Consider the following 144,179-nt stretch of genomic DNA (forward strand, 5'->3'; position numbering starts at 1 on the left):
ATATATCATGACTATTTTCTTCAAGAAGACTCAGAAGGCACTAAACTTGGCAAGCACCAAACCACACTTTTACATTTTCACATGAGATTACATTTTAAAAGACAGTAAATTACTCACTTCTGGAACAGGATTCACTCCAGAATTAACTTGTATGCAGCCTGGGCTAGTTAGAGAAAAGTCAGAATAAGTACCAATGTAACTTTTGTCTGAGGAAACTTCACACTGCACCTGTTTTTCTCCTGCATTTTCCAGATGTATAGGTGACCTAGAGAAAAAGCAATAAAAAGACATTGCCTTTAAGGCTTCAGAGCCATGAAGATGTGGGTTCAAATCCTGTCTGTGGTACACACTGGCTTTGTAACCCTGGGCAAGCTGTTTAACATTAGTAACCTCCGTTGGAGACTATAAGTTGCAGAGATGGTGCTAACTTGTATTAGTAGAGACTTCTCATTCAGCATGAAATCACATGTTCACTCCCTCTTCCTTAGGTCCCAGGGACAAAAACACAAAACTAGAATAGTTTCTGGAGCTGCTTAGTCTATTCATCTACCAAAAAGGCTTTTGTGAGTGCATCTGTAGTTTACTGCCTCTCTCCTTCCACTTTAACCCTTGAACAAAAGGGCACAGTGCAGAAGGCAGGAGGGGAATTGAAACATCAGACATTGCTTGACTTGATGACAATTATTTGTTCAAGCTCATTTGGCTGCCAGAGAAGTGGTAGGTTCTTCCTCACTGGAGGTCTTCAAGCAGAGGCTCAATGGAAATGCTAAAGTAGAGAGTCTATTTCACGTATGGGGTGGACTAGTTGACCACTTAAGTGCCTTCCATCTATAAAATCCCATGATTGTGCGAAGATCTTAAGAGCCTTGAACAAGCCACTGCCACTGCTTTTGAAAGTTGGAAGTTCCAATTCTTCCCATGCCTTCTTCTACATGCTGACCCTTTGCTCTAGACTGAATCCAAAAGGGTTACTGGATAGTCGTTTTTCCCCTCCCATCCCCATTGAAGGTTGATGCTGGATGACAATTATTAGAGTTGTTATACTGGTAATTTGGAGGTTTCTCCAAAGCTAAGGACCTCACTTCATACTTTATTGAGAAAGTAGAGGCAATTTGCTCTAAGCTCTTTCTCTCCTCTTCATCTCACGATTTCTTAACAGCACCACTCATTCTCTTTACTCCCGGTTCTGAAGAAGAGATGGTCCTTCTCACCAAGGCTAAACCCTCTTCACAAAGCCTCGATCCTAAATTATCTTCATAAAATTATCCCCATAATTATCTCATCCACTCATTTTATGGATGAGGACATTGAAGCCCACAGCACACAAATAATTTGTTCAAGGTCAAAAAACTTTCAAGTTTAGACTATAACCTTAGCCTCCTGATTCTGTCCAACTTCTTTTTTCTACTTCTTCCCTCATGGGCAAAATATTTTACAAAAAATTTTAATTTTTCAAAATTAAAATTGGTCTTTATAAATTACATCTTTATAAATCAGCTTCAGAGTACAAACAGAATTAAATGATTAAATCATTAGCTGATACCATAAATGAAACTGAAACTGAAAGCTGTCACATCTCAGCTTTATGGTGATGCTCTACCCTTTTGGGCAAGGTGGTAGTTGAAGAATCCCTTGAATCACAGAAATGCATGTCACACCCCTCAGAGTGGTCTGTATACAATCACAAATTTTTCAGCAATCTTATCTAATTATTAGATTACCAAGGATGGACAACTTCCAAGGAGATTTTCATAGTAGTCTGCTAGATGGAAAACCTATCCTTTTCTGAAGGGTTGTTGAGGGAAGCAATGTCAGCCCACTTCTGAATGTCCTCAGTTTCATATGACTATAAGAATTACCCAAATGAATCCAATGCATGATTCAGCTTAGCTTTGCATTCTGTCTCTGACAGTTTCACAGAGGAGAATAATTATTTGTATTAATGTTGACTTCAAAAGTTGTAGGATATATTCCTCCCACACCCCAAAAAAATCAGTTTACATTTCTTTTACTTGTCAAGGGTGTGTATTCCATTAATGTATCTAAATATATTTTTAAAAGAATCTATTTACCATATACTATCTCTCTTTTTTTTTTTTGCAGGTATGAAATGGCCAATCTGTTGCTATCATTGTTGCTGCTACAGCTGATCTGATAGCAGACACCCACTGTTCTGTTCCCAGGAAGGGGGCAAGATACCAGCTGCCTTTTGAGAGGCCCCATAGCATAGAAATAAGGTGAGAAATAGGATAAGGCATTCTAGCATAGAAAAGAAGATCAACATGTGCTGGGCCCATCCTAGACTCAAGCTCACCAGGGAGCCATAAGCTCATGGCTTGTGGGTGGGTAAAATACTGTCTTTTCTAGAAAAGAGTTCCAAAAATGTACTAGCTGTGGTGGTAAGTGGTATTAAATAAAGGACCACACTACAATTTAATTCAACAAACATTTAGTAAAGAATCTACTATGATTTTCAGTACAGAGACATGTACTAATTTGTTTTGCTTGACTATGTATTTTTATTACAAGAGATTTTCCCCTTCTTTTTCCTTTCAATTTGAGAAGGGGGGGGCTAGGGATAGGGTAGCCCCTCTCCCCCCAAAAAAGGGAAAAAGAAAAGAAAAATGGTCTTTAAAGCATGTTTAATGCATAGAAAAGAAGGAAGTCCAGAAGGAATCACAAACAAGCAGGACAGTTCTGAAAGTTACATGTTGAATTTATTTTTTAAAAGTAAGATATACAAAGTAGTCATAATTTCATGTGCAGTCCCATTCATGTACTTCTATGTATGTATAAATGTTCATTTTATTTAATGTTTTATTAAGTTTGGCATAAAAATTATATATATTTAAAGGTACCCACTATATGCCAGGTACCCTGTCAGCCACTGGGAATACAAAGTCAAAATTAAACAGTCCATGTTCTCTGGAAGCTTATATGCTGTTGAATTTCATTTGTCTTACAATGAGGCCATGTGTTATGAGTGGAGTGGACTAAGAAATCTGGGGTTTGATTCCAGCTGTGTCATTAATTAGTGGCATGACTTTGACCATGTTTTTTAACTCCTCTGTGTGTGTGTGTGTGTGTGTTTTATCTGCAAAATTTAATGCTTCCCTTCTTCATCTCTCCCTCTTAGAATCTATAGTTCCCTTTTAGGGCTCAGATCAGATGCCACCTGCTTTAAGAGTCCTTTTATTATTCCCCTAGTTGTTTATACCCCACAAAAAATAGCATATATATATATACACATACATACACACACACACACACATACACACACACACACACACACATATGTATGTTTGCGTGGTGTTCCACTCAGACACTTTGGAGGTGGTAGTTCCTACAAGGGGCTCTTGCTTGGGATCAAGAACACTACATTCAGGATCAGGAAAGCCTGATCCCAAAGAGAGAGATTCAGGCTTTTCTCATGCTCTATAGCTCATTGCTTCCCCTCCAGAGTTCCAGGGAAATATTAAGCAAAGACAAAGTTCATGTCTAGAGTCTAGGGGAGAACTTCTAGGATGGTACTCACTATACAATGTAGTAGTCAGGTATAGACAGCTATTTATTTCTCCATCACAGGGGAAATGCTTAAAACAAAGTGCACAATAAATAAAACATGGAACACTAACCCATCATTCCTATTATACTCTTTTGAGAGGTAAAGACAACTTTGTAGGACCTGCTGAACGGACCTTTCACTTTCATTTCTGATGTTTTTCTTGAAGATTCACAAATCTGAAATCTCCTGACAAGCCAAGGCGTGGCTTTGGCTTTCTTAGTCTTCGAGGTGGTTATCTTCTCCAAGAAGTTGTTTTGGAAGTTACTTCCTGCTCAGTAACCAACATCCAACACCAGGACATCTCACAAAGTGGCTGTCAGGATTGGAAACTTCCGTCTCTCAAGATCTCTGTTCGGTCACTTCTGCTTAGTAGAAGAAACACAAAGTAGAAGAGGCAGCCTTGAGGTCCAATTTGAGGCATGTATAGGCAAGTACATGTTCTCACTGCCTCATGTATAGTAGCCATTGCTTCCAAATCAGAAGGTAAGGGAGAGGGAACCACTTCCATCCTACTGGAATTTCAAAGGAAAGCTCTGCCTGGATATATTCCAATAAAGAGGCTACCTCAAAGTAGGCCTAGAACCATCCCTCCTTGATCCTTGTAGCCCACAGAGTGGGGAGCTCTTCTCTGCTGACCTCAATCTTCTTCAACTCAGCCCCAAATTATGGGGGCATAGGGACCAATAAATTGCTGTTGGTTGCTTATGTCCTTTAGGAAGCTGCCAGACCTTGTGGCCCACAGAATTGAGTCAATGTACAAGCTTAGCCCCATTACCCTATACAACTGCATATACCTAACTTGCTTTTAGTCATGGCTTATCTCCACGTTTTCATTGTAATACAAGCATTAACATACAGCATTAGAACTAAAAGGGGTCTTAGTGATTATCTAGTCCAGTGGTGTCAAACTCAAATAGAAATGTATCCCTTCTGTTGCATGTTGACTGAGAACACCACAAATTAACATTATCTATGTTTTATTGTATTTTTATTTATTTTGTTAAATATTTTTTCAATTATATTTTAATCTGCTTTGGCAGCACTGGGAGTTTTGACACAAGAGACCTGATCAATTTGACCCCTCTGATCTAGTCTAATTATTTTACAGAAAAAGAAACTAAGGCCCAGATAGGGAAAATTGACTTGCCCAAGGTCAGACAGTGAACAAGTATCAAAGCCAATACTAGAATCCAGTTCTTTTAACTCCTAGGTCAGGGCTGATTCCCCAGCTCCACATTGTTTCTATAGCTGCCTTCAATTGTGAACTATCAAGTGGGATAATTATGAAAACTTACTTGGCAAACTATAAAGTAGTATTCAAATGCAAGGATTTATTAGATCAAGATTATGGGATTTGGATTCACCTTCTCATTAGTGCCTCCTTTCTCCTCCTCTTTCCATGGTCTTGCTCATCTCTTACTGCTTCCAAGGAACAAACCTCTACAAGGAGTTTCTTTCAAGGAGCAGGTCACACTCCCTTACCCACTCAGTCATTGGAATTAGTCTCTCTCTTCTTCAATCTTCTTGTCTTCAATTTGCTTCAAAACATAGAATACAAAGTGTCTAATTGTTATATTAAACAGCATACTGTTTCCAGCAAGGATGTGAACTCTATGGTTTGAAATGTCAATTGTCCTGCTGACTTTGCCTGTTCCTGTAGAAATTGCTTCTTTGCTAGTGGCTACTAGGAGTGGCTTATCTTGATGTTTGCAATAGAGTACAAGCTTTAACATGATGAGCTCCACTGTTTCTTACCAGACAAGCTCTCTTTTATTTTGTCTCTTAAAAATAGCGCTCTTAAAAAAAATTGTGCTCTTTTATTGCTGGCTAAAAATTTTAAAAGTTTGAGAACATCACATTTCAGATGTAATGGGAAACAGTGGTTTTCATTTGTTTCAGGATCTAATTGGACAGGACCATCTAGATCTCTGATAGCACACTTTCTGAGGCTCAGCATAGGGAACTTGGCATTTTCTCTCTCTGTCTCTCTCCATGTGTCTTTCTCTCTCTCTTAGTTTATGTGGTGGTGAAACAGTATGTATGTTAAAGTAAATTAAAGTAAATCTATTGAAACCCTTAGCCCATACTTTTCCAGTTGACTTTATCACTTCTTTGACATAGTTTTCCATAACTACATTGAAGATGATTCATGAAATCAATTCACTAGTGTCTCATTTTTCTCTGGAGTTTTTCCAGATTTCTGCAAAGTTAGAAAATTTTAGTTACTTAAAGATGCTTTGCAGTGCAAGGAACCTCTTGGAAAGTGTAGAGGAAAAAGTCTCTCAGATAAAAAAGTGGCTCATGGATACAACATTGTTTTGTGCTATTATTAAAATTCTCATTTGGGAGTGTATTATGAAAATGAGAACTAAATAATATCAATTACTTTTTTTGGGAAGTCTTCATTTGAATCATACGGATCATGGGAGAAATGTATTTAAAGAAAAAATATAAAGATATTAGATTAGATAGAAATAAAGCATTTAGTAAGTGTTTACCATATACCAGGCATTGTGCTATTCCTGGAAATACTAATATAAACAAAAAGATAGTCCCTGATCTCAAGGAGCTTACATTCTAATGTGGGAAGACAATAAATAAAAGGAAGCAGAAAAGGGAATAGGACAAGGCAGAAAAGTAGAGTCAGTGCTGAGCTGGATTAGAAGTAAGCATGGCCAAAGGAGATACTTCTTCAAATGCAAGTTCCAGGGGAAGAATTCATCATTAGAGGAGACTGCAGGAGTGGACAAGGAAAAGTTATCCAGGGGGCCACGGACAGAGTCAAGTAAAGCAATTTATTCTGAAAACTTCATTGTTCAGTCACAAAGAAATAAATTCCCCTGTATCACAGGATTCAGGGCTAGAAGGGAGCTTAAAGGCCATCAAGTAAAATGAGCTTTCCCCCAATTTTTACAACAGATGAGGAAACTGAGGCACAGAGATGTTGTATGACTTTCCCAGAGTATATAACTTTTTCTCATTCTACTAGTAAGTCTCTGAGGCTGGATCCCATATAATCTTTCCCCACTTTACTAGTAATTCCCTGAGGCAGGATTTGAACCAATCTTCCTGACTTTGAGGTCTGTACCATATTCACTATACCAGGAGGGGGGAACCTGTGGCCTTCTAGGTCCCTCAAGTGTGGCCCTTTGACTGAATCCAAACTTCTCAAACTAGAGTTTATCTCTCATCAGGGTTTATAGGTGAAGGGATCATGTGTCTGGAATTTCCTAGAACAGTTCTGATTTCAATAAATGAAAGCATGCTTTGAAGGAGGCTTTGTAAAAGCCTTGTCTTTCTATCTATAATATCTATATTCTTTTATCTATAAGATATGATTATCTTATATCAAGCTATGTGTCCTAATTTTGGATCTGACAAATCTAATTGCTATATTCCTATGGTACAATACAATTCAGCAGTAGAAGAGTGTCCCCATGATGCACTCTCCTCAGCTTCACCTGCTAGCATCCCTCAAGGCTCAGTTGCTGTGACACCCACTGTAGTCACTTCATTATCTTCCTCATTTGTTAGGAGAGAATTCTCCTTCATGTCATCACGTATGTTTTCATCTGTTTACCTGTACCTCTACCCACACCCACTAGACTATAAGTTCCTTGAAGGCAGAGAACTGTTTTTCATTTCACATTCATATTTCCAGTACCAGCACAGAGCTTGACAAACATTAAGTGATTAATAAATGCTTGCTGGATTGGATTGGAATGGACAGGGGAGTCACTTTTATTTGACAATAATGGTGAGATGTCTCAATGGTGAGACATTCACCATTACACTTTATTTTGGTGCATTTTATTGATGCTTTCCTTTAAAAAATGAAAAAAGCGCTGCTGCAAAAAGGCTTCTGTTGAAGAAGAAATTAATTGGGTAGCATCTTTGTAGCCAGAAACTTTGTGGGTTCAGTATCTCATAAGAACCCATCTGGTCATCTGATTGAAGGAGGTTAAAGTGAATGGAATCTTTCACAATTTCAGATCTAGTACCTTTTTTGGTCAGCATGAGAAGGGGCTGGGAAATGCCTTCCATTCATGTGTATTTGGATTGTTGGGGGAGAGAAAGTTGTTCTAAAAAGCTCCAAATCCTTTCTATTCCAGCGTCAACTATTTTTAAAAAGCTTTTTTAGATATGGGAAATTTACTTGGAAATTGACTTTAGTCATAAGGAGGGACTAACACGCTACTCTTTTATACATCCATTCATTCAGTCACAGTCATTCATTCTGGTTTCTCCATACAAGCAAACCAATTTTGCTCTGTGGTCTGAACCACACCCCATCCCACTCCCTCACTCACACACCTCGCTCTTGCTTCCAACCCTCGCTGCAACCTTTCTAATGCGTCTCTCTGGGCAGTCAGTGACTGTGCTCCTGAGGATACGTGAACTTAGGTGTCAGAATTACCACTAATTCCTGAACCTCCCCCGCCCCCCATTAGTCCTGGGCATTCAGACTTGGTTGTAATGGCTTTGTACAATGAGCCTTGCCAAAGACGCAGGGACTACAGGTGCCTGTGGACAGTCCCCCCCGCCCATTAGGACTCACTGGGCCACGAGGGTGCCTCTCCACCTGCTGCCCCTCAGAGCGGGGTCTCCTTCCGGTTAGTGCGCTCCCTGCCCTGGGGGCAGCCCAAATTGGGAGTAGAGAAAGGGTGGGAGGAGAGCACAGCGGGGAGCGGCTTTCTGGCTCCTTCCTTGCAATGGGGAGTAGAGTTAGGAAAAGAGGTAGATAAAGGGCCAGCTGCTCTGAGAGGGGCCAGAATCAGGGAAAGGGACGAATTTGGCACCCCTCTTTTCTAACCGGGCCAGTGTTCTGGCGGGGTCCCCCCGCTTGGTCCTCCCAATGCGGGAGGCGCGGGCGGTGAGGTCCCTTGAACGCCAAGGGCAGCGGCAGATGGGGAGGGGCTGCGTCCGAGAAGGGCGGGGGCTGGCAGGAGGGCGGGGGGGGAGCGCCTTGCCTCTGTGGCGGTTTGGGGGCCGCCTCCTCCACCCTCTTCTCAGACGAGTCGGCTCACTCTCCCTGGGGACCAAGTCAAGTCCTCGTCGCCGCCTCTTTTGCGCCTGTTCCCATCGCTGCTGCCTTCGGGCGGGGAGAAGCCTTCGCGATGCCGACCCTCCCGGGTGCCCTTTGGATGGCACTCTGGGGACTGGCGCGCCTTTGGGCCGGGGCTCAAGCGGGCTGCTCAGAAGTGGGGCGGTGCTGCCCTGGGCGGGACCCCACCTGTTTCGGCCGGGGCTGGAGGCTGGACAGGGTCTATGGGACGTGCTATTGTGACCAAGCGTGTCGGCTCACTGGGGACTGCTGCTTCGACTACTCCAGGGCGTGCCCAGGTAGGGAGGTGGCGAGCTTGGGCCAGGGAAATGCTGCGGCTGAAGAGAGCGGCCCGCGCCTCGCGAGCCTTGGTGCCCTCACCCTCCCCAGGGTGGGCACTGCGCGCCTCCACTTGACCCTTGCTTGGCTGGCCGTCCCACAGCTCTGCCCTGAGCGGTGCAGAGCTGCCAGCGCTGGGGCCCTTCTCCTCTTAAAGGCCCAAAGAATTCTCGGACGTGACTCAGGCTCAGATGAGAGCCCGGGCAGTGCTGCCCACCAAATTGGAGAAGTTCCACTCAGCCACTTGGGGAGAAGTTAGTGACCACCCGGTGGGTCAGTGGTCCTGTAGAACTTTCTGGAGTCGTGGTTTGGAGGGCTTGGGGGTGGGGGGAGGAGGGGAGGAGTAGAGGAGGGGCGAGGATTAAAAAAATATCCTGCCTACATAGGAATGTATCTGCCAGTATACATCATAATGCCAGGGCTTGCTTTTGTAGGCGTTGCATCATTCTCCTAAAGATTTTCTTTCTCTGAGTGTTTCCAGTGGGTACCTTCCTGAGAAATATGGAGGGTGGGAAGTTCTCTTTTCAATCGGAATAGATTTAGATCTGGAAGGGATGTTAGAGGTCAGCTAATGCTTAGACCATACTGGAGTCAGCATGGTGAGGGGAAAGGATGCTAGAGTGGAAGTCAGGGAACCTAGGTAGGCATCCAGATTGAAATGGCTCTTCTTCTAACATTTTACAGTGATATCTTGGGCAAGGTACTTTTTGAGCCTCAGTTTCCTCATCTAAAAAAAAAGGGTGGGCAGGATACTTTCATGATCTATCTCTCAGGAGCTATGTAAATGCAGTGTGTAATTTATAGCAATAGGCAGTTTGTTATATCTTAAGTGGTACATTTAAGATAGCTTTCCATACTGTCCCACTGAACTAAATCTTAATATGATTGATAATGCTCTCTGTGTGGCCCCTGATCTCCTGTTCCTCCTCTGAAAATAAGGAGTTGAATAGACCTCTGAGGTCCCTTCTAGTTCTAGCCCTATGGCTCTATGAATCATTAACCTGCTAAGAGCCACACCACTTTTCTGGGTTGCACAGGCCTAGTACCCACCTTACAATGCAGCACATGAATGTGGGCTGTTTGGAGGAGATGAGGCACAGTTTCTCCCCATTACAAAATGATGCCCCCTGTGCTACTCTCTCTCCCTCGATTGGCTCAACATCTACACCATTTCATTCAGTAATTCACTGAACATTCCTGCTATGTGCAAAGCAGTGTTTTAACTAGCTTATATGGCTACAATGCTAGGACTTAGGCTCTCCTCTCAAAGACTTTATGGCTCAATAGAGACATACACAAGTACTGTGACACAAGAGTGAGGTAAGTGCAAAGGAGAGATCTAGGCAAAGTGTTCTGAGAAATTCAAGGCCTGAAAGGCTTCCTGGAGGAGATACTTTGAGTTGTCTTAAAGGAAAAGAAGGCTTTCAACACACAAAGGAATAATACATTCCAGAAATATAGAATAGCCCAAAGAAGGGAGAGTAGGAAGAAAACAGATGGAAGCCCAGAGAGGGACTCAAACAAGCAGGGCAGTTTTGTTACTACTTTGTTAAACTTAACATATACACTTTTAAAAACTGTAAAGGAAACTCAAAGTTTCACATACAATCCTGTTTCTGTTTGTATATTGAAACATTTATACTTGTTGATATTTAAGATCAAATTGAAAAGAAAATAATTATAATAATCACAATCATAATCATAAGTGCCAGGCATTGTGATAAGCATTTGATAAATATATCATTTGATTGTCACAACCACCATGGGAGGTAGGTACCCCATTTTACAGTCGAAGAAACTGAGACAAACAGCTAAAGTGACTTGCCCAAGGTCAGACAGCTAGGAAGTACCTGAGGCCATATTTGAACTCAGGTATTTCTGATTCCAAGCCCAGAGCTCTACCCACTGGCTCACCTAGAATTAAAATAAAGATGTGAGAGACAGAGAGCTCAGAATAAAAATGGGGATGGAGAATAATTCACTTTAGTTAGAATGTAGAATACTGAAATATCTGATTTATGTAGCATAGGGTAACTCCTGGAATGGAAACTGACTGTATCCCATCTTAGTAGATAGGTCTTAAGAAGTTGTCTGAGTCACAAAGAGTTTAAGTGACTTACTCAGGGTTACATCATTGGCATTGAACTCAGGTTTTCTTTCTCCAATCCAAGTACTCTATTCACTACATCATGCAGCCTGCGTGGAAAGATAGGTTAGGGTGATATGGTTCAGTGATCCAGGAGAGATGAAATAAAGACTAGCTAAAGCCTGAGAAATGGTGGTTGTGTAATTATGTTCTTGAGCCACTCCTTATTTTACCCAGATTCTCCAGATTATTTCTTGCTCCTAAGTAATGCTGCTTTCCTCCTCATGGGCAAGGGCAACCCCTCTCTGTTTCATGTGGTATAATCTAAATTATTCTCACTGCCATAACTCTCACTTTGGGCAAATAGGAAGGAGCTGAGAAGAAGAAAGATGAGGATGGGAGGAAATAAGCATTTACTGAGCCTTACAAATGATGAGTGCTTTACAAATATTATTTCATTTGATCCTCACAACAGCACTGTATCATGATCACCATTTTACAGTTAAGAAAACTGAATCAGACAGGGGTTAAGAGACTTTCCCAGCATCACAGAGTCTGAGGCCAGATTTGAGCTCAGGTCCTCCTGAGTCCAGACCCAAGGCTGTCTCTACCACACAATCTAGCTGCCTCTGACAAGTGATCATCTCAACAGTAAGGCAGGCACAAGAGTAAAGTTATAGCTGTCAAAGGAAGAAATGAAATTCTTTCTAGTTTACTGTTTTGGAGATTAACTATTCTCTGAAGAGTGTCAACAGGAGTACAAGGAACCATTGTGGTAATATGATACTCCAACATACATTTCACCAATTCCTACACTTGACTCATCTTCTAAATTTCCCCATTTCTTTTGAGTACAATCACCATTCTTCCAATCATTCAGACTCAAAACCTTGGAATTATCTTTGACTCTTCCCTTCCCTTTCCATATCCAATCAATTCTCAAGTCTCATCAATTCTACTTCCATACTCTTGGGTCTTTTCCCTTTTCTCTACTCACGTGCCTGCTGTCCTAATTCATTTACTTTGCAGTGGGATTGATACAATGAACTACAAATTGATTCCTCCTGCTTTTAGGCTCTTCTCATTCTAATCCATCTACTGCACAGCTGCCAAATTGATATTCCTAAGGTACAGTTCAGACCATGCCATTCTCTTGCTCAAGAAGCTTCAATGGTTGTCTTTTGCCTCTAGGAAAAAATTAAATCTCCTCACCTCAACATTTAAAACTGCCTCTTCCCCCATCAGGTTCACATTTACCTTTCAAGACACATTTCATATTATTCTCTTTTCACATACTGTTTTCTGGAGTAGTCAATTGATCTGTTTGCTGAATTCAGTATTCCATCTCTGATTTCTGCACCTGAGCACAGACTAACCCCCATGCCCAGAACTCTTTTCTCACCATTACCTCTTAGAATTCTTAGCTCCTTTCATGGCTCATAAGATCATAAATTTAGAATTGGAAGCAAGTTTAGAGACCATTTTGTCTAACCCCTTTCATTTAACAGATGAAGAACTGAGGAAAGTAGAGATTGATTGACTTGCCCAGCATGTAAGTATTTGAGGTAGAGTTTCAACCCTTGGCTTCTGACTCCCAAATCCAGTACCTTGTATGCCACAGCTTGGTGCAAGTGCCACCTGGTATGTAAGGGTTTTCTTGAACCAACAAGTTGTTTTAGTGCTCTAATGACTTCAAATTATCTTGTATTTATTGATATAGGTGTTGTCTTTTGCCTCCTTCATGTCCCTCCCCAAGTAGACTGTAAGTCCATTGAGGACTAGAGATTTTTTTTTTAAATCTAGTGACTACCACAGTGCCTTGCATATAGTAATAATAATTTGTTTAATAATAATAAATTATTTATTGAGTTGAATGGTCCTGATGCAGGTTGACCCATATTAAGCTATTTCTACCTATTCAGCTATTTTACTTATTTCCTTCTTGAAGATACAGTTGGATAGTGGGCAATCTCCCTAAGTTGTGCAGCAGATTCAAGATCTAAGGAAACCACTCAGTTGAAGAACATTAAGCACCAAAGAAAACAAAGTGACCTCAAAAATCTCACGATTGTGGTTTGAGATTTTTGCTGTACAAATTCAAAAGATCATTCCCCCCCCCCCCAGGGTCAGGGTTCTATAGGCAATTAATTTATCTTAAGATTAATGCTCAAAATTATGTATGTTTGCTTAACTTATTCTTAAGAAATCTTTTTATTGAGGAATTCTTCCTAAGTTTCTTATGTGTTTTACATTAAATTTGTGATTTCATTGGTATAGATAACTCCTTGTGGGGAAACTCCCCTTATAGTAGTCTGAGAGCAGTTCAGAGTACTTTGAGTTATGTGATTACCTCCATATCCACTATATTAGAAGGACTTGGACTCAGGTTGTCTTGATTCTAAGTCCAGCTCTCTACCACTAGAGCATGCTCCTTTTTAAAAAAATACTGTTATCTGGCACCAGTTCTCTACTTTTTCTCTGTCTAGGGATTCAACCCCTATTGTGTAGCCAGAAGACCTGTGGGAATAAATAACTGTCTGTAGGAGATTGAGTACAGCTCTAACTGCAGAATTTCAGTCCCCCCCTTCCATGAATATTCCTGCTGCTACCCATCTAAACCTGACCCCTAAGGAAATCTGCCTTCTTTGGGACTGGGTGTTGGCCAATTTTCCTCTCCTTAATCCAACAAAGACAAAGTCAGGGTTAAAAGGTTTACTAAGGAATTAGGGAAACAAACTGAAGAAAAAATAAAGTGCAAAAGTATCAAACTATGTTACATTTAAGGCATAATCTTTGCTTTAACCCATCAGATTCTACCATGGTTGAATTAAAGGAAAGAGGATTTTATTGACAGTGGAAACTGAGGGGGGCAGGTGAGTGATTTCAGGATACCTTGTGGAGGGAGTCATGTTTAGGCTGAAGAGAGAGGATATATAAAACTCTTTGAGGAAAAGGCTTCAGGGTTCAATTCAGTTCACCTAATATTAATATTTGCCTGGGACTGTGTTTGGTGCTAGGGGTACAAAGACAAAACCAAAACATTCTACTTGGGGAAAATAACATCCACACAGATAATTTAATGCAAAATATACATGGTGTAAATGAAAAATATTTTTTGGGGGAGGAACATAGACACCTGATGGGATCAGAAAAGTCTTCTGTGGGAGGTGGGACTTGAGCTAGGTCTTGATAGGAGGTAGGCATTCCAAGAAGTAAAGGTGAAGAGGGAGAGCTTTCAGTTAAGGAAGCTGTTTTTGGCTTCCTAGAGAGCAATTCTTTACAAGACTCTAGTTACAGAACTCCCACGGTCTGCATATGGTCAACACACAATCCTCATTTTAAGTCTATGAAGGTGGAAAAGTTAGAACAAAGAGCAAACTCACAATTCCCAACTTCAGTGTAGAGCTTTGAGATAAGTAATAGAGGAGATGACCCTGCCATCTGGAAGTACTCAAATAAACTCAAGTTCTTACAGAAAAAATTCCAAACAACTGTATGCAAGGGAAAATTCTTGTTAGTGGTGGATAAAGAGGAAACGAAAGCCAGAAAACAGATATGCATTTTCTAGGATTTTTATCTTATTCATGTCCAGAATCCCTGAACATTCTCTCTTCATATTTTCAGGAGTTTATGAAAACTCTGTTGACTTGGAGAGAAAAAAAAGGAAAGTAGACTATAAGAAGACTTCAAAATAATTTTTCTTGAACTTGACAGTTATTGACAGATATGAACATTTCCAAAAGAACTTAAAGAGGATTGCAGATGAAACTGCAAATCTGCTATACACAGCTTGGGCTTTTAAAAGTATACTTCAACTTTAACATGATTGTACCATCACTTCCCTTATTGTCTGTGACATTTAGGAATTTCTTATCAGCATATTCTCTTGGCTCACAGATGAAAGTCCTGCTGTGACTTTTCTGACAGTGGTCATCAGAAAGATGGTAACTATAGAGAATTGATTTACCTGCACCGATTTATATTTTTCATTATGGCTTTAGATTATATACATATGTAATATTGTGTAGTATACTACAGAACACCTGGACAGAAAGGCAATAGATGAGGAGTTTGGGAAATAGATCACAAGCCTGGAAAAGAGGGATGATATAGTAATAATGATAGGGGACTTAAATTATCTGTACATCTGGAGGTCTTTCTCTGCCAAAAGCAGAGCTAATGATTTCTTGGCTCACCTTAATGATAATTTTATCCTTCAAAAGAGGCGAAAAAAGAAATAGCTATTCCGTCTTGATTCTCATCAGTGAGGAAGAATTAGTTGCTGAAGTAGAAATGACAGGACCTTGAGGGGGGAAGTAGCCATTCCATCCAAAAATTTGTAAAACAGAAGGAAAGGAAATCTGGGTATAGTTTGATATCCACCCTAAATGTTTGGAGATCAGTCATTAAAGCTTTTGGAGAAAAGATAGTTAGATCCCATGGATTAAAATTGTGTAGGAGTAGTAAGCCCAGGAGGGATGGGTTGGAGGTTTCAAGAATGAAATTCGGAAGACACAAAGGAGAACAATTCTGATGTGGAAGAAAAGGGAAACTGGTTTAAAAACATCAGTGTTGAACAATTTAGAATTATAAGAGGCATATAGAGAAGACAGAAAAGTGAGGGAATGGAAAATGAATACAAAAGTGTGGCATAGTGTCAGGGCCACTAAAGTTGAGGAGTTGTTATTGAGTTGTGTACAGCTCTTTGTGACCTATTAGGGGTTTTCTTGGCAAAGATACTGGAATGATTTGCCATTTCCTTCTCCAGCTCATTTTACAGATGAGGAAACCAGGCAAACAGGGTGGGTCACACAGCTATTAAGTGTCTGAGGTTGGATTTGAACTCAGGTCTTCCTAACTCTAGGCCTGGCCCTCCACCCCCAGCTATCCCAAGAAATCCCCTAGAAAAGTTAAGGACAAGAGAGGATAAAAAAAATAATATGGAATGCTAATTGGGGGGAGATTAGACAATGAACAACGGACAATGGAAAGAAGGTTAAGTTGTTTCTGCCCATTTTGCATCTGTTTTTCCTGCCAAGGAGAATGATCTTTGGACTGGAAAGGACAGAACACAAAAAATGGCTAATAAAGAGTTGAAATGCAAGATAAGTAGGGAGACAGTAAAAGCACCTAACTGCCCTTGATAGTTTGTCAGCAGGGAAGTACATCCCAGGGTACTGAAGTAACTAGTAAGAATGATTGCTGAGCAATAGATATTTGAACAATCATGAATAATGGGGAAAAGGATACGGGACTGGGGAAAGTAATGGTTGTCCCAGTTTTCAGAAAGGAGAAGAGAGTGAAGCCTTTGAGATTTAGACTAGTGGGCTTCACTTTTGATTTCTTGCAAAATTCTAGCATGTGGTGAATTACTATTTAGGAAAAGGAAGTTGGGATCATAAAGAAATAGCATCACTTCAGCAAGAACAGGTGATGGTGGCTAACTTTTTTTCTTCATGGATATGGTAGTTGTGATAAAGTCATTGATGTAGCTATGGTTTATAAAGATTTTATCAAGGAATTTGAAAATGTCTGTCATATTATCCTTGTGGTTAAAATGGAGAAATATGGGCTACTAGATTATAGTTAGATGAATTTGGATATGGTTGGATAGTTGAACCCAGTCATTAATTCCTAATGTCATCTTAGATATATCTCTGTAGTAGAGTAATTCAGGTATTTCTACCTGGTCTTGTGCTGTTAATATTTTTATTAATGACTTGGAAGAAGGTGGCATAGTTGGTATATTTACAGATTTGCATAAGACACAAAATTAGGAGCAATAATTGCTAACTCATGAGTTAGATGAGAGATCTCCACAGACTTCAATAGGAGTAAGATATATGACAATTTAAAGACAAGACATTTAATAGAGAGAAATAGAATATAGTCTTAATGTTAACCCAGTCACCTGGGTTTTTACAGATGAATTTTACAAGTTGAATATGGGAGAGGCAGGGTTAGAAAGCAGTTTGTCTGAAAAAGATCTGGTGGATGGAAATCACAGTATGGATCAACAGTGGGACAGCCCCAAACAAATTCCATCTTTAGCTGCATTAAAAAAGGTGTAGTATCTAGAATGAGGGAGGTAATAATGCCACTGTACTCTATCCTAGTCATAGCTCATCTGGAGTATTATATTCAGTTCTGGGAGGCATATTTTAGAGAGGATATTGAGAAGCTAGAGAGCATACAGAGAGATGAGTGGATTGATAAAGTCCGAAGATCATGATCACATGCTATCAGGATTGGATGAAAGTTAGAGGGAAATGAAGATCACTGGATTCATATGGAAAAGCTGTCATATGGAAGAGGGATTAGCTTTGTTCACCCTCCAGGGCAGAATTAGGAGTAAAAGGTGGCAGTAAAAGAGAGTCAGATTTAATTGTCAATTTAATTCATTCAGCATTTATTAAACACCTGCTATGTACCAGGTATTACACACTAGGCTTAAAGGATGCAAAGAAAAAAAAAATTAAAGCTATCTCTGCCCTCAGGCTAGCTGGATAGAATGCCAGGTCTGGAGTCTGCTGAGTTTAAATCTGGCCTCAGATACTTACTAGCTGTGTGACCCTGGACAAGTCACTAAACCCTGTTTGCCTCAGTTTCCTCATCCATAAAAATAAGCTGCAGAAGGAAATGGTAAACCAATCTAGTATCTTTGCCAAGAAAATCCCAAATGGGGTCATGAAGAGCTGTACACTACTGAACAACAACTACAATCCCTGCCCTCAAAGAGCTTATATTCTTCTGGGGGAAAGAAATATTACCAAAGATAAGCAAATGTAAAATATATGTAAAATAAACATAGGGTAATTTTTTGGGGGGGTGGGGATTTGGTGGAGATAACAACTGTGAAAATTAGGAAAGGTCTCAAGTAGGTGGAACTATAGCTGAGCCTTGAATGAAGCTAGGGTTTCTAAGAGGCAGAGGTGAGGAGAGAGGGCATCTTAGGCATGAGGGACAGACAATCTGTGTGGGAAATGGATTTTCTTGTATGGAGAACAGCAAGTAAGCCCCTTGAACTGGTATGTAGAATACATGAAGTTGGGAGGTGAGGGTGGGGAGGGGGAATAATCGAAATATGTCTGGAAAAATAGTTTGGGGTCAGAGTTTGTATTTTTTTCAGAGGCAATAGGGAGTCACCAAAGCTTCTTGAGCAGAAGAATGTCACAGTCAGACTTGTGCTTTAAAGAAATATCAATATGGTAGTTGTCTGGAAGGTGTATTGGAAGGGGTTGGTTAGAAAGAGAGACTAAGTGCAATTAGGAAGCTATTGAAATAGTCCAGGGGAAAGATCATGGGGACTTAAGGGTGGTAGCCATGTGAATGGAGAGAGGGGGAAAGAGACAAGACAAACGGTGGAAATAGAATTTACAAAGCTTCATGTAAGGGAAAACTTCTTAACGAGGTGAGCTATCCAAATGTGGAATGGTCTGGCTCACAAAGTGGGTTCCCTTTCAGAAGATGCCTCTGAGGAAAGGATCTGTGACCACTTGTGGAGTGCTTAGTGGTGGTGGTGGTGGTGGTGGTGGTGGTGGTGGTGTGTTCTTATCTAGGAGTAAATGGCCTCTGAAGGCTTCCTACTCTGAAATTGGGGGCTTTGTGAGTCTAGATCTACATTACTTGCTTTCAGAATATAGGGAGGACTCAAATCTTGCTGCACTGTTCAGTTAGGTGGCCTGCAGTCAGGAAGACCTGAGTTCAAACGTGAATACTTAGTAGCTGTATCTGGCCTCTATCTGCTTTAGTTTGCTCAACTGTAAAATAGGATAACAATAGCACCTACTTCCAGGGTCCTGAGGACCAAATGAGATAAGATTTGTAAAGTCCTTAGCACTGCCTGGCACTTAGTGGGTGCTTAATAAATGCTTGTTTATTTCCTTTCCTATTTCATTCTAAACGTCTAACTTACTATTGAAAAGATACAGGATCAGAGTGATTTGGAGAAGGGAATAAGGGTTTTTAGTTAGGCAGGACCCTGAAGATCATGTAATCCAAAGTCCTTGTTTTACGAAGGGGAAATTGAGCCACAGAGAGAGCGCAGTGACTTACTCAAGGTCATGTAGCTAGTAAATGTCAAAATCAAGATGATAATTCAGGTCTTCTAGCACCAGAGCCAGTAAGCTCCAGGGGTTTTTTGTTCTTTTTGTTTTTTGTTTTTTTTTCTTTTCTTCCTAGATGCCTCCTCAAACAGGTGTTTCTGCCTTCCAGTAGTTGCACAGGTATGTGTGTGTGGGTGCTAGTTGAGATGTTTGTTATCATTTGCAACTTTGGGACATTTAAAAAAAATTAATCTCTTTTAAGGAACAACAACTTGCCTTTATTTCTGAAAACTCTATCTTGAAAAAATCCCACAAATGTTTTTTGATATGAGTTTGCAGTTTATGAGAATGCCATCAGTCAGCCTCTAGCACTATGTGCTGGGAGGGAGACTTGCTCTGAACCCAACTGGCACCTTCATGTCTGGGCTTTTAAATGAACACAGCATTTATATAATAATTCATAATGTCAACTTGTAATTTTTCTTAGTCATTCTGAACAATAAGTGTTGGTGCTAGCTCATCATTATTATTTATAGCCCACCTTATTTAGACAGTGGAACCAAAGCTAAGGAAGTCAGTGGGGAGGGCAGGGCTAATTATGTTGTGGCCTGAGCGACCACGAATCTCCAAATGCAGAATACAATGGCATGGATTCTCCCATTTCAGGGCCAGCAAGGTACCACCTAAAGAGAAGGCAGAATATTGTTCATTGGCTCCTGATTATAGTTGGGAGAGGCAGAAGAATGAAATAGTAATAGATCACATTTCTTTAGTACTTTGTTTTACAAAGTATTTTCCTCACAACAAGTCTGTGAGGAGGAGTATACTGAGAAATGTTTAACAGCTGGCTCTGGGGAGGTGGGAGAAGGGAAGTGTACCACAAGACACATTTTTAATCTACATTATTAACATTTCTCCATCACTCAAGAAATAGTGATAGATAACATTTATATAGCATTTACCATGTGTGAGGCTGTGCTTTATAATTTTTATTTCATTTGATTCTCACAACAACCCGGGGAGGTGAGTGCTCCTTTATCCCCATTTTATAGATGAGGAAATTGAGGCAAATTGGGGCTAATTGATTTGCCCAGGGTCACAGAGCTAGTAAGTGTCAGAGGCAGGATTTGAATTCAGGTCTTCTTGACTCTAGCACTCTATACACTGTGCCATCCAATTGCCCCAAATTTAGAAAATGAACAATAAATCAAGCCCTTATGTGTGACATTTATTGATTTCCAAAGTATAAATGCTCACACTAAAAATTTAATAATCAACTCTCTAGAGCCAATTGAGCTGACTCCAGCACACATATGGACTCAGGCAATACATGTGTTAACATTATATTGTTTTGTATTTTTACTTATTTTGTTAAACATTTCCCAATTACCTTTTAATCTGGTTTCAGTCTCTTTGCTGGCAGAAAATTTGATACCCCTAATTGAGTTCAACCCATTTGTTTTACAGATGAAGAAGCTGAACCCAAGGTCAGCCAAGTAGCACAATGTGATAGAATCAGAATTCAGACCCAAGTCCTCTTCCTTCAGATGGGATAGTTTTAGTTTCCCCTGTCTGTGTTGCTACCAAATGAAGGTCTGCTGTGTGTAGGGAGGTCCTGCTGGGAGACTCTTTAGGGACACACAGACAAAAACAGCATAGAATGAGAAAGTGTGGCAAATGAGAAAGTGAGAGCTGCATAATCTGAAGGAGCATCATTGTTTTTGAGAATCATTCAAAATATCAGGCAGTTATAGACTTGGGATGCCTTGGTTTGAGGGTTTTTCCCTGCTGTGGATAGAGCTGACTTAGAGATAGAAAACAGCAAGGGCAGGGATGGGTTCCATGATATTCTGAATTGTCATCACTACAAGTTAACTGCAATCTCCCAGTTTTTAGTTTAGTTTTAATTTAGTTTTAGTTTAGTTTCCAGCAATATTTAGCTTTAGTAGGAGTTAATAAATGTTTTTCCTTTTTGCATGTTTTTGTCTAAGTAGATTCTTTGTTATCTGCTGATAGGATATTACTTCTATCTTCCTAACTGTCTTCCCTTTAGTACTTTCCTTCTCATATTCTCTCTGGTATATCGGAAAGAGCCTTGGATTTAGGGTCAAAGGACCTGAGTTCAAATCCTAGCTCTGCTACTTACTATCTGCTTGCCCTTGGGTAGTCACTTAACCTCTTTAGTTCTTAGTTTTCTCATCTCTAAAGTGAGGCATTGGACTAGATTACTTCCTCAATAGGTAGCTTTCAACCCTAAATCAATCCAATAAACTTTACTCTCCCCAGTCTTTACAATTTATTTTTTAAAATGCTGATTGATTAAAGTTCACTTATCACTTATAAAATTTTTCATACTCTTAAGGGGCCCTAAATCTTCTTCATCTTTTCTGAAGTAAAAGCCATGGTGAACAGTAACTTCTTTTATTTCTTCCTCACTTTCCCTCAAGGCCCAACAGGGGTACCAGTTCCTCCCAGGTATCTTTCCTGCTTCCTTCTACTGGAAGTGATTGCTCTCATTTCAGGCTTGTCATAGAATTTACTATCTGGTATTTAGCACATTCCATCTTATGTCATGTGTGTGTGTGTGTGTGTGTGTGTGTGTGTGTAGGTGTGTGTGTGCACACGCACATGCATGAGCAGGACCATCTTATTCCTCTGGAATAAGTAAGTTCTTTGTGGGCCAGGATCATGTCTCATTTGCTCTTTGTTTTCCTATTGCTAGACATAATGCCTTGCCTACTTAGCAGATATTGGCTGAAATGAATTTTTATAGAAACTGGTGACCTTGCTTTCTGGTATCTGTTTGAATCTATAATCCCTGGCTGACAGCAAAGTACCCCAAATTCCTAGGATAACCCAAAGGGATCAAATTTTAACTGAGTTTTCAGAAACTGGGAGATTGCAGTTAACTTGTAGTGATGACAATTCAGAATATCATGGAACAGACAAAATGTCTTGTCAGGTTTCATTAGTAACTAGTGAAAAAGAAATGGATATTAAGAATGCTGAATTTTAAGAGAACCTTTGGAGGGATTTATAGAAATGTGAGTTAAATTGAATGGGATAAGCATCAGAGGGAAAGGTTACTGAACAGTAATGCATTAGATTTAAAATGAGATTGTTGTCATGCAGCTGTAATTAGGTATGATCCTTACTTAGTATTCAATCCAGCTAGAACCTCAATGCTTCCCTCCAACTCTCCCTGCAAAAAACTAGTCCTTATTTGGCTAAAAGAAATTGCAGTCAAAATAACCAAAAACACAAAAATAAATCAAGAATAGATTATTGTGTTTTATTATATGCAAGAAGGGAACAAACATTGTGTACAAATCTTTCAACTTGATGTTTTGGGGATTACCTTTTTATTTGTAACTATTTTCAAATGAATATATTCAATTTGTATCTCAGTTAAATCTCTTAAATATTGTATTTCAAAGTCCAAGAAACTTTCTGAATCTCTTTGATGGGTCTTTTAAAGTCATGGATTTTAAACAAAACAGGAAGCCTCATTCTGCCAAGTTCAAACCTGAAGCAACAGTAACAATGACAGAAAACAGTAACTTGCTATTTGGATTGCCTTTTCATCCAGGGACTATAAATGGCTTTGGAACAAACCAGAAGAAGCAAACAAAACTTTAAAGGTGAACCAAAATTTTTGAAGAAGTGTAGGATCTTAAATAGACTCCAAAAGCAACATTGATTTTCATCTTAGCTAGGGGCTTATCCCATGTACCTATATAATGAAAGGGTAGGTTGAGAGAAAGACTTGAGGGAAAGGAGAAAGTGTGATGAAGATCTGGAGAGCTTTGAAACTGAAGGATTTAAGCTGGGAAAGGAGGGGAGAGAGGATGAAGTTGAATGTGCCCCTCAGGGTTCTAATGAGTTAAAGGGAGTAACAGTTTTCATATTGAGGACCCTCCAGTAGTTGCTACAAGAAAGTGGAAGAACTGAAGATCTTGATTCTGGGGAAAATATGGTGAAAAGAAAGAATTTTATAGAGAGCTCTTTGAAGTAGGTGTTGCTTTTCTTTCTGCCAGGGCCAAGTAGTTGTTATCTATGCTCAAAGTTCAGCTTGGCTTCCCTCCCAGAAGAGAAGAGAAAGGGGCTTAAGAACATTTGTTCACTTTCCAGGTTATCAGGAAAATGAAGTGTTCCTTGAAAACACAGAAAGTGAGAGATTATTTGGTAAGGGAAGAAACAAATAGTGATAATTGGTGACTCCACGCTGAGGGATGCTAAAGCAGCACTTTGCCAACCTAACAAAGCCAACAGAGAGGTCAGTAGTTTTTCCTGGGAACGTATGAAAGATATGATATAGAATCTCCCGAAATATCCAGTCGTATAGCCACTCATTCCCCAGATAGAGTTATTCACATAGGTGAAAGTGATGGTTTCATAAGTACAAGATAGGAGAGGCATGGCTAGTTTGCATGAAACAAGAATGAACTCTGCAGGCTCAGTAATGACATAGCATTCACAAAAAGCAGCAGCAATACTTGCTTTGCAAACTTAAAGCACTACATAAATGCTAGTGACTATTATTGTTGTTGTCATCATTATCATTGTTATTATTATTATTCTTTATCTCGCTCTAAATCCTGAGGGAAATAAATCTAAAAAGTAACAGGATCTCTTAAAAAATCTTTTCTTGACCATTAAATTGACATAATTGATTTTCAAGAACTCAATAATATCTGACCTTGAAATCCTGGTTTGTGGCTTTTTGAGACAATCTAAAAATGACTTAATAGCAAATTTAGTAAACCGACATCTCAGTCTTTTTAAAAGAATGTGATATCTGACCTAATGTGTTCTATCAGGTGAATGAGGAAATAGAATCAATCCATGGGAAACTGGGAGTAGCCAGCTTCATTCTGCCCACTGGGGACAATATCCTTGTCTCCAAAGTGTCCAGGTGAGTTCTAGGAAACTTGTGCCACCCTTATCTTGAGCTGCCTTGGGAAGTCTTGTCTTATCTTGGGCAGACCAAATCCTAAGGCAGTTCTAGAAGTCAAGGTTATAGCCTGAGGTTCTCTTAATATCTTATATTACAGTATATGGAGAAAGCTCTGAACTAGGAAGACTTGGGTTCATATCCTGGCTATGCCAATAACTTCGTGATACTTCAACTTTACTGACTCTCAGTTTATTCATCTATAAAAGAAGGGAGTTATACTAAATGATCTCTAAGGTTCTTTTAGCTCTAGTATTCCATAGCTCTATTAGTTCTCAGTGATAGGGACTGAATCTTCTGGGATGGACCTACTCTAGGCTAAGTCTTCTTGGATCTGCTTCATATAGATCAAGGTTGGACCTTCTCTAGGACAATATTTATTTTTTTTAAATGGACCTAAAATCCACTTCGGGGTTTTGAGAGAAGGGTCCCTGTAGGTTCACCATCCATCATTAATGGAAAGAATAGGTTTACCAAGTCTGTCTGGTGCGTTGTGATATTCTGATGTCTAGTATGTGTTGCAATATTAAACAATCAAGTTCCTGGGAGTAGTTGTAGGGGCAAGATAAATGGAAATAATCTAGGATTTGTATGCTACCTTTTCAACTGTATATCAGCTAAAACCAAATTTACATGGTGTTGAACTTTAAATCCTACATTAGAAAAAGTAATGGGGTGTCAATATGATCCACTGGAGAAGTGCACCACTGTAAATGTTTTTAACGTTTTACTTTCTAGCTCGCCCATGCATTGTGGGAGAATGGAGTCCCTGGAGCAGTTGTGCAGACCAGTGTAAACCAGCAACACGTGTGCGGAGACGTTATGTGCAGCAGGAACCTCAGAATGGTGGGGAGCCTTGCCCACACCTTGAAGAGAAAGCTGGCTGTCTGGAATATACAACTTCCCATGGAGAGGATTGTGGGCATTCATATGGTATTCCTGTCTGTCATTGTTGTTATCTTCCTATAATAGTAGTCTTTACCATTTCATGCAAAAAAAATGATTATTTATTGCTATTAGAAAAAGAAAAATAGCTCTTCTGGGTCAAGGTTGGGAAGTGAGGAGAAGGAGAGAGGAGGAAATGGGATGTTGGGGTCCACATAGGGGAGGCATTCTAAAAATGTGATTCTGAGAAGAGGTCCATAGGCTTCACCAGACTGGTCCATGATACAACCCTTATGCTGAAGAAAGGATAGACCAATCACAAATACCTTCCTTCCCACCAGCTTTTCTCACATAGTCTATCAGATATGTTTCTTCAAGCCCTCTGACCCATTTATGCACAGTAACATAGAAAATATATCACACTAAGTACAGTGATACAATGATGCCCCCAAATGGCTTGCGCTGTTATCATAAGCTACAGTGTTTAGGACTAATGCTGACGACAAAGTACTTAGCACAAAGTATGGCAATTTTTTATGTGAGGAAACAGGCTGACTCTGTACCTTGCTTTGTAATAAAAATAATAGCCAGCATATAGCACATAAAAACATTTATAAAGTGCCTAATATATTTCAGGCACTGTGATGCATTTTCATAGGAGCATTTTCTCCATTTTGAACATACATGCATAAGAGAAATTTTCCCTCAGGTATAAAAATACTCTAAATAACAAATCCCCATTTTAATTATAAGGGTAGCAATACCAAATTTATAATTAAGTAGTCTATATTCTTAGCACACAGAAATGTAATTGCTCATAAGAAAAGGGAGAGAATTCAAAACTGAGGGTTCACAACTGGTGGGTTCTTGCATACAATGTCTCTTTTAAAAAGGGGCAAGGATAAATGGGCTTTTTAGGAACTATCAGTTTATTCCTTTAAAACATATTTTTCATTCTCTCAAATTAAAAAAAAAAGCCAGTCCCACCCAGCCTTTGGCTGCTAGAATGAACTGGACTATTAAAGTTTTTATTTGTAAAATCCTTTAATAAGAACCCACAGCACTGTCCTGTGACACAACAGACTGTCACTGTTATGGCTCTTTTTTACCATTTGGCAAAGAAAAAGCACAGAAATCCTATATTTAGTGTTGGCAATACATTTAGAGGTGATTGAATCTAACCCCCTCATTTTATAGTGGAGGAAACTGATACCCAGAGAAGTAAAGCATTCAAAATGAAATTTATTATCTTTCTCGCTACCCCCCCCCATACTGTAGAGGGCAACATCCTCCTCCCCAGTCCCTTAGGCTCCAACCTAGATGTCATCCTGGACTCTCCACCATCTCTCACCTCGCCCCCCATCTAAGCTGTTGCCAGTGCCTGTCATTTTCAACTTTGCAACATCTCTCCAATATGCCCCCTTCTCTCCTCTGAGGTTGCCTTCACTCTAGTGCAGGCCCTCCTCATTTCATGTCTGCATTATTGCAATAGCCTACTGGTGGGTCTGCCCTGCCTCAAGTCTCCTTACTCAAATCCAACCTCCATTCAGCCACTAAAGTGATTTGCCTAAAGTTTAGGTCCAATCAAGTCACCATCTACCCAATAAACTCCAGTAGCTCCCTATTGCTTGTAGGGTCAAATACAAAATATTCTATTTGGCATTCGAAGCCCTTCATAATCTAGTCCCCTTCTACCTCTCCAGTCTTATTATATCTTACTCCGTACCATATACTATTTGATTCAGTGACACTGGGCTCCTGGCTATTCCATTAACAAGACACTCCATCTGTTGGCTCTGGACTAGCTGTCCCTCCTACCTAGAATGCTTTCCCTTCTCTACTCTAACTGCTGACCTCCCTGGCTTCCTTCAAGTGCCAGTTAAAATTCTACCTTCTAGGAAGCCTTTCTAACCCCTGCTTAATTCCAATGCCTTCTCTCTGTTGAATATTTCCTACTTATCCTGTATATAGCTTACTTTGTTCATATTTGTATGTTTTCTGCCCAATTAGATCGTGAGCTCCTTGCCTCTTTTTGTAACCCCAGCACTTGAGATAGTTCACAGAACATAATAGGCACTTAATAAATGTTTATTTATTTATTGTCTAAGGTAATGCAGTTAGTAAGTGGCCTTGCTGGGAAATGAATCAGTCTTTAGACTTTAAGTCAAGGGACCTTTTTTACTCTTCCACCTTTAAGAACACATTTGATGCTCATACATCTAGGTCAGGTACAACTATTTCAGGGCATGCTGTGAAATGTATGCTAAAGGCAGCATAAAAACTTTTTAGTGGGAAAAAATGTACATTTGCTGGCTAGGTAGATGAAATTTGTCCCAACGCCCCTCCCCCTAGTTTTTTTGTCCCTATGTTTTGCTCTTACCTTCTAGCATTCCTTGTCTCTAATCCTTAGATTCCTATCGCCCACCATTGTCCTCTGGCTTTCCAAAGTGCCCTATTATAGCACCCTGCCCAGTCTGCCTTTCTCTAATGTACCCTTCCCCCATTTTTTCCTTAAGATAGGAGAAAAACAATCTGGTTTTCTGATTGAAGTCTGTTATGCTAAGGATAGGGTTAACTCTCTAAGGAGGTGATTGTATTTTAAAAGAGGAGTTTGATTATCCAAATTAATCCCTAACTGGTCTCGTCTATAGAGATCTCTCCTGAGGGGATCATTCCCTCCCTCTTCTGCCTTTGCTCATATGTATGGGCTTCTGAATGAAGGTGGAGAAAAATAAAGCAACCATTCTTAGGGAGTCCACTACAAACATGTTAAATAACCTCAAATGGATCCTCAATGTTGCTAGGCAATCCTTCTTCATCTTCTTGAATTAGTTCACTATTCACCATAACAGTTTTTCCAAACCTTTATATCCCTTGTGGATCACCCTCCTCCATCTTCTGAGCTAAGAATGTTGGCTCCTATTTTACTGAAAAAAAAAATTAAGGCCTGTCACTAAGAGCTCCCTCTTCTCCCTTCCTCCTCACCTCATATCACTCAGATGCCTTCTACTATTAACTCCTCCTTCACCTCTGTCCCACATGAAGAGGTGGTTCTTGCCAACACAAATTCCTCTACCCTCCTAAATGATCCCCTTGCAACCTGTCTCTTTCAGGAGATTGCACCCTCAACCATTCCCACTCTCCCATTCATCTTCATCCTCTCCCATCTATTAGCTGCTTCTCTGCTTCCTACAAACATCCCATCTTGTCCATGCTCAAAAAATCATTTGATCCTTCCATGCCAGCTATCATTCCAGTTCTCCTGCCTTTTGTAGCTTACCTTCACAGTCCCTCACATCTAGTGGGTAGAAGGCCTCAAGGCAGCAGAGGTCTTGCACCAGTCAGTACATAATAAGCATTTATTAAGCATCTTCTATGTGCCAGGGATGGTGATTCAAAAGGGGGCAAAAGACAATCCGAGCCTGCAGGCACAAACAAGAAATATACAGGATAAGTAGGAAATAATCAACAAAGAGAAGGCCCTGGGATTAGGAGGGAAGAAGAAAGGCTTCCTCTAGCAGGTGGAATTTTAGCTGGGACTTGAAGGAAGCCAGGAAGCAGAGATAAGGAGGGAGAGCATTCCAGGTTTGGGGGATGGCCAGTGAAAATAAGCAGAGCTGAGAGATGGAGAGTCTTGCTTAAGGAACATTGAGACCAGTGAACCTGTATCAAAGAGTACAAGGCTGAGGATGAGGTATAAGGTGTGAGAAGACTGGGAAGGTGATAAGAAGGGAATTAACATGGTCAGACCTTCACTTTAGGAAAATCACTTTTGCAGCTGGAGTGGGGAGAGGCTTGTTGAAGACATACCAACAAAGGGTTATTGCAATAGTTGAGACATTATGAGATGAAGTCCTGCACCAAGGTGGCAAAGTATCAGAGGAGAGAAGAGGAAATATTTGAAAGATATTGCAAAGGTGAAATTGACAGGACTTGGCAACAGATTGGATGTGGGGAGTTAGAGATAATGAGGAGTCAAAGATGATACCTAGGTGGAGCTCTTGGAGGGTGGGGAAGATGATGGTGCCCTCTCAGTTATAGAGAAGGGGGGAGGGTTTTGGGAAAAGATAATTCAATTTTGGGCATGTTGAGTTTAAGATGTCTACAGGACACACAGTTCAAGGTATCTACTAGGCAATTGGAGATATGAGACTGAAGGTCAGCCAGGAGGGCTGAGTAAGTAGAATTAAGAATCATCAATAAAGAAATGATAATTGAATCTATGGGAGCTTATGAGATCAGCAAATGAAATAATATAGAGGGAAGTGGGAAGAAGGTCTGGGACAGAGTTCTGGGAGACACACAGGTGTAGGGGGTGAGAACTAGAGACTGAGAAGGAGAGGTTTGATAAAAGGAGGAAAAACAGGAGAGAATGTCCTGAAAACCAGGAGAGAGAAGAGAGTATCAAGAAGAGGGCAGTCAACTATCAAATGCTGCAGAGAGAGGTCAAGGAGGATGAGGACTGATAAAAAGCTATTAGATTTGACAAGTAAGAGATCACTGGTGACTTTGGAGAGAGCAGTTTCAAATGATTAAGGTTGGAAGCCAGATTGTAGATTTTTTTTTATTAATTTATTTTGATTTATCAATAATCACTTCCATATGCTTTTGAGTTTAAAGTTTTTCTCCCCCTTCCACCCCACCACCCTCCCCAAGATGGTGCACAATCTGATATAGGTTATACATTTACATTCCTATTAAACATTTTTCACATTAGTGATGTTGTAAGTAAAAATTAAAACCAATAGGAGGAACCATCAGAAAGATGAAAAAAAAACTCAACAGAAGAGGAAAAAAAAGCAATTCAACTTCCATAGTTCTTTCTTTGGATGTGGATAGCATTTTCCATCATGAGGCCTCTGGAGATGTCTTAGATCTTTGTATTGCTGGGAAGGGTTAAGTTTATCAATATTAGTCATCGCACAGCGTGGCTGTTATTGTGTACAACATTCTCTTGGTTCTGCCCACTTCACTCAGCATCAGACCATACAAGTCTTTCCAGGTTTTTCTGAAGTCAGCCTGTTCCAGATTGTAGATTGTTAAGAGGAGAGGAAGTGGAGGCACTTACTATGATTGCCCTTTTCAAAGAATTTAGCTACAAAAGGCAGGAGAACCAGAATGATAGCTGGCATGGAAGGATCAAATGATGTTTTTTTGAGCATGGACAAGACGGGATGTTTGTAGGAAGCAGAGAAGCAGCTAATAGATGGGGAGAGGATGAAGATGAATGGGAGAGTGGGAATGGTTGAGGGTGCAATCTCCTGAAAGAGACAGGTTGCAAGGGGATCATTTAGGAGGGTAGAGGAATTTGTGTTGGCAAGAACCACCTCTTCATGTGGGACAGAGGTGAAGGAGGAGTTAATAGTAGAAGGCATCTGAGTGATATGAGGTGAGGAGGAAGGGAGAAGAGGGAGCTCTTAGCCTTAATTTTTTTTTTCAGTAAAATAGGAGCCAACATTCTTTGCTCAGAAGATGGAGGAGGGTGATCCACAAGGGATATAAAGGTTTGGAAGTACTGTTGTGGTGAATGAGATAGTGAGTTAATTCAAGAGATGAAGAAGGATTGCCTAGTAGCATTGAGGGTCCATTTGATGTTATTTAACATAAGTTTGTAGTGGACTCCCTAAGAATGGTTTCTCCACCTTCATTCAGAAGCCCATACATATGAGCAAATGCAGCAGAGGGAGGGAATGATCCAAGACTGAGGCATGGGAGGACACAGGAAGTAATAGGATAAGGGCGCAAGGGACTCAAGAGGATAATGCAGAGTTGAAGTTGTTCACTAAGAGGTGATGATGGGGAAAGGAGGAGAGTTTGGCCCAGGAGAGAAGTGGGGACTGAAGGTTTGGAGGCCATGGTATACATGAAGAGCAAACTTTGGTATTTGATGGGAGGGAGATGTGGAAATCCAATAGATTGTGAGCAGGAATTTCAGAGTTCATGAAACTGAAAGTGGTGAATTTGTGGGTGATGGCAAGAGAAAGTTGTGAACATTTTTGTGTATGGCTAAGGTGCATAGAGGAGTAGGTCATGGGAAATGAAGAAATTGAGGAACTGGGAGGTTAGAGTGTTTAAGGATGTATATGTATGTTGAAGTCTTGTATAAAGTCAGGAGTTGGGAAGGAAGAGAAAGATTGTGACCCAGGTACTGAACTCATTGAGGACACAAGGGAAGTGTGCTGGAAATCTCTAAACAAGAGCTACCAGGATGTCAATGCCCTTTCGCTACTCACCCAGGAGGAGCAAAGGACATCAACTTGGTAACCAACTTCTGAAGTTTTGTTGGCCCTAGGGTCAATCAGTCAACAATCATTTAGTAAGTGCTTGAGTTTAAGGCACTGTGCTAACCTGGGGGCATACAAAGAAAGGCAAAAAACAGTTCCTGCCCTCAAGGAGCTTATATCCAAATGGGTGAGAAAATACCTAGACACCTATAAAATATGCACAGAATAGGTGGAAGTAGGTTTAGATGATTAATTCCTACCCCTTTTAGAATTGCCATACTTTAGGATTCTTTGATTTCTTGACCTTCCTCTAATCTTCAGAATGCTGTTAGACACATCAACAAATACCCACATTTACTTGCTAATTTTGCTTCCAGAATTTTAAAGACTTTAACGATACTCCTTAAGATATTGAAAATACTCAGACTCTACAGACTGGGCGAAACCACAATAACAATTGCTGGCCCTAAGAAGAAGCTCTCTAGTAGAATTGCTCGATCCTGCTTAGTAGGAATAATGAATCCACCAAAGTGGTCACATTGAAATTTGTACTATTTGAAGTTATAATTCTGTAATATGGTCATTGATCCCAGCCCAGTGGAAATATGCAGTGGGAACTGCAATAGTTTACCACTTGGGGGATTAATTATTCCCACAAATCAGGACCTAGCTTTATTGATTGGATAGATCAATAATCCAATCAAAAAGGATGTATTGTGTCTGTCATGTGTCAGGCAGTGTGCTAAGCAAAGAAAGGCGAAAAAAAGTCCCTGCTCCGAAGTTCTTCTAGTGAGGGAGATGTGATATAGATAATTAGCTACATTTAAGATACATACAGAGTAGGTGGAAGATAATTTTGGGGAAGACTCTTGAATCTGGTGGGACAAGGAAAGGCCTCATAGACTAGTGACCTGGAGGCATTTCTGTCAACTAATGCAACCTCTTTTGTCAACTTCTGTCAACAACCCCTTTTTTGTGATTGAGAAAAGTGAAGTTCTGAGAAGTCACATGTTAAGAGTTTTTTAAGCTCAAGGTCACATAGCTAATAAATGAGGAGAGAGAATTTGAACCCAGATTTTTTGATTGTATATCTATTTCCCCCCCACTATGTCAATGAAACTTCAGAGATTCATAGCTTTTAGAGTTGGATAGGACCTTAGAAATCACCTAATCTAACCATTTCACTTTGTAGATGAAGTAACTGAATCCACCAAAGATGAAATGATTTGCTTGATTTTATGAAGTCAGTTAATGGCAGAATCAGCACTAGAACCCAGGTTTTTTGACTTCTTGTCTAATATTGATTTCATTAGCTCTTCTAGCTAGCTAATTTCCTCAGGTTGCACCCAAAGAAGGGCCTGTCTTCTTGAAGAACTCATTCCTCTTCCCTTTTTCCCCTGCCTCATATTATCAATATAAGCCAAGCATTCATAGCCCTGGATAAATTCAAGTGGGGCAAAAGGGCACAATCATACTTTGAGGGGACTGTGTTGACAAGGTCATAGCTATCCCATTTCCATCTTCTGCAATTACACTTAGGTGATAAATAATAGTGAGTCAAAGGAATGGAAGCTTCAGAGTTGAAAAAACCTTAGGGATCTAACCCCCTCATTTAATAGAGGCAGAAACTGATATCTATAGAAGTGAAATGTCTCACCCAAGTTACAGAAGTGACTGAGTAGGACCAGGTTTTATATCTAGTTTTCTTTCCATTACACCATGATAAGTTTTTAGGTATGCATTTTGTAGTCTCAGATCCTGTGACCTCCCTTCTCTAAAAGTGGCTTTTCTTTCTTTTTATTCCCTTACTCATTACAGCAGGGTGGGTAGATAGGGCTTGAATTTGGATAGCCTGCCCCCTTCCTGTGAACAGCTACCATGTCCTCCTGGGCTGCATCTAATCTAAATGAAGAGTTTCACTTGCTTCTAAGCTTTGGGTTAAGAGTAATTAGTTTAAACTTTTGTATGAACATATTAGCCACTCATTAGAAGGCATTGTCCTTTTCTTTAAAATAAAAATAAATCCAGGTAATGTGAATTGAAAAGTTCATGGACTACTTTTATTATGATGCATGTATTTACTAGTAGATGATATTTTTCTCCACTTAAGCTAATAAAAACATGATCATTCAAATAATTAGAAATGGGGAAGTAATCAGGAGCACAAAATTCTTTAGGTGTGCTTGTCATTGGAGACCAAGTCTGAAATGAAAGAGAAAAGAATCTCAGTACAGAGCAACTTTAGAAACTAGAACTGTAGCACATATGTGTATACACACATGTAGACATGGATACATATATATATATGAAATGTGTGTATATATACATAATATATGTATATATAAGTGAGAGAGTAGGAATAATAGAGGGGACAATATGCTAGAGAAGATGAGAAGGAATGAGATCACTTGTAGGAAGTTACAGAGGAGATGGGACAGATAAAGAAAAGAAAGAAAATTTAGAAAGGCTCTTAACCTTCTCACTCTCTCACTCCCTATCCAAACATTTACCAAACCTTGTTGATTCTACCTTTGTAACATCTTTCCTTTATGCCCTTTTTTTTCCTCTGACACTGTTACAAACTTGGAGCAGGCCCTTATCACAAATACCTAGACTATTACAATAGACTACTACAGGGTTCATCTCCTTGCCAAACGTCTCTCTTCCCATTCCAGTCCATCCTACAATCAGCTGTCAAAGTGATCTTCCTAAAGCACGTTTGACCATGTCACCCCTCTCCCCTCTTCCCCCCAACTCATTCAATAAATTTCAGTGGCTTTTTATTGCCCCCAGGATCAAATATAAAATCCTGTTTGTGTTAAAGTCCTTTATAACATGGCCTCTCCCTGACTTTCTAGTCTTTTTATACCTTATTCTCCTTAACATATTCTACAGTTCAGTGATGCTGGTCTCCTTGTTCTTAGTAAAGGATACATCTCCTGATTCCTTGAATTTTCACTGGCTGTCCCCCATTCTTGGAATTAACCTCCTAACTTCAGATTTAGCTAAGATTTAGCTAATATTCTGCCTTCTGCAAGAAGCCTTTCTTGATCTCCCTGAATTCTAATGCCTTTGCCCTGATATTATCTCCATTCTATCCTGTGTATGTCTTTCCTGTACATAATTGTTTGCATGTCATCTCTCTCATTAGATTTTGAACTCTTTGAAGGCATGGACTATTTTTGAATTTATTTCTATACCCTGAGCTTAGTACAGTGTTTGGTACATAATAAGTGCTTAATAAGTGTTCATTAATTCTACCTATGTCTTTTTAATTATATTCCTTTTCATTCTTTTTTTATTTGCCACTGTGTTTTTCCTCTTCTCCTCTTCTTTCCCCTTTTTAGTACATTTTATTTTTGAGACTGAATTTCCCTACCTCTCCCAGATTGGAAGTGCAGAGCCCACTTATGGACTCCAAACTAATGCTAATCATCATGAAAGATTTAACCTCCTTTTTTCCCATCTGGGCTGGTTTGCCCCTACTTAGTTAGGCATCTCAGTTTCTCTCTCCCCACCACTACTCCATCCAGGGGTTCACCACATTGCTGCTAGACTTAGTTCAGATACCAAGTCTGCATTAACTCTACTGGAGCTTGGAACTCCTGAACTCAAGCAATCCACTAACCTCAGTTTCCCCACTATCATGGACTACAGACATGAGACATCCCATACTGGAGTCATGGATCTGAGCCCCATTTCCTTGCTTCCATAAAGTTTGTGTGTAAACCTCTCCCAAATATGGTTAAGGGATATTTCCATTTACCCTCTCATGACCTAGCTTGATGGGTCGTAGGAAACTTAGAACTTTTCAAGATATGTGTCATAAAGCCAAAGGACTGGGAACGCTACTGTAAGTACTTTATTTTTTAGACTGTATGTTTTTTAATATAATCCTTTCCTTTGCAGTTCCTGCTTTTATCACTACCTCTGCATACAACAAGGAGAGAAAAAGACAGGTGGTATCTCCACAGTGGTCTGCAGACACAGGGGATGCTGGGTAATTTTTGATTTAAAATTTGAAGGTTGAACAGTCAAGTCAGTAATAAAAAAGTCAAGCCTGTTTGTGCACATAGACACAATCTAAGCTGGATAACTGAATTTGCTTTTTTATCGACTTGTATGGTGCATTTATTCTTTCTGAATTTAATATCTCTGCCACTACCACAGAGCAGGGAATACATGTCTTCTTCATGGTTTTATGAGTGGCATAAAAATTAAATTAGGTTTGAATTCCGAGTTCTTTGGAGAAAGGTTCTCTATAAAAATGGAATTGTAAGATCACATATCTAAAGCTGGAGGATCTTAGATCATCTAATCTGACCTCTTCATTTTATGGAGGAAGAAAATGAGACCCAGAGAGGCGACTTGCTCAAGGTGGTACAGGTGGAAATGATCACATCACTTTGTGAATTAGTGTACTTTGATGTAACAGAAAGAGACTGGAACTGGTACTGGGAATTCTCAGCTTGATACTCATTAGCTGTATGACTGTGGGCAAATCACTTAAATTCTCATAACTTCAGTTTCTTCATTTGTAAAATACAGGAAATAATATTTTCTCTACCCACCCAATAGGATGGCTTATGAATAGCACTCTTTGTGAACCTTAAAGCACAATACAAACTTGAATTATTATCAATATTTATGGAGTCTAGGTTCTGTGGATAACAGCATAACTTCTGCTAGGTGCATTTCAAAGTGGCATGTATAATGCTTACGAAAACCTCAGATTTGTATAGTGCTACTTACCTTTTCCACAACAACCCTGTAAGGCAAGTAGTAAAAGTATTATTACTTCATTTTGTAGATGAGGAGCCTGAGGCTAACGGAGATCATATGACTTGCCCATAGTCACAAAGTTAATGTGTCAGAGGCATGATTTGAACCTGGTCCTCATTCTAACTCCAACATCCTTTCTTCCCTACCACAAGGATATCTCACCATGTGAAAGACAACTGAGCTGGGAAAAAGTTCCTTTCAATAGATCATGTAGTTCATTAACTTGCCTGTGGATAAGACTTTTGAGAACAGGACAGATACTTAAAACATTATTTTTCAACCTTCCTTAATAATCTGTCACAGTTCTTTATTTTCAGAAGTCTTTCTTTGTAGCTCAGTAAGGAAATAATAGTGTCAAAGTGATATTTTCTGCTATTGCCCTTGGAATTTTCTTCTTTGTTTTTATATTAGAGCTATAAATAAAATAACATTTAAATCTCAAGTGAATATGGCTTATGCTGTTAGATTTCCCTTTGTTTTTAGCAACTCTAAAAATGCTCACCTGTACCTGGAAGTTCTCCTTTGAGAACTATGCTCAAATTGTTAGAATCTCTTCCATTCTATCTACTCATGACTGTTAGAATTAAGCTATAGGACTTGTTTTCCATTGGTCTAATACAGTGTGGTCCAGGGACCATAGGGATCCCTGAGACCTTTTCAGGGTGTCCACAAGTTCAAAATTATCTTCATAATACTAAGATGTTTTAATTTCTAATATGATTAATAATGATAGATCATAAGCCACATCAACAAAAGCTCTTTGAGGAAAAAGTTAAAGATCTGTTAGTCTACTGAAACGCAAAATGTCTTGAAGGCATGCTGCCTTTCTCAACCTTAATTTGTCTAACTTTGTAAAATTCTTTGAAAAATAGGCAACATTGACTCTGCTGATGTATTATAAGAGTTTTATTTTTCTTGTTTTGGGGGGAGAAAGTGATAGCGATAAAAGAGATAAAAAAGAAATTCTCAACAATTAAAAAAACCACAAAATTAAATAAAAAATGCAAACGAAAAGCTAAAATTCCTTCTTATATATAATTTAAGAACTATGTCCAGGAAACAAGATATCAGATATTTTGCTTTGTAGGAGTGAATGAATCATGGATTAGGAAGAGAAAAGATGATAAAAATCAGCCAACAAATAAGCCACCAATCCAAAATTGGAGAGATCACCAAAGAACTACTTATTTCAGTACATCTTCCAAGATAAAAAAAATGTTGTGACAGTACCAATAGTTTGCATATGTGTAGCAGTTTACACTTGGATGAACAGCCCTGAGAAGGGCTTGGCAAGCCCTCTCACCAGAGCTCTCTCAACACCGCATGTACCACTCATCCACCTTTGGTGTCCACCTTTACCCAGCTCTCACCTATATCTCCAAGAACCTGTAGCATGCACAGCAGCCAGTAAAACTGTCGTGGCAGATGGGCTAAACCAGGTTGAAGCTTCAAAACTGTTGAAGAGTTAGGAGGATGTTTACCAAACATGTGAAAATTTCCCTCATTGAAATGTGTAGATGAGAACACTTTGTTCCAGTGGTCATGAAGGCCACTAAAGCAGGCCCTGTGGAGCATTTAGAGCTTGATCAAACATTGAAGACATACGCTGCACTCTAGGCCATCACCAGTTGTCCTGAGTTTTGTCCTGCCACTGGACTTTTATGACTCTGGAAGGGAGAGTGAGGTTGACAACTTTGTGCAATTCTGCCTCACTTAAATCCAATTTGTGAGCAAGTCAAGATATTACTTCATGATGTCACTGGACAAACAACAATTTTACACATAATAAAGTACTTTTCTCATAACAACTCTGTGGGATAGATAGTTCTGGGAGCTGGGGGTGGTACCCTCTTTTTTTTTTTGGATGAGGAAATTAAGAAAGAGAAAGCTTAAGTGCACAAGGTTTTGGTGCTAGGTTTCTGGTTACTTTTCAGTCTGATAATAAAAAATTCTAATTATTGGGATGCTTCCAAGGAGCGGAATAGTTAGGTGCAAAGCTAGGTTCTTTTTTTTTTGGGCTAGGCAGTGGGGTTAAGTGACTTGCCGAGGGTCACACAGCTAGTAAGTGTTATGTGTCTGAGGCCAGATTCCAACTCAGTGCTCAATCCACTGTGCCATCTAGCTGCCCCTGCAAAGCTGGGTTCTAAGCCTTGGCTTCTGATGCCAAGTTAGGCATTCTTTCCATAATGCCACATTGATTTTGAGAACACTATCCCTAAGGTTCTCTATGGATTATACCTATAGTACAACTTAGGAAATTGTCTTTAACTTTTTTCTCCTGTAGATATTGTATGGAGTTCAAGACAGAATCCTTGACTCATTATTGTGCTATGGAAAATCGTCCCCTGACCCGCTGGATGCAGTACCTTCGAGAGGGTTATACTGTGTGTGTAGATTGCCAACCTCCAGCCATGAATACTGTGAATCTACGTTGTTCTGGAGATGGCCTGGATTCTGATGGGTAAGAGAATCAGATTAGTTTGCACAAGCAAGTATCTGTTACAGGATAGATACTTTCCTGTCCTACACACTGCCTTATTTATAATGATAAAACTTTTTGAAATGGAGAGCTCTACCTTCTTTCTCAGTGAGTATACATAATATGTACCAGGTCCTGTATATTGTATAAAAGCAGAGACCTTGCTTTCTCTGTTTTTAAAATTATTTTATTTTCAATGAATAAAAACTCATCTCTCCCTCACACTACCCTACCCTCTTTAAAAAAGGAAGAAAAGCAAAAACCATGTAAAAATATGCACAGTGAAGCAAAACAAATTCCTGCATTGGCCATGTGCAAAAATAGACCTATGTCTCTTCTTTTTTGACGAGGCAATGGGATTAAGTGACTTACCCAGGGTCACACAGCTAGTGAGTGTTATATGTCTGAGGCCATATTTGAACTCAGGTCCTCTTGACTCCAAGGCCAGAGCTCTATCCACTGCACCACCTAGCTGCCCCTATATGTCTCAGTGAGTACCCTGAATTCATCACTTGTTAGGAGGTGGGTAGCATGTTTCGATCCTCTGGGAATTGTGGTTGGTCATTTCATTGATCAGAGTTCTTATGTCTTGTGTTGTTACATATATTGTTCTAGTTTTGCTCACTTCATTCTGTATCAATTCATACAAGTCTTCTCAGGTTTCTCTGAAACCGTTCCCTTCATTATTTCTTAGAGCACAATAGTATTCTATCACATTCATATAACCATAATCTGTTTAGCCATTCCCCAGCTGATAAGAATCTTCTTAGTTTCTAGTTCTTTGCCACTACAGAAAGTGTTGTTATAAATATTTTTGTATGTATGGGTTCTTTTTCTCTTTCTTTGATCCATTTTGGGTACAGATGTGGTAGTGGTATCTCTGGGTCAAAGGGTATGCAGAGTTACTTTCCAGAATGGTTGGATCTGCTCTCAGCTCCACCCACAATTCATTAATGTCTGTTTCCCCAAAGCCCCTCTAGCATTTGTCATTTTCCTTTGTTGTCAGTTTTGCAAATCTATCTGTTCATAGCCTTTGATGATTTATCAGTTGGGTAATGGCTTCTGTTCTTATAAATTTGAATCACTTCCCTTTATAGCTTAGAAATGAGACCTTTATCAGAGAAGCTTGGGGCAAAGACTTTCCCCTGCATTTACCTTCTCTTCTAATTTTAGCTGCTTTGGTTTTATAAAAACAACTTTTTAATTTCATGCAATCAAAATAGTTCACCTTACTTTCTTTTTTCCACTTTATCCCTTATTTGGTCATGAACTCTTTCCCCATGCATACATCTGAAAAATAATTGCTACCTTGCTCCTCTAATTTGCTTATGATGTTACTTTTATGTCTAAGTCATGTACGCATTTGTAGCTTATCTTCATATATGGATGAAATATTGTTCTATATCTGGTTTCTGCAAAACTGCTTTCCAGTTTTCCAAGGAGTTTTTGTTGAGTATTGAGTTCTTATCCCAGTAGCTGGGATCTTTGGGTTTATCAAACAGAAGACTACTGTGTTCATTTGCTTCTGTATATCATATACCTAATGTATGCCACTGATTGATCTCTTTATTTCATAACCAGTACCAAATGGGGACAGCTAGGTTCAGTGGATAAAGTGTCAGGTCTGGAGTCAGGAAGACTTATCTTCCTGAGTTCAAATCTGGCCTCAGATACTTCCTAGCTGTGTGACTCTGGGCAAGTTACATAACCCTGTTTGCCTCAGTTCCTCATGTGTAAAATGAGATGGAGAAGGAAATGGCAAAACACTCCTGTATCTTTGCCAAGAAAACCCCAAACGGTGTCACAAAGAGTCGGAGACTACTGAAACGACTGTATAACAACAACCAAATGGTTTTGATCATTACTGCTTTGTAATATAGTTTGAGATCTGGTACTGCTAGACCCCATTCCTTTCCCCTTGATTCATTATTTCCTTTGAGATTCTTGACCTTTTATTCCTCGAGATGAATTTCATTATTTTTTCTACCTCTATGAAGTAATCTTTTGGTAGTTTGGTATGGCATTAAATAAATAAATAAATTTAGGTGGTGGTGTCATTTATTATATTGCCTTAGCCTATCCAGAAACAATCAGTATGTCTTCACTTGTTTAGATCTATCTTTTTTTGTATAAAGAGTGTTTTAAAATTGTATTTAGATAGTTCTTGTATATGTCTCAGCAGGTAGACTCCCAAATATTTTGTACAATCTATAGTTATTTTAAATGGAATTCATATTTCTATGTGCCTGCTGATTTTGTTGGTAATTACAGAAACACTAATGATTTATGTTGGCTTATTTATATTCTGAAACATTGCTGGTTATTGTTTCATTTAGTTTTTTAGTGGACTTATCATCTGCAAAAAATGATAATTTTTTTCCTCTATGCCTATGCTTATTATTTTTTGTTGTTGTCTTATTGCTAAGCTAGCATTTCTATCACTATGGCAAATAGGAATGGTGATAACAGACACCTTTGCTTTTATTGCTGATTTTATTGGAAAGATTTCTAGTGTATTCCATTGTATATAATGCTGGCTAAAGTTTTAGATAGATACTAGTTATGTTAAAGAAAGCTTATTCCTCTACTTTTTATTTTTTTAAAAATAGGAATGGATATCATATCTTGTCAAAAACTTTTTTGCATTTGTTGATATAATTATATAATTTTTGTGGAGTGAAAAATAGGAAAAGAAGGGGTCCTATCAGTTTTTTTCTATGTTATAAACATCATTTCAATACATAAACCAGAGAGAGTCAAAATAGGAAAAGAAAACTTTAGACCAATGTCACTAATGAATATTGATGGAAAATTTTTAAATAAGATATTAGCAAGGAGATTATAGCAATGTGTCACAAAGATTATACACATACATACACATTTTCACAAGGTTGGATTTATAACAGGAACACAGAGTTGGTTCAATATGAGGAAAATTATAAACATAGTTGGTGGGGGCAACTAGGTGGTGCAGTGTATAGAATACCAGGTCTGGAGTGAGGAAGATTCATCTTCCTGAGTTCAAATCTGGCCTCTGCCACTTACTAGCTGTGTGACACTGGACAAGTCCCTTGACCTTGTTTGCCTCAGTTTCCTCATCTGTAAAATGGGCTGGAGAAGGAAATGGCAAACCACTCTAGTATCTTTGCCAAGAAAACTCCAAATGAGGTCATGAAGAGTCAGACACAACTGAACAACAAAATCAGCATGGTAGACTATATCAGTCACAAACAAAAATCAAATAATTATGTCAACAGATATAACCAAATAGCTTATTTAATATTGGAATAAATTATTCTTTAAATGTTTGATAGAATTTGCTTGTAAATTAATCTAATCCTAGGATTTTTTTTCATACTCTGGGAGGTCATTTATGGCTTGTTTAATATCTTTTTCCCCTGAGATTGGTTTATTTAAGTCTTTTTCTTTTTCTTTTAATCTGAGCATATTATATTTTTGTAAATACTCATACATTTCATTTAGATTGTCAGGTTTATTGGCATATAATTGGGTAAAATAATTTTTTAATAATTCTTTTTCTTTCATTTGTTGTGAATTTTTCTTCTTAATTTTTGATACTGGTAATTTGGTTTTCTTTCTTTTTAAAAATCAGATTCGCTAAAATGTATATCTATTTGCTTTTTTAAAAAGCTCCAAGTTTTATTTATTAATTCAATGTACTTAAATTTTTTCGCTTTTAATTTTGCCAATTTCTTTGATTTTGTGAACTACTATTTTGATGTTTTACTGGAGTTTTTAATTAGTTGGTTCTCTTAAGGTTTTTTGTTATAGATCTAATTCATTGACCTTAAGAGAGCCAACTAATTAAAAACTCCAGTTAAACACCAAAATAATAATTCAGACTTTCTTTACCACATTCCCATGCCAGGTGCCTGGGTTTCTCTTCTCCCTTTCCCCAGCTTCCTTTTATGTATTATTTTTCTTCATTAGAATATAAGCTCATTTGCATTTGTCCCACATATTTTGTATTTCCAAGTCTTGTTTTTATGTTCACAATATCTCTTGTCCATATCCCCTTCTCATCACTTACACAACTGTTGCCCTGGTGAAGGCCGTCATCACTTCATGCTTGGATTGTTGCAATAACTTTCTGGCTGTTCTTACCACTTTAGTACATACTGCACTTAGTGATCAAAATGATTTTCCTAAAGCCCAGGTTTGAACATGTCAACCTCCCTCCCCACCCAATAAATTCCAATTGTTCCCTATTAACTCCAGGATCAAATATAAATTCCTGTTTGGTTTTTAATCCCATCACTGCCTTTCTTGTTCCTTCCTTTCCATTTTCTTACACAGTTTCTCTTCTCCAAATACTCTACAATCCAGTTACACTGGTCTGTTTGCTGTTCTTCATACATATCTATTTCCCAATTCTGTGCCATTTCACTGACCCCCACAACTAGAATATTCTCCCTTCTTGCCTCCACCTCCTAGCTTCCTTCAAGACTCAAATCTCTTTTTCTGCAAGAGTCCTTTACCTCCTGCTTCCTATCCCCCACTCAGTGCCTTACACTGAGATTATTTTTCATGTGTGCTACATGTATACATTGTCTCCACCAGTAGAATGTGAGCTCCTTAAGGGTAGGGACTATGTTTCTGTCTGTCTTTGCATCCTTTGTACTTAGCATAGTGCCTGGCACATTATTCAGTCATTTTGCAGTCATGTCTGACTCTTCATGACCCCATTTAGGGTTTTCTTGGCAAGAATACTAGAGTGGTTTGTCATTTCCTTCTCCAGCCCATTTTACAGATGAAGAAGCTCAGGCAAACAGGGTTAAGTGACTTGGCCAATGTGAAACAGCTAAAAAGTGTCTGAGACTGGATTTGAACTCAGGAGGAATCTTCCTGACTCCAGGTTTGGCACTTTATTTACTATGCCACCTAGTTGCCTGGCACAAAGCCAATACTTAATAAATGCTCATTGACTGACTAAATGGTTTTAGAGTGAGTAGAGGTCAGTAGAAAAAGGTGAGATGTGACAGATATTGGGGTGGTGAGACCAACAAGATTTGGGAACTAATTGGATAAGGGGAATGAGAGAGAGCAAAGAGTCCAGGGTGATTCCTAGAACAATGGTGGTGTCCTGGCAGAATCACGTTTTATGAGGAAGGGTGGCTTTAGAGAGAATAATAATGAGTTTTGTTTGGGGCATGCCAAGTTTGAGATGTATATGTGACTTTCAAATGGAAATGTCCGGCTTGCAGCTGGGGATGTGGGACTCAAGTTCAGGGAAAAAAATGGGAACTGGATGTATTCTTCTGGTCTCCTTACTTTTTCTCCAGCTAGCTCCTATGCTTAGAATGCTTTCCCTCCTTTAGAATGACTCTCAGAGTCTCTTACTTCCTCCTAGACTCAGTTACAAAGCTAACCTTTAGCTGGAGGTCTTTCCTGGTCACTCCAACTACTAACGAGAGCTTTTCCTTCTAACTTTCCTTTTAGTCTGAATGTATCTTTTATTTATCTATTTGTCCCCACTATAATGCAATAGCCTTGAGAGCCTGGACTGCCTTTTCCCTTTTTTTTGTATCCCATTGGCTTTATACCTCCTGAGCATTATTGTAAATATTTAATAAATTACATATTGATTGACAAGTAGATTTGTCAGTCTTCGCAGAGTGACATAGTAGAATCCTTAGGAGCTGCTAAGATCATCAAGGGGAGGGGGATGAGAGAGAGGGAGAGTGGCAGAGACTGACAGACTGAGACAGAGGAGGGCAAGAGACAGTGAGAGAGAGGAGGAGAGAGACAAAGAGGGAAAGAAAGGAGAGGAGAGGAGAGGGGGGTGAGAGAGAGAGAGAGAGAGAGAGAGAGAGAGAGAGAGAGAGAGAGAGAGAGAGAGAGAGAGAGAGAAAGAGAGAGAATGAGAATGAATGAGCATGAGCCATGTTACAAAAGCCCAGAGATGAGAGCTAGGAAAAAATAGATCCTTGCATCTATCAATAAAGACACCACTGGTGACCTTGAAGAGAGTAGTATTAGGCAAAGTGGTAGGGTTGGAAGCCAGATAGAATGGAACTGAGAAGTGAATTGGAGGTTAGGAGATGAAGGCAACAAATGCAGATGACTCTTTCTAAGAATTTGGCTGTGAAAGAGAAAAATACAGGACAATAACTTGAAGGTATGGTTGAGTCTGTTGAAGGTTTTTAAAGGATGGGAAAGATCTGGACATGTTTGAAGGCAGCAAGAAAGAAGCCATTGGATAAAAAGTTGAAAATTAGGGATAGATGATCATCAAAGGGGCAAGCTCCTAGAGGAGATTGGAGGGGCCATGTATGAAGGGCATAGGTAAAGAGATTGCCATTTGCAAGAAGGGTTCATCTTTTGAGTCTGAAGCAAAGGGGCATGTGGCTAGTGAATTGATTTGATGTATAGTACTGGGGAAGAGATAGAGAGAGCGTGCTCATAATGGAGAGACTCAATCTTTCTTATAAAATATAAGTTAAGTCCTCTGCTTAGAGGGAGAGAACAGGTGGGTGCGGGTGGTTTGAGAAGAAAAGAGAGTTTGAAAATAGCCACTGTAGGGACCTCACTTTGGGCCTCTAAAACTGGAAGCATCTTATTTATCAGGTCCAGATTGGGATGGGATTATGGCACTCCTGGGTCCAGGTATTTCACAGACTAGCGTATCTTAAGATGAATGAGTCCATTAGGCCAACTTCTATGGAGATCCACAGAGGGACCGACAGTGGGATATTTCTCTATAGGGGAATCAAACTTTGATACAATCATTGATGTTATCACTTAAGTTTAAGGCAGCAGTTCACTGGTTCAAAAAACCTGAATCTGCCTAACATTTTATCAGCCTGGCCCAGTACTTTCTACTCTCAACCAGTGCTACATCTGATAATTGTATCAGAAACTTAGAGACCAGAATCAGTGCTTGGACTCAAATAGACAAAGCCAATTCACTTCAAGGCTACAATCTGGTTTTAAGAGTCTCAGGTAGAACTGGTTTTTAAAAATGGATTAAAAAGCATTTTTAAAGCATGGTGTGAACCTCTCCAAAGTCCTTTTTAATCAATCATTATTTCTACATTGTTGTTTTATTCAATAACTTGAATTAAATTTTACTAGGCACTTAGGCCTAGAGGCTTCAATATAAGTATGCCATATAAATTAAAAATATTAAAACATAAAGCTATGAAATGGACAAAGATAAATAGGGAATCTATTTCAAATAGATGTTATATTTAGATTTAATATTTTTCAGAATATCTCATTTGCATTTGGGATTTAAATGAATTTTAAATAAATTTTAATTTGACTTTTATTCATAAAATATCCTAGCTTCTGGCTAAGGAACTGAGGAGCTAGTGACTTTTAAAAATTTATATTTTTAATAATCTGGTTTTGTTGGTCTTTTCATTACTCACACTGTTTTATTATGAAATTGTAATGCTATAAGGGAACCTAGGAGATCATTTAGCTCAGACCCTCTGTAATTTAACCCTGTGAGAAATAACAAATCTCTTTGCCTTTATAGACCATCTCATACACTCTAATTATGTTAAGGGAATAATTGAAAACTTTGCATTACAGATTGAGAAGTATTTGCTGTGTAGGCAGTTTGAGGCAATTTGACACAGTGCTAGCCCTGGAGTCAGAGGACCTGAGTTCAAATGCAGCCTCCGACACTTACTAGCTGAGTGACCCTGGACAAGTCACTTAGCCCTGTTTGCCTTAGGTCTTCATCTGTAAAATGAGCTGGAGAAGGAAATGGCAAACCACTCTAGTATCTCTGCCAAGAAAATCCCAAAAGGTGTCACAGAAATTCAGACATGACTGAAAAATGACTAAAACAACAGTTTCATTAATAACAGTTGTACAACTTCACAGGAAGAATTTTTTGCAGGGAAGTAGGGGAGAAGAGGAGGCAGATGTCCTGATCTATTATTTCCTCACCATAAGGAATTCAAAGTGTGGAAATTCTGAACACCAGTGCAGATCAGCAATTCATCTGCAATGTATATGCTTAGAGGATGTGGAAGGGGCCCTGAGAAGTTAAATGACTTGCCTAGGGTCACAGAGATAGTATGTCAGAAATAAGACGATCTGACCTTTAATCATGACATCTAATCTAATTAATTTAATCTAATCTAATCTATTGTACTATACTGCCTCTTACTCAAGAAAGTTGTTGTTAAGAACCTCTGTTTCTGGGAGCTTTCTCAAGGTGATCCAATACATTTTCTCCTTTCCTCTTCAATTCTGGGACAAGCTCATTGTTTATTTACAATGTTTCAACAAAATATATGTTCTTATAAGCAACTTCTATATCTTGTCCCTCCAGCTGCCTATAATAGTGTGAGCAACAGGCATTCTTCTGGTTTTTTCCTGTGTGACTGAATGTGCTGAACCCTTGAATGATTAAGGATCTCATTTAGGAAGCTCTGCAGTGTTACAAGGGCTCGGTCCAATTACCTCAATGTCATCTATAACTGGGAGTATCTGGAGGGCTTTGCCATCTATAGAAAATTCTTCATCTTTGGACTATGCCCTGGGCATCCACCATGTCAGTGTCTGAAACTTTGGGCCCACCTGTGCCTCCCTCTTTTATGTCTTAATTCACATTAGTGACGGGGAGAGGATGAGTAATCATCAAAGTTACCTCTGTTGTGGCATTTTTCAGGGTGTCTTGAATGGGAGACACTTTGTTAGGATAGAGTATTTAAGGTGGCACTTGGCTCCATTGATATAAAAAATAGCTCTTCTCAGAGCAAGGGGGAGATAACATATGCATATTTAAATATATAGAAAATAACTTGGTGGGGAGAACATTTACAGTAGGGGGAATAATAATAAAAAATAATGATGATGTAGTACATTTATCTAGCACTTTACATTTTAATATCTGCACAACAATCTGCTAGCAGGTGCTATTATTATATCCACATTTTATAGATGAGGAAATTGCAGCTGAAAAGAGTTGCTCCTCCTAGGGTCCCACAGCTATTAAGTATCTGAGTCGTGATACAGGTTCGGGTCATTTGACTCCAAGTACAGCACAGTGCCATCCAGACGCATTACTCAAGATCAAGAAAGGATTTGTGTAGATGGTAATGTTGAAGGTGAGTTTTGAAGGAGGGAGTGGATTTCAGGCATGAGAGACAGCCAGGGCAAAGGCATGGAATTTGGACGTAGAATATCGTATGTGAGGAACAGAATGAAATCTAGTTTGGCTGGACCACAGGGTATAGGGAGGGAATAACACATAACAAATTGGAAAGATGAATTGAGGCCAGGTTGTGAAGGCCTTTAAAAGTCAGAGGAATTTACATTGGATCTTAAAAGCAGTAAGAAGATAGACCTATATGTACAAATATTATAGCAGAATTGGAAACTACAAGGAGTGCCTAGGCATTGGGGAATGGCTAAACAAGTTATGGTTTATGAATATGATAAAATATTATTGTTATAAGAAATGGTGAAGGTTTGTTCCAGAGAAATCTGGGAAGACTTATATGAATTAATGCAGAACGAAGGGAGCAGAACCAGGTGAACAACTTAGGCAGTTAACATTAAAAGTTCTGAATATGTCAACTGACAAATTTTTTTGTGGTATTTATGTATTTAATTTAAATTTATTGTAATTTTATTGTATTTTACTTTGAAATAAAAACTTTCACCTTATCTGTATTTTCTTTGCTTATGGATGTTAAAAAATGCAATGTCTCAATTGATGTAATTTGGTGCTTTTGGGTATTCTTAAATTCTGGTCCTTTTATATTAAAAAAAGTGTTGTAAAGAAAATTATCTTTGAAATTTTAGGAACTGTGATCACAATGACTAGCCATGATTTCAGAGGATTCATGATGAAACAGACTACTCATTTCCTGACAGAGAAGCAATAAACTCACAGTGTAGACTGAGATACATATATGCATATCTGTTATTGTTCAGACAAGATCAAAGAGGGAAATTGTTTTGCTTGACTCTACATGTTTGTAACAGGGGATTTTGTTTTTCTTGCTTTCTATATGGTGGAGAGGAACGGAAGGAAGAGAAGGTAGATTTTTATTTGAAAAAAAAAATTAAGTAAAATGAAGGTAATAGGGAGCCATTTTAGTTTACTGAGTAAAGAAGTGACAAGGCTAGACCTCTTCTTTAGAAAATCACTTTGGCAACTGTGTGAAGAATTGATTGAAGTGGGAAGAAACTTGAGACTGAGACCAATAAGAAGGCTTTTGCAGTTGTCTAGGAAAGAAATAATAAGAGCCTGAATGAAGGTGGTGGCCAGGTGACATAGAGGGGAGAAAGGTTGTGATAGGAATGCAAAAACCTGGCAACTGAATAGATATGTGGAATGAGGAAGAATGAGTAATTGAGTATAATGCATAGTTACTGATGTTCTATTGGTCACTCTTTTTTTTTTCAAAGTAATAAAATTTACTTTGATATCCTCTGCCACTTTTTTGGATAACTTGATCAATCAATCAGGTATTTCTTAAGTCTCTACTATCTGACAAGAATTATTGTTCAAAGTGGGGATAAAAAGAGAAACACAAAATGACCTCTGCCCTCAAAAAGCTTATATTCTAATTTAAGTCAACATGTACATATGGTATATATATGCATACTCAAGTAATATAAGATATCTATCTGAGCAGATACAAAGGGCAAACTTGTATGGCAATGTACTTGCTGGGGAGGTTGGAGGGGTGTGAGATGACCAGGAAAGGCTTCATTGAGAAGCTAGAGCCTGAGCCTAGCAGTGTTGAAAGAAACCAGGCATCCAAGAGGTAGAGAGGAGAGGAGAGGACATTCCAGACATGAATGACAACCAAAGTGAAAGCAAGGAGACAGGAGATGAAATGCTGTGTGTGTAAGGAAACCAAATGGGCTAGTATGGCTGGATTGTAGAATGTGTTCCCTGGATTGGAAGTCATGGGTGAGATTGCTCAGTGGAGCCAGGTGATGAAGAATTGTAAATGCCAAGCAGAAGAGTTTATATTCAATCCTAGAGGCAATAGGAAGGCACTGGAGTGACACAGTGAAACTTAAACTTTAGGAAAGTCACTTCACTGGTTATATGGAGAATGGATCCAGAGTGTGGAGAGACTTTAGGCTAGGAGGCTATTGCAATAGTATAGATGAAAGATCTTGCAGTCCAGAACTAGTGGGTGGCCAGATAGTTGAGAGAAGGTGAAGGTTGGGGAAGATATTGTGGAGATAGAAATGACAAGATTTGGTAGCTGTTTGGATATGTGTAGTAAGAGGAAATGAAGAGTTTAGAATGACACAGAGGATGACAATCCCTCAAAATTGTGTCGTTAGATTCACTTTTTTTTCAGTCCTCGTTCTTGGCCTCTCTGCTAAGCTTGATACTGTTGGGCACTCTCTTCTCTTTGGTACTTCTCTCTAGGTTTTTAGGACACCTGGTTTTCCTCCTACATATATGACCACTTCTTCTTAGTGTCCTTTGCTGGATTTTCATGCCTGCTAACAATGGATGTCCCATAGTTCTCTGTCCTGGACTTTTTACTCTTCTCCCCCTATATTGTTTCACTTGGTGATCTTATCAGCTCCTATGGTTTCACTATCATCTCTATGCTGATGATTCTCCAATCTACTTATCCAGCTCTGTTCTCTCTACTGACCTCCAACCTCATATTTCATTTGCCTCTTAGATGTCTCCAGCTGGATGTTCTACAGGTATCTTACATTCAACATGTCCAAAATTGAATTAACTAACTTTCTTCCCAAACCCTGCCTCCACTTCTAAACTTCAAAATTACCGTCAGAGGCACCTCCATCCTGCCAGTCCTCCAGGCTTGAAACCTAGAGATCAAGTTCTCTCAATCTCCCTCCACTCCCTGCAACCAATCCGTCGCCAAGGTCTGCCAATTTCACCTTTGCAACATCTCTCAAATCCACGCCCTTCTCTCCTCCAATATTCACCACCCTAGTGAAAGACCTTATCTTTGTACTAATGCAATAGCCTACTAGTTGGTCTGCTAACCAGAAGTCTCTTTCCACTCTGGTTCATTCTCCATTCAGTGGTAATTGATTTTCCTAAAGTGCAGGTCTGTGTTGCCACGGCACTCAATAAACTCCATTGGCAACATATAAACTCCAGGGTCAAACATAAAATCCGTCTGTTTGGTGTTCAAAGACTTTCACAACCTAGCACCCCCCTACACACCTTTCCAGTCTTTTTACACCTTCTATCCTACCATGTACCTTTTGATCCAGTGACACTGGTAAGTTCCTCAAGCAAGACACTCCATCTCTCAGTGCTGGGCATTTTTACCTGCTGTCCCCCATGCCAGGAATGCACTTTTTCCTCATTTTGCCTCCTGGCTTCCCTAGCTTCCTTCAAGTTCCAACTGAAATCCTAAATTCTGTAGGAAGCCTCTTAATTCTAGTGACTTCTCCCTGTTTATTTCATATTAATCCTGTGTATAGTTTATTTGTACATAGTTGTTTGCATAGTGTCTCCCCCATTAAACTGTGAGCTCCTCAAGAGCAGGGACTGTCTATTCCTTTTCTTTGTGTCCTTAGGACTTAGACAATTCAGAATAGTGTCTGACACATGATAGGTGCTTAATAAATGCTTATTAACTGACTTGATCCCCACCCCCCATCTTTATATTTATCAATGCCTTTTCTACTTCTCAATTCAGCATATCCAGGACTGTGATATTATAATCTGATGTGGGGACTTCAGTGCCCTAAATGGGAAAGGAATTTGTTATAAAAACCTTCACCAGGGCAACTACATGGATAGAGCTCCAGCCTTGGAGTCAGGAGGACCTCAGTTCAGATCCGGCCTCTGACACTTGACACTTATTAGCTGTATGATAATGGGCAAGTCACTTGACCTAGATTGCCTCACTAAAAAACAACCCCCCCCCCAATCTTCACCTATGTTTTCAGCTATTATTCTTCCTCTTGGATCCTTAAATGCCTTCAGGATGACTTTGTCCAGTTGGGTCTTTTGCCAAGCTTTTAAAAAGCTTGTCTCTGTCCTCTGCTTTTTTTCTGTATTACTTGTAGCCTTTCACCATCAGTACATGTAAGCTTTTACATAGAAATATATTATATTTATGAAAAGTGTTTATATCCTAAATCATTGCTGTCTTTGGCTGCCATATCTCTCGCAAGAAGATCAAGTCTTCACTAGTTCAAGCAGTTTCTAAGGTTTTTTTTCTTCTCCTTATTACGGCAATTGATACACACCAGTAAAATGTCTGTATGAAATTGTTTTAATTGGTGTTAGTGTCAATACACTATTCCCCACCAACAAGCTGTTTAAATAGGTGAAGTTGGAGTTGTTTTAATTAATATCTATTTCTACATAATTTTGCTCATTTTCATTCTAGTTTTATAATTTTTTGGGTTTTTGTTCTAATAAATCTGTGATCTGACTGCACAGTTGACTCAGTAACTTCCCCTATCAGTAACAAGTGGTTTCTTTTAAAACATTATTGGATTCAATATTTGTGATATCATTTGGTGCTCATAATGTCAACACCTCTCAGTTCTTTTCTTGAGGTATTCATGTACCTCCTCCCTATCATTAGAGAAATGGGAAACTTTGGGGTATGGAATGGAATGGAGCATATATTGTTAGATGAGGTCCATGTGTATCAACTGCTTTTAGTGTATTGTGTTCTTCAATATCTTTTGGACAAGATTAACCGGATAGGCAAAGAAGTAAGAATATATACAAAAATTAATGTGAAGTGAAAAAAGATTGATAAAACAGGGAAAAGAAAGTATTCATGATATATAGACATACTAGCTTTTGATTTTTATATATGAAACTTCTAAAATTTTTTACTATTCTTCCTTATTCCCTTCTTTTCATTGACCTCACCGAGTATAAAAGTATTTATTCATGTCATTTGGAGGGTTTTTAGCAAATTGTTTATAAAATTTCTCTTCCTAGATTTGGCCGAGTCAAAGTACAGGTATTAGTTTCATCTCCTTAATTCTGGATAGTATAGCCTCTTTTAATGCAGCTTAAGGTAGCCATATTGCATTGTTGCCTCATATTGAACTTACAATCCACAGAAACTCTGGCTCATTTCCATCTAAGCTGCTAACACTTTCTTCTTAGGCACCGTATATAAAGCACTGATATTAAAGTTAGAAAAACCCGAGTCCAAATTCTGCCTCAGGCAACTTGTGGGATCCTGGGCAAGTAGCTTGTTATCTCTCAGCTTCCTCATTTGTGAAACGTGGATAATAGTAGCAACTCCTTTACAAGGTTGTTGTGAGGATCAAATGGGATAACTTAGCACTTTACAAACCTTAAATAAATATCTGCTGTTAGCTATTATTATTAGAGATAGGGACAGGATCTGTAAATTCATCGCTATAGAGAATTCCCAGTTGAAGAAATACTATTAATGAAGCTCTGTACCAGGCCTGCACAACATTTGGCCTGTGCTGCTTGTGGCCCACGAAAAATGTAGGGGACATAAAACAGGCCTGCACAACACACCAACGGGGCCCGTTTTGGTGGGCCACAAGCAGCCAGTGTATGTTGTGCAGGCCTGGTTTATACCTTCTCTGAAACTTCAAAGAGATGCCTGTTGCACTGTGGTTATGTGATTTGCCCCCAAGGTCACAGTTGCTGTGTCAGAGAAAAAGACCTGAACCCTGGTCTTGGGATGGAGGCCAACTTTATCCACTATACCATGATGCTCATCATCATCATCATCATCATTTTACATTACTATGACTACTTCTGAAGTTGAATATTTCAAAACTCAAACATGACTTTTTCAACCCAAATAGTTTGATACGTGGTATGGGCTATTGAACTTTATTGTTAAATTTGGTCCAATGTAGAATTCTGGCTAATTATTTTTGAATTCTGTTTCTGTCATCCATTGTATTAGCTATCCTTCCCAGTTTTGCATAGTATACATTTGACAAACCTACATGTCGCCTATGTACTTATTCATGTCACTGATAAGATTAATCTAGCATGATGTGTTCTTTGAAAAAAAATGTTTTATTCTGAACTTAACAAACATAAAAAAGAGGGCATTTCTATATACAAAGTAAAACACAAGAAAAATTACAAATAAAACCATAAATCTGTTTTCCATACCATTTGCTTTTTAAAAATCATATATTAAACATGCTGCTTTCAGAACTGTCCAGCTTATCTCTACTTCCTTCTGTTCTCCTGTTTTAATTTAAAAAAATATTTCAATGGCTTATCTCTTCTTTTTCTGGGGGGGATCACCATTGCTATGCCATTTTCTCCTCTAACCACCTCCATCCCCATTAAACACCCCCCCAAATCTCATGGTAACAAGTAGTTACACAGATCAAAACAAACCCATACCCTGGCCAAAATTTGTCTCTCTCTTGATACTTTGAGTCCCACCTCTCTTTATATGTAAATTGGGTAAGCAACATGCTTGATCACAAGATTTATAGAAATGTGGTTGCTCATTGCTTTAATCAGAGTTTTTAAATCTTTCAAAGTTGTTTTTACTTACAATGTTGTCATTATACAAATTTTTCCTCCAGTTCTGTTACTTCACAGGATTCTCTGCAATCATCTTTCATCATTAGAATGAAAAAATTTATTATATTCATATACATTTTTTGAGCCATTCTCTAGTTAAGAGCCCTCTTAGTTTCCAGTTATTTTCTTTTTCATTTTAATCATTTTTTCCAGATCAGGAAGTTTATTTTCTTTGCAACTATTACCTCTCCCTCTTCAAAATCCCTTGCCCCTTACCATCTTCTCCTGTTCCCTCTTTGAGTTTGGTATATTTCTATACCTATGTGTGTTCAACTGAACTTTGTATGGTTCAGATAAGAGTGACATTACTCTGATGTCCTTTCTTCCCCATTTCATCTCCTTTCTCAGTTCTACACTACTATATTCCTTTTTACCCATCCTTTTCTTTAGCTCATTAAAATCCTCAGAGTAGGACCAGTGCACCCCTAGGTCCTCTCTTTTCATTATTTATCTTTATCATTACCCTTTGAAAACATCAGAGTTTTGGGGGCAGCTAGGTGGTGCAGTGGATAGAGCACTGGCCCTGGAGGTAGGAGGATCTGAGTTCAAATTTGGGCTCAGACACTTGACACTTACTAGCTGTGTGACCCTGGGCAAGTCACTTAACCCCATTGCCTAGCAAAACAAAACAAAAAACCACAACAAAAAAGAAAATGATAGAGTTTTGGAGGAAAAGTTGTTAATTCTCATTTTTCAGAATGTTATTTAGCCCTTGACAATTTTACAGCCCTTTCCAATTGTTCAAATAAATTTAGCCAAGATTCTCTCAATTCTTGTTTTTTCATTTCACAGTTCTTACTCACCTCTAGCCTTTTTATCAGGAATGCCTGAAAATCCTTTGTTCCATTAAAGGTCTATTCCCAGGTCCCCCCCCCCCCTTTTAGGATTATATTCAGCATTGCAGGGTGAGCTGTTTCTGGTGGTAAATTATTTTTTGCCTTTTGCAATATTGTATTTCTTCTCCCCCTCACCCTGCCCATTACAAATATCTATAATCAAGCAAACTATTTCTGTAATGGCCATGTCAAAAAAAAAATCTCATTCTGCACAGAATTCTTCACTTCACTATCAGGCGGCAGGTAGTGTTTTTAATCATACACTCTTCTGGAATCATAATTAGTCATGCTGACTAGAGTCTCTAATTCTTTCAAAATTTATCTTTGCCATATTATTATCTAATGTATTCTCATGGTCCTGTTTACTTCACTGTGCCATCAGTTCATACAGGTTTTCCCAGATTTCTTTGAAACCATTCCCTTCATCATTTCATAGGTTGCAGTAGTATTCCATCATATTTGCCACATTTGTATACCATAATCTTTTCAGCCATTCGTCAATTTATGGGCACCCTCCCAAATTCCCATTCTTTGCCACTTCAAAAAGAGGTATATTTTTGTTCATCTTTAGAATTTATTTTACTTACGACTAGTCCTTCCCTTAAATTCTCCTCCCCTTTCCTTGTCCCTAATTCTCCTCTATTTTCCTGTTCAGTGAACTCGATTTCTATATCCAACTGTGTTTGTCTACATTCTTACTCCCTCTGTTCATTAATTCAGATGAGTGGGGTTCAAGTGTAAGCTGCACTTTTCCCCTCCTTGTTTGCATGTCTGCTTGCACACCCTGACTGATAATTTTCCACAACCTTCCTTTCCCTTCTCCCCTTCGTGCCCCCCCCCACTCATGTATTGCTCTTCCTCTGTTTCCATTGCCTTAAGATTGTCAAAACATAACAGGACTATTCTCAGGCTTGTCTAATTATATTTCCTCTATGACCTGATGTTGATAGGGTTCACAGAGGACACATTTAGTCTCCTTGTATTTAAATATAAGCAGTTTATCCTTTTCTAGTCCCTTATGATTGTTCATCCTTGTTTGAACTTCAAAATTTATATGTAGTTCTTTTCATCAGGAATGCTTAGAAGTGATTTATTTCATTAGACATAATTTTTTCCTTTTCTAGGATTCTATTTGGTGTTCCTGGGTAAATTATTCTTGGCTATCAACCTATATATAGTCTTTGCCTTCTGGAAGTATATCCCAAGCTCTCTGTTCCTTTATAGTGGTGGCTGCCAAATGTGTGTGATTCTTTCTGAATATAGCTCCATGGTACTAGAATTATTTTTTTTTTCACTGCTTGCAGTAATTTTTTTTGATCTGGAAGCTCTGGATTTTGGTTATGATGTTTCTGGGAATTTTAATTATAGCATTTCTTTCAAGAGATGAGTAGTGGATTGGTCAGACTGACGAACAATGTTTATAGACCTTTGCTCTGCTTTTGGTATTTCTCCTAGAGTTGTTGAGCTGCAAACACCATATCAACCATTGCTTGGCCCTTTTTGAAGCTACACTGGCTCTTAGGTAGATGACCATTGTCCGGGTGAAGGATCAGCCTATTAAGGAGGACTCTGACAAGAATCTTGCCAGCAATGACTAAGAGAGAGGACCCCCCCCCCACTCCCACCCCATGGTTGTCACAGGGCAACCTATTTCCTTTAATTTCATACAGATGGACAATGGAGGCATCCTTGAACTCCTGGGAATAATCTTCTCTTGCCATATAACTGGGAAAATTTTAGTCAGCTTTTGTATGAGCAGTAGACCTCCTGCCTTGTAAATCTCAGCTGGAATAGAATCAGCAGCAGACACTTTGCCACACAAAAGGAGGCAAATGGCATTCAAAACCTCTTCTGCAGTTGGAACTTTGGCTAGGGAGGAACTGATTTCAACTTGAGGTATACAGTCAATAGCTTCAGCATTGATTAATAATGGTCTGTTTAGAACACTATGGTTGTGTTCAGCCCATCTCTCCAGGATCATGTCCTAAACTGTCATGCATTCAAACTCCATTTCAGAAAGCACAACTCTTGACAGGCTGGCCACACTGTTCAAATGCCAAATGTATGTTTGCCTAAAATACTGTTTCACAGAGAACTGACACAAGGTAGGTGCTCATGTGGTGGTGAGAAGAAGCAATACAAGAAGACTTTTAAAGTCTCTCTGAAGAACTCTGGAATTGATTGCATGACATGGGAGACACTGGTGAAGGTCTGCCCAGCATGGCATGCCTGCATCAAAGAAGATGCTAAGTTCTAAGAGCAAAACAGAATTTCAGTAGCTCAAAAGAAATGTGAGATGCACAAATATACAGAATCCACCCCAAATGTTCACATCGACTATTTATGCCTGTCCTGTGCTAGAGCCTTCTAAGCCCATGTTGGTCTGATCAGCCACAGTTAGGCACAATGTAACTTCACTCTAACTCAGTGGTGTCATTTTGGTCCTCTTCGAAAACGAACCAACTAGTGGATTCTTGCTATTTCTACTTTGTCCATTGATTCTAAGGTATCTGGGCAACTTTCTTTAAGACTTCTTTCAATATAATGTCTAGACTTTTTACTTTGCGCAGGGCAGGCAAGTAGTCCAACAATTCTTAAGTTTTTTCTCCTTAATTTGTTTTCCAGGTCAGTTGTTTTTGCTGTGTGAGATATTTTAAATTTTCTTCTAGTTTTTCAGTCTTTTGATTTTAATATTTCTTGTCTCAAGGAGTCATTGATTTCTATTTGGTTCATTCTGATTGTCAGGGAGTTTGTTTCTTGGAAAAGGTATTTATATCTCTTTGTGCCTTTCCATTTTTGTTCTTTAATAACTCATTTGTTCTCTATTCCTTCCTTTAGTGCTGTCATTTAATTTATAGATACTTTAACACTTAAAAAAAACCCCAAATGCTTCATTTTTTCCAGGAATTCTAGTTGAATTTGTGCCTGAGCTATTTTTCTTCTCTGAGGCTTTGCTTGTAGATGTTTTGGAGTTATTCTTTTCTGGGTTTGTGTCTTGAGCATACCTGACAGTATACTAGCTTCTTATGATGGGATTCTTTTTTCTTTCTGCTCATTCTTCTGGCTTGCTTTCTAACTTCACACGTGATGTTAGGACTGGGCTCTGTGCACTTCTGATGGGAAAGTGTGGGCTGGTTTGGTTGCTGCTTTCTTGGGGTTTTGAGTGTTATATAATTTCAGGATCTCTCAAGGACAGGTTGGGGACCTGCAAACTTTCAATACTCCTAAAGTGGTCTGATCATGGAAAAATATGATTGCTGACCCTCCAGCCTCATTCCCAATAATATCTCCCATCTGGGTGTAGGGTATATTCAGGAAAGACTAGTACTTCTGGTGTGAGGGCTGCCAAGCGTTTTTCAGGGCTGCTTCCCACCTTTGCTGTCCACATGATACACCCAACTCTCACCTGTGGCTCCAAGAAGCTATAGGATGTGCAGCTGCCAAACCCTGATAAACCATTTCGTCAAATGGGCTAAACCAGGTTGAGGGTAACTGACAAGCCTCAAACATGTCAGGAGTTTGGAGGGAGGGGAGTGCCTACATCAAGCCTGTGAAAACTTCCCCCAGTGGAATGGGTGGAGAAAAATTTGTTCTAGTGGCTACGAAGACGACTGAAGCAGGCACTGCAATGCTCTTAGAGCATGGTTAGACATTGAAGACACCAAGGTCATACACTGCATCCTGGGCCACCACCAGTTGTCTTGACTTTTGTCTTGCCACTGGACTTTGATGACTGTGGAAGAGAGAGTGAACCTCACCCAACCCTGGCTGGCTTGCTGTGGCCAGCAGAGATCTCACCCTTTGGTCAGAACACACACACACACACACACACACACACACACACACACACACACACACTTTTGCAAAGATAATTCCACTCACCATTGGTACATGTGTGCACACTTACGGACAACATAAAGTCCAGTAGACCTCAATGATGAACGGCTCTTGTTGCAAGAGAACTCAGCAGGTACTGTATCCAAATAGCAGCCCTCAGTGAAACAAGGCTGGTAAACGAAGGCCAGCTTACCCAAGTTAGAGGTGGACACATGTTTTTCTAGAGTGGCCACAGTGAGAGGGAGTGCCATGAAGATGGCATTAAGTTTTGCAATCAAAACTAATTTAGGCAACAAGCTTGTATGCCTACCAAGAGGAATGAATGACAGGCTCATGACAATGTGATTGCCACTTGCAAGAAAGCTTCATGATGGGGCAGCTAGGTGGCGCAGTGGAAAGAGCACCGGCCCTGAAGTCAGGAGGACCTGAGTTCAAATCCGGCCTCAGACCAAACACTTCACACTTACTAGCTGTGTGACCCTGGGCAAGTCACTTAACTCCAACTGCCTTAAAAAAAAAAAGAAAGCTTCATGCCACCAGCATCAGTGTGTATACTCCCACCGTGATGAACCCTAATGAAGGCAAAGAAAAATTTTATGAAGAATGGAGACCCTTATTATCAATGTGTCAAAAAGAGGACAAGGTTATAATTCTGAATGACTTTAATGCAAGAGTAGGTACAGACTACCAGACATGGCAGGGCGTCCTTGAAAGGCATGGAGTTAGAAACAGCAACAGCAATGGTCACTTATTATTGAAATACTTGTGCATCCCATGACCTCATCACCAACACTGTCTTCTGTTTACCTAAATGCAACAAAACTTCATGGATTCACCCTCTCAGCAAACATTGGCATTTAAGAGAATATGTGACTGTAAGAAGAGACAGAGAGGATGTGAGAGTGACAAAGACAATGTATAGTGCTGGACTGATCATAGACTTATCCTCTCCAAGCTAAATATTTGCATTAAATGAAAGTGGTGGCCCTAAGGCAAGATGACTACCAGAAGACTTAAAATCAACAGATTAGAGTGCTTTTCTGAGAAGAACAGCTCCAAGTTGCTTACTTATAACAAATTGCTAACTTGGAGGAAAGCTGAACCAACACACAGTTGGCAACAGTGGAACAGAAAAGAAATGGGTAGCTTTCAGAGATTTGGTGTACAGCAATGCATTTACTCATCTGGGCCAGGACACTCTTACACGTCAAGATTAGTTTAACAAAAATGATGGAGAAATCAGAAGCTGCTAAATGTAAAATGAGAACTCCACAGGGTTTACCAGCAAGATAGTTCATCCATCTCTAAGGAGGCAGCATTTAACTCCATCAAAAGTAAAATGCAAATGACGCTTAGAGATATGCAGGATTCTTTGCAGATGAAATTCAGTTTTGTGCTGACGGTAACAATCCAAAGTGCTTTTATGATGACCTGAAGGCTATTTATGGGCCAAAGACCTACTCGGTGCTGATGGAGCCACATTGATTAATGATAAGGACAAGATTCTGGAGAGGTGGGTTACAGATCATCATCAATCAATGTTGAGGCCACAGACTGTATGCCTCAAGTTGAAGTCAATCCCTCTCTAGCCAAATTTCCAATTGAAGAAGAGGTTTTGAATAAGATTTGCTTTTCTTGTGTGCAAAGTGCCTGCTGCTGATTTTACTCCAGCTGAGATTTACAAGGCAAAGGGTCTACTGCTCATACAAAAGTTGACTAAAATTTTCTCAGTTATATGGCAAGAGGAGATTATCTCCCAGGAGTTCAAGGATGCCTCCACTGTCCATCTTTATATAGGTAAAGGAAATAGGTTGTCCTGTGACATTCTTCATGGGTGTGTGTGTGTGGGGTGTGATGTCTCCTCTCTCAGTCATTGCTGGCACGATTCTTGTCAGAGTCCTCCTTTAATAGGCTGATCCTTCACCTGGAAGATGGTCATCTATCTGAGAGCCAGTGTAGCTTCAAAAATGGCCAAGGAATGGTTGATATGGTGTTTGCTGCCCCACAACTCCAGAAGAAATGCCAGGAACAGAACAGAGGTCTGTATACAATGTTCACTGATCTGACCAAGGCCTTTGATACTGTCAATCATGGGGGATTGTGGAAAATTATGGCAAAATTCGGGTGCTCGGAAAAGTTCATCAGTATTATATGTCATTTGTCATTATTTCATGATGGCATACTTGCCTAAGTTCTGGATATGGACAATGCTCTCACACTTTCCCAGTTACCAGTGGACTGAAGCTGGGCTGTGTACTTGCTTCCATGCTTTTTAGCATGACGTTTTCAGCAATGTTGTCAGATGCCTTCAACAAGCACCCAAGGTCAGCTACCGCATTAATGGTAAATTATTTAACTTGAAAAGGCTACTCAAGCCAAGACTAAAACGAAGGGAAAGTTGGTGCATGATTTTTATTTGCAGATGATTTTGCATTCAATGTTCTGAAAGAAAGTAGAGAGAAGAGGTGTTACACTGCCTACCATACTGCAGGTCTACAGAGCTGTTGTGCTGACCTCATTGTTGTATGTCTGTGAAACCTGGACAGCATGCCATTGCCATGCCAGGAAACTGAACTGCTTCCATTTGAACTGTTTTAGGAAGAGTCTGAACATCACTTGGCAAGATGAGGTACCAGATACTGAGGTCCTTTCTCAAGCTAAACTGCCACGCATTCAAACTGTATTGCAGGGAGTGCAACTCTAACAGGCTGGCCACGTTGTTTGAATGCCAAATATATGTTTGCCTAAAAGACTTTTTTACATAGAACTCATACAAGGCAAGCACTCACATGGAGGTCAGAAAAAGTGCTACAAGGACATTTTCAAGGTTTTTCTGAAGAACTTTGGAATCAATTGCATGACATGGGAAACACTGACAAAAGGACCACCCAACACGGCATGGGCGTATCACACATCAAAGAAGACACTCTACTCTATGAGGAAATCAGAATTCCAGTAGCTCAAAAGAAACATGAGATGAGCAAATTTAGAGACATCTTCACTCCAAATGTTCATGTGGACTCCGTGCCTGATGTGTGGTGGGGCCTTCCAAGCCCATATTGGTCTGATCAGTCATTTGGACACACTGTACCTTGACTCTAACTTAATGATGTTATTTTGGTCTTCTTTGAGAACAAAGGACAATAGCTAATCAACCAACTGACCAACAAATCTCCCATCCAAGTTCTGCAAGTTCCTGACTTGAGTTTAATTCTGAGTAACAACAGATTGCTGCTTGACTCAACCGTCTAGGAAGCTCTGCTGGTTCAGAATAACAGAACTGAAAGATTCCCTTCGGTCTAGGAATCCTGCCTTGGTTATCCCTTTGTATGCTTCAGATTGGACTAGAAGCTGGAACCAAGACCCTGCTCTGCACCACTGCTGCTTGCTTCTTGCTTCAGGCTTTTAGGAGCAAGACTGCCTCAGTCCAGTTTTCATCTGTGACCGGGGACTTCATAGTGAGCAACAAAGCTGCTACTTGCCACCTCTTCCTATTGAGGTGCCCAGTAGGGGCCTGGGACCTTTTCTTGCCCTGGTACACAGCCTGTCCCAGTACTGGAATGCTTCCCACATACAACTTCTGGATAGCTAGCTTCCCCAGTGTCTGTAGACTGTTTCCCTACCAGGGGTGGGGAACTTGTGGCCTTGAATATGGCCCTTTGACTGAATTCAAACTTCACAGAAGATATCCCCTTACAAAAAGGGCCACACTCGAGAACCTTGAGGGTCACATGTGGCCTTAAGGCCGCAGGTTCCCCACTCTTGTGCAAACCTGGAAGGAAAACAAGACTCGTGGATTCATGGATTTCTCCATCAGAACTTGGTCTGATGCATTTTTGACATCTTTTTGGAGCTTTTTTTTTTCTTGGTGGGGTGGTAGTGGTAGTTCACTGTACTGCTTCTTGTTACTCCGCTATCTTGGCTCCACCTCTTTGGCAGTGTTTAGGCATTACAACCTTTGTGATCCTGTGATTTTCTGGACTTCAAACTCCTTTCTTTCTGCCTGCTGTATTTTTTTTTTTTCATGTGGAAAGACTTTGGCTGGTATTCCTGAGACTTTTCCTTCTGGGAATTCTTTAAGGAAGTGATAGGTACAGTCTTTCTATTTTTACTTTGGCTTTTGGTTTTAATAATGCTGGACAATTTCGTCATCTATGATGTCTTAAAATACAAGTACAGGCTTTCATTTAAAAAAATTGGTTTTTAGGAAGTCTGATTCTGAAATACTCTGATGAGATTTCCAATTGCATTGTTTTTTATACCAAATATATTTTCTATTTTTTCAGCCTTTTAATTTTGTTCTATTTTTTAACTGTCTCATGGAGTCATTGATTTTACTTGGTCAGTTCTAATTTTCAGGGAATTCATTACTTGGATAAGTTTCCTATTCTTTCTTCAAGATTTTATTTCATGTTTATGTCCTGCTTCATTTTTTCTAGGTATTCATGTAGTCATTTTTTTCCTGTGAGTCTCTGCTTTCAGTTGTTAGTAAGTCACTCTCTCCTTCTAGGTTGGATTTTTGGGTAACTTTAGGCATTCTGGCATATTCTTTGTAGTGATCTATATTTTCTTCAGTTCATTCATGTCTCTAGCCTTAGTTATTGAACTTGAGCTTGCACTAGGAACAGGCTTTGCTGTCTGCTATGCTTGAACTTAACTTAGGTCACTGGAGTTCCTACACCATCTCCCAGAGTTAGGCCCTTCTGGGTCTTTGAAATTTATAGTGATGGTTTTTCAGGGCCATTTGTGATGGCTTAGAACTAAGTGCCAGGAAGCCTGGGGCCCAAAGTCTTGGGATGTCCCAGGCTCAATGTTGCCATGCCTGGCCACACTCACTCCTCCATTGTCTTCTCTCTCCTCAACACCCAACACCCTCCCCCCTCAAGGAAAACAAACAACTCCAACAAAATCAACTTTAAAAAGGCTTCTACTAATGTTAATCTGTATTTCCTGTACCCAAATGCCAGATTTCGTAGAGTGAAGTAGACAAAGAATGTGCTAAGAGGTACAGAGAAGTCAAGTAATGGAATAAATGTTTTTCCTTAGTTATACTGCAAAGTATAAAATCTATATGTGGATGTTTAAAAAGTCAGCTCTCAATTAACAAAAATAATCAACTTTGCAAAGTAATGTGTATTTATTAATATCAAATTTTATCTGGTTTAGTGACATATTTTAAAAAATATTGTTTCAGAAATCAGACTCTTCATTGGCAAGCTATTGGTAATCCTCGATGTCAAGGAACGTGGAAAAAAGTTCGGCGAGTGGACCATTGCTCCTGTCCAGCTGTGCACAGTTTCATTTTTATTTAGAGCTTAAGCAATTTTTTAAAAAATTGTGAATATTTTTAATATCATAAAGAACATTTAACACATTTCACAATCTTAAAAAATTATCTGTTGTGTGTGCTAAACATTTAATTGTCATGTTTTGAAGAAAATAAAGGAATAAAGAAGGGAATTGTGGCATAGAATCCAGTCTCAAATTAGGTGACTATCCCATGTGACTGCTATGGTTTGGTGGAGCTGAGGTCTGTCTATACTAGGTCACTTCTATGGGATCTCCTCGGTGGGAAGTCTATGAGACACACATGATGTACATTTACATTGCATTGAAAGTATTATCCCACATCCAACAAGGGTATTTACATTTCAAGTCATGTTAAATTTTTTTTTCCATGTCAAAAATCTCCTTTGAGTTTCCTAAATAATTAGGAATATTTCCTACTGAGTATTGGTCCTTATTCTCAAAAACTTTTCAGACAGGTTAAATTATTTAATCTTTCATAAGCACTTTATAACAACATTTACTGCTCTGCTAAAGTTTTTACTGGAGGAAGTAAATGGATACTAATGTTTCTGATAGACAAGAACAATCCAATGTTAAATTGAGGGTCAACAGAATTTACTTTTAATATTGAGTAATGAAGGAAACTTAGGAGTGGAGTAATTACGTCAATTACAGAATTTCACTTCTATTAGCATCCAAGAAACATTTCAACTGTAAGAATTAAGTGCCTCAAAAAATATCTCAGAACTCCCACAGGGAGAGTTTTAAACCATGGGACCTTGCTTAACGATGTGACTGCTTTATCTTTGAGAAATTGAAAAGATCCTGTTTAAAAGTTGAAATAAAAATACTACTTTTGTTTCTTATGCATGGTTTTCTTTGGGATGAGAAGGGAGAAAGAGGTGAGGCTGCAGAAGGCTGACAGCCCATTCACTATATTATTATTATTATTATTACCTCAAAACAAAGTGGTAAAAATATTACTGTCTCTCTTACTCAGGTCAGTTAAAAATGTATTAGGCAGCTACTGTCTGCCAGCCTATTTGTTGGGTGGCTGGGGCTAAAAAAGAAAAATACCTTCAAGGAGAACCTACAATATGTACACAAGGAAGTAAATACAGCCTGGAAAATTGAGTATGAAGAGGTTAAACAACATAAGGCCACAGAGTAAGGTGGCAGGATATTAAAATTTTGGACTCTGCCAGTGACTTGCCCTGATGGACATTCTTATCCTTAGGTCTCTGCACTTAATGTTTTAGTAACTGTATTTCAGTATAATTGCTTTCCTTTGCAATCCTATGCATTTTATTTTATGCATTTCAGAATTACATTTCTAATTCTGAAAAAGGGTCCACAGACTTCACCAAACAACCACAAAGTAGTCTATGACTCCCCCTCCAAAAAAAGGTTAAAACTCTTATTCTCCAAAATCCAGTTTGTTCAAGTGCAAAATAACTCTAGAAAGAGTATTACATTAGAACTACCATTTGGGGGAGAATGGAGCCTTATTACTACAGCTAAGTGGCAAATTCTACAGTACTAGATGTAGAGTTAAAACCTAAGTTTAAATCTAGCCTCAGACACTTGGTATGTGTCTCTGGAAAGTCATTTTAACCCAGTTTGCCTCAATTTCTTCAACTGTAAAATGGGAATAACAAAAGCACCTACCTTGAAGGATAGAAAGGAAAGAGAACACAGCAAAGAAATCCTTTAGAAAAGGTGAAGGAAATGTCCATCTGTTAGGGAATGACTAAACAAATTGTGGTACATGAACATAATGGAATATTATGTTGTAAGAAATATCCAGTATGATGAATACAAAAAATAGAAATATTTACAAGAACGGATGAGTGAAGTAAGCTGCATACAATATACACTGACTACAACAAGGTGCATAGAAAAAACCCCACAAAACTACTTAAGAGTGAATTCTGCAAAATTAAAAGAAAAAGCATGGCCCTCAAGAGGAAGTATAAGAAGACACTCACCCTCACTCTTTTGCAGACGTGTAAAGTCCTTGGGTATGGAACACTGCATAATTTTCTTTTTCTCTTCTCAATTTTTTTCCTTTAAAAATACTCTGTTATATGAGATGGCTGGATGGTGGGGAAGAGAAGGATCTTGGGAAAAATTTAGGCAATGTAAAAACAAAAGATATCAATAGACTTTTTTTTTAAAAAGGGCACAGAAAAAGAAAAAAAGAGACTAAAAAGGTGGAGAAGACATGAGAGAAATTTTGACTTAATCACTTAAGAGGATAAATGAAGGGCAAAAAAAAGGGAAACAATTATATAACAAAAAGGGAGGAATAACAAGCAAAACTAGGGAAAGAGTTGATAAATAGGAGGGAGTGGGTTTGAGGATGAGGACAAGAGAACCGGTAAGAAGACAGCTGCCTAGACTAAGCAAAAATAGTCATGGAGACAAGAAGAAAAATCTTAGTTTGAAAAAAAAATACTAGAAACAAATGGAGGAAAATATAAACATACCACATAATTTGAAATACAAGTGGATTAATGCAATAAAATGAAAGCAGGTGACAGAATGGAGCAAAGACAAAACTTAACAATCTATTACTTACAAGAAACACACCCCAAAACCAAAAACATATATTGACTAAAAATGAAGGACTATTACAAAATTTACTATGTACTGGGTGAGTTTAAAAAAAAGGAGAAGTTGCAACCATGCTAAAAGTGGCAATATAAAGGAAAGGTAATAAGCACTTATTAAGAGCATTTTATGTGCCTGGTGCCAGTGACTATGGGAAATGCTTACAAATCGTTTCATTTGATCACATCAACTCTGTGAGGTAGATGCAGTTTTAACAGTTGAGGAAACTGAAAAAGGCAGAAGTTAAGTGACTTGCCCAGGATCACACAACTAATAAGTGTAATAAGTGTTCCAGGTTGGATTTGAACTCAGGTCTCAGGTCAGGTTTTCCTGACTCGAGGCCCAGCGCTCTCTCCACCGTGCCATATAGCTGCCAATATAAACAGAAATAAAGAAGAAAATTACATTATGCTGAGTGGATATCTCAAAACTGTTGTTCTGTGTTGTCCTTGTTAAGTTGTTTTCAGTCACGTCTGACTTTTTATGACCCTAGTTGGTATTCTTAACAAAGATAGTAGAATAGCTTGCCATTTCCTTCTCCAGTATGTACCCATTTTACAGATGAGGAACTGAGGCAAACAGGAACTGACTTGCCCAGGGTCACATAGCTAGTAAGTGTCTGATGTCACATTTTGAACTCAGATCTTCCTGACTCCAGGTCCTGTGCTTTATTTACTGGGCCACCTACCTGACCAAGTAATTTTATTTTTTCAACCATACATCATCCCCCTAGCATCCTGAGATAACTTAAATGACCCTTCATCAACTATAGGATTACAGGAGCATAATAAAATGGTACTACTTCCCTGCCCTATGGCTAGCAACTCCTACCTTATCTTCTGCTTTCTAAAAATTCAATATTATTTGCAGTTCTAAAGTTTCTCTTTCGTCCCACCCCCACCTATTGACAAGCAAAAAAAAAAGATAGCCCATTACAAATACGTAGTTATAGAAAACAAATTCCCACAGTATTCATGTCCAAAAAACAAAAAGCAAGCAAGAAAAAGAAGATATGTTTTGATCTGCACTCATAACTTCTCTGTCTGGAGGTGGATAGTATGTTTCATCATGAGTTCTTTGAAACTGAGATTGGTCATTGTGTTGATCAGAGTTCCATCTGATCATTGCCAGTCGTCTTGACCTACGTCTTGCCACTGGACTCCGATGACTCTGGAGGACAGAGTGAGGCCGATGACTGCACAGCTCTGTCTCACTTAAATTCAATTCAGTTGCAAGTCAAGACATCACCTTCCTCATATCATTGGTTCTCTTAGAAAACAAAGGATGAACAACAAACAAATCAGAGTTCCTAAGTCTTTCAGAGATGAGATGACTGTCTTTCCAATATTTTTATTGTATAAATTGTTCTCCTGGTTTTGTTCATTTCACTTTGCATCATTTCATACAAATCCTCTCAGGTTTTTCTGAAACCATCCCCTTCATCATTTCTTATAGCACCATAGTTTTCCAACACATTCATATATACCATAACTGGTTCAGTCATTTCCCAAATAATGAGCATCCCTTCAGTTTCCAATTCTTTGCCACCACAAAAGAGCTGTTATAAATATTTCTGTGCATATAGGTGGGTCCTTTTCACTCTTTCTTTGGTCTCTTTCGGGTAGACCTAGTAGTGGGATTGTTGGGTTGAAGGATATACAATTAGCTTATTGGATACAGTTCAAAATTGCTCGGAAATTAAAGGAGGAAAAAAAAAACCCAGTCCCTGCCTTTAATGAGATTAAGGACAATTTGGGGAGTGGGGGAGATGGGACATGTACACAAATGAATATGATGCAAGGTAGACTTAAAGTGCTTCAAGAAAATGGAGAGCACTTATTTTCTGGAGGGGAGTTGAAATGAGGGAAGTTTTCTTTTAAAAGGTTACATCTGAACTATATCTTGAAGGAAGACAAGGATTTCCAGGGGAATGGTATACTTAAAAACATGGAAGTTAAGATATTACAGAACAATTACTAGCCAAGTTTATGTAGAAGAAAAGCCCTGAAGGGATGAAATAAGGGTGAAAACATAAGATGGCAGAGACTGTAGAGGTCCTTAATGCTAGTTTGTAGAATACATTTTATGTCATAGGGAAAATGGGGCAACTGAAGGATTTGAGTAGGGAAGCAACATGGTCTGACTTGTGTTGCTAACTGTGCATTGGTAGAGGTAGCTAAGTGGCACAGTGGGTAGCATGCTGGTCTTATAAGTCAAGAAGACCCGAGTTTAACTCTAACTTCAAATACACTTACCAGGCTGGGTAAGTCACTTAACCTCACAGCCTTAGTTTCCTTATCTGTAAAATGGTTTATTAGGATATCTACCTCACAGGATTGTTGTGAGGATTAAATGGCAAAAGTAAAGTGCTTTATAGATTTTGAAGCACTATGTGTGTCAGCTATTATTGTTAAAGTTACTGGTACTACTGTAAGGATGGACTGGACAGGGAAGAGAATGGAAGAAATGAGATTATCATCATAATATTGGCAGTGATAAAAGAAATATGAAAGGAGATATGAATTATTTTCTAGGTAGAATAATCAGGATTTGGCTGTTGATTGGATTGGTGTGAGAGATGAAAGAGCCAGGTAATACTGAGGTTGCAAGCTTAGGTGAGGGATGTATGGTGGTACCATCATCTTAGAAATAGTGGATGTGGCAAGGACACATTTTGTGGGGGAAGAACAGATTATTTTGTATCTTTTGGTTTTTAAGATGGCAAAAGGACATCCATATAGAGACTCCCTTGGGGGCAGACATATGGCTCTTTCCTCAGATAAAGCCCCTCTACTTCCTTATCAAGCTTATCCATTCACATAGAAGTAATTGTCATCGCTGAGGAAATGATTCCAAATCTACCCATTTAGTTTCAAACTATTTCCCGAATACTTTTGTTTTTACATACCCACGCATGTTATTTATATGAAGATGTACTGTTAGTACTTTAAACTTCACCTGCCACAAACTTTCTCCAAAACCGCTTACTACACTTTTGATACAATGTCCTAACTTGCGTGCGCTCCACTTTCAGCTTCTTCTTATGTATTGTGTTCCACCGTTAAAATATAAGCTTCTTGATGGTCTTTTCATTTGAATTTATTATTAACAAATACGCTTAATACAGTGCTGGACATATAGCAAGCACTTAATAAATTCTTGTTGCTTTATGTATAGAAAAATAATATTCTGATGAGACAATAGGCTTCAAACTGCCCAAGGTACAAAAAAAGTTAAGAGCTCTTGTGCTGTACTATAATCTAAGTTGACTGAAGCAAAGACAGTGAAGAAGTTTAGCTAGTTATCAATCAAGCAATAGAGTTCTGGTAGCTATCTGAATTTTTGCATATTCAAATACTTGGCAACAATAAGAGGATTTGAATTTTTTATTTAGTAATACACAATTTCAACCACAAAAGAAAAGAGCAGACTGAATCTTTAAATAGAAAATGGAAAAGACACAGACACAACTGTTCTAATGCTTTCTTATATTCAGTCTACAAACTCCAATTTCTAATACTTGCAAGGCAATTCTACAGTTATCATAAATAAATCTGCCATGTTACTTTCTTCCTGGTTTGATAATTTAACAAAGAAAAACATTCTAGCTAGTCCAACTAACGGGATGCATCCATGCATACAATTAAGTAATTCTATCTGTTCCTTGACCAAGACATTAAGAACAAAATGCCTGAGATGAACAAAACACACAATGATGATTCCAAGAGTTCTTCTAATCAATTTTCACCTAAGTGATATCAAAATCGCTAATTTGACCTATCAGAGTTCAAGTGTTTCTAGTGCAATTAATACATTTTGCTTGGTACTATGTTAAATAAAATCACAGAACTAGATATTTATGATGTATGTTTTCATATATACTACAAAAGTCAAGCTTAACATTTAACTTAAAAGTCTATCAGAATGAAGTCAAAACAGTCTGTCGTGTAAGAAAATTTATTAGCCAATATTATGTTATTTTAGGTATGTAATTTATTACTTTTCAACCTTTCTCCTATTAGGAAAACATACAATGCACAGAAATAACACTGCAGATTTATGATTCTATCAATGAGGCTTTGAAAGTGACACACTGATGCCATAAAGTCAAGCAACTGTATCTTAGCAGAACATAATTGTTCAACGACTCAAAACATTCAAATTTTGTTTGGCAGATATTTTTTTTCAGACTATTCTATATCAAACTGAGCAGAATGATAGTAAGTATGTGGCATGGTTCAAAAAAAGACATAGTACTAAGAAGCCTGTCCAATGACTTTGTTCCACAGAAAAATATACTATCACACCAGAACATTTAGAAATTCCAAAATACATCAACTGCCAGTGTTTTAAACCAATCAATTGATCCAGATGCTTTTCCTCATTTAACCCACCTTTTACAAACACATTCAGTCAGTCCTCATTGTCCGAAGAAACTAATTCTAACTTCTTCAAAGTCCGCCACCTGTCCTTTAACATAACATTTGTTCGATTGCAGAATGCGTAACTTGAGAGAATTTTCTGCCAATGTCCCTCTCCGTATTTTTTCACCCCTAATTTCAGATTCTTGTCTTCATCCGAATTCCATGTCTTTAGACAAAAATAAGAGAAAGTAAGTTTACCCTTTTGTTCTTGATCCTTTACTATGTATAATTACTAGATTCTATGTCCAATTTCAACTATTTTGGTGATTTAAAATAAAATTTATTGATTAAATGTAAGGAAACTATAATTCTTCCAGCACAGAGTACTGGAAGAATTGTGACTGTTATTGAAATCAACAAAGATCATGGCAGTAGCATATTAAAGATTCAGAGATCTGCATTTAAAATTCTTTAAAAACAAAAACCATGGTTACAGATCCACTGAAACTAAAGGTTAAACTCATTTCAATATTCATTACTTATTTCCAGTAGTGGCACATCCTCTACTACTGTTAATCAAGTAGTTCCTCATCCTCTCCCTCCCTTCCTCCACCTACATTGATAAAATTCTCATAGCAAAGAAAAACCAGGCTATATTATTATCAATAGAAAACATTAAAAACATATTACCAAAAGCAATTCATCAAATATTGGTATACTGTATTATAAAAAAAAGATAAATTATTTTCCACAGAAGAATATAATTACCTTATGATCAGTTACTAAAATATTCATCCCTAAGGTGACTAATATACCCAATTCAGCTAGGAGGTATTTCTTTGACAGGAAGAGAAATTACTTGATATTTTTGACTTACTTTCATAGTTATTAAGTCCAGATTTATGACAATCCCTTCACATATATTTTGACCTGGGGGCACCAAATATATTTGCATAAAACAGGTGGCCGGTACTATAATACAGCCTGTGATTATGGGCAGGGAAAAAAAAAACTAACTGGCTAACATGGAGACTAAACTATTACCTTATTAGAACAGTGCTCTAATCAAATGAGCCAGTAAACAACAGATGAGTACTCACTTTAAAGCCCCTTACTGTTTTAGATGAAGCCAATAAGCAAGAAGAGGGGAATTTTTATAGCTTCTGAAAGAGGGGAGGCATAGAAAAAAAAATCTGACATTTTAAAGGTATCTAGGAGAATATTAATAATTATGTAATCATTTACCCTTTTCCTACCTCAAAATTTTTATTAGAATAATCTACACATAAATCAATGGCATTCATGAAGAAGGCATGAAATAGGAAGCAAGCCTGTTTTTGTAAATGATACTGTACATCAGACCTTTATAAATAGGAAATGGGGGCAGCTAGGTGGTGCAGTGGATAGAGCATGAGTTCAAATTGGGCCTCAGACACATAACACTTACTAGCTGTGTGACTCTGGGCAAGTCACTTAACCCCAACTGCCTCACATTAAAAACAAAACAAAACAAAAAAACAAAAAAATCCCCACACAAGTGAGATTTTGGGGCAGCTTGGTGGCACAGTGAATAGAGCACTAGCCCTGGAGTCAGGAGGACCTGAGTTCAAATCCGACCTCAGACACTTGACACTTAGTAGCTGTGTGACCCTGGGCAAATCACTTAACCCCAACTGCCTCACCAAAAAAGTGTGTGTGTGTGTGTGTACCTATATATCTATATCTATATATATATATACACACATACATACACACACACACACACAATGTAAAAACAGAAATGAGCAGAAGGTGTACAGAACACAATATCCTAATACACTCATTGTTTGTTGGCTATAAAAAAGCATTTGATTCAATAGAGTAAAATGTTGCCTTAAACTGTCTCACACTCACACACACAATTCCTTGAAAGATGTAACAGACCTAACTGCTTGCTTGATGACCCTCTGAGATGAAGGAAGGCATAAAACAAGGGGACCTATGGCTGAGAAAGGTGTTTGCCACCATCTTGGAAAAACTGCGGCATCACATCATAACCAAAATCAAAGAAATAACCCCTAGAGATGGCTACATCCTCCAGAAGCTCCTATCTGTGGATGACATTGTGTGGGTTGTACCAATCCCTGGAACAGAACAAAGCCTCATAAAGAGATCAATAATCACTCATGAATTATGGCCATCTATTTACACTGGAAAAAACAAGTGGAGAAGAGTTTCTGTTGTTCAAACTACAATAAATGAACGAATGAACTACCCATAGAATTTGTCCAATAGGATGTATCTTGAACAATGAACAGAACCCCACAACTAAACAAAAGAGAGAAAAGCAGACTAAATTAAATTTCTTAACTAAACAAGAGCCCATTTTAAAAACAAGTAATCTGTTGATGTATGGTGTGAGTCATAGGCTGCACTTAGCAATCAAGTAGTATGCAAGAACAGCAATATTCAAAAGATATCATCAGAAAGATACATAAGCAAAAAAGATGTACTGATCATTTGACAAATGCAAGGGCAACTGAGAGATAGCCTGGGTATTTCATGTGATGTCAAGAGAATGAGGAAAAATATCAGTGGCACGACAGGTGGGCCCACTGTGATGGATATAGGGGAACATAAACAAATGCCATATAGGATGGGAAGGCATAAAAGGGTCATGAACTTCATTATGAGAATGTACCTACCTTGATAAAACCATAGATTTTCTGAAGAAAATTAGACCTTTTGTTTTTGGGAAATATAGCAGTAACACACGGACTTTACCAAAAATTAAAATTTTATTCTGAAAGTCAATAAAAGCAAAACTTTTATAAGAAAAAACACTTAATAAGTAGTAGATAAATTTGATGAATTCTACAGACTATCAACTAATACATTCCTGTTATGGCAAAAACTACTGGAAGTGTATCATTGAGTAATTATTTTATTTCTGACCTTTGGGATTATTTTAATATTGTTACCACATGAGATTCTAACAGGTATATGAAGACAACTATTAGGTTCCTCTTAAGTCTTCTTTTTACACTAAGATGACCCAGTTTTCTCCAATTATTTTTCATAATTTTTCTGAACATTTAAAATGTTGCCTTAGAGTACAGATTCTTCAACTTTCTTTTGTGTAATGGAAATCTTTTGATAGTCTGGTCAAGCCTATTGATGCCTCCAAAAACGTTTTTAAAAGTATTAAAAAAAATCACAAAGGGAACCAATTAGATCAAAGAATGTAATTTTTTCCTCTCCAAATTCTCGCTGAAAGCTGTCCATGGATCCTATCAGCTCTGAAAGCCCTTTCCCCATACCACTAGAGGTGCAGCAAGAAAAGATGTCTTTGAAAGCAAAGTTGGAACTTGACAAAAATGAGCAGTACAACATGTACAGATGTGCAAGTTATATTTCTTTTTTGTTTTGTTCTGTAGCTTATGTAGTTATTTTATTTTATATTTTCCTCCAGATTTTTTTTAACATGTTTATTTAAAGTTTTGGGTTCCAAATTTCTATTCTATCCCTCCCTCCATGAGATGCTAAGCAATCAGATATAGGTTTTACATGTGCAAATATGTAAAACGTTTCCATATTAGTCATTTTGTATAAGACTAGAATAAAAGAAAAAATCAAAGAAAGTGAAAAATAACATACTTCAGAATGTATTCAATCAATATCAATTCTTTCCCTGGAGGCAGATAGTAGGCTTCATCATTAGTCCTTTCAGATTGTCTTAGATTATTTTATTGCTGAGAATATCTAAGTCATTCACAGTTCCTCATCAAACAATACTGTTATTACTATGTGTAAAGTTCTCCTGGTTCTGTTAACTTCACTCTGTGTCAATTCATGTAAGTCTTTCCAGGTTTTTCTGAAATCATCCTGCTTGTTTCTTATAGCAGAATAATGTTCCATCACAAGTATATACCACAGCTTGTTTAGCCATTCCCCTTGATGAGCATCCCTTTGATTTCCAATTCTTAATATATTTGTAGAAATAAAATATGTTCCACATAACTGGCTTAAAATAGTTTTGGAATAAAACTCACTAATAACTTGGGGACTGTGAGTAATCTCTTCAAATATTTTCATTTATTTTTAGATTTCTATTATTTCTATTACTGTATTAAAAGAATTTTCAACTCAGTTTTGAAGATTAAAAAAACAAATGTTTTCACATTCTAAACAAATTAGAAATCCTTATTCCCAAAAACCAGTTTAACTTTAATGGCACTGACTTGCCCAAATTTTATAGCATAATGACTATTGAGTGTAACAGAAGTTTTAAAAAGCATTACATAACTAAATATTACTAGAACAGTGAGAAGTCATATTACTATAGGCCACGCTTTGCATAATTTTTCCAGTGTTCAAATATTTTGACAGTAAAAGAGGCTATTATAGATTTCTAATATCAAATTCAGAAATTTTTGTATTTTATTCATAACATTACTTTCAGCATTAGAAAAGTATGTGCTGGCAATTACTAGAAATGCTCTAATTATGTATAGAAATCTTTTTAAAAATTACATTTATAATAACCTACATAAGACTTCTGATTATTTGGAGACAGTAAGTCTTGACTTCTACCAAGCAAGAAAAGTTTTGAGCACAAGCCTGTCTGTCTACTGACAGTTATCATGACCAACTATGGGAAGGTTCTTGGCAGAAGGATGTTCATGGGGCAATGAATTCTTTAGACATGTTGAACCATGGCAGGAAAACAAACTGCTTCTCAATCCAGTGTACTGAGCTTCCTCAGTGAGGATCATGGAAGGGAGGAAGCTGATGCTAAGAATCACACAGTATTCAAATTGGCTAACGACATTAGTTTAACTGCTGATACCCAACAAGTAGATACACTGAGAACTAAACTGCAGCTATATTTACCATTCTTGCTACAAATAAAATCAGAAGATATATATTAATAGAAGAACAGGTCAGAGAATTTCCTCAGGTGAACGAATTAGTTAAGTTGATAAAGAAACATTTCACAGACAAGCTGGTGATCTCACCTTGCTGATCTGATGCATGACCATAAGCAAAAAGATAACGACAGACAGTTGTAATTTTATGCCAACACATTATAGATGAGGTGGAGGTATGAAGTCCTTGTCACTTAGTGATTTTAATACAAAGGTGGACTCAAGGGAGAATAGTGAACAATATTAAAATTAAAAGATGTGTGAGAGCAAGTTATTCAGAACCGTCACATCCATAAACTATGACTACTTAAGAGAAAAGAGTCAGTACTTTTCTAGCTTTCCATCAGTGTATTAGCAGGATGAAAAGGAAAACTCTATATAGGAACTATACATATAAAAGCTCTGCCTTAATATATCAGCTGGGAAAAACGGGGACAGACTGACTCACAAAGCCAAAGTATTGGGGCAGGTCACAGGCCAAACATTATTGCTCTCTGAAGCTCTCTAAAATATATTGTCAAGGTCTTGGCACCAAGAGAAATAAGACATAGCTCACTATATAATCCATGGAGACAAAACCCAAAGATTCCACAGAAAGGACTGAAATTAGGACAATATGACTTAAGAAAAAGCAACTTCTCAGACAATAGATGATAACCTAAACATTGGCATCTATAGTTTGGATTTCTATGTGGTACTAAAAAGCACAAGACAGGATGCACTGAGGTCAAACAGTTTCAGCAATGAGGAAGCTAATCACTAATTTTGATAGAAGTACGATAACATTATTCTTGGCAAATACCCAGTTTCCTATTAAAAGGCCAATAAAAATGATCTTAAGTCAGAAGGTTGTGGACATGGAAAACACTGAATACAAAAACCTAACTGCCAAAGTCTTAACAGAGTGAAAAAACAGATTATTGGTTATTTCTGAATAAACTCTATGTGTACAGTCAGGTCAATTAATTATAGAAAAGTTCAAAGTTGACATCAAATTAGAAGACTAAGATGAAAAGACTACACTCTGTGCAACCATAACAGCTTCAACCTAAAAAATGACAACAAGCTGTTAACTACGAACAATCAGAAATGGATGAAAGATTAAAACTGTAACTTGAGATATCTGATATAAAACTACTCACACAAAGATGAGGCTAAGAGAATAGATGATGTTTTGGTCAGTAAATACAATGTTCTTGCTGATCTGAGAGAAAAGGCAGCTAAAGGGAATTTCCTTTTAGAGTATAAATCTCATTAGTCAAAACATCAAGGAAATGGAAGCTGGAAAATTATGAGTAATATTATCATTTTTGACTATGAAGTCCTATTTTCCTAGGGAAAATGGGATGTGAACTACATATGGTCAACAAGCATGTCCTCCAGAACTAATAGATGGAGTTATGAATTAAAGAGAGTATGTAAATAAATCCAGGTTTCCTCAACAATACTCCCAAAACAGAATGCCATGACTGAAGGAAAAATGGGAAAGCAATAACTTTCAAGATATTCAATAAGTTAGGATTTCATCTTCTGATGGATATTAATAAGTCACCACCTTCCCAAAAGGTGACTTAAGAAGACATCTATCATGAATCAAGAGTTAGGCAGGCTGTGTTTTTTTCTGCTTTTTGTTTTTCTGTTTTTTCTGATTACTCCTACAAAAAAAAAAGGTTCAGCAGAACAAAACTGAGGCCTTAAAATGCACCACAAAGATAATCTTGTTCAACAATATTTGGATCAACAGCTAACAAAATGTAGAAAAGGTAAACACATGTTCACCCATGGCGTTTACCACTATCATGAAAGAGAGAAGGCAGAAAGTTCAAATGGAACAGATATGGTAAAATTCTCCGGATATTTCTTTTTCTTCAAAGTATTTTGCAAACCAAGCATTAGAAAACTACAGAACCTCTTCAATGAGATCCACAGCTACTTGCAATTTGTATAGTAATAAGCAAAAGACTGAATGGCTGAAGAAAGTTTATCTCTCAAATTATGTCATGCAGCTTAATAAGCATTTCCTCATTTCCCACATGACTGAACAAGTTACTTTGGGACTTCTCCACTCTGCCCTGGTGACAAGAAGCCCCCCCACTGCTTCCTGCTTTTTAGCTTCCTCTTGTGTGTTGTCTTCCCCTGTGAGACTGTAAGCTCCTTGACAGCAGGGAGTGCCTTTTCCCAAATTGTATCATTGTACCAACAAAGTGCCCAGCACACAGTAGGTGCTTAACAAATGCTTATAGATTATTATTGGATTATATGTTATGGATTACAGTTGAAACTGTTAAGTTAGGCTATTAACATTTTCTTTCTTGGATACTTGTCATAGATAGACAATGTATCGGGCTTAGAACTGAATAGGAGTAAGGCAGCAGGTTGGACATTCTGGAAATATTTCAACATTTTCAAGAACTTAACTTGCTTCTTGCCTCTAGAAGTCCACCTTTTAAAAAACGTTGTGAATCACAGAACAGACTAATCACAGAATAAAAAAAGGCTGGTGACCCAAAAAGTTACATGGTAGATATAAATAGACTAAAGTTATATCAAAGACATTTATGATCAGAAGATGAGGCAAGCTGTTCAAATAGTGAGCACAAAGGTTAAGATGGGCATTCCAATTATTATAATGGTATTATTCTATAAAATATGAAAAGATCCTTAAAGGAAGGCTAGTAGTACATTTGGCAGATCTGTGGAGGATTATTATAGATAATGATGATGAGATGATGATGGTAGATAATAATCACACAAGATAAGAAGGTACAGATGCATTGCTATTGCCTCCACCCGTTTCTTTTTATGGGTTGTCTTCTCCCATTAGATTGTGAGTTCTTTAAGGGCCAGAGTCAGCTTTTGCCTTTCTTTATATCCCCAGTACTTAGCACAGTGGCTGGCACATAGTAGTGGCTTAATAAATGTTTAACTGACTGATATTATTGATGCTAACTTAGAGATGTATTAAGCCAAACTGGTTTCTTTCTCTGTGTGCAGGCATGTGAAGATTTAATTTTAAAGGTGTAAGTTTCCAAAGTAGGCCTCTGTGAAAACGTTTGGTTCATCTTATAAATTTGGATAAATAAAAACTTGTTGCCTCTCATTCCCTTTGGAATCACCAAGTACAACAAACTAGGAGGCTAACGTTGAGTGCTGTACCTGGGAGTCAAGAAGGCCTGAATTCAACTTCAGCCTCAGTCTCTGTTTACTAGCTATGTGACCGTGGGCAAGTAACTTAACCTTCGTCTCAGTTTCCCATCTGCAAAATGGGGATAATAATAGTACCTACCTTCCCAAGGTTGTTGTAAGGATAAAATTCTCATGTTTGTAAAGCATTGTGCAAACTAAAAAGTGCTACATAAAATGCTAGCTATTATTTGAAGCAGCTGGTGGCACTGGAAAGAGTATTGGACCTAGAGTCAGTAGTAGTAGTTGTTGTTTAATTGTGTCTGACTTTTTGTGACCCTCTTTGGGTTTTCCTGGCAAAGATACTGGAATAAATTGCCATTTCCATCTCCAGCTCATTTTATAAGGATGAAGAAACTGAGGCAAAGAGTATTATGTGACTTGCCCACTGTCACACAGCTAGTAAGTAAGTATCTGAGACTATATTTGAATTCAGGCCCGGCACTCTATCCAGTGCACCACCTAGCTGCACACTGCCAAGATTATCAGTCAGGAGACCTGAATTGAAATACAGTTTCAGATACTTACTAGCTGTTTGACCTTGGGGGTAAGTCACTTAACCTCTGTCTGCCTAAGTTTCCTCAAGTGCAAAATGGGGATAGTGATAGCATCTATCATATCCTAGGAGTGCTGTAAGAATGAAATGAGATATTATTTTACATTGTAAGTGCTATATAAATGTTTATTCCCTTTCATTCATCTCACTAACTATACCATGGAAGTCTTCTGCACCACCTTTAGCCTCTAGATTAATTTCATGATGATCAACATAGAGATGCAATGCTAAAGCTTAAGCTATTATAATAATGCTAAACTGTTATTTCAAATAGGCCTCAGTTTATCAAGTGCAATATATGCTTTCTCAGATCTACTTACCCAGTCCTAACCTCTTTCTAAATCTTCAGAATGGCATTTCCAACTGACTGTTGGGACATCTTGAAGTGGATGTCACAAGGACATCTTAAACCCAACATGACCCAAACTGAACTCATCCCCTGGCTCCCTCCCCTCTCTCCTCAGCTTTCCTCTCTTCATGACTTTCCCATTACGTCAAGGGTAGGCTTACAACCTAGATGTCATCCTATCCAATCTGTTGCCAAAGCCTATCAGTTAATTTAACCTTTGCACCACCATCTCTTACTTTCCTCTCCCCTCTGACCCTGCCACCATCCTGGTAACAGGCCCTCTTGAACTCACATCTTGATTATTGCAATAAACTGCTGCTCATTCTGCCTCAAGTCTCTCCCCATTCTAGTCCATGCTCAATCTTCCAAATATCACATCATCCAACCCCTCCTCCTCCATTCTGTAAATTCCAGTGGCTCTCTATCGTCCTCAGGATCAAAAACTGCTGAGTGTTCAAAGCCCTGCCCAACCCCTGCCCCTCCTATTTTCCCAAGCCTTCTACTTCACTTACCTCCAAGAACTTTGGATCTAGTGATGTTCAACGGTCCTCTCCCTGCTGTTCCTCACACATTTCTCCCAACTTCATTCATTTTCACTGGCTGTCCTCCATTTCTGTCTCCTGCCCTCCCTGATTTCTTTAAAGTCCCAGTTAAAATCCCACCTTCTGTAGGAGCCATTCCTGAGCCTTCCCTTAATGCTAGTGCCTTCCTCTACAGATCAAGTTTGTACCTAGATGTTTTCATGTTGTTTCTCCCATGAGACTGTGAGCTCCCTGAGAGCAGGGGCCATATTGTGTCTTTCTTTTTTTTCCAAAGCTTAGCATAGTGCCTGGCATGTTGTAGGCACTTAATAAATGATTTTTGACTGCTTTAAAAGGTACTTTACTCCATTTTTTTTTTGAGGGCCATACATTGAGATATGTATATTTGAAAGCATTATTTTTTTTTATCTTACCTATTTACATTGTCCATAAATATTTTTTATTTAATTTGAATTAAGAAACACCTACCCTCTTTTTCCATCGTCTAGGTCTTTCAGAAGTGTTTGTTTCACTGTTTGCCTCGTTTTTGTTACTGTCTTTGGTGGTTATTATATGTTTTTTAGTGCTTGTGCTACTGTTTTTAAGACTTTGCATGATCCTTTTACCTAAAAGAAGAAATATTCTTATTAAACAAAACTGGATATTTAATAATTAAAGACGAATTCCTAGATTTATATTTTTCCTCACTATTGTGCAAAAGCACAAAATTTACTTATTTATTATTTTCCTAATTATTCAATTATTTTAAGAATGCCTAAAGAAAGTACAAATACGTAAGCTTTAAAAAGAGATACAGAATTTCAGAGTTTCACAAACACATAAATTACATTGTCCCAGCCAACTCCCTCCTTCCCATCCTGGGGGATTAATCAATTATCTTTAGGAAACTATTGAACAAAGGACAGTAAGATCTATCAGTGTAGACATTTCCTTCACCAATACTGAGATCTCAATTCTCCTCTACATCTTAGCTGTGACCCCCCAAAAAATCATAATTTATTGATATTTTAGGCCAAAAAAATGATAATTAACTGATATTTTAGGCTTCAATTTATTGATATATTTAGGCCATTCCTTAGGAGTCCATCAATATATTTTTTAATCAGTGTTGCACTTAGAAAGACTTACTACAACTTGTGGTCTACTGGTAATGCTTTGAAGAACCCAAGGTCGCTTTCATATCATAATAAAAACACTCACATAAGACGTTAGTAGAGATATGGGGGGGGGAAAGCACTCTGCAAAAACAATGAGTTTAATAACCTTCTATAGATTTAAAGTGAATAAAAATTATTTCAATGGTAAAGATGGAAAAAAATGGAGGCACCATGTCAGAGCAGAAAAAAAGCACTGTACTAGGTGTCAGGACACCTGGGTTTTAAATTGAGGTTCTGCTGACCTGAGTCACATTTTCCTTTTCTGTAAAACACAGGAGCTGGAATAAGATGATCTCCAAGGTCTCTTCTAGTTCTGAAATTCTATGATTATATTAGAAAACAATACTCACTTCCTTGACTCCTTATTTTTATTCTTGTTTCATCAAAATCTTGCTGTGTGCTCTCAAGTTTATTTTGTGACAAAGATAAGAGAGTTTGATGACACCTAAATAAGATAAAATGTTGAATCTTATAGAAGGTTCCTGTATAAGGTGTAGGTAAAATTATGGAGTCAGTGGCTTTATCAAATCTTTTTTACTTGATACTCTCCCTCTACTTGAAGGTACTGACCCAAGGGTTCATTACCTTGAAACTACTGATCCTCGGTATCTAGGCAATACCAGGGACACTGCTGCTGTCACGTCGTCCTCCCCTCCCCGCCGCCCCAATTCTCTTTCTCACCAACCCCTCTTAGCTAGGTTCTTTGTGGCTTCCAAGACCTTTATGTTTTCTAGTAACTGCAACAAACTTATCTGTGATAATTCAAATATTTAAATTAATAGTTAATTCAAGAAATCTGTAATACATACTTACTCCCAGTAATATTCAGGCAGTCTTCTTCTGTTGACAAGTATTTCCTGTGCTCAGAGATTATTTCTATTAGTTTGCTTCCTGATGTTCTCCAAGTAAGCCTTCTGTCTAGCTCACTCTGGACTACTGCCACAACTTCCTCCTCACCTACTCCACTACAGGATCCTTTACTGCTTGGCTCCCTTGGGCCAGCCTCAATACAACCCCCCTTTGGAAGCTCCCGAAACATCGGCAGGAGAGGAAAACTTATTGAGAAAATAGGGGAAGAATTAAAAGTATCGTATCAAAGCAAAGTATGAAATTGCCATAGAGTAAGGTGACTGATTCTGAGGTGTGGGTGGTAAGTTGTTTCCTACAATAAGAAAAGTTCCAAAAATGTTTTGAGCAGCGGCACAATAATCTGAACAGAGGCACAACAATTTGAACAGACACATAAGCTTCTAAGGGGACTAATTTGAAAGATAACATTCATTTAAAAGTTTTGTCATATTTAAATAATAACAAAAAAGTCACAACAGTAACAAGTAATGGTTACAATCTACTGTTAAAATGCAACGGACAGAATGTGTGATTAAAATGCAAAGACTTTGAATTATATAGATTTACGCTCTAAATTAGTGTAGCATCTTTTGAATTTGTTAATATTCAAAGTAAAGACTCTAAGGCTTCTTTCTTGACATTATAAAGCAACATTATAGTGAAGGAACAAAGCATGAAAAACTCAGGTAAATAAGGGTTGTTCCACACATTATAGAGGCAGATTTTTTTTTAATGTATCAGGACCCCAGGTAAGAATGTCAAAGAATATGTTGATTTTTTTTCTTCTCAGGAAAGCTGAAAGATATTGCTTCAAAAGAAACAGAAAGACTAACAACTTGATCTGATGCTTATGACTGCAATAAGGAAAAATGTGTAATAAGGAAAAATAAACCAGTGAAAGGTTTTAACGAATCACTCTTGAAAATCTATTAAGTGGCCTTAAGGCTATCCTAATCTTCTCAGACATAGTTATAAAAATCTACTGCAAGAAGTTCTTTCAACAATCCTGATAAAGCTGTTTCATTTCTTCAACTCCTCAATTGTGACAGTAAAAATAAAGCAGGGATTATTAAAAAGATAAGCACCTAAGACTGGAAAATTGTATATTAGATAAATCTTATGTGTCTATTCAACTGGCATATATTAAGTGCCTACTACGTGCCAGGCACTTTTTGAACCACCAGAGGAAACAAAAAAAGACATTAGTCAGTCCCTGCTCTGAAGGAGCTTACACTCTAATGGAAGACAACATGCAAACAACTGTGTACAAACAAGTTACATACAGGACACATTGGAGATAATCTGAGAGGGAAAGGCACTAAGATTAAGGAGGACCAGGAAAGGATTCTTATAAGAAGAGTTGGGACTTCAAGAAAACAATGAGACAGAGATGAGGTAGAAGAGAATTCTAGGTATGGGGGTGGGCCTATGAAGTTGCAGAATGTCTTATGCAAAGAATAGCAAGGAGGCTGTGTCAGTAGACAAGAAGATTATCCTGGGTGGGGGAAGAGAAGGAGAGTAAACTTTAGGAAGACTGGTAACACAGAAAGGGGTCAGGTTATGAAAAGCTTACACAAGATTTTATCCAGATGGAACAGGGAATTACTGTGAATGTGGGTGTAAGGTGTAGGTGAACATTGTTATACTGTAACAAGATCAATTTAACAGTTGAGTGGAGGATGGTCAGGAGTGGTCTAGATGAGGTGGGGAAATCACTAGCAAGCTATTGCAATATTATTTAATAGATTTATAATTTCAGAAAGGTTTATGCTGTTTTGGTATACCATTTATAGTTTACTAAATATAGTGGTTGTCATCATTTGTATAAAAGTCACATCAGAAACTTAATTCATCATTATGTCATTGTTTCTATGGGAAAATCAGATTCTACTTAAAAGCATCCAAATGTAAGTATTAAACTTACTTATAAATGCATTCTAACAGTTACATTAAGGGAATGTTATCAATTAATCCTAATGGTAAACATTTCAAACCATACAAGGGCCTTGAGGTAGCCTTCAGTTCATACCATGTACATTCATGTAACTCCAAGTAAATGAACTGGCAGTCTAATTTTATACCCCCATTTGTTCAATTCTTTCTGAATATATCTAGAGATTTTTCATTTCTCTTTTTCTGGAGACAATTTTTGTCTTTTATGAAGTTATAAAGCAAAGCAAATGCTAAAAATGTGAATTTATTTGATCTTGAGATTATTCCATGTTATGTAAACAAATGAATGGGAGCATAGAAAATAGATTGTTGAACAGATTTACTCTGGAATGTTTTAATCGTACCAATTTAAAGTCTTGAAAAGGACTCTAACCTTATATCTAGTTCAATTTCCCACTGAATGCAGGACTCCATTTGACAACATGACCAAACTAATTTTATCAATTGGCTTCTCATAACTAAGTTTGATGACACAATCCAATGAGTTTTTGAAAATTATGACAACCTATTAAAAATAATATTAAATATCTTAGTTTTAGTTTTGCTCTTCCTCTCCTGACTCAGAGGAGATGATATAGTGGACACAAAGTACAAGACCTTGGTTAAGGAAGCCTGGGTTCAAATCCTGAGTAGATTATTTATTAGGTACTTATATATATTCATCTGTGAACTGAGGACAACAATACTTATACTACCTACCTCATAGTTATTGTGCAGACTGTTTTAGAAGCTTAAAGCCTAAATAAACAAGGGCTGTTATTATTATTTAAAATCACACTATCTGGGTTACTTACTGTATTTAAATGTAGGACCAAGACCTGGTTGGTTCATTCAATGATTTTAAAATTAAACAACAGAAAAATGTAATTTCATTTTACCTGGTTACAGATGTTGAACCCGCAGGAGATTCCAGTTTTGCATTCTGTTTTTCACTAATTTTTAAAGAAGAAGAATCAAGAAATTAAGAGGTTTTCACAAGTACTATCCAATCTGTAATGTAGATTTTTATTTTTACTAATGAAACACAAACTTCATAAATGCAGTCTTGGTGTGCCAGCAGCTGTCACTTAACAGAAAATATTTGTGATAAAGCCCCATTATAATATAGCTTATTAGTCAGATTTACTGATAAGCAAATAAATCTCACCTCAAAAGAATAAATCAAATACAGTGAAAGAGATAGAAATCCTTACAACTCAGTTATATTATTTTCATTCAACCATTTGTTTATATATTCCCCCAAACTCAATTCCCTACGTTTTTATATCCAATTCTTTGTTCCCAGGTTTTGAAATCATTTAAAACTGGGCCCCACTGTGCCTAGCCAACCTTATTTTGAACTGCTCTTCAGTTCTTGTAGCCCTGTCAGGCAGGTCTTAATGGCTAATGTCTTGCTCCGCATTCATTTATGCTCTTCTTCTTCTTGCATGTAAAGCTTTTCCTTTTCCTCTTAAAATTGTGTTCATCTCTCAATATAAAGTTCATGACTCACCTCTTTTTGATTATCTGATTGACTAAGGGTAAGGGATATGTTTTGCTCTTGAAATCTTTCTAGGCACAGAGCCTGGCAAATATCTAGCACATAATAAGTACTTATGAAATGCTGTTGAACTGAATTTAATGAAGGCACAGATAACATTGCCTATTGAATTTGGAGGAAAACAACACCGGAAGGAATATCCAACAGGCATAATAGAATTGATGTTCAACAACTCAAAAGGTTAATAGGCTAAAGCTATCAAAAATAACATTGAACAGGGATAGATATAAAATCCAAAGTTAAATCAATTGCCTAAGTACATGATAGTTTGATAGCTAAAAAAAGCAATCTATGCAAAAAAGACTCACAAGTAGATCAAAAAAGGATGTATACATACATACGAAGATTCATAGCAGCAATTTTTGTGGTAGGAAAAAAAAAGACAAGTAGGAATCTATGAATAGGGTATAGTTGAAGAAATCAAAGCACACGATCCTAAAGGAATAACAGTGCTTTAAGAAATAATGGATGAGTACGAATTTCATTTAAAATGCTGCTAGAAGCTGTTGCACAAACAAATTCATTGCAAAATTAGTATTTTTTAACCTGAGTTTGGCTGGCAAGGTTAATAAAATTTCCAAAAAGGTTTCATTTGCATTTCCATGGAATTTTATTCTCAATTGTTACTCATATAAATTGTGGCTGTGAAACATACACACACATCTAGACTTGTATATTTGGTCTAGACCTGTGATTTCATTTGATACAGTGAATTCCCTGTGTGAAAACTTTCTCCACCAAACTCTTATCTACCACCCCTGGTCTTCACTGCTGGCTGGGATACTCAAAGGTTACTTGCCTGCAGTCAAAGTTAGTATGTATCAGAGGCAGAAATTAAACTAATTTTCCTAATTCTATAGCTAACTCTACCCACTATCGTATTTTGTCTCTAAAATAAAAAATATAAATAATTTTGAGACAGCTCAAATTGTAGTTAGTAAATTCAGAGGAAATGTCAAAATTATTGTGCTATATACATAATTCCTATTTGTATTCATTGTACTTTTGGAAGAAGTGGGCCAAGACTGAGGTTTTTTTTGTTACTATTGCACAGAGATGGCAAATGATATAAAGGGTTTTCACTTTTATTGGACTGAACACATTATAGAAATAAAACTTCTGTATAATAAAGTTTTTTCCATGTCTTAAAAAAAAATAACAGATGAGGAATTGAGAGAAAACACAAAAACACAAGATTTATATGAATTGTGAAATCCAGGAATACACACAGTGGAAATATAATAATGGAAATGAAAAGATCTACAGAATATTGAATTCTTGTGAAAATATAATGATCAGTTTTGCTTCCATATTTACAAAAAGTTCATGACAATGGTTCCAAGAGAACATATGATGAAATACACCTAGCAGAGATGGAGTAGGACAGACCTGGAATAATATTATACACCCCCATCGCACGAAGACTTTGTGTCAGTTTTGCTCAATAACTTTTTTTTTGTTATGAAAGGAAAGTTATGTTTGTATATGTCTGTGCACGTACATGTCAGTAAATGATTTGAGTTTAAAGTCAAAGAATCCACGAAACTTTTCATAAGACCTAGTGGCTATAGTGTATCTTTAGATTGACAAGTGAACAGTGTGCCAATGAAATCTTTTTTTATATACATATTTAAGGAACAGAAGGAAAAATAGGAGATAAGAAAACAAAAAGGAAAAGTAAACACAGAAGATGATGGAGAGACACCATGACATGAAAGAAGGAAGTCAACACTACAGAGAAGTCAAGGAGAAGTAGTAGTCATAATAATAATAATAATAATAATAATAATAATAATAATAATAATAACAACAACAACAGATGTAATGCAGCTGTTACTTCCTTTGGGAAAGTTTCAGCAGAATGTTGGTGAAGCAAGTCACATAAAGAGTAAAAGACAGCACGTGTAGTTTATTTTTTTAAGGTTATGGCAAAGAAGGTGAGGAAAGAAACAGGATAAGAACTTGATGGAGTAGCAAGATAAAAGAAAAGAGATTTTTTTTTGTTTTTGTTTTTAATGAGGATATCTGACAAGCTATATAGGAAAAAGCGAAAAATTCAGTGGAGAAGGAAGAGAATGAAGATGAATGAGAATGACTGAGAACAAAGAAGATAACACATCAATGTGGAAGTTGGTAAATTTGTTTAGAGTATAAAAGAACGCTTTCTGATGTGTCCTAAATTTTGGAAAGTATTACGTTGGCCTGGGGTTTGATGACTATAGAATCCAGTTCCCTTTTCAGAATGAAAACTCTCATCAAAGATAGACTTCTTACCCTAGCAAGCCGTCTTGCAGCAAATACATATTGTTGGTCAGAAGGAAAAATAGGTGAGTGCATAGAGGGTTGAAATAAATTCATCACTGTTTTTAATTTAACATAATTTCTGTATGATAAACATGTAAAATAATGAATTTACAAACCTATTTTCTGTTTCACTGCTTGAGCTTTCAACAAAAGGACCAAAAATTTCTTCATCTTTTTTGCTTTCCACTACTTTTAATGCTGCCTACAAAAAAATAAATTGGAAATATGTTAAAATCAAAGAACATTAAAAATAAATCTAATTTTTAAATTTAAGTCATAATGCTTACCTAAGTTTTAACAAATGAAATATCTTTTTTTCTTTTATAAATGCATTTATATTTTAAATATTTTTCCCTAACTACACATAAAAACAATTTTTAACAAACAAATGAAACTTCAAAAAAAGTTATGCTGAATTGAAGATTCAGAATCCTGTCTATTTCAGGTTCTGCCATGGTCCTTTGTTTCTTTAGTGCTTCATTTATATAGAATGAAACTCTGGGTCATCTTATAAATGTTGTAACATTTCAATCCTCCCAAAAGCCAACTAGAATGAGAGACTTCAGTTCTGTGCTTTTACCCATGTAATAATGACCTAGGAAACACTAGAGAAAGTAAAAGGGCAATTCAAGCCAACTTGTTGGTATATGTGTATTATGTACTACCTTCTGACTGAAACAGATCAACAAATTAACCACCAATTTACAGATGCAACATTACAAAGTTTGGATCAGCTTAGGTTAAGTTTACATGTAGTGACTCAGCAACAGATCTAATCTGCCATCTCTGGAGCAAAACAGAGAGGTTTATCACCATTAAACTAATAGGTAAAGAATTCTATCTCAGAGACCAGCCATGAAACATGCTGTCATAGCAAGCACATGTAGAAGCAAATGACAGAATTACAAAGAGGGAAATCTAGGTTTGATGCAAGAGGAAAAACTTTCTAACAATTACAACCATCCAAAAGTGAAATGGTCTGCCTCACAAGGTAGTGGGATATAAGAAATCCCAAAAGATTCATCATGAAAAATGCTATCTGCCTTCAGAGAAAGAATTGATGTCATCTGAATACAGACCAAAGCATACTTTTTCACTTCTTTTTGTTTGAATTTTCTTGCACAAAATGACTAATATGGAAAAGTTTTACATGATTGTGTAGGAATAATCTGTATCAGATTATCATCTGGGTGCATAAGGGAAGGAAAGAAGGGTAAGATAGAATTTAGAAATCAAAACTTTAAAAAGTCTTAAAAATTGCTTTTACAAATAATTGGGGAATATTTAATGAAATTAAAAAAAAAAGAGCTAGTGGATTGCCCTCTTTCACTGGAGGTCTTCAAGTAATGAGTATGTTGCACTATGGATTTTGAGAGTAGGGTATATGTTTGACCATATAGATGCTGAAGTCTCTTCCAAATCTGAATTTCAGAAAGTCAGGCCTAACATGGTAATGTGAAATTTAAAAGGGACAAAGAAAGGATGACTTGTTTGAATTAATGCAGATTAAAGTGAGCAGAACAATGTATATAGCAATAAATTTGTAAAGAAAAACAACTTTGAAAGACTTAAGAACTTTGACAAATACAACAGACAGCCAGAACTTGAAAGAGGGGTGATAATTTGTGGTGCATAACGAGAATACAATTTTTTGGACATGCAGATTTGCTTGGCTTGTTACAAGGACCGTATTTTTCTTTTCTGAGGGAGGAAGAGTTTAGAGTACAGGGGACCAAACTGAACCATTTAATAGTAATAATAACAATGATAGCTAGTGTTCAAATAGCACTTTAAGGCTTGCAAAATGCTTTGCAAATATCTTATTTTATGTTCACAACAACCCCAGGAGGTAAGTACTATTTATACTCATTTTACAGATGAGGAAACTTGAGGGAGACAGGTTAAGTAACTTTCCCAGGGTCACATAATGAGTGCTGAGTCCAAATCTGAACTTAGGTCTTCTTGACTTAGAGCTCTAGCCACTGTGTATTTCAGAGCAGAGAAGTTCAGAAGAAAAGGGACAAGTGGGAAAGCTTTGAAAGTAACATGAGGCAGCATGTTACAATATAAAGATTACTAATTCTGGAGTTAGAAGGCCTGGTTTCAAATTCTACCTCTGATAATTACTTTTAATGTCTCTGAAACCTTGCACAAGAAGCTTAAGCTCCTTGGGCATTTAGTTCCTCATCTGTAACACATGGGGCTTTGGAACAGATACGATGGCCTCTGAGGTCCTTTTCAGCTCTTGTACTATGATTGTTTCAATTTATTACATACCATTTTTTTTCTTAAAAAGCAAGATGTCCACAACAGTGAGTTATGGTTTCACATACAGTCTTCTTTTTCTGTTCTATTTTGTATGTAGAAATGCCAAAGATGAATGTGTGTGTCTCTGTGTGTGTGTGTGCACACACATGCATGTGTGTATATAAAACTCATAATTTAAAAAATAAAATTAAACAAAAAAATTCAGAAGGCATTTATAAATGTAAAGTGTTAAATGAGTTCAAAAAGTCAACTTCACAAGTACAAGACTGAGGAGTCATGGACTGATAGAATTTTTCTAGAAAAAAAATCTTGGGGTTATAGTGAACTAGAATAGAAGTTCAATACAAATCAACAGTGTGATATGGCAGTCAAGAATGTCAATCTGACAAACCACATTCCAAGAAAAAGAGTCAATCCAGGTATAAGGAGGTGATAGTAGTATTATTGTAGATTCTATCCCAGTCAGACAATATCTGGGGAATTGTGTTCAGTTCTGGGCCACAAATGTTCTACTTATTCCAAGAAGGCACTATGTGGTAGAATAAGTGGGAGTTGCAAAGATCCAAATAGAGTCTTCAAGTAAGGAAAACTTCTTAAAAAATTAGAGCTATTATTCTCAGCAATACTATGATCAAGATAATTCCAATGGACTCATGATGAAAAATGCTATCCACCTCCAGAGAAAGAACTAATGTAGTCTGAATGCAGATCAAAGCATGCTGTGTTTCACTTTCCGTATTTTTTAAATGCTTTTCCCCCCCTCTTTGGTATGCCTTCTTTCAACATGACTAATATGGCAATATGTTTTGCATGACTGAACAAGTATAACCTATATCAAATTGCTTAAAGAGGGTGGTGAGGGAGGAAGAGAGAAAATTCACAACTCAAACATTTTTTAAATGAACGTTAATAACTGTATTTACATGTAACTGGGGGAAATTTATTATTAAAAAAAGAAAGAATCAGCATTCTTCAGAGCCCACCCCCCCAACCCACCTCACCCCACCCCACCCCAAAATTAGAGCTATTACGGAGTAGTTGGTTCCTTGACATTGGAGGTCCTTAAACAAAAAGTTCTTTTTTAGGTTTGGATTGCACTGCCTGACCACTGAGGTCTCTTCCACACAAATTCTGTGAAAACTCAATATAGTTCTTAGTCTTGTGTTATCTCCTCTTTAATAGCAATAATAAAGGTATAATGGGGAAAAAGGGCAGAAGCTGCTGAGGATGTGTTTTTAGACTATCAAAATTAACTTAAATTATAAATGTGTGATCCTTGTCATAAACAATGAACTGGCATACTCTTTACTCTTTCAAGGACTCACATGTGATATTGATATTCATATGATAACGAAACCAAAAGACAAAAGGAAGTTACAGCTAGGTAGATCCTCTGGAGGAATCTATGAAGAACATGAACAATAATCACATAGTATGAGAAGGCACTGATAGATTACAACTGTGAATGTGGCCCTGAAGCAAACTTAACCTGTTTTCTTGAGTTACCACATTTTCCAGAACTACACAGGAGACTCAGAACGAGCCAATGACGAAATCCCTTTGAGCTGACATAATTTGCAACTCTCAATCCTAACAGAAGCCTCAGTGCACCTTTGAAGCTGAGTCAGCCATAACCCTGGCTCTAGCCAGTCTAGCCCAGACTGATAACTGTTTAGTTGGGACCCTTTCAGGTAAGCAGAGCATCCTATTTTCATGGTCTAGCAGTTCCCAAGGAGGAGGAAAGGCTGGGGCTCCTCCTGTTCCCTCTTGCTCTCTCCTTCCCACTGCTGTCCCTTTCTCCTCCCATTTGGGAGGGGATTAACACTTTCTCCTTCCATGCAAACCACCCAATTTCACTGTAACTCTTAAATACCCAAGGTTTTGTCTGCATTGCTGGCTTCATTTGTACTCTGTAATCAGGTGACCTACCATGCATGTTTTTCTGCTATCTCTTGTAATAAAGTAAGTTACTACTCAAATCTTTTGGAATCATGACTGCCGGTTGACATAATCTGTATTGATGGAAGGAATAACCACATTGATGAAATCACAGAACCTGTTAAGTACAGAACTATAAAATATATAATTTAAGGAGCTAGTCTTACTATGATATAGAATGGACGTAGCCATAGTGGTTAAGTATTAATAGACAACTCGCAACTTTGTGACTGCTCAATAATTTGATCTATAACCAATTAAACTACAATACTTTAGCTATGGCATTATAAATGCTGAATCTGTACGTGCATTCTAGCTTTGTAGAAGTGGTTATTAATTTCCTTACATGTGGTTTTTGGTAACCAAAAAGACAGCAGACCATTTTAAAGCACTATAAATATTGACTAAATCACAAAAGTCCTAATACGACACTTGTACATAAAACATTGTGAGGCATGGATAGAAAATATCTACATCCTCATTTGAAAGGCAAGGAGATTAAATAGCAATAATATTTATTCTGGCTAGAGTATAAAATGAATCAGTCAGTTATACCTGCCAGATTTTTCTTCTGTAATCCACTCTTGCTATTTTCATTTATCAAAATGTGAAAATTGGGTTTACAAATATCCACAAAGATCAGGATTTTAACTTTGTCCTTCTATTCTAACTAACTATTGATACAATTCAACAAAACAAGATTTAAAGAGTATCACTAAAACTTCATACATACCTTCATTAGAAAGCTTGATGATTTTTCAGTTAACACTTGATTAGCATAAATCTTCACTCTGTCTATCATGCATTTATAAGTGAAGCGTTGAAAAAAAGGATGGTACGGATCTTTCTTACCGATTATCATCAACAACTTCATTTTCAGAGGCTAAAGAAAAGATAATAGAAGAGTAGAAATTCACAAACTACACTAATTGCAATTTTTCAGAATAAAAATGTGTTATATGTACATATGTAGTTCAAGTTAAAAAAAAAATTTATTGGCCACGAATGTGAAAAGTATTGTACAACCTTATTAAATTTCCAGGTCAAAACAGGTTCAAAGGAGGATTATAAATATTAACACCAGTATAGACATTAAAATCACTTCACAATTTTTTACATTTAAATAAATAAGATTCATTCCCCAAAATGACATAACTTATCTTCTACTCCCTAAGTTTCCATTATAATTCTTTGGTCCATTCATCTCCATTTCTCTCTTCTTATATCTAGTCAAAATTAGCATACACTCTGTTCTGGTTCTGCTTTTTTGGTCTGCATATTTCACAAAATTCTTTCCTATATTTTATATGCTTCATACATTCAAACTTATTGCATTATGTTATTTCATTATGTTATTGTATCCCCAAAATAAGCCTTGACATTTTACTTACATTTTCTGTCTGGAACATTCCCACCAACTCCCCCCCATCCTCTCATTTGAGTCTACCTTAAATCACACTTCTTTGCTGAAGAATTCTTTGTTTGCCCTACTCTCAGTAATCTCTCCCTTCTTCTGAAGGACTATAGTACTTCTTGCTTGCACCTTGTACTATTAATATTTTCATAAGTCTAATCTTTTTAATTAAAGGATCATCTTTTAAAAGATCATTATACCTAACCCTTCATTTTATACATGAGGAAATGGATACCAAGAAAACTAAAGTAAGTTGCTTATGGTCATACAGTTATTCTGTGGTAGAGGCAGATTTTTAAACATCCAGGTCTTCTTACTCTAAATACAATGCACTTTGGGGGAGCACCATGCTGACTGTTAATCCTCTTCCATCAATTTAAGAATATGCCAGCTATGTTACATATAACCTTTAATAAATCCCACTCGGATGCCAGTGTTTTAAGTCAGACTCTGCTCCAGCTTTTTACAACTGCAACAGTACTGCTTACCACATTACCAACTACTTAAGAGAGAACATGCTGCTAAATGTAGGGCAATAACAATTCTCACCTTTCATTTCAACCTCTGAAATTACACTATTCAAACCCAGGATACCTGTGCTTGAAGATATATCAAGTTAGGGGAAGTTACTTCCTTCTAAGGCAGCACATCAACATTTTTGAATAGTTCTGGTTGCAATTAAGTTTTTCTTTTTATTGAGCCCAAATCTGCTTTTCTGCAATTCTACCCATTGTCCAGTAATTCTGACACCTGGGGCCAAGCAGGATAATAGCTAACCCATCACCATCTGAACATGTTACTTTCAAACTCTATCAACTACAGGCGTTCCTTGTTACCTAAAGGACCAAATCTAAAGCCCTTTGTTTGGCACAGAGGCAACAAGCTGGCACAATGGACGGAACACTGGGCCTAGAGCCAGATCCAAGTTAAAATCCAGAGTTAGACGTTTACTAGCTGTGTGACCCTGGGCCTCAAGTTACTTCAACTGTAAAAGGATAGTAATAATAATACTTACCTTCCAAGGTTGTTCAGAGAATCAAATGAGATATGTGTAAAGTGCCTAGCACAGAGCCCACGCACATAGTAGGCACTTCATTAATCCTTTTCTTTCTTCCAAAGCTCTTTACTAACTTCGCCTTGTTAACCTTTCCAATCTTCTTATACATTACTAATACTAAATTATCTCTGTGATCCAGACACACTGGCTGGCTCTCTTGTCCCCCATGCCTAGTAGAATGCTCTGCCTCCTTACCTTTGTCTCCTGGTTCCCCCTTCAAGACTGCTCAAATCCCACCTTCTGCAAGAGGCCTTTCCTGGGTCCCTTCAGCTTCGAAAGCCTTCTCTTATTAAGGCTACTTTCCATTTGTAGTGGAAAGGGCACTGGACCTGGGGTGGGGGTTCCCCCATGAGTTTAAATTTCACCAGACACATTTATTAGTTGTGTGACCCTGGCGAAGTCACTTAATCTCAATGTGCCTAAGTTTCTATATATGAAAAATAAGGGGTGGAATCTATGATTTCCCAAGGTCCCTCCAGCACTAAACCTCTGATCCTTTACTCTGGGTATTGTTGTTGCATCATTTTTTTTTCAGTTATGTCCGACTCTTTATAACTCCATTTGGGATTTTCTTGGCAAACATCCTAGAGTGCTGCCATTTCCTTTTTCAGCTTATTTTTCAGATGAGGAAACTGACACAAACAGAATTAAATGACTTCCCAGGGTCACACAGTTAATAAGTATCTGAAGCCAGGAAGAAATCTTCCTGATTCCAGGCCGGGCACTCTATTCAGTGTGCCACCTAGCTGCCCTCACTCTGCGTATATCTTGTACCTATTTATATAAACTGTCTTCCCCAACATGGGGGCCATCTCCACTCATCCTGATCTATATCTTGCCACTGGACCCAGATGACTCTGGAGGAAAAAGTAAGGCTGGTGACTTTGCACAGCCCTCCCTCACTTCAATACAATTCACTTGCAAGTGAATTGGTAAGTCACCTTCTTGTCATGGTCCTCTTCAAGAATGAAGGACAAACAACAACTTCCCCAATATAATGGAAAGTGCCTAGAGTAAAGGGAACTTTCTTTGCAAAACACTTAGTATGAATTGAATTATTAGCCTTCTTCACAAGGGGAAGCCTCAGGAATTAGACACAGGTCTTAGGACTTATAAATAGTGCTTTTGCCATTCTATCACAGTGCTTCTTTTCATAGAGAAGACTTCATTCATTAATATGAGTAACCAAATAGCTCTCTTTAAAAAACTTTGGGATGTTAATATTAAGTAAGTTATCTCTTATATACCTCTCTAAGATAAAGTATATCTTTAAGCAATTTTCTAATTTGTTTTCTTCATTCTGGGTATATAACCTCATATAAAATCTTAAAAGATCATCTGACTTATCGGCAAATATTTTCCAGCTCAAAAAAAAATTATCCACCAGATAGAGTATTTACAAGTGAATTTATAAGAAAATACTCTAAACAAGCTACATCAAGAATTAACATAAGAGTACTTAAATACTTAGAACTCTCATTCAGGTCTCCCCAAGCAATAAAGATTCTTTTTGTAGCGAACATGAACAGGAAACTAGGGGGCTGTCCCTCAATAAGAGAATGGATGAACAAATTATGGTATATGAATATAATTCATATTATTGAGCTAAAAGAATGAAAATGATTTTAAAGAAACCTGGGAACACTTGTATGAACTGTTGCTAAATGAAGTGAGAAAAATCAGGAGAACAATTTATACAATAATAAACATTGTAAAAAAGAAAATAAAAACCTTTGAAAGACTTAAGAATTCTATCAATGTAGTGAACAGCAACGATTCCAGAGAATGGAAGATGAAGCACCTTACTCATGCCTTTTGACAGAGGTGATGGACTCAAGATACAGAATTTATTTACATTTTTGGACAAAGTCAATGTAAAGATTTTTTTGCTTGACTATTCACATTTGTTGTTTCATTTTTGTTTTACTTTCAGTTTGGGTAGGGAAGTTGAGAAGGTGAGAAATGAAATGTTTGATAACTGGAAAAAGATAAGAGAAACCAAAGCACCCTGAACAAAAGAGAAATCAAAATCATAAAAGTTATGAATCAATTTAGATTAAGAAATCAGAGTTTTCAATGCAAATTTTAAAAACACAGAAAAGAAAATAAAAACAGAATACATGATGGATAAGCTGAAAGAATTCAAGTTCTTAAAACAAAAGATTTGAAAAGCAAAAATACCGAACTAGAGATATTGCAGAAGGAGGAAGGAAAAGTCAGCATCATTCAAAAAAAGATATAAATTCTATACTAGGCAAAGCATCTGACCCCAAATAAAGAGATTCAGATGTGCAAAGATAAGTTAACAATTCTAGGTATTCCAGAGGAATGTGATCAATTAGCAAAAACTGAACACAATGCAGCCCCAAAATTCAGAATCCAGACAACAGAGCTCCATCAATCACCAGGAAATCTAATAATTCAGATTCGATTGTATGTAGTACTTCAACATTAAACAACTTTACATAGTTACCTTATCATCCTCTGTGTCTCCAAATATCCTTTCAAACACTCCTTCTGCTTCTTTATAGCTTGCTTTCTCCATGCAAACTGCTATAGCCTAAAAACAATGTTAAAGATAGTCACAAACACATTGCTTAATTTTCTAAAAGTAATAAGATCTTTCCTAAGATGACATTTGAAAATTTGCACATTCTACATAATAGCTTTATAAAAATAATTAGTTAAGAAACAATTTTTTCTTTAATGATAAAACATCTGACTTGAGAATGCCTCAAAATTTTACTTTGGTTAAATGCCTATTTAATGAATGGTCAAATCACAACTCAACTCATGCTGAAAGAACCTTCTAGTTGGAACCTATCAAATTTACAATATTCAATACAAATAGTTATTTAGCTTCTCTTTGAAGACCTTCGGTAACATGAAATCTTTTAGTAAGTTTTTTCTTAGAATGAATTTAAATTTGCCTTCATATAGCTTTAACTCATTGGAACCCTTGTTCTGCTTATCTGGACCAGCAAAAACAAAATCCCTGATTGTTCCCCCATATTAAAGTCAATCTATTTTTATACATTTAGTATCATAACAGCATTTGAGAAAACTGTGGCATATGAGAGAAAATTCTCGTTAGGCAAACTAGAATCTTTAATAGAGATTCCACTTCTGAATATCATGTAAGCTATAGAGAAGAATTTCATTGTTTTGCGGCCAAAGCTGACTCTAGCGATGTAATGAGAATGCCACTACTTCACCATCACTGCCCTATTTTTTAAGATACAAAAATTATTTGCAAGGTTAACCTTTCCAGTAACAAAAAGCACTTTAAAAAAAGAAACAAAGGAAACTTTGCCATTCTGGGAGTTTTTAAGAAACTTTATTTCCTTTTTCCAGTTTAAGTCTTACTTCACTGTTCCTCATTCACAAATGGCACTTAGCAGTACTCCTCAAAATCACTGAAAAAAACTTTTTCGTTTTTGTTATATGTGTTAGAAGTGGGAAGCATTTGTATATGTGCTATAATTTACACTTGTATCCTATAATGATTTATCTTGGACTTACAGCCTTTCATATTTTATATCTAAAATTGTTATTACTTTGCATAATGACTTTTCCATTTTGGTGCAAACAATGAAGCATATTCTGTTTTCAGTATTTACTATAGCAAACTAAACTTGTTAGTAGGTTTTCCTCCTTTTTGCAGACTTGATGACCCAGATAATAAACTGTATATATTTTAAGGAAGAGTAAGCCATTTAAACTGTCTAGCCTTTGGCAGAGAGCTCTAAAGTTAAGTAAATTCCTAAAAGTTTTAATTATCTTATTTCCATTATGTTCGTGCCAATTTTTTTAATGGCACTTTTAAAAAAAGGATTCCAATAACATATCTATTTTCACTATATATGTAAAAAACACAGGGTATTAGGTACAATGTACAGACCTGAATTTCAAGTAAATAGTGGATTTGGTCATGAAGTATTTCTTTTTCCTTTCTAATTTTATTCCAGATCATCAAGGCCGATTCCAACGGAGTAAGTCGTGCATCACTTTCAAACTGCGCATCTTAAAAAACAAAGCAAAAGAACGTAAGTAATTTTGGAAGTTAAAAAGAAAACAAAAACAAATTTACTGTCACTAGCTTATTTAATATAACAATATAGTAATTCATTTGTTTTGACAAATTTCCATTTTAAAATCAAATTTTTAAATGGGAAAACCTATTTTACTTAATGAAAAGTTTTTGGAAATAGACTAGGTTAAGTAGTAATGAGTTAATTCGATACCAAAAGTTAATAAGTTTATTAAGTTAAAACTGATTTCAACAAACCTCAAAGGATGGTCTTAAAAACTTTTTGCTATACTGACAAAAATATTGTAGTGTTACATATCCTCTTATACTGTGTAATTCTGGCTTCCCTGAGGAGAGGAAGAAGAGAGAAAAATCTGAGCCAAATATAGAGAAAATTCTAAATGTGAATTGGAAGAGCTTGAGGATAATTCAAAGGAGAAAGAATGATATGAGAAAGGCCCAATCCTAAGAAAGAAAAGGATTAAATATTAAATGAGGAACTAAAAACAACCATAAGAGTAAAAGAAAAAGGTAAGATGGCAAAGGAATGCAGAAAAAGTAAGTAAAACAAATTACTAAACTGGTAAGCAAAACAGATTGGTAAAAAAAAAAGAACTTAGTTAATGAGAAAGGGTATGGCAGACAAGATAAATTTTAAGTGGCTTAGGAAGTGATGTGTAAAGACCCACAAACAGCACTCATAAACAAGGCTAACAATAACAATCACTCTGGAGAACAGGGAGAATACTAATAGTGACTTGTATCTGAGGTTGAGATGTTTATAATTCTGCCACAGTCAAGTCTTTGCTATATATTATTCAAGACTAGGCTCGCTGTCCTCCTAAAAGAAAAAGTGAAGATACTTCCACAAGACTAAACATAGTCATCAGGGACAGACAACCAAATGTACCTTGGAGGAAAAAAAAATGTAAGTGGAGATCAATGTGAGACTCAAATGAGATAACATATTTGTAAATCTCAGAGTGCTATATAAATATTGTGGTTATGCATTAATATTGCAGGATATTTATCTGCCTGTTTTTCCTGGGGTGATATTTTCTGGGCTTTCAGAGGTTAATAAGGAAGAGTAAGAGCGACTTACTTCTTACTCTGCCATCTTGGCTCCTGGAAGCAGAAGTCCCTATGTATTAATACTGAAATAAAGAGAGGTAGCTAGGCAGGGCAGTGGATAGAGCATTGGCCCTGGAGTCAGGAGGACCTGAGTTCAAATCCAATCCCAAATACTTACTAGCTGTGTGACCCTGGGCGAGTCATCTAATCCCAAATGCATCCAAAAAAAGAAAGAAAAAGGGAAGATTAACTTCCTTCCCAGTTAAGTCCATATACTTTTTGAAATCTATCCTTTGGGAATCTATGGTTCTCAGGTTAAATATGGGGGAAAAAAAGATCTAAAGTTAAAGAGGGGAAATTACCTTTTGTCAAGTTGAAGAATGGAAGAATATCACAGAGGAAGAAGGGTGGGACAGCTTATCCTTCAAAGAATGAGAAGCTAGCCACCCAGAAGCTATCCAGAAGAGAACAGCAATTATTTGCCAACCTCAAAACTGAAAAGTTTGTAGCTCCCCCAGGGCACATACCCATATAATAGGCAACCTCTAAATAGTTATCAAAATGGATTACTATTCCCCATTTTTGGCAATCTGCATGTGTATAAATAACAATGCCAGAAGAGATCTAGAAAGTATTAGAGAAACTTTACACAACTGGACAAAATAACAAAATTCATTTGAAGAAACAAAAGAACTAACACAAAACAAAAAGAGTAGGAGTGTAGCAGGAATAACACTTCCAGACTTCAAACTATTATAAAGCAGCAACTAGAACTATTTGATACTTTCAAGATTTTATATATAAATATATAAAATACGTGACTTAGAAAGACAGATCAATGGAACAGATTAGACAAGGAAGAATCAGAAATAACAGAACTCAGTAGGGTTCAATAAACCCTAAATATAACATACTTAAGAAAAATGAAAATTGAAACGTATCTGAACCTTTATCTTACACACAGCAAATTTACAAAGATAATGAAAGTGGGGAATCAAATTAACTTTGGAGGGGTTATAAAAGAGCAGGGATACTAATAACATGACTGGTGGAGATGTGAATTGGATCAACCATTCTGGAATGCAATTTGGAAGTAAAGAGAGTAAATAAATACCCATACCCTCTCAAAAGGTATCTCTAGGTCAACCCTAAAGATTCCATTTCTAGGAGGTTTATACCCCAAGGAGATAAGTGGCAAAAAGAAAAGGACCCATATATACACCTAGATATATGCAGAAGCATTTTTTTTTTTGGTACGAGTAAAGAAAGGCAAAGAAAGTACTTGCCTATCAATTGGGTGACACTGAAATAAATTCTGGAACACCAATATAAAAGATTATAAAAGACCTGGATACAGATTTTCTTTGAATGGATACAAAGCAAAGTAAGCAAGCCCTCAGAAAACAGTATGCGCATTCATTACAACAACACAGAATTAAGGAACAAATCAATCAAAGCTGAATATCTGGGACACAGCTAGGTGGACAGCAGATAGAGTGCCTACGTGGAGTCAGAAGACTGGAGTTCAAATACTGCCTCAAATACTTACTAGCTGTGTGACTGTGGGCAAATTATTAAGCCTTTCAAGCTTAGTTTCTTCAACTACATATAAATGGCACCTACATCTCAGATTGGTTGTGACAATCAAATATAAAGTGCTTTGGAAACCTTAGAGTGATATAGATTGTCCTTCTGTATTATTATTGAAATAAAGATGTAACTCCCCAATTAATTTCACATATTCCCTGAAATCTACCCACAAACCCCTTTGGGGTCTATGGCTCTCAGGTTAAGAACCTTTAACATAGAAGCTTTGCGTATCAGGAAAACAGTCAAAATGAGCATGTTTGTCTCATAAATAAACAGGAGGAGAAATGAAGGCTTGGATTGCCTTCAGGTAACTGCCAAACTCTTTTAATGATCTCAAGTTTTTCCCAGAAAAAAGTCCACTTCCTTAATCTCAACATCCTACAGCTGTTGTTGTATGACTACAAGACGTAGCACACTAGTCTTTGAAGTACTGAGAATGACCACCACAGAGAGGGCAAAGGAAAGATACATGGCAGGTGTGAATAGGCTTCAACATGTGAGGAAGTTCAAAAGAACAAGAGTAAAAGATAATCGTCAAAACTACTCGGTACTGGTTAAGAAAAAGAGCAGTGGATCAGTGGAATAGGTTAGGTACACAAGACGCAGTAGTCAATGACTGTAGTAATCTACTGTTTGATAAACCTAAAGACTCAGCTTCTGGGATAAGAACTCATTATTTAACAAACACTATTGGGGAAACTGGAAAATAGTATGGCAGAAACTATGCATAGACCAACATCTTACACCATATATCTAGATAAGATCAAAATGGGTATATGATTTAGACATAAAGGGTGAGACTATGAGCAAATTAGGAGAGCAAAGAATAGTTTACCTGTCAGATTTATGGAGAATGGAAGAATTTATGACCAAATAAGAGATAGAGAATATTATGAAATGCAAAACATATCATTTTGATTACATTAAATTGCAAAGTTTTTGCACAAACAAAGCCAATGCAACCGAGATCAGAAGGGAAGCAGAAAGATGGGAAACAATTTTTACAGCCAGTGTTCTGATAAAGGCCTCATTTCTAAAATACGTAGAGAACTGAATGAAATTTGTAAGAATACAAGTCATTCCCCAATTGATAAATGGTCAAAGGATATGAATAAGCAGTTTTCAAATGAAGAAATTAAACCTATCTATAGTTATATGAAAAAATGCTGTAAATCACTATTGATTAGAGAAATGCAAATTAAAACAACTCTGAGGTACCACATTACACCTATTAGATTGGCTAACATGACAAAACAGAAAAATGATAAATGTTGGAAAAGACGTGGGAAAACTGGAACACTGTTAGTGGAGTTGTGAACTGATCCAGCCATTCTGGAGAGCAATTTGGAACTATGCTCAATAAAACTGTGCCTACCCTTTGACCCAGCAATACCACGCCTAGCTCTATATTCCCAAGAGATCATAAAAATGGGGAAAGGACTCGAAAATAGTTATAACAACTCTTTTTGTGGTGGCCAAGAACTAGAAATTGAAGGGATGCCCATCAATTGGGGAATGGCTAAATAAGCTGTGGTATATGAATGTAATGGAATACTATTGTTCCATAAGAGATGATGAGCAGAAAAAACCTGGAAAAACTTACATGAACTGATGCTGAGTGAAATGAGCAGAACCAGGAGAGCAATGTACATAGTAACAGCAACATTGTGTGATGACGAACTTTGACAGACTTAACTCTTCTCAGCAACACAAGGATCTGAGACAATTCCAAAAGACTCGTGATCGAAAATGTTATCTACAACCAGAGAAAGAACTATGGAGTCTGAATGCAGATTGAGGCATACCATTTTCTCTCTTTGTTTCTTCTTTCTTGTGGTTTTTCCCTTTGGTTCTAATTCTTCTTTACAACTTGACTAATGTGAAAATGTTTTTAAAAAAGGAGTAAAAGATATAACAAAAATGTTCTAAGGGAAATGTATTATAGGAAAAGATATGGCGAAGATAAAAAATGACAGAAATACTGCCTGAGATGCTCCCCAAAATATTAGGAAGAAGTAAGGAACTCCTTCAGATTGTAAAGTCAGTCTTGTGGTGATCTTAATCTCCAAGAACAGGTAAATATTTTGTGTAATCCTGGAGGGAACACTGAAATCAATGTTATCAATCATATCTGAGTATTTGGGTTGACTAAGAAATTGATGTAGATACACAGGGAACTCACTAACAAATTCAAATTTCAAAGAGGCACAGACATACTTTGAAATGATAGGTAAACATAGGATAATTCCTGTTAAGAGAATAAAGCTAGGTGTGCTAAAGTGCAGAATGTACTTACAATGGCTAATAAGGCAGAGGATAACATAAAGGGCTTTGCAGCTATGCTGTAAGAAAGTATATCCAAGAAGGAAGAAGACTGCTTATTTCTGTTTCAGCTGCTGAAGAGAATGCCCTTTGCATTAGAAAGGACAGAACAAATAGGGAACAAATAGACAGAACAAACAAGTAGGAGCTGAGTGGCTAGATAATTAGGGACAAAAGAACCCAGTTGAATTGAATATACAAATATTGAAGGAACTGACTGATGTTATTGGGGTTACCTATTTACTGTCATTTATCTTCTGTGAATTGTGGCATCTAAAAGAGGTAATAAAGATTGAAGAAAGGTAAAAGACCTGGTTTTCAGAAATACATAAAACAGAGCCTACAAAGTACAGAAAGGTGAGCTAGACTTTAATTCCTGGTAAAATTCTAGACTTTTATTAGAGGGATACTGACATTTGATTCCTACCTTTCTAACCTGGCTTGGGAAAATCAACAGCAACTGCATTACAAAAATACTTTGTTGACAAATTAAATGTTCAGTGTCCCAGGATTCCTCAAGTTAAAGAATACTGTGTTGTGAGTAAAGTTTGAGAGTGACTCTAACCAGTCATTATTTGATTCCACAGACAACTAACAGAAAATGACATCAGTAAACAATGTGTTTTAACAGGCAATTTCATTTTTTGTGATTTTCAATGTTTGTTATTTAGTACCTTCCAATTCTCTTCCTGAGAAAAATATTCAATATGTATTGAAGTGAGGTTTCGTAGTAAGCTCCAAGTCCCTGTTGGGTCACATTTTTGTTGTAAACTATAGTTACCAACATAATTTCCTAACTTTCTCCTCTGCCCCTTTTTCAAAGTTACCAAATATCCAGGACATGGTGCAGGGGGGTGTGTGTGTGTGTGTGTGTGTGTGTGTGTGTGTGTGTGTGTGTGTGTGTGTGTGTGTGTGTGTGTGTGCATGCATGCATGCACATGGCACACTCTAGAGCACTTAGTTTGAAAGATCTTATCATACTCTTCGTTGAATGTGTTCTTCATCCTCCTCAACGTTCTTTAAGAACTCTGGCTACTGCCTTTATGTAAAATATTGTGGTACATGTGAAAATTTTGAACTATGCAATGAAAAGAATGCTTTTTAAAAAGCTATATTTTCATAGCAAATAATCAGAAATTATAAAATGAAGAACTATATTACTATGGTAACATAGATATAAATATTAAGAACATATTAGGAAAATATCAATTTTATCAATTAACTGAATAGACATTAAGTTTAAAGTGCTAAATGTTTCATAGCAGTCTATGAAGAGGAAAGTCACAGGACTTGAATCAGGAAGAAACACCAAAAAATTTATGATCTTATATTGTTTGATACACCCTGTAAATTCTAAGAAAGGTATTTGTGAAATGACTAGTATGATGTCAAGCATACATTGACAAAATCATTTTTCAAAAGATGACAGCTTCTATTTGGTTGTTATTCCAACTGACATAACTTTCAAGAGACATGTCATAAGTATTTATATAAAGGACTGAAAAACTTACTTACCTAGTGTTTTTCCTTCCACGATTCTTGTTAAAAACTGACACACATATATAGTTCTTAGATGATGTGCTGTTAGTCTGGATAGTCCATGAATAATAGCTGAAACAAAACATGAATTAGATTAAAACAAGAAAAGTGATCCAGCAGTGTCACTATGTGGCTAGTTAAAACAACAACAACAGATACAAGCATTTAAAAAAAACCAGAAATCAGAAATATTTTTTCTATCCATTTGTACAGATAATATAATTAGGGCAAGGTTGGAATAGCACATTAACGCTTTCAATATACAACTTAAATCCAGTTACAATTTGACAAGTATATATTTCATAAAGTATGATTATAATTACGTTTACAGATAGCTGCTATTTTGATGAAATTTTCTTTGGATGAAATATTCTTGATGAAAAGTAGTCTTACATAAATGTATAAAACCAGTATAGAACTCTTCAATATCTACCCTCCAATTCCTTGGTCCCTTGTTCTATAACCACTCATCTTTTGCCAACCTCCAATTTTGAATTACCTCCACCATCAGCCTTCTCTACCACCAAAGAAAGTCTTACCTAATCTCACTGGGACTTCACTACAGCAAGGAAGTCTTTTTAACTCCTCAATTGATTCTAACCTACTTTACTATATCTATTCCAAAGCTTCAACCACCTCAAACCTCCTAGGTTTCCAACTCTTCTCTCTACTCTCAGCTATGCAACTTTGCTGCATACTTTACTGGGGGAAAAAAAAAAGAACACCATTACCCATGAATCTCCTCTTCTTCTCTGCGTCTTATATGATCTAGTTGACATTATCTTCCATTCTCTCCTTCACTGGTCTGATTATGAGGTAGTCCTTACCAACCCACATTGCCCCCTATATATGTCCTTGATCCACATTCTTCTATAGATTCCCCCCACAATCATTCCTTCTCTAATCTTCAGTCTCCCCAAGTACTGGTTCCCAAACGTCTCCTACCCAGAAAAAACCCCTACCAGAACCCTACTATATATCTATACAAGCTATCACTTTTATCTCTCTCCTCTGTTACAGACTCCTAGAAAAAGCTGTCTATGCCCATTGCCTCCATTTCTCCTCTTAATTCTCAGCCCTTTGAGATCTGACTTCTCATCTCATTAAACAAAAACTGCTCTCAAAAGTTACCAATGAACTTAACTGCCAAAATCAATGGCTCATCCCTCAATCCTTATCTTTACTGGCTTCTTGCTATTACTGGAACAGAATAAACCACCCTCCAATTCAGAGCATTTTTACTGGCTGTCCCCATGCCCAGAACATTCTCCCACCATATCTCCAACTTTCAGCTTACATTTGGCTTCCTCCAAGTCTCAGCTAACATTCCACCTTCTGCAAGAAACCTATCTCAATCCTCTACCTTAAGAGGACTTCCTATCAGACTACCCTGAATTTATCCTGTATATATACAGACTATATTATTTACAAGTAGTTATTTGCACATTGTCTCCCTATTGGGCTGTGAGCTTTTTGAGAGCAAGGATTGTTTTTTGCCTTTCTTTATATTCAGGCATTCAGCACAGTGCCTGACACATGATAGTCGCTTAATATAAATGCTCACTTGCCACCTTCTATATAGCATTTGACAATATTGACCTCTCCTCTCTAGGTTTTTATACTATTGCTCCCTCTTGGATCTTATCTTGCCACTGTAAGGGCTCAGCCACTAATTTTGGGTTTATCATAAGGCTATTCTGGGCCTCCTCTTCTTTCTATACTGTCATTTGGTGGCCTCATTAGCTCCCTCTGGATTAACTATCATCCCTATGCTATGACTTCTAACTTTATATAGTAATGCATCACCTACTTATCTTAGACATGTCACCCAAACAGACCTCAACCCTTTTCCAAAAAATCCAGTCTTCTTTGGAAGTCCCCTATTTGTTAAGGTCATGTCCTTCCAGTCATACAGGATCATAACCCTGGCATTATCCTTTACCCTCCTGCCCCTGGCCTCCCAGCATATCTAACGAATTTTTGCTTCCAAAACTGATTTTATATTTATCCCATTCTCTCTACTCAAAAACCACATTAGTTGACATATACCTCGGACAATATTTCTTCTTTTTCTCCTTCAAGTGACTTACCCCAACCCCCAAGTGCTTATCACCATATTCCCTACAGTCACCTTACTTCTCTAGTTCTAGATTCTCTCACAAATAGGTTTGGTAATTTGAACTTCTCAGAGCATATTGCAGTCATGTGTCCCATCCCTCCAGGTCTTAGGTATGTTACTACTGAAATCAAATCCATTTCCTTGTATTAAGTTATTTTGCTTTATTATCTAAGCTTTATCACACTTCTGTATCAACTGCACAGAGGGGTTTTATTGCTGGCCCCTTTCTTGGATTTTGTCTCATTAATTACATATCTACAACTATTCTTCCTCCTGTATTAGACATGTTAGCTATTCTTTATGACATCTAGTTTGGTAGAGATCTGTAAGGCAGCTTTCTCCCTCATCTCTTAACCGGATTTTTAAGATTCCAAGGACATTTTTTTTTCGACTAGGCCTTATTAGCCTGTCTTATTTTTGGATGATCATTCATAGCTTCATTCAAGATGATCCAAATCTTGTTCTTAAACAGCATTGTCTAAACCAGCTGTTATCTTTCTTTCCAACACCTCTGCTTTGAATCAACAGTGATGACCACCTTTTGTATGCCTAAGTTCTTTGATTTCTTGCTTAGGACACCTTAAACCTTAGGAATCTTTTCTAGGCTCCTCCTGGAAGTATCATTTGTTCTCATATCAATCATGAAAGTGTATAGTGATCATTACATTTGACGAATTTCAGGAAGCGTTTTGTCAAGTTCCAGATATTTGGCCCGAGGAAGGGAGACCTCTTAAATATTAGTATCACGTTGACAAGCCGTAGGTTATATGTATATAAAACAGTGATGCATAGGGGCAGCTAGGTGGGGCACTGGATAGAGCACCAGCTCTGAAGTCAGGAGAACCTGAGTTCAAATTGGGCCTCAGACCAAACACTTGACACTTACTAGCTGTGTGACCCTGGGCAAGTCACTTAACCCCAATTGCCTTAAAAAAAAAAACAAACAAACCAGTGATAATACGTATGTCAAAATAAGTGCTTCATATAGTTGTTGCCACAGTTCAGTTGGGCAAATGTCTTTCATGTAGGTGAGACATGGACACATAGGCTGGCAAGGGCAGGGAAGGTTATTATAGTGTAGAAAAAGAACAGGTGCAGAAGAAGGAATGAAGATGAAATGTTCAAAAGAAAGTAAGAATAATTTGGTAAGTAGATTTAACACAGGGGTATAACTAGAAAGCTAAACGGTGCAGTACATAGAGCACCAGGCCCAGACGCAGAAAGATTTGAGTTCAAATCCAGCCTCAGAAACTTACTAGCTGAAAGACCTAGGGCAAGTCATTTAACTTCTGACTGCCTCTGTTTCCTCTACTGTAAAATTGGGATAATAATAGCACCTACCTCCTATGGTTGTTCTGAGAATTATAGTAATAATAGGTAACATTTATATAGTTATCTCTTCCACATTAAGGGGCATAAGGGCATAGCAGCACCCTAGCAACCTGGAAAGTCCATGTAAAATTTTTTGGCCCTCCCTTCCTATCAGAGAAGTCGTTTGAATTATTAAGGTGTTAAAAGATCAAATATGTTGATATTATACAATGTTAAACATATATTTCATGCATTTCTGAGTTTCTAAACTTTTTCTGTGTCTTCTACTAGCCTCTGCAACTTCAGAAAAACTCCCAAAAAATTCCCATTTAATTTCTTATGCTAACCTGCAATATATTGAAATGTGGAAGGGATAACTGTAAGTAGTGCTTACTCTGTGCCAGATACTGTGCTAAGTGCTTTACAATTAGTATCTCATTTGATCTTCTTAACAACCCCAAGAGGTAAGTGCTATTATTATCCCTATTTTACATAAGGAAACTGAGGCAGACAGAGGTTAAGTGACTTGCCCAAGGCCACAGAGCTAGGACATGTCTAAGACCAGACTTGCACTTAGTTCTTCTTGACTCTAGGTACAGAGCTCTATCTACTAGACCACCTAGCTGTGCACAAATGAGATACTAATTGTAAAGCTCTTAGCACGGTACCTGGCATACGTTAAGCTCTGTATAAATGTTGTTGTTGTCATTAAAAGCTTGAGAGGTATGATGGAAAAAGATTGCCAAAAAATGTATATACACCTTTCTTTGTGCAAAAGAACACCATTACATGTTCTGAGATATAAAGATACCAGTAAAATATAAAATTTTTAAGGGCAACTGCTATATTTTGTTTTGTCTTTCTATGCCTTGCAATTTTTGGGATCCTTATTTGGGATTTCATCCAAATCCAAAATTTCCTCCTTACCTATAAATGCACTTTGGTGACTTATCTGGGCACTAAGAAGACTACACGGCTTGCTCAAGCTCACAGCCAGTATGTGTTAGAGCCAGTATTTTAATCTAGGTCTCAACTCCTAGATCAGGCTTCTCTGCCTTGCATATAGAAGCCTAACAAATGCTTTAATCGAATTGACATTAAGGAAGATTAATTTGTCAGCAGTGTGCAGAATGGAAAAGGGAGTATAAATGTTCATAAATAACTGTAATAATCTAGTTGTGTAATAGCAAAGAGCGTGGATTAAATGTTGCAAAAAAAAAAAAAAGGAAAAAAGATGTGGCTGGCCACAAATTAATTCCTTTTTTGGTCTAGGACCACTGATTTCATTGGTATAGGGAATTCCCTCATGAAGAAAATCCCCTCTCTATCAATAAAGATGATTATTCTACAAATTACAGTCTAAACATAGTTGCCTGGAGAACAGAAAGTTTAAGTGACTTGTCCATAATAACAAAGCCACTATGTGTCAGAGCTAGAACTTGGAAGGTAGGTCGTCCAAACCAGACCTCTATTCCACATTGCCACCCACAGCTTAATAAGTAATTTTTTTAATAAACTAAAATTTAATGGAATAGAAATGAATCAATAATGAAAGGGTTTCTTATGCTAATAAAACAAACAATTACAAAAGCAAATTAAAACTTAATTATATTGAAGTCTATCTGAAGTCATTTATTCTCACCTAATTCTACTGAAGCATTAACTACTGAAACAGAATGTTTACTATATGTGTAAAAAAATAACCAAATTACTAGGTTGTTAGGAAAAAATTAAAGTGCTGAAGGTTCTCACAAGAACAAAAGAACCTATCAAAGAATAGAGAAAAGGGCATGCAAGCTGGAAAAAAAACTGAACATCAGATGGATATCTACCCCCTCAGAATGAGATTAACAAAGAAGTAAGGGCAGATGATAGAGGATAATTTAAGAATATGACACAATTTCATAAAAAGAGTGAATGTCAAAAGTACTTAAAGCTCAGAACGGGCTGAGAGGTGTCAAAAAGCTAAGGGCAATGAAAAGGATTTTTAAATATGGAGGAAAGAAGAACTGAAGAAAGTAAACCTTGAGTTGGATATGAGAATGATAAGAGAGAATGCAGTTACTCAAATTTTTATTTTGTTATGTTTTCTCTGCCAAGAAGAAGTGACTTTCACACTGGAAATGAAGGAACAAAAATGGCTAAGAAAAGTATACACATAATAAGGATCCAGTTGTCCTTGATGAATTTAAATCAACTGGCTCAGACAAACGACATTTTGGGGAAAGAACTGGTAGATGTGATTGCTGAGCCATAGTCGGTGACTAGCAGAGTGACTAACACAATGTAAAAGCAGAATAAATGCTTGTTCAATGTACGAAGTGGAGAAGGGGTACATGTTATTTGTATATTCAGAGTCCACAAAGTACAAGCCAGTTAGCTTGACTTCAATTCCTGGAAAATTCCAGAATGGATCATTAAGGTGATCATCAATGATAATCTTGAAAAGGAAGCAACAATTACTAAAGTGGCTTCATAAAGGACAGACCAATCTAATTTTTTTTTTGGACAGGGTATTATTAAACTGGCAGATCAGAGAAATGTACTACCATTTAAGAAAATTTTCTTGATGGAAAGATGTGGTAATACAGTTAGATGGGTTTGAAATTGGTTGAATGGCAAAAAAAAAGTCATTAATGAAGAAGCAGCAATGATTCAGTGAAACAGTAACGAATTTATACTTAGGGGAATTCAGTTCAAATTCTACCTCTGCCCCTAAATACTTATATGACCTTGGGCAAAAGTTCACTTTCTGTGGCCCTTGGAATGTCCTCACCTGTAAAATGAGAGGGTTGGTCTAGATGGTTTCTCAGGTCCTTCTTAGCTTTAAATCAACGATCCTAACAAATGTCAATGTTAATTTGGTAAAAGGTCTCCCAGGGATATAACACTTTTAGCAATGATTTGGATAAAGTTATAAAGAAAACACATGCTAATAAAATTTTGCAGATGACAAAGTTGAAAGGCTTTGTCACACTGCAAGACAGATAGAAAGATCCAAGATTCTGAAAAGCTAGAGCAGAGATTCTTAATTTTATTTGGGTTAGGGATTACTCAAAACAGTGTCCCTAAATATGTAAAATAAAATGCATTAAGATTACAAAGGAAACGACATATACTAAAACACAATTATCAAAAATTTTTTAAAAAATCTCTGATATAGGTTAAGAAAGCCTAGACTAGAGCACTTGACCAAAATCCATGAAAATGAAATCTAATAGGGATACATATGAAATCTTATACTTGGGTGCAAAAAACAAAACAAAACAATTTCAAACATGGAATGGTATTGGCAGAGGGGTGACCTGGGGTGGAGGGACAAGGTGATTATGGGCAAGCCACTTACCTCTCTCAATGCCCCTAGACAACTCTCTAAGATTAAGTGACAAAGACTGCAAGTGCAGGACAAATACAAATTATTCACATTATGTAAAATCTGAAGCTGACTAGATTTTATAAGTAGAAATGACTTTTAAAAAGATGCATGTGCATTTGCTTTGCGACTGTACCCCAAAGAACATCAAACCTTTCAATCTGACTTGTAGCTAAAACCTCCTATGTGTGCTTGTTGTCTTCCCCCACTACAATGTGAGCACAGAGCCTACAACAGGGTAAGAAGAGCTTAATACCCCTTCCTGCCTTTCCAGTTTTCTTACACCTCCTTGCCCTCCACATACTCTTAAAATTTTGTTGTTCCCCAAATAAGACCCACTGTTGCCCTACTTGCTACATTTCACTGGCTATACCCAACGCCTGGAATTATTTCCATCTTCCCCTGACTGGCCTCTCCACCCTACTCTGGCTCTAAGACAAAATTCCCCTTAGTCTTTCACGATTTCCAATAACAACAACAATAATAATAGCTAACACTTACCACCACCTTCCTGGCACCTGGTGCCTTCCCTCTGTTAAGTTATGGCCAATTTATCTTGCATATACAAGCACATGTACATTGGGGTATGTGTGTATGTATGTACTTTTGTATATATTTATTTGCATGCTGTAAGCCACTAGGACTGGTTTTTTTTGAAGGGGATGACAGTACCTTAATGCTAGTACCTTCCCTTTGTTAAATTCTCTCCAACTTATATTACATACATACATAACACACATTTATCTTCCACATACAGAGGCAGTTTGTACATATTTGTTTGCATGTTGTCTTCTCCATTAGACTGTGAGCCACTAGAAGGTGAGGATTTTTTGGGGGGGGGAGTGTTATTATCCCCTTAATAGTAGTGCCTTCTATTTGTTAAATTCCCTCTAATTTATATTACATATATACATTTATCTTGCACATGTATGTACTTATTTAATTGCATGTTGTCTCTCCCATTAGACACTAGAAGACTTTTTTATGGGAGGAGGTTTAGGGTGTCATTCCCTTAACAGTAATGCCTTTCCTCTGTGAAGTTATCTGCAATTTATCTTGCATACACAGATATACCTTTGTACATTTTTTTTTGCATGTAGTCTCCCTCATTAGACTGTGAGCTACTGGTAAGTACTGTGTTTTTTTTTTTGGGGGGGGTGTCATTCCCTTAATGCTAGTGCCTCCCCTTTGTTAAATTCCCTCCAATTTCTATTACAGATATATGTTTTATCTTGCACAAATATGTCCATATTTAATTGCATGTTGTCTTCCCCATTAGACTGTGAGCCACTAGAAACAAGGATTTATTTTGTTTTTGGAGCGTCTTTATATGCGCAGGATTTAGCACAGTGCCCTGTACACAGCAGGCGCTTAATAAATGCTTGCAGATTTGACAGGGAGGGTCTTTTCTGTTAGTAACATCCTCATAGAACTACATGGTACATAGCACATACACAGTACTACCTAGTACATACATAGCACAACATACCTAAGTACTTAACGGTACTTAAGGGCACCTTCGAAAGCCCTAGACCAAGACAAAAGACAACAGCGCAGTCTTTCTCTACAGAGACCCGGGGAAGCAGGGGCCGCGGACACCGAAGGGGTCAGCCACCCACCAAACCCCTACGGTCCGACCCCCACCCCGGAAACTGGAGCAGGGAGCGGACTGAGCGGGAATGAATGAAGCCACAGCATCCTTCCCGCCCCGCCCCCGGGCCCCGCCCGCACTGCGGCAAAACCCGGAGCTAGCCTGAGGACACCAATGCAAGGCAAGCAGGTGCCCAGCCCGGCGCCCCTGGTCCCGGCCCCGGGGGGGAACCTCCTGGGTTCTTTCCCCGCCCGCCCCGGCCCCTCTCACCCTCCGCAATGTTGCGGTTGCGCTTGAATTCTTCGATGTCGTCTTCGCAGAAGGCCTGGCAGAGGTTGAGACAGAAGAAATCCAGCATCCATCCGCAGGCCAGCGAGTCGGCCGCCGGATCTACGGTGTAGGGCACGGGCTCGTCTTCCTCCTCTTCCTCGCAAGGGATGAACTGCCGTTTCATGGCCTGGATGTATGCCCGTTCCCGCGACGGCTTCGGCGCCATGGCTTCGCCCTCCACTTCCCCGCAGCCCAGGAGCCCTTCCGTCCTGGCCTCTCTCCGCAGCGATCTGGAAAGAGGCTGAGGGGAAGCGAACAGGTCGACGGGAGAAAGGGCCGCCCACCTCCTTTTATAGGCACCTTCCGCCCTCTGAGCGAGTTTCCATGACCAATCAGAACCCGGAGGCAGATGAGGCGTGGGTTCTGATTGGCTGAAGGTTGCTTCAGTCATTCTGACGCGCATGCGACCTGCCTTCTCTGCAGCAAACGAAAAATTGATCACTTTCTGCATCAGTTTGGTTCTTTGAACTGTCTAGAAAAGATGACATAATGCCAGAATAACAACAACAACAACACCCGAGAATTATGTATTGAAAACAGAGATACTTGCTGCCTCCAGTGCTTTATTGTTATTTCTTTGCCTCAGGTTGTAGAGAAAACATTGGTCTGGAGTGTAATGACTTTGCTAATAATTGACTGTAAACATCTTGAGCCAGGAGACAACCTTTCAGGGCTGGATGGATGGAAGGTTCGGGCACATCTTTGTTCTCCTAACTCCAGGATCTTATTTTAAAAGTGTACAAATAAAACACTATCACTATTCCCCGGTAACATTTTATTATCCAAATATTTACCACAAGGTAGCTACACAATTACAAGAACAATGACATTCTTACAAGTGGCCACAATTTTGTTCCAGGACATCACTAGATAAAGGATCTTGGATTTCAAGCAGAAAGGGACTTTAGAGGTTATTGAATACAAACTATTACAGATGAGGAAACCTATACTCAGAGAAATTAAATGACTGACTGGAATCATACAGCTAGTAAGATTCTGGGATAGATAGATTCCAGGGAAATTTTGTACAAAAGCAGGTACCACCTAGATGTTCACACATTTTAAGGAAAGAATAGGTTCGGCCTGTGAGTTGCTACCGAAAAAAAAAAGTAAGGAAAGAGTAGGGAGAAATTGAAGAAAGGTAAAAGGAAGACAGGACAGAGGGTGGGAAGGAAGGAGGAAAGAGGAAAGAGAGGAACAAAGGAAGGAAGGAGGGAATAGAGCCAGAGGATTTTATGTTTTATTTTGGGAGTACTAGGGAGTCATTAGAGTTAACTAAATAGGGGTGTGTGTAACATGATGAGAGCTGCACTTTGGGAAGACTACTTTAATATAGCTGAGTTGAAGATGAGCTACAAGTAGTAGAAAGATACTTAAGGCAGAGAGACCATCAGAATTCTATTGAAATAGTTCAGGAATGAGGATGACACCTAGGTTGCAAGCCTGGGTGACTGGGAGAATAAGGGTCCCTCTAAAGTATTAGAGATGTTAGGAATAGGGGAGAATTTAGTGGCAAAGATAATGAATTCAGTTTTGGACATGTTGAATTTAATTTGCTTAAGGAAATCCAGTTTGAGATGTCATATAGGCAGTTGGACACTGGAGGCTGGGAGAAAAGTTAGGTGAGAGGTTAGGGAGAGACCAGTAGATCAGATTCATCTACCTAGTGATGGCAATTAAATCCTTGGGAGCTGGTAAGGTTGCTAAGTGAAATAACTGAGAGAGAAGTCCCAGGATTAAGTTTTGGGGGATACTCATTACTAATAAGTTTGACCTGGGTGATCCAGGAGAATAAGGAAATAGATAGGAGGAGAACCAGGAGGGAGTAGTGTCATGAATATCTAGAGAGAGAAGAGATTATATTGCTCCTGTCAAAATTTTGTATTCATTGAAACTATGTAAAATACTATGATAGACGTGGGTAATAGAATGAAGTACATGTAAGATATGACTTGTCATAAAAGTTTCCAGTCTAGATAGAGAGGGGAAAAAACTCACAAATAAATAAATAAATAAATAAATAACAAATGAAAAGCAATATAAAGTTTCCAAGTAAGTGATCAGATAATAGGTTTTATAAAGGTATGGGATGGTCAATGAAGAGTTCGCAGATGAGATAAGACTTGATCTGGTTAGAATTTAAATAAGCAAAAAGATACAGAGTAGATGAGGAACAAATGACACTTTTAAAAAAGTATATATGAAAGGGTGATTTTTGGAAGTTCTAAAAAACTGGGCCATCCATACAGATCATTAATGCAGTAGATGCTACATATCTGGAATCTTAGAATCAGAGAATTTCAGAGTTGGAAAAGTCAAGACCAGTTAAATTGTGACTGACACCCATAGTCTATTCCATGAAGTCTAGTTTGTGAGAGTTAAAGGACCTTCCCCTAATGCATATAATATTTGTTATTCAGAATTTATAAAATGCCTTCTTTTGTGAATATAAATGAATTGAAGGTGCAAACTCTGGTGTATATAAAGATATTTATTATCTAAAAAAAATATAAATACAAGGCTACTCTTCCTTTGTGAATGTAAATAGATGCATATTAAGCACTTAACTCTCTCCCAAGCATTGTACTACACTCTGGGGGTACACTTAAAATTAGCAAACAAAAGCGGCCCTACCCTAAGAAATATATTCTAATTCTAACTTTACATTCTTCTATTCTAACAACAAGTAAAGCAATACTGGGAAGATGAGAAGAAAGCAGAAATGATGGAAAAGAAAGAGAAGGAAAGCAGAAAGCCCAGGATCCCTATTAGATAAGGCAAATACACACACACACACACACACACACACACACACACCACAAGCCCCCAACCTCCCCCCCCCCAAATCCTCACCTGTCAGAGCTGGAAGGAGCCAAGAATGGAATTTGTGGGATAGAGGTATCTGAGAATAAAGCCACAGTAGGGAGACTGCAAGAATGTAAGACAAGGCAAAAAGCATTCCTATCAAGTGAAGGTGGATTGAACAGAGAGTATACATGCATGTACACATTTATACTTAGCTTTGTAGATAGATGAGATCTACCCTCTAATATTATGCATATTACTTGGTTGTTAGTTTTTTCTCTTTTACAATTTCCATTCCCTTACTTTCTCCAAAATCAGATCATGCTTTCTTATGTGGATTTCTAATGGATACTAAACCCCCCTACCAGTGAACTATTGTTTTCTTAATGGGGAAGGTATCCAGAACTGATTCTGGCAAAGTCCCAGTAATTTAAAAATAAAGAATTCTGTCAGGGTTTGGGGCTTCTATGATAATTTTTGAATTACTTTGCACATGTCAAATACTCAGTGATGTGAGTGTTCCCTTCGACTCTAAAGGCAATAATAGCATTCTTGGCTACCCATAACTAACTTTTGATCATGTTCTTCCATAGTAAATCAGTCAACTAGCATTTATTAAATACCTAGAATGTGCTAGGGATACAAAGAAAGGCCAAAAGAGAATACAAAACCAACCAACTAAGTAACAGCAAAACAGTTCCTACTCTCCAAGAGATAGATGACAATGATATCATTTCAAGGAGATATAGTCTAATGGGAGAGATGACATGTGAACAACTATGTACAAACTCATATAGAGGATAAATAGAGAGTAGTAATGGAGAGGGAAGACACAAAGTTTAAAGAGGCTTGGGAAAGGCTTCTTTTAAATGAGACTTTAACAGAGATTTGAGGGACCATGAAGTGAGAGATAAGGAGGGAGAGTGTTTTAGGCAATGTGAGATAACCAGTGAAAACTGGAGTTGGAGATGGAATAGCCTATTCTAAGATCAGGAAGGAGGCCAGCGTCACTGGATTGTTGAGTACGTGGAAGGGAATAAGAAGACTGGAAAGCTAGAAAGGGTACAGTATGTGAAGGACTTTAGAAGATAGAAGGTTTTGTGTTTTATCCTGAAGGTAATAGGGAGCCACTGGAGTTTACTGAATGGTGGTTGGGGGCAAGCAGTGATGTGGTCAGACTACTTACAATTCATCTACTTGGTTAATTTGTGTAGAAAGTAACATGGGTCTTCCATAGTGCTTTGACTCTGCAAAGTTCTGGCGCTTATGCAACCAGCACAATGTCATGTGCAAATAGGAGGATCTGGCAGAACCCATTATCTATAGTGAATTTTTAAAATTTGGATTTTGCTCTGTATCTCTTCCATTACAGTGACTCCCTGTTCTATGCCTCACCAGATAGTAATGTTCAGAGGATCACAGAGCAAGATTATTTCCATTGTTCTGTCTTTCAAGGAATCTTGGATAATTTTCATCTAAGGATGAAAGACAGCTTTACTGAAAGAGAGCCCTTGCTGACTTTGGCATTCACTAGTCATGCTCTTTTAGCTTTCTTAATGTAGTACTTAATTTTTATCAGTTAAACTTTGCATCAAATGATAATAATCAGTGTCCATGACCTTGTTTCCATCCATTATCCATTTTTTTTTATTATCAATAACTTATTTAAATGGGTCAGGCTTAAACACTTTTCACACAAATAATGTCAGATCTAAACAATTAGAAAAATATCAATTGCTCATAGGTAGGCTAAGCTAATATAATCAAAATGACAATTCTACCTAAATTAATTTACTTATTCAATGCCACACCAATCAAACTCCAAAAATTATTTCATAGAGGTAGAAAAAATGATAACAAAATCCATCTAGAAGAACAAAAGATCAAGAATTTCAAGGGAATTAATGAAAAATAAATGTGAAGGAAGGTGGCTTAGCAGTACCACATCCCAAACTGTATTATAAAGTAGTAATCAACAAAATAATCTGGTACTGGCTAAGAAAAAGAGTGATGGATTGGTGGAATAGATTAGGTATATAACACACAGTACTCAGTGACCATAGTTTACTATGACCAAACATAGTAAATTCGTGTTTCATAAAACCAAAGACCCAAGCCTTTTGGGACAGGAACTCACTATTTGACAAAAGCTTCTGGGAAAACTGGAAATTAGTAGGGTAGAAACCAGATATAGACCAACATCTTACACTGTATAACAAGATAAGGTTAAAATGGGTGCATGATTTAGACATAAAGAGTGATACCATAAGGGAGCATGAAATAGTTTGCCTGTTAGATCTATGGATAAGGGCAGAATTTATGACCAAACAAGAAACAGAGACCATTACAAGATGTAAAATGGATAATTTTGATTATAGTTAATTTTGAAAGTTATTGTATAAACAAATCCAATGCAAGCAACATTAGAAGGAAAGCAGAAAACTGGGGTGGGGCAGGGAATTTATAGCAAGTGTCTCTAATGAAGGCCTCATTTCTCAAATATTTAGAGAACTGAATCAAATTTATAAGCATACATGTCATTCCCCAATTGATAAATGGTCAAAGGGTTTGAATAGGCAGTTTTTAGAAAAAGAAATCAAAGCTATATCTTGTCATGTAAAAATGTTCCAAATCACTATTGATGAGAGAAATACAATATCGGCTAATATGACAGAAAAAGAAAATGATAAGTGTTGGGGGGATGTGGGAAAATTGGGACACCACTGTACCATTGGTGGCACTGTGAACTGACCTAACCATTCTGGAGAGCCATTTGGAACTATAAAATTGCATATACCTTTTGATCCAGAAATACCATTATAGTTCTGTATTCCAAAGATATTTTTTAAAAAAGGGAAAAGGACCTATTTGTATAAAAATAATTATAGCAACTCTTTTTGTGGTGGCAAAGAATTAGGCATCGAGGAGATGTCCATCAATTGGGGAATGGCTGGACAAATTGTGGCATATTATTGTAATGGAATACTATTGTGCTATAAGAAATGAAAAGCAGGTTGATTTCAGAAAAATCTGGAAAGACTTATATGAACTGATGCAAAATGAAGTGAGCAGAACCAGGAGAACACTGTACACAATGATAGCACTATTGTATGATTATCAACTGTGAATGACTTAGCTATTCTCAGCAATGCAGTGATCCAAAATTCCAAAGAACTTGTGATGAAAAGTGCTATCCACCTCCAGGGAAAGAAGTGATGGAGTCTGAATGCAGATCAAAGCATACCGTTTTTCACTTTGTACTTTTTGTGGTGAGGTATCTTTTAGTCTGTTTTCTTTCACAGCATGACTAATATGGTAGTATGTCTTGCATGATTGCAGATTTATAACCTATATAAAATTGCTTACCATCTCAGGGAAGGGAGGGAAGGAAGGAAGGAGAGAAGGAGGAAGAGAATTTAGAACTCAAAATTTAAAAAAATGAATGTTAAAAATTGTTTCTATATGTAATTGGAAAAATAAATACTATTAAAAATAAATGGGTCATGATTGAATTCTTTCAGATATATACCATTTTTTTATTTTTATTTTTTTCTTTTAGCTTTGTACTGATTTTGACCTTTATTTTAACAAGCCAGCTCTGACTGAGAGACAAATACTTCAGAAATGACTCTCTCGTCAGTAAGGCATCATTTTCTGTATGTTAAATTTCTTTTTTGTGTGTGTGGCATTATTTGGGGCTCACAATGTCTAGCACCTACTAATTTACTTCTGGCGGAAAGTATTCATGGCATGTAACCAACCAAACCAGCTTGTCTCCGTTCTTTTTCCTGATGTATGTCTCACCATACATACCTGTTCCCACCATTGTGCTGATGTCTTTAGTTGTTGTTGTTGTTGTTTGTCCTTTGTTCTTGATGAGGACCATGATATCATGGAGGTGATGTCATGACATGCAAGGGAATTGGATTTAAGTGAGGGAGGGCTGTGCAAAGTCACCAGCCTCACTTTCTCCTCTGGAGCCATCTGGGTCCAGTGGTCAGATACACATCAGGAAGTATATGTTGATTTAGTTTACAGAGAATAATGAGTTCTTCATAGAATTTTGCTACTTTTTTGTTACTATAACTACTATTATTATTGCAGATGGTGAAAGAAGTCATTCAGGACTGAGGGCTGATTGCATTTTTCCTTGTTTCCTGGGTAGCTGTGGTTAAAGAATTTATCACCAAGTAATCAGCCTACTGATGAAGATCATCTTTCTCCTTAGATACATTGACCCTCAGAAAGAAGACTGTTACTTGGACCAAAGTCAAAGCTTTTCTAGCATAGGGAAACCATCTAGCTTTTAATTCCCTGTCATAGATTTTGAGAACCTAGGGTTACTTATGTGCAACAATAAAGAATTGAAATAAGACATTATAAACTATGGACTATACAGGTTTTTTTTCCTCCTCCCACTGCAACTCACAGTTCAAAGTCCATTTATGTGTAATTGTCTTTACTGTTAGAGATTGATTACTCAATATCCTGTACCTGTGTGGGGAGTGGAGTTGATGAGAGACGAGGAGAAGGGAGATTCTGGTCATTTAGCTTCAGCCTTCGAGAGAAAAGGTGCACAATTCTCGATTCTTCAGGTCCCTGAAGAGAAAGACTTAGGGAAGAAGCTGACATGTGGAAGAGCCAGCACCCTAATCATATTTCTGTCCCCAGCTTGCTTCACTAGAGAATTTGGGGAATATGAGTAATATTTGGGACTAACTCTTTTGTTTAAGCCAAAATATCTCACTCCCAATGGGAGAGCACATTCACTCTGTATATTGCTTGGTATATATTCTTATTTGTATATTTTCTCTGATAGCTGCTTGCTATCAGCTTGAGTAAATTTGTTTGTCACTTGGTACATCTTCTTTTGTGCAAATAGCCTTTCAAGCCTAGGATATATAGTTTGGGGTGCTCCTTCTCCATTAAGGGAGAGTGAATAGGAGCTCAGCTTGAACCTAAAAATTATTCCCCCACTCTAACAATATTTAAAGGGCTGGGTTGATATAAATCTAGCTGTTTCTCTGAGGAGAAACGAATGGCTAGTGTCTGGCCCTGACCTCTTGTTTCTCTCCTGGGAGGAATCAGAATCTCTCTTGGAGAAAAATGGGCAGGAAATTTTTACTCATGCCTCCCTGTGAGTCACATCTGGACAGATTCATTTGAATACACACAACCTACAAGAGCAAAACACACCACATGCCTCTTGTACCTTTAAATTAGATGAGAAAAAATATTTTCCATTTATAAAAATTATGACTTCATAAATGTGTCCATCTCAATCTCAAATGAAAGATTGTTTATAGAAATTATACCTTCTAGATTTGTAAATAAAAGAAATTCTGTCTTCTCATTAAAGGACTTGGAGCAGGAATAATGGAAATGAGAATTCAAATCCTGTGTCTATTCCCACATTTCCTTTAAACAATCACAACACTCAAACAAACTAAATCATAGATTTGGTTGTGAGAGTAGAAGTAGCAGATAGCTAGCTCCTTACTTCTCCACAAATTACTTCCTTAGAATCCCTGAAAACTAAAGGGTCAAGGTAATATCCTTAATGCATATCAGAGATGGGGCCCATTGTGCATAAAAAGGATGGGTTGAGAACCACATTTATTCTCAGAAGTTGATTTGATACTGTAAGAAACTAGTAGAGGCAATCCTAAGATGCCAACTCAAAGACTTTCAGCATCCCTTATTTCAGCCTTCCTAAGGCTTCAGCTGACTATACAGAATGCCCTATAATAAATCTAATTTGATTAAATAACCTGATTTATGTGTGGGCTCTCATTTTCCTTTCCTATTATGGATATTGATTTAAAATCACTCATTTAGATAACCATTTGAGGCTAAACAGTAGGAAGTGAGATAGGTAGAAGAGTTTGATTAGCTCTTCTTTTCGTTTATTCCCATCCACCTGAAATTACATTAATTAATGAAAATTAATTCAAAAGGATCCTCAGAGGCCATCTACTCCAACCTATGCCTCAATATGGTTATCCCCTATGACATATCATATGCAACCATCAATCCCTCATCAAGCATTTATTGAGCACCTACAATGTTTCAAGAACTGTACTAGATACTGAAGATATAAAAATATGTTATGTTTTACTCTATCTCCAGGAGACATAGCATATCACAGGACCTTACGTTCTCCTAAGGAGATATGACATGTTCACAGATAAGTGAATCCAACCTGTGAGGAATAATGATAGGAACTGGACCTATGATTTCACTAGTAAAAGGAACTTCTGGATGAAGAAACTCCTATCAATGCAGATAATATAGACATAGCTAATGCAGGATTTATTTTGCTTGCTATTTGCTCATTTTCTTACTTTCTTAGTGGGGAGGGGATTGTGGGAAGGAAAAATCAGAACTGAAAATAAAATGAAATTGAATTAAAAAAAAAAAGTCATCCAACAAGCATTTATTAAGAATATGCTAGGTATTGTAGTAAGCTCTGGGGATAAAAAAGATTCAAAAGACAGTCCCTGCCCTCAAGGAGCTCACAATCTAATGGGGGGGGTTGTTCAGCAGACACATTTATATCAGCTATGTACAGAATAAATAGGAAATCATTAAAAGAGGGAAGGCACTAGAATTAAAAGGGGTTGAAAAAGGCTTCCTTATATAAGTTGGGATTTTAATTGGGGCTGGAAGGAAACTATGAGGCTGAGATGAGGAGGAAGAGCATTCCAAGGATGGGGGATAACCAGAGAAAATGCCTGGAGCAAGAGATGGAATGTCTTATTCATGGCACAGCAAGGAGGTTAGTGTCACTGGATTGAAGAACATATGGAGGGGGAATAAGGTGTAAGAATACCAGAAAGGGGAATGTCTGTTGGGGCAGGTTATGAAGGGCTTTGAATTCCAAACAGAGGATTTTTACTTGATCCTGGAGCTGGCAGGGTGCCACTGGAGTTTATTAAGTGAGGAGTGACATGGTTCGACCTGTGTTTTAAGAAAATCTCTGTGGTTGTTAAGGTGTTGGAACTTATCAGAGAGATGTTGAGAATGTGAAATTGTTAGGCCTCAGAAAAAGACTAGATATGGGTGGTGCGAGATAGTGAGGAGTCAAGGATAATGCCTTAGGATCATAAATTGAGGAAGTATAGTCCGAATCTATCATTCACCTCAAACTGGAATAGTTTTGGTTATTAAAAATCTTTCTCTTTCCAGTGAAAGAGATGTAAAATTTGAAAAGACTTTGCTAGCTACATACACATAAAAAAGGCAGGATTGTGTCCAGACTAGGGGAAGATTAGGAATTTGGCTCTGTGCTTTCCCCATTCCCCCTGCCCGCTCATCTGCATAGAACAGGAATGGTTTTGCATTTGAGAAACTACTTGACTCTACATTCCAAAAGCCATTGGCAGTTTTTTGTGAAAGGTGCTTCTAGGGTGGGGGATAACATTTTAATCTGAGGTATACTGACCTCTAAGGGATCATGAATTTGGGTGGGAAAAATACACTTTTTTATTTTAAATACACCTTTATTTTTCACAAACCTCTAACTGAAATTTAGCATTTCCTTCAATAACTTAAAAACATGATTCTGAGAAGGAGTCCAGAGGCTTCACCATACTGCCAAAGCAGTTCATGACACAAAAAGGTTAAAAAAATTTTGCTTTACGGAGAATGTTGATTAAGGGTAGCATGACTGTCTGAAAACAACCTGGAAGACAAAAAGAATTTCCACCCCAAACAAGAATATGGTCTCAGTTGAAAAAGCAAACTTCAGTGACCAGGAAACTCTGTTTTCCTAAGCCTGAAAGTACTAGGTATCTGGGTTCTGCTCTGTGTTGGAAAGAGCTTGGTAATAATCTCCTGTTGAGATGAGAAGGCTGTTCTAGCCAAGACTCTGAAAGCAAAAGACATATCACTCCTTGAGAGACTGGGAAGGTCATTTTTCCCTCACAGAAAGGAATTTTACTAGTCTAATAGCTGAGTGTTGTAAACACTGCTGTTTTTCTAAAAGAGTTGTAACAATGAAAAAAGCCTCTAGGTTTTAAGCTGAAATTCCACAGGAGAACCACTAGGTGGTGCAGGATAGAGTTTTGGGTCTGGAGTCCGGAAGACTCATCTTTGGAGTTCAAATCCCACCTCAAGCCCTTACTAGCTGTGTGACCCAACACAAGTCACTTAACTGTGTTTGCCTCAGTTCTTCATCTGCAAAAATCCACTGCTACACATTCTGGTCAGCTGTAAGTCCCCAGGTGACTTTGAACAATAGCTGATACCAATAGTCTTTAGCAGCATTTTCCTAAATTTTCTTCAGGGGCAGTTAGGTGGCACAATGGAAAGATTGCCAGGGCCTGGAGTCAGGAGGACCTGAGTTCAAATCTGGCCTCAGACATTTACTAGCTGTGTGACCCTGGGCAAGTCACTCAACCCTGTTTTTTTCATCTGTAAAATGAGCTGGACAAGGAAATGGCAAACTGCTCTAGTATCTTTGCCAAGAAAACCCCAAAACGCATCATGAAGAGTTGGACATGACTGAAAAACTACTGAACAACAACAAGGAAGAGCCCACTGTTGTCATGAGGAGGTAATACTCCATCTAGCTGAAAAGAAATCAGTTTTCTCTTCATACATGTGTCCTAGCCACATGTATTTTTTATATGTCTGCTTTTTTCACAGGTGACCTGTATGACCCAGATTTATGGGGTAGATGCTTTGCTGCTATTTTTCTTCCTATACTATTGCACTGGGTGCTTTTACTCTGAACAAATTGTGTCCTTCAGTTCTCTAGTAAAGGTAAACATATTGATAGGGGCTTATGAGCCCTGGTTTTGAATGGATTGAACCCTCAGATTACATTGAATTTTAGTTATTTTTGTTGGTGAATTGGGGGTGCCTCAAGAAACTATATAAGAATCAAAGCATATTTAATGCAGAGTGAATGAGTTTTTAGATGTAAATTACATTTGCATTATGGAAGGAAAACTATCTGGACACATTTCTTTGGATTTTCAAAATGTTTTCAAGATAATTAATGTAACTGTTTGGAAACATTCTTTAATTGCTTTTTGAAAATTGTTACCATGTCACACTATTTGATGGAAGGAGCTATGTTTAGACTGTAGTTAGTTTGAAAAATATGTGGGGGTTTAAGTGGGCTGCAAACTCACTATAAGTCCTCTTTGTTGCAGCAGGCAAACAACAACAACAGTGATGATGAGGATGGTGACATCCTATATTGATCTACATTAGGAGAGTATTGCTTGCAAGAATAAGCAAGGGATAACTCCACTACATTCTGCCCTCATCAGGCCTCATCCAATATTGCATTTAGGTCTTAGTCCCATAATTTAAGAAGGACAATTGCTTAAATGGTGAGCTTCTAGGGGAGGATAGCCAGGATGATGAATCCTTGAATCCATGTCATTTGAGAACTGGTTGAAGGAACTAAAAATGTTTAGTAGGGAGAAGAGAAGGCTCAGAGGAAAACAGTGAGGCATGTTATAATGAGTATTCATTTGGCATATGGGTTAGACTAGATGGGATGAACTGGATTCAGTTGTAATGAAGTATATGTGGGGATCATGGTGAGATTGGTAGAGGAGACTTATAGGGAACAACAACGTTAAAGGATGAGACCTTTGTTTTGACTTTGAGCTATCTCCTGGTAGGAGTGGATATCCCCACTGGTGCACTTTGACTGTGTTCCCTTAATGGGATATAGTCTAGTATCCTTGCACTAGGCTGTGGGCTCTTCCCTGTCTCCTCCCTGCCAAAAAAATCCATAAAGATGCTGTTGACTAAAGTTAGGTGAGCAAATTCTATCATGCATCTTAACATGTTGATTGAACATCTATGACTATTACATTTCATATAGCTTTGTTTAAAACTCTCCCAAGTTTAACCTCCCCCCAAAAACACTGTTTACTTTGAAAAAATAATTACTAACAACTCCTGATATAACCAGTAGATGGCACTGTCTGCCAAGGTTTGGAGTTCAGGTAGCAAGGAAAAGTGAAAGAAACACTCAATCTTCTGCACTTGTACCTTAGGAGTATAAGCAAGTCAGACTTTTTCCAGACCACATAATTTTCCTCCTATCTGGTGGCTCAAGGGGCATGATCTTTACTTGGTCCATGACTCTATTCTGCTTATAATCAGATGACCAGAAGCTTTACTGAGGCGTTTTCTTCTCTTCACCAGTGGTGTTAAACTCAAATAGAATGGATTCCTGCAGCTTCATGTTGACTTAGAAAACTTCAAATTAACATTATTTATGTTTTATTATATTTTTATTTATTTTGTTAAACATTTACCAATTATGTTTTAATCTGGTTGCCACCATAGGCTGGAAATTTTATACCTCTGCTCTATACTGCCTGGACTGCGGAAGCAAAATGATAAAATCTTGCTTAGTAAGCAGTATTATTAAATAAGATATTTGTAAAGTACTTAACAGTGCCACATAGTAGGTACTTAATAAAGGTTGTTCCTTCTTTCCCACACTCTCTGCAACCTCTACTCTATATTCCCATGTAAGTGGTCAGAAGTGATAAGGTTTGTCTATCTTTGCTATTTAAAAGTGTATCTTATTTATTAATAAAAGTCCAAAATCATACGAGGTTCTGGTGATTAAAGCTCAGAGCCCCCCAAACCAGGTTGAAACAATAGCTACTTTAGAACAAAGTTAAAAAATCTCTCTTGTTTAATTCAGTGTATTTGATGACTTGCTCCAATGAAGTCCCTTTGTTCCCACAAAATTTATGAATCAGAGAAATTATGACCAGTTTTAGTTTTATATGAAACAAAATCAAGAAGTAGAAGTCACTTAAAGAAATATAAAAATCATGCAGGAAATGCCTAAAGACTGCAGCTTTGGGGGAAGGGAGAGGGGAGTTAAATCTTCATGGTCATTTCACTTTTCTCAAGGAGCTTTGATAGCTGGAGGCATTAGTCCATTCCAGCTCCATATCCCTTCTCAGAAGTTTGAACAGGAGAAGTGGCAAGCATGGAAGGTTCCAGACATATTATGACTTCCTATTTTGGTCTGCATTCATAGCACCCATTAGAACACCTCTGTTTCCCCTACTCAGTACTTAGTATTAAGTACTTCCCCATCACACTTGGTACTCTCTAAACCTGGACTGAACATGATGCTCAACTGCTTGGGCTCATAGTCCTCCCCCTATCACCCCTAAGTCTCATGATCCTTACCCTTGGATGGGTAGGGGGCGGTGGACGAACTCATATTGGACATTCGAGGTATCATTTCCCAAATATGCCACCAAATCATAGAAGCCTTCCTTATGCAGAAGGGAGGTCTGAATATATGGCTACATTGCAAATAAAAAAAATAGGTCAAGAGAGAGAGAAAGAGAGAGAGAGAGAGAGAGAGAGAGAGAGAGAGAGAGAGAGAGAGAAATTAATTTACATCAAGTCTTATGAGAAGCCAGTTTTATCTCATTTTATCTCATTTATCATTCAGTTATGCTATATAAAACAACCTGGTTAAAAGTGAAAAATATAATTAGAAGGTTTAGTTGGGGTGGGTAAGGGTTTATAAAATGCCATTGGTAAATTGATTTCTATTTCTATTTTCCTGAATTGATCAAGAGCACTTTTGGGGCTATCTTTCATGATATATTTATTCTGTCCAGTAGAGGTCACCATTTAATGGCAGATTTCATTAGAGCATTAAAAAGTTTTTTTTTTCTTCTACTTCTTGGACATAACATTCATGGATATTTCCTGTAACATCTTTTTCTTCCTTAGGAGCTACTTTCTTTCTAACTCCTAAACTGTCATACCTGCCCTTTAAAAGGTATCAATGTGGTTTTATTAAAACTAAGTGCCAGGGTCATAGAATGTTAGAGCCTGGAGAGGTTTTTGAAGTCATTTAGTTAATTTAATAGATAACAAAGCTGAGAAGAGTCAAGGGGAGTTGGGAACTAGTACGAGCAGTTACTTGAAACATTCTTCCTGAGGTCCAGGTCTGAGTAGTGCTTGGAAGGTAAAAGATGGAGAGCAGATCTTTTAACTAGGTTGGGGTAACTGGGGCTTTGAACAAGGGTGTCAACATTTAAAGATTGCTAACAGCACTTACACAACTTCAGCAGGTAGAAACAAGAAGTTTAGCAAGAAGTTAGCAATATGGAAACTGCATGTGACAGAGAAGGCACTTGGGAGAGCTGGTGGTGAAGTAGATAGAGCTCTGTACCTCAGTTCAGCCTTGGACATTTACTGTGTGACCCTGGCCAGCCACTTAACCTCTACCTGCCTTAGTTGTGTGGACCAAGTAAGATAATCTTTGTGAAAAGTTCTTAGCATTGTGCCTGGCACATAGTGGGCACTATGCAAATGTTTATTCCCTCTTGCCCTTCAGAGGATCCCTCCTCTGACACTTAAAACCAATGTAACCTTGGTCAAGTCATTTAACCTCCCTGGGGGTGTTTCTTCATCTATAAAATAAAGGGATTAGATTAAATAAATTATTTTGGAAGTTATTTCCAGTACCAGATCCTCAATTTGATGAATTAGTTAAAACAGGATAACTCATCCCTCTTGCTGCTGCATCCCCAATATCTTTCCAGCCCTGCCATACTGCTTTTGTTATGTCTTTGGCTTTATTTTTGTTGACCTATCTTCCCTTACTTCACTGTATTCTCATAATTTTCCTTGCCAAGGCTCAACCTTTTTCCTTTACCTTTTATTCGATTACTTCCATCCTCCATGACCTTGTCCATTTCAGAAAAGTATTCCTTTGTTTCTGCACACTATGCTATACGGTTTCTTTCTACACCTCCACATATTCAAGGTCATGCTCCAACTCTATCATCCCACTTGGTACTCTGTTATAGCAACAGGAATAGGTCTTTTCTCCATGTTATTATTTTGCTGCATTCACTATATTTACTGAAATTCAGAGAGCTCCACATTGATAGTGGAAACACTATGATAATGAATAGCAAGAGGAGTAGTTGGGGAAAGAAAACTTGGAATTAATGAACAAGGATTATGCTTGTGCTTAGTTTTTCTGGATACAAAAAAGGTTAAATGTGGAAGCACGTGGAGCCCTCCCTCTCTGCCTTCCCAATTTAGGTTATCTATTACAAAACATTATTAGAACTGTATTTTAATTTGTAATCTTTGGTTTGATCTGAATGAGAAACCTTAGCAGTCTTTAATTCTCAATTCTGAAAAAAAGTGTCCTGAACTGAAATCTGTTTATATCATTCTTAGTGAAGGTCAAACTAGCTGCAGCCTCGAGGCCGTCCTTTGATGTGGCTATTTGACCAAGTCCAAGTTTTACAGAATAAATTCTTTTATTAAGGGGATTTGTTCTGTGAAGTTAGGATTCAGTCAAAGGGCCACACTTGAGGACCTACAGGGCCACATGACCACAGGTTCCCCACCCCTCATTTAGGATAATGATCAAATTAATAGACTTCAATGCCTTGAGTTCACCTTTGACCAGGCTGAAAGGGAATTCTTTAGAGGGAATGGTTAAAGAGGGATTGAATGGTTTTTGAGGAAATGGTTTTTAAGCAAATCAAAAGTCTTAAGTGATTACCTATTGCTCTATTTGATGAATACGAATGTTTACCTGAAACTTTTGCTAGAACTTTGTGATTATGTTTTATTTTATTGTAAAATAATGGTTTTTTTTTGAGGGGGGGGAGAGAATAGTATAGATTGTGAGTGGAAATGACTTGTGTCAGAGAGGTTTTCAAAGGTGGTATTCATTTCTGTCCCTTTGGATTTTGCCTCTCTCATCAGAGATTCTTAGAACAATTAAATTAATAAATTAATTTCTGACAGACTTGTGCCTAAAATGCAGAGTACAGAATTTTTCTTACATGCCTACTAAGACATATAATGAGGACACCCTCAGTTCATGTATAGATAACTCTCATAAAGTTCTTGCATAGCTGGGAGAGTGGGTTTATCATTTGGTGTTACTGATATTCTTCTGTTAGTTACTTTTTTGGAAGGAATTAATGAGGTCTGAGAGTTTTCCATTCCATTAGTATCTTCCCTCCTTTGAACATCTTGTATTTCAATCCCTTAAACCCTTCACAACTGTGAAGCCTATAACACAATAGCAACATCTTGCTTTCTCTATATATACTTGGTCAAACCTGGATATTTTTCTCATCTTTTCTCTCTGTAGTGCAATTTCTACTTCTTTACTAAATACATACAAGACTGGGATGTTAGAGTTCAAGTATCATAGACCTACTGTTCTCTCTGTGGAACCCAATCTGTTATCACTTTCACAATAGTTTTCTATTTTGCTTGTTTGTTGTCTTTTTTCTTAAATTAAATAATTTTTACATAAAATTTTAAAAATAAATTTAATTTTTAAATTTTTGTTCTTAAATGATGCCATGATGATTTTGCATGTCTTGCCGAGCTTACTTTAAAATGGTTCTATTGTTTCTGCTTTTTGAGATGATACCATTTATAATTATTCATCATTATTCTTCCTAAGATTTCACAAAGGAGTTCATCTTCTAACCCACTGGTGCCTTTGACGACAGTGTCTCTCCATTTGGCAAATAAGTCAAATGTTTCCTGACCTTGACACTTTCTGTCTGAGATCTTTTGGTTTTCTTGTTGAGGCAACTGATTTATACTAATTAAAGTTTTCCATTAAATTATGATAATTGGCATTGAAAAATGTCATTTTTGTTGTCCATTTTCCATTCTGATTATTGGTTACTTGTTTAAAAAGATGAAGGTTAAGTTGGTTCAGTTCACATTAATATTTTCTCATAATTCTTCCTGCTTTTTGCAAATCGTGACTTTAGCTCTTAGAAGTCAGTGATCTAACTATACACAGATAGCTGATGGGCAACTTGTGCATCAATAAGAAGTATTTTTATCTGTAAAAAATAATATTTTTTTTGTGGTGGTATCTGGTTCACATCTGTATATTAGACTAATATACTAGATAGTATTACATGGAGTATCAGAGGTATCTAGGTTGCACAGTGAATAGAGCACTGGACCTGGAGTCAAGAAGACCTGTGTTCAAATCTAGCCTCAGACACTAGCTAGGCAAATCACTTAATGTGTCTGCTTTCAGCTTCCTCACATGTAAAAGGGGCATAATAATAGCATCTACCTCCTAAGGTTGTTGTAAGAATAAAATAAATTAATATTTGTAAAATGAGTAAATATTTGTTTTGCAAATCTTGAAACTGTATATAAATCTTAACTATTATTATTATTAATTGGTTGATTCTTGTGAGCATCGGTCTTACTTTTTCTCCACCTTTCCATCATTGCTGTTCAGTTGGTCATTTTTTAGTCATGTCTGTCTCAAAATCCCAAATGCTGGAATGTTTTTGCCATTTCCTTCTCCAGTTCATTTTACAGATGAGGAAAATGAGGCAAACAGGGTTAAGTGACTTGCCCAGGGTCACACAGATAGTAAGTGTCTGAGGCCAGATTTGAACTCAGGAAGAAGAATCTTCTTGACTCCAGGACTGGACACTCTATCCACTGTGCCACTTAGCTGCTCTCTTCTTCACTCTACTATCCACCAAACTTACTCTGGGATATAGCACAAAGGTTCCTTTTTCTTTCCTCAGAGAGCTTCTCTTGGAGTTCAGTGTTAGTGCTCTAGTGCATACCTGGTATCTTTCCTTGCCTTTGGCTAGTTGGGGAACCATCAAAAAGAAAGAAAGAGGACTGTCTAATGGACAAATTGTAAGGGCCCATGGCAGAGAATGGCTGGTAGAGTGCATGGCAGAGGACTTTCTTATTTACTTGCCAGCCTTAATATTCACAACTCATCAGTACCATCTGCGCCTGGGACTTCTCTCAATGAAGGTGGAGAGGTCTTCCAAAACTTTCATTTGAGAAGGGTGTCCAGGCCAGTCACCTTTTCATTTCCCACTTGGCTGCGCTCCTTTGTGCTTCTCTATCATCTACCTCCCTCCATTTTCCCTCCTCCATCTTTTCAACTTCCTTTTGTTTGTTATCTTTCCCCATCAGATTGTAACCTTCTTGAGGGCTGGGGCTTTCTTTCTTTTCCATATTTGCATACCCAGGACTTCAAAGTGCTTGGCACTTGGTAGGTGCTTAATAAAAGTTTATTGACTGACATGAAAATGAGGCAATATGGAGGACAGAAAGCTCTCTGGGTTCACAGAATTTGAGATGTGAAGGAGAGCTATCTTCTCCAAACTAGACCTAAAAGCAATCCCCACTATAAAATGCCTGGCAATGGGGTAGCTATGTGACGCAGTTGATAGAGCACTGGCCCTGGAGTCAGGAGGACCTGAGTTCAAATATGTCTTCCGATACTTGACATTTACTAGCTGTGTGACCTTGAGCAAGTCATTTAACCCAATTGCTTCACTCCCCAGCGAAAAATACCTAGCAAGTGGGCTATTTGTGTCCTCTTGAAGATCTGGAAGGAGGAGGGACCAATCAGTTCTCTAGGTCTTCCACTCCGGCTTTGGGACAGCTTGGGACAGCTCCCATTGTTAGGAAGTTTTTTCTTGACTTCTGACTTAAATGTTCCTCTATAATGTAATTCAAAGCCCTTTATCATCCCACTCTGGATGAAGTCTAGCTCATCCATGTCCTTCATAAATTGTGGCACAGTTCATAGAATTGAGCACAATATGCCGGAGGTCTGAGGAAGGTGCAGTCTAATGGAACTATCATTTCCACGTTCCTGGAAGCTATACCTCATTCAGTGCTGTACAAATTTAAATCTACAAGACTTACTGGTTGTGTGTTCATAGGTAAGTCACCTAACCTCTCTGAGCCTTACTTTCTTCCTCTGTAAAATGGGGCTAGCAATGCCTATAGTACTTATTTAATTGAGGTAAGGCACATAATTTCAGTAGTTTTTTTAGTCTTGTCTGACTCTTTGTGACCTCATTTGGGATTTTCTTAGCAAAGATACAGGAATGGTTTGTCATTTCCTTTTCTGGCTCATTTTTACAGGTGAGGAAACTGAGGCAAGCAGGGTTAAGTGACTTACCCAGGCTCACACAAGCTACTAAATGTCGGATGTTGAATTTGAACTTGGGAAGATAAATCTTCCTGACTCCAGGCCTGGTGCTTTATCTATTGTGCCACGACACTACCCCAATGTACATAAAACATTTTGCAAAATTTAAAGTGCAATACAAATTCCAGTTTTTGTTAAGAATATTTTTGTTTTGAAAAGAAATGCTTTATTGATACTTGTAAAAAATAACATTAAAGTAGCTTACCAGCAACTGCCTTTCCTTCCCCCCAACCTTCCTTTGAAACCAAGTACAGTTGAGCAAAACAAACCAACTCTTTGGTCATTTCTGCCAAAAAATAGTTCTGTTATTCTATGCCTACAACCCACGCCTTTCTGTGGAGGGAAGGGACACATGTTTTTATTGTCAGTCCTCTAAAGTCCTGACTAGTACATTGATGAATTTGTATGTTTTTCAATGTTACCTTCCTTGATAGCATTATGATCATTATGTATGTTGCTCTTCTGGTTCTTGCTTACTTTTCTCTGCTTTGGTTCATACAAGTCTTCCATGTTTCTATGAATTTTTCATATTCATAATTTCTTATGTCACAATAATATTCTATTATGCTCCTGTGAGTCAACAGAAATGTAGAAGATAGAGAGTTGGTCTTGAAGCCAGGAAGAACTGGATTCAAGTGATTCTCAATAATAACCTAACCTCTCAATTCTCTAGGAAACTTTCTCAGAATATACATTCCAGAGAAGACACAAACTTGACTTCATAGAAAAGAATTTCCTTATCCTATATCGATCACAGATCCATTCAACTATATCAATCATGATCCATTCCCTTTCTCCAAATTTGTATTAGAATGTAAACTCTCACTTTGAGTAGGGACTGTTTCATTCTCTATACTTATATCCCCAGTGCCTGGCATGTTGAAAGTTTCTTCATAAACATTTTTTGATTGATTGACATGCCAAATATTGTCCAGATATTTCTCAATTAATGGATATTTAACTTAGCTTCCAGTTCTTTGCTATTACAAAATATGCAATTACAAATATTATAATACAACTATAATTATAATGTAATATAAAATTATAATAAATACATTTATGTGTATATGCTTATTTATGTTTCCCTTCTGTCTTTGATTTCCTTAGGGGTATATATCTATAAATGCTGTTGTTGGGTCAAGGGGTATATATGGTTTATTGACTTTTATTTCTGGAAGAATTCTAAATTCTTTCCCAGAATTGTTGGATTAATTTATAGCTCTACCAACAATGTATTAGTGTGCCTAGATAATGTATACCCTCCTAAAATTTTACCATTCTCAACATTTATCATTGTTATCAATCTGATGTGTGTGTGTGAGGTAAAACTTAAGAATTTTAATTTGCATTCCTCTTAATATTTGTGATTTGGAGCATTCTTTCATCTGGTCGGATATATGAAGGACAGTGGAGAAGTAGGAGAGCTAAATGGAAATATCACATTAGCTTGGAGAATATGGAACTAGTTACTGGGAGCATGAGAGGGAGATGGTATAACCAATCCTGTGAAAAGAACTGTGAAAATGAATAATTGAATGAAAATAAAAAAAACATATATTTAGCACTTCCTAGACCTGTATTAAGAGATAAGAATACAAATACAAAAGCAAAGACAGTTCTTATCTTCATGGAGCTTGTACTCTAAAGAAGATACAACAAATGTAGGGGAATAGTGGTTAAATAAGGGTATTTTAGACTAGAAAATTGTAAGCATGCTGAGTGGGGTCATTGGGGAGTAGATTGAAATATTCCATTTGGGAACAATGGCACAGTCAATTTAATCGAGATTCATAGTCCCAGAAGTAGAGAGGGTAAGGAGCATAAGATGCACCATTAAGGCACAGAAGCTGTTAGGGTATAGAAGAGAGTAAGGAGTGAAATGAAGTAAAGCTTGGGCTTTCATGAAATAGTGGTCAGGGAGAGGCGGTCACCTATTTGGACAGCGGGGTCTCAGTGTAAAAGGTCTAGAGATGAAAGAGTTAATCTCCAGGAATGGCCTCTGAGGTAGAAGGGTTAGCAGGGCTATGATATAGAGTGTGAGAAGATGGGTAGAGAAGAGGGAGGGCTGAAACAGATGAGGGCAATGGCTCCATATTCACCAGACATGAATCAACAAGGTTCCACTAAAAGATTGCTTAAGCTGTCTTTCAGCATTCTGGAACTTAAAAGTGACATTCCTAATTCTCTCTCCATAAAACATTTATTTCCAGATGTTTTTCTATTGGGCTGATGTAATGATCTAGCATAATGCTTTGTTACATTTATTGTTGTCCAGTTTTTTTCAGTTGTGTCCAATTCTTTATGACCCCATTTAGAGTTTTCTTGGCAAAGATACTGGAGTGGTTTGCCATTTTCTTCTCCAGCTCATTTTACAGATGAGGAAACTGAGGCAAGCAGGGTAAGTGACTTGCCCAGGTCACACAGCTAGTAAGTATGTGAGGCTGGATTTGAACTCTTGTCCTACTAACTCCAGGCTTAACACATCATCTAGCTGCCTTGTCTTGTTACAAATTAGACTTTAATCTTTGTTGATTGAATTAAAACCATCAACACTCACTGATACCAAAACATTCAATTGAAAGGGGAAAAATACAATTTATTACTTTTTTTTTTCTCCATGATGCCAAATGTCTGATTTGACAAGTTTTTTTCTTCTGAATTGACAGAAATTGACAGATGTTTTGGTGTCATATAAGATAAGGCTTTAACTGATTCAGCCTAAGGGAAGAATAAAACCCATTCATTTCCCCCATTGTTCTTTTTTCTTTTTAAAAACTTTATTTATGCATGCTTTTATACCAAGTTCCTAATATAGTATCCTATCATTGACACCCTCCTTGAGATTTTGTATGAGATAATCTGTCCCCTTAGTTCCTAACCTTCCTTCTTCCCTCAATGAAACACTTACACATTGTATTCAGAGAATGTCGGAGCTGCAAAAGATCTCAGAAGCAATCTAGTCAAACCCATACTGTCTTAGTTTCCACGACTTACTTTAGAACTCAGCTCAAATCCCAGTTCTGTGGGTGTCCTTACCTGGTCCCTCTGGTTACTAGTGCTTTCCACTTTCAGATTACCTTTATTTGCTTTTATATTATGCCTGTGAAGATCTGCAATAAGAATCCTTAGTTCAATGCTCCAAGCATTAATGATTTTATCTATAGGATGCAGATTTCAGCCCTGTTCTACCTCAGTAGTCACATTTCTAGCTTCTTCAGTATAGAGACAGGAACTGGACCTGTGATTTAATTAGTATAGGAAACTTCTGGTTGAGAAAATTCCCTCTACCAATGCAGGTTGGTACCTTATCTGCAATTTGTAGTCTTGGAGTTGCCTAGAGCACTGAGAGGTTATGTGACTTTCCTGGGGTCATTCAGTCAGTATATTATTAAATGCCTTACTGTGTGCTAGACACTGTGCTAAGCACCCAGAATACAAAGAAAGGTAAAAGATAGACCCTTGTCTCAAGGAGCTTGCAGTCTAATGGGGGAACTGATATCCAAACAACTATGTATACAAGCAATCTATGTATAGGATAAATAGGAAATAACCAAGAGAGAGAAGATATTAGAATAAAGTGGGATGGGAAAAGACTTACTGCAGAACGTGAGTTTAGCTGGGCCTTGAAGGAAGGTAAGGAAGCTAGTAGGTGAAAACGAGTCCAGAGAGCATTCCAGGCATGGGACTCAGCCAATGGAAATACCTGAGGTTGAGAGATGAGTATCTTGTTTCAGGACATCAAGAACAGTATCACTGGATTACAGAGCATGTGGTGAAGTGTAAGCTAAAAGAAGACTGGAAAGGTAGGATGGGCAAGGTTATAAAGGGTTTTGAAGATTTCACGTTTGATCCAGAAGGTGACAGAGAATCACTAAGTTTATGGATTAGGGATAACATGGTCAGAATTGTGCTTTAGGAAGATCACTTTGGTGTCTGAGAGGAGGTTGGATTAAAGTGGGGAGAGAACTGTGGTTAGCAAACCAGCTAGCCATAGTTAGGAATCAAGTGACAAGGGTGGTGGCAGTGTGAAACGAGAGAAGGAGCCATGTGTGAGAGATGTAACAAAGGTAAAATTGACAGGTCTTACAACAAATTGGATAACGAGGAGGGAGAGAGTGAGGAGTCAAAGATGACATTTAAATTCTGAGCCTGGGTGACCAGCAGGATTGTGGTACTCCCCCATAACAATAAGAAAGTTTGGAAAGGGTGGGGACAGTGTTTGGGGAAAGACAGTGAGTTCAATTTTGAACATATTGAATTTAAGAGGCCTAGTTTGAAATGTCTAATAGGTATTTGGAAATGTGAGACAGGAGGTTAGCAGATAAGTAGATTTGAGAATCATTAGCATAGAGATGATAATTGAATCTGTGGCAACTGATGAGATCACCAAGTAAAACAGTATAAAGAGGAAGAGAAAGGGGCCTAGGACAGAGAGCCCTATGGGATATCCATGGTTAGTGACAACGACCTGGATGAGGATCTCGAAATCAAAGCTGATAATGAGTGGTCAGTTAGATAGAAGAACCAGAGAAGAACAGTGCTTGAAAACCTAGAGAAAAGAGAGCATCAAGAAGAGAGGGATTGACAACATTAAGGCTGCAAAGAGGTTGCAAAAAAATGAAGTTTGAGAAAAGGTCATTAGATCTGTCAATTAAGAGATCGTTAATAACTGGAGAGAGTAGTTTTGGTTTAATGTTGTAGTCAGAAGACAGACCTTAGAGATTTTTTTTTCTTGGTGAGGCAAAGTGACTTGCCCAGGGTCACATAGCTAGTAAGTGTCAACTGTCTGAGGCCAGGTTTGAACTCAAGTCTTCCTGAATCCAGGACTAGTGCTCTCTCCACTGTGCCATCTAGCTGCCCCTAGACCTTAGAGAATTAAGAAGAGAATGAAAGCAAAGATCAGTTGTATTCTAGAGTTATTAGTGGAGGAGTTGCCATGCGAGGGAGGTCCTGCATTTACGAATCAGAGATCTGGATCAAAAATTTAAAAATTCTTGCACCCTACATACTAAGTAGTTGTTTTCTGGTTTCTAGAAGAGTGTAATGTTGTTAACAATCTCTATGCTGTGGTGCCCTAGGAAAGAGATCTAGTTGCCCCATGCTAGTTATGGTTCTGCTTGTAATTGAAGTCTTCCCAGTTTGGTAGGTTCTTCCAGAGCCTGTACTCTTCTGGAACAGCCTTTGAACACCTCTGATCAGCAAGATGAGGCAAATGAGAAGGACTTTAATGGAGGGGTGATAATGGTCATTGTAATGACAACACATACACATATTTTCTCTTTTTCTTCCCTCATAGATATTTTCTTGTTTCGTAATGCTCATGAAACCATATTGATGGATCATGAAAACATGAGGTTGTGCCTGATTGTGTCATATATACATAGATTTCCTCCTTATAACAGCTAGATGGTTCAGCAGGTGGAGCTCCAGACATAGAATCAGGAAGACCTGAGTTTAAATACAGTCTCAGGGGCATGTAAGTGGCACAGCGGATAGAGCCCCTGCCCTGGAGTCAGGAGGACATGAGTTCAAATCTGACCTTGGACCAAACACTTGACACTTACTAGCTGTGTGACCCTGGGCAAGTCACTTAACCCCAATTGCCTAAAAAAAATAAAAAAAATAAATACAGTCTCAGACATGTACTAGTTGTGTGACTTTGGGCAAGTCACTTAATCATTATCTGCCTCAGTTTTCTCATCTATAAAATCAGAATAATAATAGTACCTGCCATTCTGGGTTATCATAAGGATCAGATGAGACAATAATTATAAAGCACTTAGCATGGTGCCTGGCATGTAGTAAGCATTATATAAATGTAGCTATTGTTATTATTATTATTAACCAATTCCTTTTTGTCCAATTGTTTCAGTTGCATCAGACCTTCATGATTTCACTTAGGATTTTCCTTACAAAAATTTTGGCATGATTTGACATTTCCTTCAGCTCATCTTACAGATGAGAAAACTGAGGCCAACAAGGTTAAGTGACTTGCCCATGGTCACATAGTTAATAAGTGTCTGAGGCTGAATTTGCGTTCAGGTCTTCTTCCTGGCTCCAGGCTTGGTACTCTATCCACTTCACTGCCTAGCTACATTCAATAGATTCCTTAGGCATTTTGTGATCTTCTGGTTTTAGTTGAAATATTCACTATTTTAATTGGCGGCAAAACACATCCATTTTCAAGGCCAACATTTAATTGGAGTCCACAAACATTAATTTCATTCCACATTTGACAAGAATCATTAATTTCTGTAGTTCTTATACATGTCTCCAATTAATATATAAAATGGCAAGTAGTGGTAGCCTTTTTAATTAGGTCTTACATTTCAATTGTTTGTTCAAATGTTATTAAAAATTTTGAAGACCTAGATAGTGATTATTGCTTCTTGGATTCACCATGAGAGCAAAGGTTTTGCCTAACTACTCTCTCTCATAATGAAAAGATTGTGAAAGATTTGTAATCCATCGATATGGACCTCAAAACTTCTAGATATCCGCAGCAATTGTATCAGCAATTTTACCAATGGAAGTACTTTGAAACTTAATAAAGCACTATGCAAATGTAAGGTGGCATTATTATTCATTGGAATCGTGCTGTTTGTATTATTGTTCCTTCATTCATTCCATTATCTGTTTTCTCACAAGAATTCATCATGGGGCAGAAGAGAGAAGACTGGCTTGGCAATCCAAGGGCACGGGTCTAGAGCCCTACTCTGCTGCTTACTACCCATTTGACCTTGGGCAAGTTATTTCACCTCTCAATAATGCAGTTTTCTTATCTCTAAATGATGCCCTCTAAGGGCACCATTCTGGCTCTAAAGCTATTAACCTGTGAACAATTATTTACTGACTGCAATATTTGCCAAATGGGCAAGGCTTTGTCTTGTCCATTGTCTTAATTGCTTGGGGGATACAGAGGAGAAAACCCATGGTCTCTGCCCTTTTACGAACTTCTAGTCTAGACACAATAAACACAAATAACTATAATCCAAGGCTGAATAAGGTAACTTTTCTGAGAGCAGTACAGGAAATAGGCCCATAATGGTTGTAATATTGAAGTCTTTTTACCCTTACTTAATTATATGTCCTTGGTCCTCGAGGGCAGAGACCATGTCTTATTTATATTTGTATTTGCCCTGATACCTAGCACATTGCAGGTGTTTAACACATTTGCTGAATTAAAATATTTAAAAAGATACCTCCAAAATAATTTGATTTTTTTGAAGTAGATTGGCATTTAGATTTGAGATATGCAGAATTCCACTGCATAAAAACATTAGCATATATTTAAAAGGAATAGCAAGTTGTACATAATAGATTTACAGTTTCATGTACAATCATCTTTTTCTCCCCCATTCCGCTATGTTATGGAAATGTTTGTTTTATTTCTTAAGTTCAGAATAAAAAAACCCAGAACATTAGTACGTGGAACCAGCATGTTATTCAATAAATTCTGACAAGTAAATTCAGATACTAAGGACTGAAATTTTCTTAGACTTCACTATTTTTAGTAATGAAATGAATTATGATGACATAATGTCTTTGTTGATTTTTTTTTTTGGGGGAAGTTTAAGTCCTGAACTTTTTTTTAAAATAGATTTTTGTTTTTATCTTTTAAGTTTTCATCATCTACTTTTTCTTCCATGATTTCCCCACTACTCCTCCCTGAGAGCCATCCCTTATAACAAAAAAAAATTATGAAAAGAGTAAGAGAAAAAAATCAGCAAAACAAACGAACACATTGAAAAAAAAATGACATTATGTGAGATGTTCCAAACACTTGAAACTTTACTTCTACAAAGTTGCAAGGGGAGGAGCTGTATCATAGTATCTCTTCTTTGGTCCAAATTTGGTCTTTACATAATTTAACAATATTTAAAGTTCATTGTAATTTTGTTCTTTTAATGTACATTATTGTAGTAATTTTGTATATTGTTTTCCTGGTTCTGCTTACTTTTCTTTGCACCAGTACATGTCTTTCTACGTTTCTTTGCATTCATCATGTTCATTGTAACGTTCATCTACCACCTTTTGTTTAGCTATTCACCAGTTGATAGCCTCTCTACTTTGTTTCTAATTTTTTGCTTTACCATAGAAAGTGCTGATATAAATATTGTGGTATGTATAGATTCTTTATTTTTGTCAATAATTTCCTCAAGATATTATGCCTAGTAATGGAATCTCTAGGTCAAAGGGAATGGGCATTTTAGTCACTGCATAATTACAAATTGTTTTCAGAATGGTTGTACCAACTACTAGCTCCACATATATCAGTGAACTTCTCTTTCCATAACCTCTCCAACACTGACTATCCCTACCTTTTGCTGTTTTTGCCAATTTATTGGATATAGAAGGGAACATTGGGTTTTCTTTCTTTCTTTCTTTCTTTCTTTCTTTCTTTCTTTCTTTCTTTCTTTCTTTCTTTCTTTCTTTCTTTCTTTCTTTCTTTCTTTCTTTCTTTCTTTCTTTCTTCTTTCTTTCTCTCTCTCTCTCTCTCTCTCTCTCTCTCTCTCTCTCTCTCTCTCTCTCTTTCTTTTTTTGATTTGCATTTCTCTTATTGAAGGTAGGTAGGTTGTACAATAGATAGAGCACTGGGCCTGGAATGAGGAAAATTTGTGGTCTAAACTGAACTCAGATACTTGATAGCTGTGTGAACTTGGGCAAATTCTTAACCTCTTTCTACTTTAGTTTCCTCAACTGTAAAATGGGGATAATAACAGTACCTGCCTCCCAGGGTTATCGTGAGGCTCAAATGAGATAATATTTGTGAAGTGCTTAGCACAGTGCCTGGCATATAGTAGACAATTAAATGCTTGTTCTTTCCTTCTTTTTAGTGATTGTAAGCATTCCTTCATTTGATTGTCAATGATCTCCAATTCTGAGAACTATCTGTTAATTTCCTTTGGCAACTTATCTATATCTTACCATGATCTTATATATTTCCATTACTTTAGATGCTGAACTTTCAGCCTAAAAATTTAATATTAACATATTGCTCAACTTGAAGCATTTTCTGAAACAAACTTATATTTTAAGGTGGAATTTATTTCTTTTCTGCAAATATCTCATATTCCTCTGGTTTTTCTGAATAAAATGGGATTAGATACAAAAGGGAATAATTGTTCTACTTCCATAATTCTTGACCTGCTAATTTTTCAACCCTGAATAAGAACCCTCATTCATTTTCTCTGCTCCTACACCCAGAACGCTGCCTATCATTGAGATAATTTCATGGACTATAAATTTTCAGGGCATGATGTTAGCTGGCTCCTCATTGCTTTTCAGGAATCTTCCTACTTTTATTATAAACTCTGCTAGACCATATTTATTTGGGCTTAACATTTTAATTTTCAATCCCCTGTTACAAAGATAGCCTCTACTAGACTTTACTACTAGGCTTCTTCCTTTTAGGTTCAAGGTAAGCTCCTTGAAGTAGTTGGGCTAGCTTATATTTTCATTTTGTCCTTGTAGTTTTTGTGCCTAGCATACAGTAAGTACATAACACAATATCCCCTTTTAATATTCATGCCCTTGGTTTTCTCTACAATATTTCATTCCACTGTCCATCCTTTTCTTCTGCATAATCTTTTCTCCCTTGACTCTAGAGGCATTGTGTTCTCCTGATTCTCCTCTCACCCCTCTAACCTCTCCTCTCAGTCATCTTTGTTGTCTTCTTGCTACGTTTTCAACTGCTTAATATGAATATTTCTTAAGTCTTTTTCTTGGCACTCCAGTTTTCTCTACAGGCTCTTCCATTGACTCCCATGAGTTTCAATGACTTTAGCCATGATGTGTTCTCCAAACTCCTTTATCTTCATCTGCTAACAGGGCATCTCTATAAAAATGTTTCATGAATATTTCAAACTCTATCTGTCTATAACAAAATTGGAAGGGATATCTGACATCATATATGGCAAAGATAGTATCAAAAACAATCACATAACCCTCTTGAGTCTAGAATTGTGGTTCATACCTTAATAAAATTTAGTTAAGATAATATAAAGTCTTAAGCTTGAGTTCAGAAAACAAACTTTACTCTTCATTCAAACTGTATCACTTCCTGTCCCTCTAATGTTCTTTAATATTTTGAAATTTGGAAGCCCTCTCCTTGTATCACTTATTGAATTCCTACATGTCCTTAATTTTTTAAAATTTTGAACTTAAACACTAAAAGAGAAATAATTTTGATATACATAGGAGAATTCAAAAGAGGACAGTATATG

At 37.6% G+C, this 144,179-nt stretch overlaps 2 protein-coding genes across 4 annotated transcripts; one reads left to right on the forward strand and one right to left on the reverse strand.

Annotated features, from left to right (window-relative positions):
- The first annotated feature begins 8,536 nt into the window (after nt 1–8,536).
- Nucleotides 8,537–64,742, forward strand: SBSPON (somatomedin B and thrombospondin type 1 domain containing). Its single transcript, XM_020971050.1, has 5 exons — nt 8,537–8,908; nt 24,772–24,966; nt 35,052–35,142; nt 38,209–38,385; nt 63,782–64,742. Exons 1-5 carry the CDS (start codon nt 8,683–8,685, stop codon nt 63,897–63,899), a joined length of 807 nt encoding a protein of 268 aa, XP_020826709.1. The 5' UTR covers nt 8,537–8,682; the 3' UTR covers nt 63,900–64,742.
- A 5,688-nt stretch (nt 64,743–70,430) lies between these two features.
- Nucleotides 70,431–114,403, reverse strand: TERF1 (telomeric repeat binding factor 1). 3 transcript variants are annotated; one of them, XM_020971027.2, is made up of 11 exons: nt 114,087–114,403; nt 105,399–105,494; nt 98,772–98,893; nt 97,344–97,430; nt 93,133–93,282; nt 88,310–88,395; nt 85,228–85,281; nt 81,898–81,992; nt 80,859–80,995; nt 73,538–73,635; nt 70,954–71,079 (listed from the first exon to the last, which is right to left on the reverse strand). In XM_020971027.2, the coding sequence occupies exons 1-11, from the start codon at nt 114,310–114,312 to the stop codon at nt 71,049–71,051; spliced, it is 1,182 nt and encodes a 393-aa protein (XP_020826686.1). In that variant the 5' UTR covers nt 114,313–114,403; the 3' UTR covers nt 70,954–71,048. The 3 variants fall into 3 exon arrangements, with proteins under 3 accessions (XP_020826685.1, XP_020826687.1, XP_020826686.1); XM_020971026.2 differs by lacking the exon at nt 73,538–73,635 and having other exon boundaries at nt 70,431–71,079; nt 114,087–114,400; XM_020971028.2 differs by lacking the exons at nt 73,538–73,635; nt 85,228–85,281 and having other exon boundaries at nt 70,431–71,079; nt 114,087–114,400.
- Nucleotides 114,404–144,179: the final 29,776 nt, after the last annotated feature.

This window comes from Phascolarctos cinereus, unplaced genomic scaffold (genome assembly GCF_003287225.1).
Source record: "Phascolarctos cinereus isolate Bilbo 61053 unplaced genomic scaffold, phaCin_HiC Scaffold_4;HRSCAF=312, whole genome shotgun sequence".
In the NCBI taxonomy this organism is placed as follows: domain Eukaryota; kingdom Metazoa; phylum Chordata; class Mammalia; order Diprotodontia; family Phascolarctidae; genus Phascolarctos; species Phascolarctos cinereus.

Bases quoted from the DNA above. Each gene is read 5' to 3' on its own strand.
- SBSPON (XM_020971050.1), top strand. From the start codon at position 8,683: ATGCCGACCCTCCCGGGTGCCCTTTGGATGGCACTCTGGGGACTGGCG. The intron at 24,967-35,051 runs GTATTCCTGTCT...TTTCCTTTGCAG, and splicing joins GGATTGTGGGCATTCATATG to TTCCTGCTTTTATCACTACC. The intron at 38,386-63,781 runs GTAAGAGAATCA...ATATTGTTTCAG, and splicing joins GATGGCCTGGATTCTGATGG to AAATCAGACTCTTCATTGGC.
- TERF1 (XM_020971026.2), bottom strand. From the start codon at position 114,312: ATGGCGCCGAAGCCGTCGCGGGAACGGGCATACATCCAGGCCATGAAA. The intron at 105,495-114,086 runs GTGAGAGGGGCC...GTTTTGTTTCAG, and splicing joins CAACCGCAACATTGCGGAGG to CTATTATTCATGGACTATCC. The intron at 85,282-88,309 runs GTTTGTAAATTC...TTTAAAAATTAG, and splicing joins AGCAGTGAAACAGAAAATAG to TGAAAAACAGAATGCAAAAC.